Below are 121,896 nucleotides of genomic sequence, written 5' to 3' on the forward strand. Positions count from 1 at the left end.
ATTACTACCGGAGATTTATCCGGGGTTTTGGCCAGGTGGATGCTCCCATTACCTCACTGCTGAAGGGGGGTCCTGTACATCTGCAGTGGTCGGTTGAGGCGGACAGGGCTTTTGGGCACCTAAGAGCTCTGTTTACCTCGGCTCCCGTGCTGGCCCATCCGGATCCCTCTTTGGCGTTCATAGTGGCAGTGGACGCGTCCGAGGCTGGGATAGGAGCCGTGCTCTCTCAGTGCTCGGGCATGCCACTGAAGCTCCGTCCCTGTGCTTTCTTCTCGAAGAAGCTCAGCCCGGCGAAGCGGAACTATGATGTGGGGGACCGGGAGCTGTTGGCTGTGGTGACATTGGCTTGAGGGGGCTAAACACCCTTTCCTCATCTGGACTGACCACCGCAACCTGGAGTACATCCGGGCAGCGAGGAGACTGAATCCTCGTCAGGCAAGGTGGGCCATGTTCTTTACCCATTTTGTGTTTACCCTGTCCTACAGACCAGGTTCCCAGAATATGAAGGCAGAACGCACTGTCCCAGCTGTATGACACAGAGGAGCGGCCCATGGATCAGACTCCCATTCTCCCGGCCTCCTGCCTGGTAGCGTCGGTCGTGTGGGAGCTGGACGCGGACATTGAGCAGGCGTTGCGTGCAGAGCCCGCTCCCCTCCAGTGTCCCGTCAGGCGTCTGTACGTTCCGTCTGCTGTCCGTGACAAGTTGATCTATTGGGCCCACACGTCACCCTCATCTGGTCATCCGGGGATCGGTCGGACGGTGCGCTGTCTGACTGGGATGTACTGGTGGTCCACCAGTAAATCGAACGTATGCACCACACAGAACGCACTGCAACTGCCTCTGCAACGCAATGCTGCAAGGCAAACCCAGCGTTCCATTGGAAATGAATGTACTTCTGGTGTATCGAAACGCAATAACGCAGTCGGTGTGTTCGAAGTGTCAAAGTTGCGACAGTTCGTTTCTGGTATCAGAACAAAATAGTCAGCACATAGTAACTTCTGATTTAGCTGTACTTTAATTAATGCAAACACGTGTGTGGTAAATGGGTTGTTCGTATATACGGTCTCGCTGTTTTACCTCGCAGGGCAAAACAGAGAAGAGAGCGACACATCCTATTGTTCTCTCTTTTATACTGACAGAGATAGTTCCCGCTCAATGCTGGCCTGTCAGAGGGAGGAGGAGCGTGGTTTAAACTTGCTCCTCCTAACGTCGGCGTGCAGGCTGGTCCCAGCGTCGTGACGCACTTCCTGTTGCCGGTTGTAGTTCTTCTTGTCTTCAACAGTTGATTTACTCGTAGTTTATGTACTTAGCATAGCTTCCCCAGTATATTATATAAGTTATGCATACAAATAGCCAGTTCAACCCTAACAGAAGCGTTAGGATTGCTAGCAATAATGGCTCATATTACGCTAACGTATTACATGTTGTGCAATAATTAAGGGCATGTAGTCTATTTGAATCTTTATGGAACGCAGACCATACCTAGCAGTTTAAACCTGGAGTCTGGCGCACGGTTCACGACTACTGGACCGTTGTCATCTGTGATTAGTGACGATTATTAGGGTAGATTTATAGGACTACTGTTCAACCCCTATTGTACATCAGATGTACTTTTACAGAATGTTCATCCCAAAGTTGGTTTAAAATCCTTTTTTAATTATGCAATGTTACCAAATGAAAAGAAAATTGGGGTGCCTTCTGCTCTGATGAAGGTAGGCTAGTCTTCTCCAGGACCCATTGTTATGGGTCACGTTAACTAGCCACATCTCGCACAAGCTCACTACTAAACTGACCTAAACTGACCTGGCAATCATACTATCGTGGACACTTGTCTCCAAGCAGCATTTTTTGTGTTTATGTCGCTGTAGCTGTCAGCAGTTGTGTCAAAAAGACACGGTTTTGAGGATACTGCGAAAATGATTCTCTCCATGTGTCCAACCGCATGCGACCATCTGCAAAATATACCTGCATCAGTATTGTTGCCCAAGAGGTTTTTGTTCCAGAAAGAAATTATGTTTTTCTGACTGAACCACATATCTTTTGACAGTAACGCAGTGCCCCGCTTTGGACTGAAGCTGAACTTTACAACATTATATTTAACCCCGTTTAAAATTAGCAATGTTGAGGTGGTAGAACTGACCAAATGAAATGAATCCTAGACGTATTATAACCTATTCCATTCTACAGGTAAACATGCTTGGCTCATGTCTGTTATTTCCATATAGGTTATGTAACTATTTGTAAAAAAAAAAAAATATGAAAACATTAAGTGAATTTATTTAATTGAGCTTGTATTTATTAACTTACCTACTTACTTGTTCTATCGTTGTTGCGCTGTCAAGAGGATAACCTGCAAGTTAGCATTTCATTGCACTGTTTATACTCCATGTGTACATAACATAAACAAACTTGAACTTTTTTTCTCCACCTTACTGTCACTGACTGCTGATGGCTACTTTGAGGAAAATGCACTTACTATGACTTTGATATGTGGTTATCCCACCTAGCTATTTTAAGATGAATGCACTCTGGATAAGAGCGTCTACTAAATTACTAAAATGTAAATGTAAAACGCCAGGGGTAGGGCAGCCAGAAAGAAAGGGGAAAAGATGGCCAGCTTTGTGGTTAGATTGTAGGTGATTTTTTTTTTAAATACATAGGCCCTTAAATTGTGTCCTCAAATGTTGTCATCTAAAAATCTCACATTAGTTTTTTTCTTTTTTGCTCATGTCTTTTTATAAGGTCAAACGGTTTGGTGGGGATATAGCTATAATTAAAACATGGAGAGAAATCTGTCGTGACTGTCATTGCGCAATGCCTTCCATCACATGCTCACCTGCACTAGACTAGATCAATTCTACGCTCTTAGAAAAAAAAGGAGTGCCATCTAGATTAACCTAAAATTGTTCTTCGGCTGTCCCCATAGGAGAACCCTTTGAAGAAATATTTTTGGTTCCAGAAAAAGTCCTTTTGGTTCCAAGTAGAACCCTTTCCACAGAGGGTTCTACCTGGAACCAAAGGGTTATCCTATGGGGACTGCCGAAAAACTATTTTTCTAAGAGCGTAGATCAACATGACATGATAAAATTGACACAACCCGATGAGTGAATAAAATTGCCGCCAGTAAGAATTTAATTGAACTGTGAAGCCTACACCACGTCTATCCTGTACAAATGATAATAACATTTTATTATATTGATTTGTGCAAGTGTTACCGGGTTCCGCGCTTATAAACCCAGGGTTGTTACAGTATATGTTGTACAGTGCGTGAGTGCAGAGTTGGATGGTGAGCCGTGCATTTCATGACTTGCAATTTTGTGCTGTTTCTATCAGAATAAACCTCCATGACTGGTGCTACAAGCTGGAGTTCGTAACGATGATTGTACACAACGCAAGAAGAGTACTGTTACACAGGCACGATAGCCACTACAATGAAGGACATATTATAATGCCTATGCATTGCGTGCAGAATTGAATGAAGTGACAATGAGTAACGGTGAATATCGTCAGTTAAATATGTCCATCATGAATTATACGTGTGAGACACTACCAGCAGCATATATGCGCCCTTGTCCCTGCAGAGGATAGCTATATTTGGAAATAACTCTTGCAGTCCCTGCGGAAGAAAGAATATGACGAAAGACAACATGTTGTTTAGCAAACAGCCATAATCAAATATTAATTGTAATGTTAATATTGTCTGCCTTGACAGCAGAGAGCACACTGATAATGGCATTTACTTCAGGCATTGAAAAACAGGCATTGAGTGTGCGGGAAGCACATGTATTCTTCATCAGTTTTAATACAGTTCTGAGTAATAATCCATTGTGATTATTTCACCAGCTAAACATTACATCCATGATTGTGAATGAGAATCCCGGATGGAAAGACATCTCATATGGTTGAGTGTTCCCCATGAATAGCCTCGAGAGACTGACTAGAATTTATTTTTTTTAAAGAGCATTTACGATAAATCTGACCAGATCTTATGTCTGAAAAATAAATATATATATATATATATATATATATATCAATGTGGAATGATGGCTAACCATAAATCATAGAAATGTAATTTATCAACCTCTGTTCTCCTGGGGATAACATGGAGCAAAACATTGCGGTAGATGCTAAATGCTACCACAAACTCTGCGATGTAAAGGACACGCTGTAGCCTGGGTTCAGAGGTTTTAAGACAGCTGGATAGCCGCCAGCACCGGGTCTTGGTCACCGCAACAGCGAGAGGTGCCCGGGCGGTGACGGTGGCCGCGGCAAAGGGAGTGGAGGAAGGACCAGCCTGGTTGGGCAAACCCATAGCCTAGCGTCTTGAAAAATGGGCCTGTAAAAACGGCCAGCTCATCTAATTTCCAAGACCCCAACTTTATTTTGGTTTTCCTATTGGAATAAGGTCACGCCAATCATCATAAGTTTATTAGCCAATCAGCAGCATTTTACCCCGGGACTTAGCGTAATACCCGACCTGGCAGTTTGTTAGAATTTGTCTGTGCTGCTAGCCTATTTTCGGTTGTAGATCGCTCATGCTTATTATGTTTTATAATGTGTAGATATTTCTACATTATTCTATTATTCTTTGTGCATCTAGCATGTGTTTGGGTCCACATAGCCTGTTTAGTTGTTGACATGCAAATAGGCATATTTTTTTCCATACTGTGCTATAGCCAAAGTTCTATTTTCTTTATAGAACCACAATTAGTATCAGAGAGAGTGGTGTTGTATGTGTGTGTGGATCTTCATTAAACCCTGAACTAGAACTACTGCTTCCTCGTGTTCTGAACGGACACCCTGTGGTGGTTACTAATGGCCTAAAATCCAGCACCTCATTTTTCTATCCCTTTTTATTGGTCCTTAGAATTCATAAACAACCCATATTTTTCAGGCCCCACTTACATAATGGCTGTTCATTCTCTAACTTATTCTTGGGGAAATCCTAGTCATGAGGAATTGCCTGGGAGTGGGTGTAGATCGGTAGCTGGAAAACCAGGCTGTATCACATCCGTCCGTGATTGGGAGTCCCATAGGATGGCGCACAATTGGCCCAGCATTGACGGGGTTTGGTCGGAGTAGGCCGTCACTGTAAATAAGAATTTGTTCTTAACTGACTTGCCTACACAGTAAAAATAAAAGTGTTAATTTAACTCCTATAGATTTCAATTCAACACTGTTTCAGATAACATTGGTCCCGGTCTACATAGTGTTAAAGTTACCCTACGGGTAGTGTCAAATTTAAGTTTGACACTGAGTTAATTTGACTCAAAATGGTGTTAAAATTCCACTGAATTTACACTGCAATGACTGCATAATTTTACACTCCGATTTAATTCCGACACTAGTGCTCATTGACTCCTCAAAATGTTGAAAATACTCACCCTGGGTTAAAATAAGTCAAAACTGTTATTTTTACACCCCTTTTCTTTAACAACAAAAAAATCAACAACAAAAAAAGGGGACGTATCGTTTCCCCAGGGAAGCTTTTGGCATCTGACATAATTTAAACAACACGAAAAGCAGACATCGTCATTCAACAACTGTTGCTGAAAAACAGCAAGTGAGAGAACATCGGTAAATTGAAGTATAAATACATCCCAAGATTTACACCCATTGGTTTAGAGGCATGAAGGTGATACTTGAGCCCATAGGTTGAACAGCAAGCATGAGGAATGTGCATTATTGTGCGATGCTTATAACCTATAAGGTAAATAGATGAATGAAGTTCTGCACGTGGCTAATAGGAAAGAAGAGAAGAAGCAAGACACTATGCTGATGATGATACGTTTGTATTCATTCCCACTATGCCCGTATAATAGGAAACAAAGTGAATTATGTTATGCTTACTTGATGACGTTAAATGAGCATTCAGACCAGACTTCCTGATTGAACTTCAGTAAACTACATTTGTGTGTCATGTTTTAAGCATCACGTGACCCTATTGTCAGTATTCGGCTACATTATTTTCTTTATTTCCTTTATCATTTCATCATAATGTGCCTAGGAAGCCTGTTCGGTTACAGCATAATGTGCCTAAGCCTGCTTGGTTATACCTAGGTGTCTGGTTAGACTGTAAACTCTCCTTCCAGACTCACATCAATCATCTCCAATCCAAAGTGAAATCTAGAATTGGCTTCCTATTTCGCAACAAAGCATCCTTCACTCATGCTGCCAAACATACCCTCGTAAAACTGACCATCCTACCAATCCTCGACTTCGGCGATGTCATTTACAAAATAGCCTCCAATACCCTACTCAACAAGCTGGATGCAGTCTATCACAGTGCCATCCGTTTTGTCACCAAAGCCCCATATACAACCCACCACTGCGACCTGTATGCTCTCGTTGGCTGGCCTTCACTTCATAATCGTCGCCAAACACATTGGCTCCAGGTCATCTACAAGACCCTGCTAGGTAAAGTCCCCCCTTATCTCCGCTCACTGGTCACCATAGCAGCACCCACCTGTAGCACGCGCTCCAGCAGGTATATCTCTCTGGTCACCCCTAAAGCCAACTCCTCCTTTGGTCGTCTCTCCTTCCAGTTCTCTGCTGCCAATGACTGGAACGAACTACAAAAATCTCTGAAACTGGAAACACTTATCTCCCTCACTAGCTTTAAGCACCAGCTGTCAGAGCAGCTCACAGATCACTGCACCTGTACATAGCCCATCTATAATTTAGCCCAAACTACTACCTCTTCCCCTACTGTATTTATTTATTTTATTTATGTTGCTCCTTTGCACCATATTATTTATATTTGAACTTTGAACTTTCTTCAAACTACAAATCTACCATTCCAGTGTTTTTCTTGCTATACTTTATTTACTTTGCCACCATGGCATTTTTTTGCCTTTACCTCCCTTATCTCACATCATTTGCTCACATTGTATATAGTCTTATTTTTTTCTACTGTATTATTGACTGTATGTTGTTTACTCCATGTGTAACTCTGTGTTGTTGTATGTTGTCGAACTGCTTTGCTTTATCTTGGCCAGGTCGCAATTGTAAATGAGAACTTGTTCTCAACTTGCCTACCTGGTTAAATAAAGGTGAAATAAATAAATAAATAAATATGATATACACTGAGTTTACAAAACATTAGGAACTGCTCTTTCCATGACATAGACTGACCAGGTGAATCCAGGTGAAAGCTATGATCCCTTATTGATGTTACATGTTAAATCCAAGTCAATCAGTGTAGATCAAAGGGAGGAGACGGGTTAAATAATTACTTTAAGCCTTGAGACAATTGAGACATGGGTCTCAGAGGGTGAATGGGCAAGACATAAGATTTAAGTGTTTTTGAACGGGGTATGGTAGTAGGTGCCAGGCACAGTGGTTTGAGTGTGTCAAGAACTGCAACGCTGCTGGGTTTTTCACGCTCTACAGTTTCCTGTGTGTATTATGAATGGTCCCAAAGGACCCAATGGACATCCAGCCAACTTGACAGCTGTGGGAAGCATTGGAGTCGACATGAGCCAGCATCCCTGAGGGACGTTTTCGACACCTTGTAGTCCATGCCCTGACGAAATGAGGCTTTTCTGAGGGCAAAAGGGGGTGCAACTCATTAGGAAGGTGTTCTTAATGTTTTGTACACTCAGTGTACAATAAACCAACCTCATTTGCTATATGTTATGATTATGTTATTGAAATGTTAAATTCAACACTTTATTTAACTAGGCAAGTCAGTTAAGAACAAATTCTTATTTACAATGACGGCCTACACCGGCCAAACCCGGACGATGCAGTGCTAATTGTGCGTCGCCCTATGGGACTCCCAATCACAGCCGGTTGTGATACAGCCTGGAATCAAACCTTTGTGTCTGTAGTGACGCCTCAAACACTGAGATGCAGTGCCTTAGTACCATAATTGTTCCATTAACTCAGGTGATCTTAAATTCACCAATGTGAAATATAATAACACTTTTGGAGGCTGTAGTTTAGAAATTGTATTTCTGGCCGCGGCCGGATTCGAACTAGGGACCTTCGGGTCCACTCTTCCCCTTCCTCTAATACAAGAAAAAAGATTGTAAGAATTTTTTAGTTTACCATAATAAATAATGAATAATAAACTTATTTACTGTAAAAAGTCATTAGTTCTGCTAACTACATCTTTCTGTCGAATCCCACTGCTTAGAACCATTCGAGACACCCAGCTCAAAGAATGCCAGTGTTTAATACTTAAATGAATAACATCACCACCCATATAGTTATCTTTTTAAGTTCAAAATACTTCACTGTTTTGTGTTTCATTAACTTTTTGACACTAAATTGCATTGTGGACTATAAAGATTGAAGTTACTTGAACATGAATATTTTTTGAGTGAACATAAACATTTAGTGTCCCTTCTACTTCATTTATTTACCATTTATTACTCATTTTTGTCAAGTGTAATTAGTTTTCAATGGCCATGTCTAAATGTTTAACTTTGTTTTACGTATTTGACGATTTGTCATTTGAATCCACCTTAGCAGATACTCTTTAGCACAGTGCTCATTCCAGTAAGCTATAGGCATTACAGGATGCTGCATTAGCCTCTGTCATTAAGAGTGGTGCTAATGACTTTGTTGTTGGTGGGAATGGCTTGTCTCATTATTGAACATCAATTTGCTTGACGGTTTTGATATCCGTTCATCATGATCAATTACACCTCATAGCACAGCAAACTGCTTAATACTATTTTAGAAATATACTTTTCTTTCTTCGAACATGCATACAACATTGTGTAAAAGTATCATAAAGTGGAAACATTTTGAATTACTCGCAATACTCTAAAAACAGAGCCACGTGGCACTATTAAGTATTCATAACTAGAAAAAACATAATACTTTGATATCATCACAACACAGATAAATCAAGTGTTTTTTACTCAGATATCAATGTAAAGATGTAAAACAATACAATCAAGCAAGAACAACTTATTTAATAAATGTTAGATTTACTGTAAAATATTAAATAATCATTACTTGTAAAAACTCATTCATTTAGATCAGCAGAACAAAGATAAATAAAGTTAGATTTACTATATAACCTAATATTTGTTTTGTTAACAGTACTGAAAAACATTAAAAACATCTGAGTGAGTACCACTGAGAGACGTGCTCAAATTTGTTGGTACCCTTACAGCTCATTGAAATAATGCTTCATTCCTCCTGAAAAGTGATGAAATTAAAAGCTATTTTATCATGTATAGCTCATGACTTGGAGAGAAGCTTGATGTTACATAGCTCTACAACCATATGGGACACTGACTGAAGTTCACCTTGTCAGTAAACAATTTGCATGGCCAAATGAAGGCAGACCTGGCCTGATCAGAATGTTTAAAACATGCTACTAAGAGATGACATGAGAGACCTGCCGCCAGTATCACCATGACAAATGTGTAGATGAGGGGATGGCTGTTTGTTTTTATTGTGCTCAAGGAATCATGTTCCTTTTAATATTTATTCTATTTTGCTTTTCCGAAAAGTGTTGTGAACAGTTTGTAACGTTAAATTGCAAATAAGTTAACATTTTAGATGATCAACTTGAAATGTAGCAGATGAACAAATCATGTAAATACAGGACTTACTTGTAATATTATAGGACTTCATTGCACAGCCACTGTACTTATATGGTATGAATTTAACTTAAAAGTGTGTGTGTTTATGCCTGGATGCTGTTTTAGTGTTTGCCTCAACCATCCCTTCCACTGTGTTGCGACCGACTTTTTAAACTAAAGGATGTGTGTGTTGCTACAGAAAATGTGTGCACCAGCTGAGAACACCTTGCACATTGTCTTTGTATTCTTACCAGTGATACAATATATTTAATGTATTAGTATTTCTAGGTAAGACATTCATGTAAAATAAAATTATACATTATAATCTTTTTGTAAAAATCAATAAATAATGCACATTGACTCTTGATCTTTATAAACTAACCACTATTTTGTTCCTATTCAGTTTGATGTTTAATGTCCCCTTTCACACAGGTCCATCTCTCTCTTTCTTTCTCTCGTCCCCCTATCTCACACATACATTGTATCAAATGCAGAAATTAGAATACTGTCACATTTGAAAACATTTTAGTAAATATATTACAATTCATATAGCATGGCCTGTGCATGATTCATTATAAATAATTATACATGATAAATAGAATATACGCTACACATTTAATTAATAGTGTAATATCATATTTTGTCCAATAAAAGTGAATCTACAGACAAAACAATGGGCTGTACTCATTAAACTCAAGAAACACAAGCTTAGCTTAGCTATATGATCATTTTTCATTTCCAATCTAAGAATAAAGGAATCTAAAATGCTTTGTTAAATCGACTGCCACTAATTCTCCAAATTGAACAGTTGATTTCCATTTTACTCGAAGGAGACACCGCAGGAACTGCTCTCAAATTCACACTTCACCCCGCTAATGCTGTCCACGCTTGGCTGACTGTTAACTCTTTGGTGAGTGTGAGAAAAGGGGAAAGTCTCAGACCGGGACATCCTCCCTCTGCCCTGTGAGGAATCGGAGGAAGAGTTAATTACCAGTCTCATGAACTCAGGGGCGGTGAATCGCCGAAGTAATCTGGTCCCCAACCCGGTGAACCCCGGTGGACGGACAGGAATCTTCTCCGGCTCCATCTCTTCTCTGTAGAAGAGGAGTTTGTTGAGTCGTCCGTTCGGAGGGAGAATGCCGCACTTCTGACTCCCTCTCCAGCTTGATTGAGCGATGTCATTATTTTCATCTTTTGGCACCCTGGTGGAATCCTCGGGCGGGCTCAGAGATTGACTTTTGCCGTTTAAAAGTGCTTTTTGCGCAGTGACAGTTTTGTCAGCATCGTTTGTCATCTCACAGTTGCTCTCTTGATATTCAGTCTTGACTATCAGGGATCTTTCGTCCTGCAGCGAGGCTCTCTTTAATTTCCTGGCTAATAGGCTCATGTCACGCACATCCCCATGATAGGACTGCTTTCTGCTGCTCAGCAGGTCCAGGTTAAATGACTTTGCTTTGCCCCAGACTGAAATACTATCTGGCACCTCCTGTTTCAATCGTTCGTTTCTGCTGACATCTTTCTGGCTTGGCTCTGGGCAATGGCTCATTGTTTTAACCCCCCTTATGTGCCTTAGCTTACAGTTCTGTGACTGTATCTGTTTGGCTGGGAATATGTCATCCCGTTCTTCTTCTGACTGGCCCCTCTCTAGGCATTTGCCGTTTCTCTCAAAGGACTTATTCTGGCATTTGATGTGCGCCCACAGCTCGTTGCTGTCCCCGACCCTCAGCTGTTTCTGGAACACCTTAGGTAGCTGGTCTTCATCCGTGCTGTGGAACGGTTTAGAGAACCTCTCCAGAACCTGCCTGGGGAGCTTGTTTGGTTGCCTCCGCTCGGTCCCTGCCTCTTTCCCGATCCTGACCTCCCCTAGTTGGTCATCTGACATCACCCCCCTCCTCCCAGAGTTTAGGGCCTGGACACACTGGTCGTGCCCAAAGAAGTTAGCCACCTGGATGGCAGAGTGGCCAGCGTGGTTGGTATGGTCTAGCCTCATGCCCATTCTTTTGAAAGACCTGACCAGGAACTCCAGCACGTGGCTGTGGCCGGTGTAGGCTGCGTACATCAGTGCGCTGTTCCCCCAGGCGTCAGACACATCAGGGTTGGCGTTGAACTGCACCAGAAGTTTGACCACGTCCAGGTGGCCCAGCTCACAGGCAAGGCTCAAGGACGTGCGCCCGTACTCGTCCTGGCAGTTCACGTCAGCCTCTTTCTCCAGCAGCAGACAGGTAAACTTGGCCCTGGCCACGGGGTCCTGCAGGCATACGGCAAACATCAGAGGGGTGCGGCCGTTCTCTGTCTTGGAGTTGATGATGCGGTTGTCCAGCGCGTCCAGGACAAAGCGTGCTAGGTGCACTTTGCCACCGTGCATGGCATCCAGGAAGGTCTTTGTGCCAGAGCTCTGGCGCAGATCCTTAGGTCTCATCATACTTAACAGTAAATTCTGGAGGTGAGCCTCAGACTGTGTTCTGAGGAAGAGAGAGTGAATCAGGACCCTGTTTGTGTTGACAGTGTGTGTATTTACCTCAGTGTGAGCCTCAGTGAGGAGCTGCCGGCGTTTTTATACCTCTCTCTCGACACGCCCTCCCCACGTTGCCAGGGAAACAGCCATCTGAGGACCATTGTGCTGCTGCAACCTCCATTCAGAATAACCTGCCTCCGCCAGAAGAAAACATATGCTATTTCAACTGAATAATTACTCAAGGAGAAAAACATGACCAGTGTTTTTCATGTGTGCCAGGTAAAAGTGGCTGCAAAAGAGGTGCTTAAATCAGTCTCTTTTTTTCCCCAGGTTACCATTCTTTCACACGACAACTCTAATTAACTTTACCAGACTCTCTCACATGGATGAAAATAGAGAGCTTGGAGTCTCCATTTATATCCTTTGTTGCTAAAGGTCAGCCAATGCTGCATGTTATGAAAGTTATAGTGTATCATATAATGACTCGTACATATGCATCTTCTCTTCCCAAAAGGTTTCAGAGGAGAATAGAGTATAGTCCGGTTAGAAGCACTGATTTATTAATAGACAGAACATTTGCTTTTTAAGTCGGAATGGGAACACCGCCCTACCACTAAAACACCGCCCTACCACTTAAATACCGCCCTACCACTAAAACACCACTAAAACACCTCCCTACCACTAAAACACCGTCCTACCACTAAAACACCTCCCTACCACTAAAACACCGTCCTACCACTAAAACACCACTAAAACACCTCCCTACCACTAAAACACCATCCTACCACTAAAACACCACTAAAACACCTCCCTACCACTAAAACACCATCCTACCACTAAAACACCGTCCTACCACTAAAACACCTCCCTACCACTAAAATACCGCCCTACCACTAAAACACCACTAAAACACCTCCCTACCACTAAAACACCACTAAAACACCTCCCTACCACTAAAACACCTCCCTACCACTAAAACACCACTAAAACACCTCCCTACCACTAAAACACCGTCCTACCACTAAAACACCTCCCTACCACTAAAACACCGTCCTACCACTAAAACACCTCCCTACCACTAAAACACCGTCCTACCACTAAAACACCACTAAAACACCTCCCTACCACTAAAACACCATCCTACCACTAAAACACCTCCATACCACTAAAACACCGTCCTACCACTAAAACACCTCCCTACCACTAAAACACCGCCCTACCACTAAAACACCACTAAAACACCTCCCTACCACTAAAACACCTCCCTACCACTAAAACACCGCCCTACCACTAAAACACCACTAAAACACCTCCCTACCACTAAAACACCGCACTACCACTAAAACACCTCCCTACCACTAAAACACTGCCCTACCACTAAAATACCGCCCTACCACTAAAATATCGCCCTACCACAAAAACACCACTAAAACACCTCCCTACCACAAAAACACCGCCCTACCACTAAAACACCGCTCTACCACTAAAACACCGCTCTACCACTAAAACACCTCCCTACCACTAAAACACCGCTCTACCACTAAAACACCGCTCTACCACTAAAACACCGCTCTACCACTAAAACACCGCTCTACCACTAAAACACCGCCCTACCACTTGAACACTGCTTAATACAGTGCCAATAAATGGAGGTATTGTTTACGTACTGTAGCAACTCCCCTCTACTCCCCGTTCCAGGAAACCTGGCCCTCACTGCCTTTGATCACTTTGATCTCTGTAATCAGTGACAAGAACTCTGTTTGTAGGACATCTATTATTTTTCTACTTAACCTGCTCCATGCTGTGATACTAATAATATCCATGTCCTGTCCACGTGTCAGGAGAGAGATTTCTGAACATAGCAACCTTGGTAGTATAGTATTGAGGATAATGTTTTTTTCATGCCCTCTTTGTCCTTTTGAAGTGTTTTGCAACCAACTGTTTTATATATCACTGTTATTTCTTTTTCTTCATATGATGGGTGATTATGCAACTTCGGGCACTTTGGCCGTGGAAACTTTCAGAAATGAAAACTTATTCAAACACCATTTTACCAGTATTGTACTTGTCTTTGATTTGTCTAGAAACTGTATCTGATAATGGCTGCGATCGTACTATTCAAGAATTTATATATTTTTGTCATTTTTCCCAGACAGCCATAGACAAATGTCATTTCCATCACGTCATTAAACATCCATTTTAGTTGAAAATGAAATATCATACAATTGATTTATAACGGATTTCTTATACATTTGTACATGAACTTGTATTGAATATTATTTTAAGTGATTTTTAAGGTTTTCCTAATATTAATAATTCAACACGACGCCTGAATGCATAAACTTGCCTTGCTGACAGCTGAAAACATTTATTTATCATGAAAAATAAGATGTTTCCACCCAACCTTTTTGTGAGATTATGATAACAACCATATGATTTCCATATCTAAAACAAATAAATGTATGTAAATTATACATAATATACTCATTTACCTAAAAAATATGGGTTGTGATAGAAATTACAAGGTGTGGTGGAAATGACATCTATGTAAACAAAAAAACTTATGAAAACAATATTTTATTGCAAACATTTTGAACAACAACCATTGTTAAACATTTCATTAATATAAGACAAAGATTCCAAAACACTGGAACTAGCACTTGAGAACAATGTGTTACAGATGCTACAAATAGAAATTCTAGCACATATATAGAGGGAAGAGTTAATTGAGAGCTACACATGTTTTATTTAATGTATGATTTTATACCCTGCTTTGTATGTACTGTATCGTGAGTTTCCAAGTGTATCTAAGGCTTAGAAAGAGAGCTAAGTTGCTCCCAGACCAAGGCATCCAGCTCCATGCGCCTTTTGGTCACTGGATGGGGCTCAGGGACTAGTCCAAGCATATGCTGTGGTCTGTACCGTATGATGTCGTCTCTCATTGGCCAAAAAAAGCACCACTCTCTGCGTGAATGTCTTGCACGATACCAGGGTAAATGTCCTGATCATACTCCACACCACTTTCCGATCAATGCTTCACATCTTCAATGTGCTGGACGGTGCTTTGAGATGAGTTGAATTTTCCATCTTGGTCCACCTTTTCTTTTACTGTCAAATGTACAGGGAACTTCTCCATGTTTCCCTCTTTGTTTTTCTTCTCTCTCTCTCTTCAGCTTTGTTTTTCCACTCAAACCACCATGTCTGCTCACCAGCATCAAAGGTAGATGTTTTAAGCTCTTTTGCTTGGCAAAGGGAGCACTCTCTATACATGCACTCTTTCTTCAGGTTCTCACAGCACAAAGACTCAATAACTTTCTCAATGTTGCTGCAGCTGATCACTTTGTGATGCTGTAGTTTGTCCGCCATGAACTGGAGGTTGGCGTGGGTTTTGCAGAGACGTGTCCCTATCCTGGACTGTTTGCTTGACAAGCCAAAAAGGACGTCTTTTGCAGAATTCACAGTAGGAAATTTGAATTTCTGAATATTCCCTCTTAAACTTTTGATAAAGGTTCTGAATTGTGCCATTCAAGAAGCGCTTTTGCTTTTTTTTCTTGTTCCTCATTAGTGTGTCCTTTTTCCCTGTTGTTGTTCTGCTGTTGTCATCACGTTCATAGAATCTAGTGATTTTCTCTTCTGTGGCAGTGCTAATTCTGTTACACTGATTTTTCCTGGAGTATTGAAGACTTGATGGCCTGTTTTCATTTGCCCTCATTGCTTTTGCTGAAAATCCAAATTCTCTGTTTGCGGCTTTGACCAGGCCATACTTTCTCAGGATGTTGCCTCTGAGCATTTTTTAAGCCACTTGTTTGTCCTTGGCACTGCACATTTTTTTATACTTTTGTTTTAACTCTGCAATGACGGCATTTTGAAACAACAAAATCCTTCTCACGTTCTTCGGAGTTCCCTTCATTTGCTGTTTTGTCTTTGTCTTTGGGGAATCTTGTCTCTTCATTTTGTTCATCAGTCGATCATACCTTTTTTTGTATTTCTCAGCTTTCCGTAAAGCATTATCAAGTTTGACATTTGTCATACTAAGATCTCTGTATGCTTTTGTCTGACCTCTTCCAACCTTTTTCCTTCCAGCAAGTATTCGACTTCTCATTCATGTTGCAGACGATGAGGAAGGGGTATCAGGGTGTGCATCAGGGGCAGGTAAGTTAGGATCAGGTATGTTAGGGGGAGGTATGAAGGCCTCATGTTCTGGCTGCAAGTTATCTGGTGACTGAGGTGGTGTGTTGCCTGATAGGTAGGTCTCCATCTGGTGACTGAGGTGGTGTGTTGCCTGATAGGTAGGTCTCCATCTGGTGACTGAGGTGGTGTGTTGCCTGATAGATAGGTCTCCATCTGGTGACTGAGGTGTTGTGTTGCCTGATAGGTCGGTCTCCATCTGGTGACTGAGGTGGTGTGGTGCCTGATAGGTAGGTCTCCATCTGGTGACTGAGGTGTTGTGTTGCCTGAGAGGTAGGTCTCCATCTGGTGACTGAGGTGGTGTGTTGCCTGATAGGTAGGTCTCCATCTGGTGACTGAGGTGGTGTGTTGCCTGATAGATAGGTCTCCATCTGGTGACTGAGGTGTTGTGTTGCCTGATAGGTAGGTCTCCATCTGGTGACTGAGGTGGTGTGTTGCCTGATAGATAGGTCTCCATCTGGTGACTGAGGTGGTGTGTTGCCTGATAGATAGGTCTCCATCTGGTGACTGAGGTGGTGTGTTGCCTGATAGGTAGGTCTCCATCTGGTGACTGAGGTGGTGTGGTGCCTGATAGGTAGGTCTCCATCTGGTGACTGAGGTGGTGTGGTGCCTGATAGGTAGGTCTCCATGTGGTGACTGAGGTGGTGTGGTGCCTGATAGGTAGGTCTCCATCTGGTGACTGAGGTGGTGTGTTGCCTGATAGATAGGTCTCCATCTGGTGACTGAGGTGTTGTGTTGCCTGATAGGTAGGTCTCCATCTGGTGACTGAGGTGGTGTGTTGCCTGATAGGTAGGTCTCCATCTGGTGACTGAGGTGGTGTGTTGCCTGATAGGTAGGTCTCCATCTGGTGACTGAGGTGGTGTGGTGCCTGATAGGTAGGTCTCCATCTGGTGACTGAGGTGGTGTGTTGCCTGATAGGTAGGTCTCCATCTGGTGACTGAGGTGGCGTGTTGCCTGATAGGTAGGTCTCCATTTCAACTGTTCTCTTTAAAGTCTGTCTTCTATTCCGTTGGTTACATTTCCATTGCCTTCTCTTGTTTCTTTGTTCTCGCTTTGTAAGCTCAGAGAGATTTCACTTCTCCCTTCTCTTTTTTCTTCCAGTATCTCTCCCTGTCTTTTTGCAGATGTTCCTGGTATCATATAGGATCATTTTTTATTTTGTTTCTATATGTCTCTGACCTCTGTGCTGTTTTATGTGGCATCTTCTAAATAAATAATAAAGACAAATACTACTTTGTTTGAAATTAATTTAAAACCTGACTAAATAAGCATAAAGTTAAAAAACGTAAAGATAAAAAACGAATAAGATAATGGATTTGCGTCATTTCCACCACTTTCTGTCATTTCCACCACTTTCTGTCATTTCCACCACACTTAAGATTGTGATGGAAATGACATTTCTACAGTTTCTGGAGAAAATTGACAGACTGCTTAGCATGCTTTGATTAGAATTACAGCTAGCATATTATTTACACTAAATACATAAAATATAAAAAAATATATAAAGTTCTTCCACAAATTAAAGAAATTATAGCCTGTTTGGAAATGATTGACAATTAAAATATTCTCTAAACAAGCAATATTTACCTCAATATTTCTTCCATTTCTGGACATCACATCTGGAACAATTGTCCACTGCAGCCATGTGCTTCAGTGTCACAATATGTGTCCATGGTAACTAAATTAACATTCTCTTGAAAAAACTTTATTAATGAGGAATTTGTCCTCAGTGGTGGAAATGACACCACTCCCAAAGGACAGGTATATTTTGTGTAAAAAACAATATAAAGGGCATACTCACAATAAATATTGATATAGATTTTATTTAATTGACTCTTTCTGAAGTACATAACATTATATAATGTGTAATTATTAATGTTTTCTCATAGAAAAACATAGTAGAAGCTTAAAAGTCTGGGTCAGGGACAAGGGCAAAATAGTGAAATTGAGGTATAAAATGCATCTGAAAAGTATCTAAAATACTTGATAGAGAGGTGTTTTAAAAAGTATGGGGTGATTCCAGTGTGAACTTAACATACAAATATTTGTATTTGTTTTATTTTTGATAAAATCCCCCAAATTGACCCGAGGACATGGACGTGCCCGTAGTTGCAGAATCACCATTTGATTCATTTGATGGTGTTGTTCCAAAAACATTATTCATGTTCCCCTCAGAAACCCCTTTTAAGTTGATTGTTTCAGGTTCAACAGAATTGACCTGTGGGAGCGCAGGAGCCAGGCTCCTGGAAGAGGAGATTTGGAGGAGAGGATGGGGATGGACCCTCCCAAAAATGTGCCCACTGATTTAGCCAACCACCAGCAGTATAACATGTACCTAACACATTAACACAACTTATCTTGAATTATAGAAAGCAGCCATCTCCTCCATGCCTTTTGATCATTTTAATTAGGTTTTAATTGCTCAAATAAAAAACAGCAGGAGCAACCCCAGACCCAGATAGTGCAGGTGAGAGAAGCAGCACTTCCTTACTGTCAACATGTCTCTTCATCAAAACCCACAGCACATCTCTGATGAGCCAGCTCCATGATCTCACCATTACATGTACGATTCCCATTCAGATAAATTTGATCAGAGGCAATGTAACACAAATAGGACTGAAACTTACTCATGCAGTGACTGATGTAATTTTCTGACAGTAAGAGCTGGTTATATATTATATCATTGTAGTGCAGGTATGTAATAATCTAGTCTTAGCAAAAACCTCAATAAATGTTTTAATAATGCCATGAGATAGTCGTTCTACATTCAACCCTCTTGATTTCAAGGATACATTTCCCCCCTGTCAACCCTCAATAACCGATCCCAAGTTGCGGTGGGTGGGTAAAATCACTGAGGAAGCCAAGCCAAGCCACTAAAAAATCCATATTACAACCTATGTTGTACAAAAAAGTAGCAAAAAATAAATGCATGAAATGAAAATGAAATGTATGTATAAACAACTGTAAGTCGCTCTGGATAAGAGCGTCTGCTAAATGACTAAACTGTAAACTGTATATTTTAGTTGTTTGCTCCATTCGTTCATACTCCACTGTGATATACAATAAGGCCATGACAACAAAAAGACAACACTCATACAGTGGCAGAATAAATTCAACTACACATGCGTTTGTTTCATGACAAAACCGAAGAGCAGCATCTGTCCGGTGAAATCCACAAAGCAAATATTGCATGTAACAAACAGTTATTTCACCTGCAGCATGGTCAAGCAAGTTAATGTTTTCCACAGTTTACTAAACTACAACAACTGATTTAGAACCACAGAGTTACCGCAAGTCACAGGAGCACTGCCTCCGCTGTTCCAGCACCATTTCAACTTAAACGTTTAAACATCTTCAAATCAACAAGGCTATATATGCTTAGTTTAATACACTGAAAAAATAAATTAAAGATACCAAAAACAATTTAGTCCAATCAATGTTGCTAAATATCATGTGGCTGTCCATGGTACTAATTTCTGTATGTGTGTGTGTGTGTGTGCATAAAACTTTTGTTTTACTCACCCTACTTGTAGACTAGTTGAAAGCGAATGCCATTCTCATCTCTTTCATGTTGGCAAAACGGTCTATGGCTCTGTCATACAATACACTTTTCGTTTTTTGTTGTTGTCATAGACTACCTAGCTAAAATGCTTGCTAGCCTAACTTCCTCGCATGGGCAACAATGAACCACAGAACCAGCTGAGTTAGCTAGCAAGTTAATGTGAGTCTACTAGGCTACATCTAGGTTACATATTGAACTTCAATCGTCTCAGGCCAGTGGCACAACATATTCATTTATGGTTAGAATAGAATTGCCATCATAATTATTGGCCTGTACAGAGAACTAAGTCAAAACCACAAGTCCAAATCCCCATCTCCATCCATGGCTTAGGAAAGGGCCAATTTATCAATTTAGCTAGCCACTGCAGGAGATCAACACAAGCAGACCAAGAAACAGACACCTCTTTCTGAAAGGGATGTTTTGCTAAGGAAGTGATTTGATTGGCCTGAAGCCAAATCCAAACTGGCATCCTTTGGAGGGTGTTTTGCTGCACCGGGACAACCCACAGTTGAGCTCAGCTCAACACTGATTGGCTAATTATGTTATAAAAACATTTATCAAGGGAGGCCAAATGCTTGCTGGCATCAATCAATCAAATGTTACGGCGGCAACATGTCATACTATTTTGGTCCAGACAGCATCAGATACATGAGCTACACATACTGAGACAGAGGGACGCTGTTTCCCTCGCTCGGATGATTTCTCCGTTGAGATTCAGCCACTTGCGAATTTACAGAAAATTAGGAAAACACAGAGAGAGAAACGAATGAGAAAGGATTTTATCGTTTAAAAACATGTATTGGTCAAATATTTGGGGAAGCCTGACTTCCCTTGGCTTCCATGAATGTGCCTACACGCCACTGAACTCAACTCCAGAGGATCTGGATCTTCTTTTCCAAAGCTCAGACTGAGTGGTGTGTCCTTAGGGACATCTGATGTATTGCCTTAGCTACAGGATAGCCAGTGTCTCCGCTTCTCTCCACCATCCTACTTTAATTACTGCTAACGCACGCTCTCCATAGCAATGAGCCAGTGTGTTTATGATGCAGCCTCTGTCTCCTCCAATGGTGATAAGACCTTAATCAGGTTAATGTGATTCAGCAGATTCTGTTAACTAAGCAAACATAATAACCTGATCCCAGGATGCTGAATTAGGTCAGATCACTTTCTCACAACCGCAGCACGGTAATATAATAATCACCACATCTCAGACCATGTCAGCACAGCAGCGTATTAAATAGCATACAAACTACTCATTAACAAGAGTTTTTATCTCAGCAGATATAGCTAGTTTAGCTTATTCCATCTTGTAGATATATAACTAAGGGGAAAGTTGCAGAGTGCTTGATAAAAATGGTGCTCTCCATGTGTCCCCTTATCTGGTATTCCAGTGGATCGCATGCAGCTGTCGGCGGCTATTTCAGAGCTGGGTTCCTCCAGAAATAGACGAGCTCTCAGGCTAAACTTAATCCTCGCAGCGAGTCTGTAGGCTGTGTTTGAGTTATTGAGTTGGCTCCCACAACTCCAGATAATCTGTGCTTGTTAATATTTCCAGCTGTGCCTTTTGGGGAGTATAATATTATAAATATATTTTAGGATGTATGATCTTATACAGAAATAGCACAGGATATGTGGGTGGAATGTCATTCTATATGTACATACTTTTCATACATTTTCATACATTTTCCTAGGTTTTGACAAAAAGTGCAGAATAAAAATATGAATTCCAGACTGTGTCATTGAATATGTTCAGAGGTGACAAAAATGCACAGGGCAATTATATTTGTCATTAAATACACTATATATTCCATTCAGATAATAGAATGAAAGGGATTGTTTAAATATGAAGAGTCTGAATGAGCAGGACCCATGAGGCTGACTAATTGAACAGATGAATACGGAGAAAGCAGAGATGCCACGATAAATACTCTATCTCCCCTTCCCTATTCACTCTCACCCAGCTGCAGCCCCCTAGAATAGCTTATCAGATATTAAGGCTCACGTAAAGCCATTGTGTTAACAGTCATAATGACTGAATTAGCCTCTAGGGAGAGGACACTTCTCGGATACTGAATCAACAAGTCTCTTTAGGCACAGCAGAGAAATGTTTTAGAAACTTGTGGATGGCAAAGAATCCAAACATTACTCCTATGATTAAAAAATCGAATTAGAAATCATGAACAGGAATTAGTCTGGGACCTGATTTTGCGAGACCCATTAATTCTATCTGTAAATGCCTCCTAACTGTTGTCAAAAAGCACACAGCCCATTTTATCTTGTTTCATCTTGTCCGTCCTAATTGGAGCACACCTGAGGATGCCTGCCTGGGTCTGGGATTACCCAGAACACACTGAGGAAAACAGGATGCATCTCCTTCACTATCATTAATCTGCTTCTCCCTCGACGACTTCCCAACAAAACAAAAAAACAAAAAAACAATAACGAAGGGCCCTCCATATTAATTGGCCAAGCTTTTATATTCTGATATAGTACAGTATTACCTCCCTGGGATGCTAATGTTGCACCATTATTTAACACGTTATCAATGTGTCAGTCAACAACATCAGATTATACACTATTTTATACATCAGTGTGGACAGGACAGAACACCAGTCCATACACTTTATGTGCACAGATCCCTGTGTCGCCCTGTTTTTCCACTGTTACTTAGTGTGTGTTCGTAAATCACTCTGGAGTGCCAGAGTGAGCTCAGAGTGCGCTCTGGGCGTTCGTAAATTCAGACCATTGTCAGATTATCAGTTCTTAAATTCAGAGAGTTTCTCTTTCGGAGAGACTGGACGATCTGGCTGAGGAGTAGGGTTAATCGAGCATTCTGACCTCACATCGGCAGTTGTAAGGGGTGCGTACTGGCGGCAGAGAAGTCAGACGCAGGAGAACAAAACTGTGTTTCCAAACGGCGCAGTTCAATAACAAACAAACTCACCGGAAAACAGAACAATCAAATAATGGGTACATAACCCGACGCACACCAGGACAGACGTGCACAAGCACTTACAATAAACAATCACCGACAAGGACATGAGGGGGAACAGAGGGTTAAATACACAACATGTAATTGATGGGATTGGAACCAGGTGTGATGGTAGACAAGACAAAACCAATGGAAAATGAAAAGAGGATCAGCAATGGCTAGAAGGTCGGTGACTTCGACTGCCGAACGCCTCCCGAACAAAGAGAGGGACCAAATTCGGCAGAAGTCGTGACAGCAGTGAAGCACCCCAGCTAACTGGCTAACGCTTGCTAGCTACTGAGAGATGGTTAGGCTGTTTTCATGTTATCCAGAGCGTTGGTGACTGTAACTGTGCTGCTGGCTGTAACGTTCGTCGTTATAGAGGGACCAAGGCGCAGCGGAGGTTTGGTTCATCATCATTTTTATTAGAACGGTGAACCAGCAAAACAATAAACGATACCACGAACGAACAGCTTCACAGGCTACGAATAGCAATGCAAATACAATTCCCCACGAACAGCGTGGGGGAAAATGAACTTAAATGAGATCCCAATCAGAGACAACTAGCGACAGCTGTCTCTGATTGGGAAGACAGAAACCAACATAGAAATACTCCCCAATAGAGCCAACACAAGGCTCCAACGCAAAACAGAAAACAAACACAGGAAAACCACCCAACATAAACCACCCTGACCCAAAACACCCGAGTTCACCCGGTCAGGGCGTGACAGTACCCCCCCCTCAACGGTGCGTACTCCCGGCGCACCAAACTTAAGTCTATTAGGGGGGGGGAATCCGGGTGGGCGCCTCACCCTCGGTGGAGGCTCTGGCCCCGGGCGTGTTCTCTCCCCCGCCTCCACCTTAGCCCTACCCCTCTGGCCCGGACTGGACCACTGTGGAGCGGCATGCCCAGGCTCTGGAGCGGAGCCGTCGCCCGGAACAGGATTGGGCACCGGTGGACCGGACCCGGGCCGTGCCGGACTGGGAACACGCACCACTGGTTTGGTGCGGGCAGCAGGGACGGGCCGGACAGGACTGGGGACACGCACCACTGACTTGGTGCGGGGAGCAGGGACGGGCCGGACAGGACTGGGGACACGCACCATTAACCTGGTGCGGGGAGCAGGAACGGGCCGGACAGGACTGGGAACACGCACCTCTGACTTGGTGCGGGGAGCAGGAACGGGCCGGACAGGACTGGGGACACGCACCACTAACCTGGTGCGGGGAGCAGGAACGGGCCGGACAGGACTGGGGACACGCACCACTAACCTGGTGCGGGGAGCAGGGACGGGCCGGACAGGACTGGGGACACGCACCACTGACTTGGTGCGGGGAGCAGGGACGGGCCGGACAGGACTGGGGACACGCACCACTAACCTGGTGCGGGGAGCAGGAACGGGCCGGACAGGACTGGGGACACGCACCACTAACCTGGTGCGGGGAGCAGGAACGGGCCGGACAGGACTGGGGACACGCACCACTAACCTGGTGCGGGGAGCAGGAACGGGCCGGACAGGACTGGGGACACGCACCACTAACCTGGTGCGGGGAGCAGGGACGGGCCGGACAGGACTGGGGACACGCACCACTGACTTGGTGCGGGGAGCAGGGACGGGCCGGACAGGACTGGGAACACGCACCTCTGACTTGGTGCGGGGAGCAGGAACGGGCCGGACAGGACTGGGGACACGCACCACTAACCTGGTGCGGGGAGCAGGAACGGGCCGGACAGGACTGGGGACACGCACCACTAACCTGGTGCGGGGAGCAGGGACGGGCCAGACAGGACTGTGAACACGTACTGGTGCCCTGAAGCGTGGAGCCGGTTTAGCCACTCGTCCTGGCTGGATGCCCATCCTAGCACGGCATGTGCTGGGCATGTCCACCGGACGTACCGGGCTGTGCGGGCGCACTGGCGACACACCGCGCAACTCCGCTTCCCGTGGCCTGGAGCGGGGAGCAGGGACGGGCCGGACAGGACTGTGGACACGCACCGTGGGCTTGGTGCGGGGAGCAGGGACGGGCCAGACAGGACTGTGAACACGTATAGGTGACCTGTAGCGTGGAGCTGGTTTAGCCACTCGTCCCGGCTGGATTCCCATCTTAGCACGGCATGTGCTGGGTCTGTCCACCGGACGCACTGGGCTGTGCGGGCGCACTGGCGACACAGCGCGCAACTCCGCATACCAGGGCTCCTCCTCCAGATCTTCCCTCTGCAGGTCCTCAATCAACTGCCTCATCCTCGTCTCTTCCTCCGCCGTCATCCCCCACGAGAGCAGTGGTCTGGGCTCTTCCTCTGCCCTACCGGACCACCCCATTAGCCCCCCCAAAAAATTTTCTTGGGGCTGTTTTCCGGGCCTCCTCGACCGCCGCCTGCGACTCCGTCTACCGGCTGGCTTTTCCTCCTCGACCTGGGAGTCCGTCCGCCAGGGTCCTTTCCCCGACATGATCTCCTCCCAGGTCCAGAACTCCTTTCCCTCGCGAGCCCATCTCTCGCGCTCCTTTTCCTCCCGCTGCTTGGTCCTGGTTCGGTGGGGAATTCTGTAACGTTCGTCGTTATAGAGGGACCAAGGCGCAGCGGAGGTTTGGTTCATCATCATTTTTATTAGAACGGTGAACCAGCAAAACAATAAACGATACCATGAACGAACAGCTTCACAGGCTACGAATAGCAATGCAAATACAATTCCCCACGAACAGCGTGGGGGAAAATGAACTTAAATGAGATCCCAATCAGAGACAACTAGCGACAGCTGTCTCTGATTGGGAAGACAGAAACCAACATAGAAATACTCCCCAATAGAGCCAACACAAGGCTCCAACGCAAAACAGAAAACAAACACAGGAAAACCACCCAACATAAACCACCCTGACCCAAAACACCCGAGTTCACCCGGTCAGGGCGTGACACTGGCAACAATTTAATTACGCTTTTTTGCCTGCGTTTACTGACACCGGCCATATTCAACGGTTGTTGAGCGTTTGTAAATTCATCAGTAATTCTGGGTTCTGGCACACAAACAGAGTGCTCTGAAATCAGAGTAGATAGCCAGAGGGAATTTATGAATACACCCATAATCAGCTGAACGCCACCTCTCTGGTTGGGGGGTGGAAGATAACTGACTGGGGCTCACTAGATTGATCTCTCAGTATGCAGCAGAGAGGTGTCTGCTCGAGTGTCTTGCTTTCCTCATCTTCTTCTTATTGCACTAATGCCCTTTGATTTGGTACAAGGACACGACAGCTTGGTTTCAGGGGAAGTTTTCACACACAGGAAGGAAGCAGCTGGCCTCCTGTCATAGGGCCGCTAATGTGCCTCTCTCTAAGGAGGCTCAGCGGAGGTCAGTGCTACCATTGGCAGCGCACAATAGAGAGAATGTCCTTTTCAACTGCACAGCCTCTCTTTGCTGAAAGGTTTTTCAAACTTTAAAGGGGCAATCAGCAGTTGCTACGTCAATTTTTGGACTCATAAATGAATGATATGTACCCATTGATTCTTGAAGAGTGTAACTAGCCTCATGAGTTAGTTTAACTGTCGTACTCCATCAGAACCCAAAATATAAACTTGTTTTACTCCAATGTAATGTTTAAGAAAACACTGTATAGCCTCAAAACATGGTTAGAACTATAATTTTGATATCCTGAATGGTCAGTCCTTGCATCCATACCTTTGTCTATGAATTTGTGAGGGATTACATTTCTCCATCCCCATCCCTCGGCTTTTTACCAAAACAGTGGCTGGGATTTCACTTTGCTTTTGTTTCTACTGCTACATTTAATCTCTAGCATTCAGTGTTCCCCTCACAAGAATAAAAGATAGAGACATTCAAAGTGCGTTGATGTTGTTGTTGAGAGTTGAATTTCAGTGAAGGAATCAAGGCCAGCACAGCGTTGACTGAGAGGACTACAGTATTACTGTGAGAGGAGTCTGGAGTCTGGCAGCATGCTGGCACCGGTCAATCATAGGGGCCTCAGCATGTTATTGACCATGAAGTTGGGCCCTTCAGAGTCACCACTCCCTCTGCTCTCCCATCTATTATCGCCTCCCTACCATGGCCAGATGGTAATTACAAGGCTGTGTCATCACCCTTTGGATTTAAGGAAGCTAATATCAGCTCTCCCTCTGAGGTGCTTTGGATCACCTGGAATTAGATAGCCAAATGCAATTTGTGCTCTGACTTTTTCCTGCATTCAGCGAGCGAAGGATAATAAAATTATTAAAAGTACATTCAGAATACCATTCCAGACAGTATTATGGTTTTGCTTGGATCCCACTCAATGGTCTCTGGCTTGATCAACAACATGTCTGGACATTCTTTTCCCTTTGTTCATGTGGCTCTAATCAAGCGTGATTTTATTCATGTCCCTAACCATTATTCAAATAACTGATTTCAAAGCAAATGATTGCCATAAAGGTGGGATTCTCAATGGAACATATTTTGTGGAAGATCGATTTGACACACCAACATTGTTCTAACAAGTCAGATCGATACAGTCTGCATTTATGTAGACACCAGGCTCTGTGCACCAGGAGCCACCTGTACCACATCATTGATCTATCATGTCTGGCTCTGATTGAAATTCACTGCCTGCCTTTGGATGCGCTCTGAGAAGGAGGCCCGCAGAGCCTCCTCTCCATCTCTCCCCCTTACAGGCCCTATTTGTGGTCTTCCATCCTCGCTTGCCTGTGACAGCTCAATAAATTGGACAATTGGATAACAAATGTATTTCTGTGATGTCCACATCGTTGGGATACGGGCCATGCTCGGCCGCACCTGGAGTAATGGCCTGCCAGGTAATCCCATTCACACAGGAAGCTGCTGCGAAAGCGGCCCACAGTCTCTGGCTGGGACAGAAAAAGAAGAGAAAACATGACCCACCGTCTGGGACATTAAAACACCACCACGTGTAGCTTACATGTCACTGTGACTAATACCAGTAGACACAGTAACATCCCCAGATATTGTGTGCTGTGTATATATCCCTGTCTGTTGAGGAGGTAGATGTTAAGCATGCTAAAAGGTTGAAAGCAAATCACAGAGGATATCACTCAAGGTGGTTCATTTTTGATAAATTCATTGACATAAAAATGGATGGAATGTTACTTTGAATTGTCAAATGCAATGCTCTTGGCAACATAGCAACAGTTCTCAATTAAAATGTATGATCATTTTATGTTTTTTTAAGTATTGAGTTTCTAAACGTTTTTAATTCTTTCAGATTGGAGGAAAGTGCCTGAGTTAGTAAATGACTGGAATTCAGGATGGTTCAACACATCTCCCTCCCAGCCTGTGAGATGGAAGCCGTGTCATTGTATTGGCTGAAAAGGAATAACACATTTCTAAAAGTAAGGTTCTTCAGGTCTTTTCAATAACATGACTGAATAGAAATGTCAAGGGGCACAACAAGCATTGTATAGTACGCTGGCAAAGTAATTTCTTCAAGGCAAATTATTTAAGTGCAGTGCAATCAAACTCTGTTGATGATGGAAAGGTTGTTCAGTCCGCAACATCACAAAGCTTTGTTAATGTCTGGAATACAGCTCTTTGAGCACTCTCTCTAGACTATTTAGTATTTTATTAGGATTGCCATTAGCTGTTGCCAAGGCAGCAGCTACTCTTCCTATGGTTATCCTGAGGTCCAAACAAGAAGGATGCAGACTAGAGGAACATACTTTCTTTTCAGATTAGCTAGTGCCCTTAGGCCCAAGGTTATCCATTTCCGCATCACAGGACAAACTAATTGAAAAGCTTAGAATTTGACACTTGTGCCTTTGAAAGAATCACATTGTATTTTTATATGTAACATTCACTCTCCGCACATGACCGGCCTCTCAAATCTTTTACTTTCTGTCTTCAAACTAAACCCTTCACCTGCCTGATGTTCAGATCTGTTTTTAGTCTCAAGTTGAATGCAGAGGAACAGGAAGAGTGTAATGTGTTGTGCTGTTTTATTACCGTAGGATGACACTGCAATGTTTTCAGGAAAATTAAGACCTCTTAGATGTAAATTCCCCTGTTTTGGGGACCTGCGAGGTTCTGATACCGGCCGACATTTTCGCTTATAAATTGATCTGTGGACACCATAGCTAAACCAAGATAGACCACAGCCCGTCGTTTCAAATGGGAACAATAGTGATAGTGGGCAGAACAAGCAAGGAGCTGGGCAGAGCCAAGCACAAGCTTGCTAGATCCTATTGGTGCATTTTAGCATATATTTGCATATTTCCGGTAGGGAACGCCTACTCTGTGAAGTGCACGTGCAATGACTCAATTCGCCTTTGCACTCCTAAACCAGGTGTGCTCAACCTTCTTTGACGTGAGATCTACTTTTTCATTTGCCAGCCTGATGAGATCTACCAGTCTCTAAATCTAAACCAACCAACAAAATGTAAGAAACGCAACACACCACTGAGTATGGACCTGCTGCTATGATACCTATTTGATACCCAAATATAATGTGGACCAATAACATGTTTTCCACAAATAAGTGCAACTAATATAATTTCCTACCTTAGTGTGACTTTTGGCATTGAGTGGAGGCAAGTCGTTTTTCATAGTCAGGGCTGGAGCAGCTTGTTGCAAGTCTCATGCAGGCAACAAGGTGGTCATCAGTCATAGTAGATCTGTGCTTGGACTTTATTATCCTCATGTGAGAAAATACAAACTCACAGAGGTAGGTTGATCCAAAAACGGCTGATAAGTTGAGAGCACATCTTCTTATGTTGGGATACTTCTCCTCTAGCAGCAGCTCCTTGAACTCTTCCTTCATCTCAGTGGTTGCCCTGGATTTCAGCTGAATGTCAATTTGAAGGGTGAGAATTTCAGTTTCTGCTATAGTTTTGTCCAACTTAAAAAGTGATCCCATTTTGGAGGCAATGACTTCCACATTTATGTCTGTGCCAAATGGAAAGCACATAAGTGGCAATAGGCTCAAGTGATGCAAAGGCAGTAAAGCGACTGTCAAACTCAAATAAGATGCTCTGGACTTGCTCCATGTAACGTGCACTGTCAAGCTGTGCTGTATCCTTGCCATGACGTTCAAGTTCTGAATGCATGTGTTGAAAGAAGTGCAGGTCCTCACGTTGCAGCTTTCTTGTGAGCAGTTTGTAGTTTGCATTTAGAAGTGTTCACAGAGCTGATCTTGTCGATTACATGTTTGCCTTTTCCTTGCAGCTCTACATTCAATTCATTAAACATGTAAGTTAGGTCAGTGAGAAAAGCTAAATCCAGGAGTCGCTGTGTGTCCTCTAGTTGTGCATATTCTGCATGTTTGGAGACCTTGAGAAATTCTTTGATTTCAGGCAACAACTCACTGAATCTCCCTAAAAATGTACCTCGGCTCAGCCACCGCACATCCGTGTGCAGCAGCAGGTCTGTGTGCGCGAAATAGCCTCTGCTGTAGGCTTCTTGCTCGATTAGAACAAACAATCTTCATTGCAACATCCATCCCCTCTTTCATGTTTAACATCTTCCCCCACAAAGCTTGCTGATGAATTACGCAGTGGTAACTAAGAAAGTTAGGGAAAGAATCATCCTGTTTGCACAATGCAACGAACCCACTAATGCGGCCTACCATAGCGGATGCCCCATCAGTAGTAATGGAGACAAGCTTACAAAAGGGCAGTTGGAATTTGTTAGCAAACTCCATAAAAGCTTGAAAAATATCTTTGCCCCGTGTATGACCTTTCAGTGGCAAAACGACGATTAGTTCCTCCTTTGTACATGTCAAATACCATTCTGATGAAAATGCATGACCGTGCCACATCTACCATATCTGTGGACTTTCAAACTGGAGGGAATAACACTCACAGTTGTCAATATCCTTCTTCAGTTGATCCTCGAGGTTCTCCGCTATTCCCTCACATCTTCTTGGCACCGTATTTCTGGACAACTGAATGTCATTGATGGCATTCATAGTGTCAGTCTTATTCTTAAAATCCCCAAACAGCGAGTCTGCAGCCTCAATAAATGCTTCCTTGATCATCTCCCCATCTTTGAACAATTTTTTATGCTTAGCAAGAACGCGACTCACACGATAAGATGCTATGGTTGCCACCTTCCCTTTGGTCACAGGCCTTGTGAAAATGTATTTTTGCGCTGCCAGTTGATTTGTTAGTTCTTGTACCTTTCTTCTTCGTAATTCAGTCTTTGCTGGAAAATCTCTTTCCTGGGTTTAGTTTGTGGTTTTAAAATGTTGTTTTATGTTTTTGAGGGCACAAGGCGAGACCCAGATGCAGACACAGGAGGCAGATGGTTTGAGTCTTGATATTTATTAAACAATCCAAAAGGGGTAGGCAAGAGAATGGTCGTGGACAGGCAAAAGGTCAAAACCAGTTCAGAGTCCAGGAGGTACAGAGTGGCAGGCAGGCTCGAGGTCAGGGCAGGCAAAATGGTCAGGTAGGCGGGTACGGAGTCCAGAAAACAGGCAAGGGTCAAAAACTGGGAGGACTAGCAAAAGAGAATAAAAGCAGGAGTACAGGAAAAACGCTGGTTGACTTAAAAAACAAACTGGCACAGAGAGACAGGAAACACAGGGAAATATACACAATCATATAGACAATCACAAGACAGGTGAAACAGAGGTGGGTGTGACAATGTTACCTTTCTTTGGGATAGCGATGCTATTATGGCGAGACGAGACACACATTTTGAGTTTGACATGACAAAAAAATAATCCTCCTCCCATTCCTTGTGGAAATGATACGTTTTCTGTTTCTTTGTATCCTTCACACATTATTGCTGCTGTCAACCACACAACTTAAGAACAATTTAAGAACAAATATGGCTACAAAGTCACCTAGCTAGCTACCTGCCTGGCATCACCGTTACCTCAACTTGGAGTTGGCGGGCGGCATCTGACTAGGCATACGTCAATAAGTGGGCACGGATTGGTCATATTTTAGGTAAATCACATGACTTTTCAGACATTGCTGTGAATGGAGGACTGTCAAACGTTAAAACAGAAAGAGATTATAGGCATTGATTTGTGTGGCTGAATTTTAGTAGATGTATAATCATCTCACAATCGACTGGCAAGCACTCTGCAATCGACCAGTAGATCACGATCGACTGAACGAGACCAAGGCTCAGCGTGTGTATCGTTCCACATATTTATTTATCTGTGAAACTATGCAAGACATACAAATAACTATAAACAAAGAAATAACAAACCGTGACGAAGAGGTGCAACATACACTAACTCAAAATAATCTCCCACAAACACTAGTGGGAAAAACAACAACTTAAATATGATCCCCAATTAGAGACAACGATGACCAGCTGCCTCTAATTGGGAATCAAACGAAAACCCCAACCTAGAAAAAGAACCTAGAACACAACATAGAAAATGTAAACTAGACAAAAACCCCAACATAGAAAAAAGAAACTAGAACACAACATAGAAATAAATAAACTAGACAAAACCCCCCAGTCACGCCCTGACCTACTCTACCATAGAAAAATACAAGCTCTCTATGGTCAGGACGTGGCAACAATTCAATTTTGTAACACTTTAGCATAGGGTAAAATCTACAAAACTTAGTCCACTCTGTTCGCAACAGATTCTAGTTTGGAGAACAGAAAACTGTATTGAGATCAAATGATTCATCGATGTGAAAATTTGCAGAATGTTGGCCAAAATCCATTTCTCCCACTGTCGGACACTTGGCTTCCTCTCACTACCATATTTGGTAGTGAGTGGAAACAACAAGCGGATGCTTCACATTTATACATCCAATGAAATATCTGTCTCATTGTGAGAATATGTCTATTTTGCCTGTGTGAAGCAGGAGGTGAAATCTGACACCACTTGAAGCTGGGTTGTGCCTCCTACCATTTAATTCGCTCTTCCGACTGTCCATCAACTCCTGGTTGAACCCTACATTGGAGCCACTAACATATGCCTGGAATCCTTACATCGTACCTCAGTAGGATAGAGTGGTTTCGTTGCTGTAGCACACTCACAATGTCAATCCGGGACACTCAAATTATTATAATATGTTAAGTTTGGTATGGTTACATAAGACAGATGGTTACTTAAGGCAAAAATGAAAGTAGGGTGGTTAGTCGGGGTCTAGCCTCCCAAAGGTTGTGAGTTCGAATTTCATCACGGACAACTTTTGCATTTTAGCTAATTAGCAACTTTTCAACTACTTACTACTTTTAATGCTACTTTGCAACTACTTAGCATGTTAGGTAACCCTTCCCCTAACCCTAACCTTAACCCTTTAACTTAACTCCTAAATTTCATCCCTAACCTTAACACTACGTACAGAATAATACAAAATGTTCTGAGACCAGGTTGGTGTACTTGAGCTTGTGTCCTCAAAAGTGACTACACCTCAGCAATTTTTATCTATTTTTACCAGAAAGGTGAGATTTTTTGGGAGTATGCAGCATTTCTAGTTAATGCTTCTGGCCCTTTCATGATAAATAATTACTTTTGGGGATTACATAGATTACATTTTTGATTACATTTAGCTACATTTAACTGGTTTTAAGCAGGCGATGCACCTGGTAATGAAAACTAAGCTCCACTGGCAGAGAACCTAGAAAACTTGACAAACAATGTTAGCCTACAGACAACATTTGAAAACAAGGTAAATACTAGATAGCAATTTATATTATGTTGCACTTACCTGTCTAGTAACACTGTAATTACTCTTGTAACAACATAGTAATTTAATAATTGCTTTGTTCTGGCATAGCAAGGGAGTTCAGCATGTTGTTCAGCATGTTATTAGATGAAAAACTGAAATTCTCAGGTACAATGGGATTTGAACCAACATTTCTCTGCTTTTCGGACAGCTTGGAATCATACCGTGGCCACTTACAAATAAGTTTTCAAGTTCTTTTAAAATAGACACTTATTTTATTGAAGCACGAATTCACACAGAGACTGAAGATTTCTAGTTCAAATCAAATCAAAGTTTATTTGTCACGTGCACCGAATACAACAGGTGTAGACCTTACAGTGAAATGCTTACTTACAGGCTCTAACCAATTGTGTGTGTGTGTGTGTGTGTGTGTGTGTGTGTGCGTGCGTGCGTGCGTGGTTAGTAAATAAAGTAAAGTAAATAAAACAACAGTAAAAAGACATTTGAAAATAACAGTAGCAAGGTTATATACAGGCACCGGTTAGTCAGACTGATTGAGGTAGTATGTACATGTAGGTATGGTTAAAGTAACTATGCATATTTGATGAACAGAGAGTAGAAGTAGCATAAAAAGAGGGGTTGGCGGGTGGTGGGTGGGACACAATGCAGATAGCCCGGTTAGCCAATGTGCGGGAGCACTGGTTGGTCGGGCCAATTGAGGTAGTATGTACATGAATGTATAGTTAAAGTGACTATGCATATAAGATAAACAGAGAGTAGCAGCAGCGTAAAAGAAGGGTTGAGGGGGGGGCACACAATGCAAATAGTCCGGGTAACCATTTGGTTACCTGTTCAGGAGTCTTATGGCTTGGGGGTAAAAACTGTTGAGAAGCCTTTTTGTCCTAGACTTGGCACTCCGGTACCGCTTGCCATGCGGTAGTAGAGAGAACAGTCTATGACTGGGGTGGCTGGGGTCTTTGACAATTTTTAGGGCCTTCCTCTGACACCGCCTGGTGTACTGGGCCGTACGCAATACCCTCTGAAGTACACCAGTGATGTACTGGGCCGTACGCACTACCCTCTGAAGTGCCTTGCGGTCGGAGGCCGAGCAATTGCTGTACCAGGCAGTGATGCAACCGGTCAGGATGCTCTCGATGTTGCAGCTGTAGAACCTTTTGAGGATCTCAGGACCCATGCCAAATATTTTTAGTTTCCTGTGGGGGAATAGGTTTTGTCATGCCCTCTTCACGACTGTCTTGGTGTGTTTGGACCATTCTAGTTTGTTGTTGATGTGGACACCGAGGAACTTGAAGCTCTCAACCTGCTCCACTACAGCCCCGTCGATGAGAATGGGGGCATGCTCGGTGCTCCTTTTCCTGTAGTCCACAATCATCTCCTTAGTCTTGGTTACATTGAGGGATAGGTTGTTATTCTGGCACCACCCATCCAGGTCTCTGACCTCCTCCCTATAGGCTGTCTCATCGTTGTCTTTGATCAGGCCTACCACTGTTGTGTCGTCTGCAAACTTAATGATGGTGTTGGAGTCGTACCTGGCCATGCAGTCGTGGGTGAACAGGGAGTACAGGAGGGGACTGAGCATGCACCCCTGGGGAGCTCCAGTGTTGAGGATCAGCGTGGCAGATGTGTTGCTACCTACCCTCACCACCTGGGGGCGGCCCGTCAGGAAGTCCAGGATCCAGTTACAGAGGGAGGTGTTTAGTCCCAGGTTCCTTAGCTTAGTGTTGAGCTTTGAGGGTACTATGGTGTTGAACACTGAGCTGTAGTCAATGAATAGCATTCTCACATAGGTGTTCCTTTTTGCCCAGGTGGGAAAGGGCAGTGTGGAGTGCAATAGAGATTGAATCATCTGTGGATCTGTTTGGGCTGTATGCAAATTAGAGTGGGTCTAGGGTTTCTGGGATAATGGTGTTGATGTGAGCCATTACCAGCCTTTCAAAGCACTTCATGGCTATGGACGTGAGTGCTACGAGTCTGTAGTCATTTAGGCAGGTTGCCTTTGTGTTCTTGGGCACAGAGACTATGGTGGTCTGCTTGAAACATGATGGTATTTGTCACGGCTGTTTGAATGAGCGGACCAAGAAACAGCGTTTTCGTAGTTCCACATGTTTTATTAAATCAGTGAAACCGAATGCAACCATTAAACATTACAAGTATATACAAAACAACAAACCGTGACGCTGGAGGAACAATAATCTCACGAAGAATAATCACCCACAAACACCTGTGGGACAAACCTAACTTAAATAGGACCTCCAATTAGAGACAATGACAACCTGCTGCCTCTAATTGGAGATCATGCCAAACACCACCAACATAGAAATGCAAACCTAGAACCAAAACATAGACATACAAAACCCAGACAAACACCCCGTCACGCCATGACCTATTCTACCATTGAAAATAACACTCACTATGGTCAGGACGTGACAGTATTACAGACTCAATCAGGGACATGTTGAAAATGTCAGTGAAGACACCTGCCAGTTGGTCAGCACATGCCCGGAGCACACATCCTGGTAATCCGTCTGGCCCCGCAGCCTTGTGTATGTTGACCTGTTTAAAGGTCTTACTCACGTCGGCTACAGAGAGCGTGATCACACAGTCGTCCAGAACATCTAATGCTCTCATGCATGCCTCAGTGTTGCTTGCCTCGAAGCAAGCATAGAAGTAATTTAGCTCATCTGGTAGGCTCGTGTCACTGGGCAGCTCGCGGCTGTGCTTCCCTTTGTAGTCTGTAATAGTTTGCAAGCCCTGCCACATCCGACGAGCATCAGAGCCGGTGTAGTATGATTCAATCTTAGCCCTGTATTGATGCTTTGCCTGTTTGATGGTTCGTCGCAGGGCATAGCGGGATTTCTTGTAAGCTTCCAGGTTAGAGTGCCGCACCTTGAAAGTGGCAGCTCTACCCTTTAGCTCAGTGCAAATGTTGCCTGTATTCCATGGCTTCTGGTTGGGGTATGTACGTACAGTCACTGTGGGGACGACGTCCTCGATGCACTTATGGATAAAGCCAGTGACTGATGTGGTGTATTCCTCAATGTCATCGGAAGAATCCCGGAACATGTTCCAGTCTGTGATAGCAAAACAGTCCTGTAGTTTAGCATCCGCTTCATCTGACCACTTTTTTTATAGACCGAGTCACTGGTGCTTCCTGCTTAAATTTTTGCTTATAAGCAGGAATCAGGAGGATAGAGTTGTGGTCAGATTTACCAAATGGAGGGCGAGGGAGAGCTTTGTACGTGTCTCTGTGTGTGGAACACAGGTGATGTAGAATTATTTCCCCTCTGGTTGCACATTTAACATGTTGATAGAGATTTGGTAGAACTTATTTAAGTTTCCCTGCATTAAAGTTTCCGGCCACTAGGAGCGCCGCCTCTGGGTGAGTGTTTTCCTGTTTTCTTATTTCCTTATACAGCTGACTGAGTGCGGTCTCAGTGCCAGCATCTGTTTGTGGTGGTAAATAAACAGCCACGAACAGTATAGTTGAGAACTCTCTAGGCAAGTAGTGTGGCCTGCAATTTATTCCATGAAACGATTCCGTGAAACATAGGACAGTTTTTGATGTCCGTTGGTAGGATATTCGTGATCGTACCTCGTCTAATTTATTGTCCAATGATTGCACGTTGGCGAGTAATATTGACGGTAACGGTAGCTTTCCTACTCGCCTTCTGCGGGTCCTCTGTACCTGCGTCGCTTCCTCTTGCGAATAACTAGGATGTCGGCCCTGCCGGGTGTTTGGAGAATATCATGTGAGTCTTGCTTGTTGTTGAAAAAGTCTTTGTCTAATCCGAGGTGAGTGATCGCTGTCCTGATATCCAGAAGCTCTTTTCTGCTGTAAGATACGGTTGCAGAAACATTATGTACAAAATCATTTACAAATATTACACAAAAAAAACACATAATAGCACAATTGGTTGGGCGCCCGTAAAACTGCTGCCATTTCTTCCGCCGCCATTTTGCTTAGTTGTTACAAAAACTCAAAGCTTACTTGACAAATTACATTTCTTACCCTCTCTTTTTAATCATCAACAGAATATTACTTTATGAGTATGCTATTACTAAGCTACTATATGAAAACTGGAGGTTTTTTTTGTTCATTGTATGGATGTTTTTGAGTTCCACATCAGTCCATTTCCACGTCAGTCCATTTCCATTTGATCTCACCTGAGATCTGCACCTGCCAATCTTATACTAATTGGTTTCAAACCAGGGGTTGGAAACGGTTCAAGGAACAGAACTGAAAACCCGAAAATAACAAAAATGTTCAAGGAACAGCATCAGAACCGGGAACGAAAGTGATCTATACTGTTCCGGAACAGAACCGTTATTTTAAAAGCATGGGAACCGGTTACTAACGTTCTTTTACATTCTGGGCATTTTTTTCCATCCCACAAAAAAAAAATGCAACAAAGTGCCTATGCAAAGCCCTCACTCTGTCACTCAGAAACTTATTCCAGTGGCTTCCTACCAGCTGAAAATCTTTGCCAGTGTGTGTGGGTACAAGCATCACAAGCATGATTCAGAAATCAGGGAGAGAGATTTTTATTTAGAGAAAAATGGATTAACTCTTTCAATTTTAGTTAAGGATACTATAGTTATTATGTTTCACATTGGATTTATTAACTACGAAAAGGTAATTACTTTAAAGCTGGTGCCGCTCTGCACACACAAGCTTCTCAAGCTTACTCTCAGAAGTTCGTAGACATTCAAAGCTCCTTCTTAGAAGCAGCTCCTCTGTTGGTATAATTCTGTGGGCCTAATTCAGATACTGTAGCTAACTGATGTCATAACAAAATAACCAGTGCTTCAAGCCAAGCCTCCACCCGCTCTCACTCTCTCCCCACCCGCAACATTTCAGTCGCATCTTCCTACACTTGTCTGTCCAATGCATGTAAACAACTATTGCTTGCCTGCTCCATATAGCAAGCTCCTCAATCCGCAATGATTGGTGAAGTGATTTATTGTTGAGCTAAATGTACATTTTTTTTATTTTTTTTTATCTTTCAAAGGTTTAAAAAGGAACAGAAAGGAAAAATATAAAGCAGTATTGTAGTACTCCAGACCGGGACCACATATTGAGTGTCTTGGTCTTGTCTTGGTGTCAGATACATTTTTACTCCTAATTTCTTTGTCCCAATTTCCTTGACTCGCTGGTAGGGAAGAGTAGGGTATATGTTGGAAAGTTGCACGCTCGGTATTAGTAAAGGTGAGACGGGGAAATTGTAACAGTCTTTCTATCTATCTATTTATATCTATCTATCTATCTATAGACATGTTTGCGCAGTGGCGAACCTATTGGACCTAGGCCTCCAGTGTGTGACAGGCTCGTGATGCTAGAAGGACAGCAACCACAATACAAGCGCGCTCATGTAGGAGAGTGCACTTTTTGTAAAACACAAAGGGCCAGTGGTGTAGTGGAGGCTATACGCAGGTATAAGCCTTATACCCACTTTTATTTTCAGTGGGCATAGCCTATACACACTTCTTAATCCCATCTGTTGCGTATCCAAGTAGTGTAGTGGAGGTATACGATTTATTAATGATGTAGTATAATAGAGAAATCATGCACAAAGTATCCTGCACAATCGCAAAGCACATAAAATATATTCACATGTGTGCAGAACACATAGCCTAGTTTCAGAGGAACATAATCTGCAGACAGCAAGAGCGCTCAGCTCTCAACTGGTTGTCACATGGAGCAGTTCAGACGAATGACGTCGGTAGCCGGTAAGTAGGAAAAACGTTTAAATTGATGATATCTACCAGTAAATACTAACTAAGGCAACAATTAGTATGCAAGCAAGGTATTGAAAAAGTGTGGTCCTTAGTCTTGGTTAGTAGGCTATTTGCAATGTGCAATTCAGTCATCATGCGGTGTTTGCATAAACATTTCTAAAAGCTTTCCCAAAAAAACCTTCTGATTAAATGTTGACTACAATGTAGGCATACCTGACAGAATTATATAATGCTGATTTGTATCAATGGGGGAGGGCATTTGTTTTGCTAAAATTAATTAAAGGGCAACTACTACCCCCCCAAAAAAATATTTTTTAAATTTTTCCTCAAAAGAATTGGCTCTAAATTGGCTCCTCCTCCTGGTTTAGCATTGTTGTCATTTTTTTAACCTCTCTAGGGCAGGTGGCACCAAATCGTCCCACCTACGTAACAGCCAGTTGAATCCTGTGGCGCGATTTTCAAATACCTTAGAAATGCTATTACTTCAATTTCTCAAACATATGACTATTTTACAGCTATTTAAAGACAAGACTCTCGTTAATCTAACCACACTGTCCGATTTCAAAAAGGCTTTACAACGAAAGCAAATCATTAGATTATGTCAGCAGTGTACCCAGCCAGAAATAATCAGACACCCATTTTTCAAGCTAGCATATCATGTCACAAAAACCCAGAAGACAGCTAAATGCAGCACTAACCTTTGATGGTCTTCATCAGATGACACACCTAGGACATTATGTTATACAATACATGCATGTTTTGTTCAATCAAGTTCATATTTATATCAAAAACCAGCTTTTTACATTAGCATGTGACGTTCAGAACTAGCATACCCCCCGCAAACTTCCGATGAATTTACTAACAATTTACTAAATTACTCACGATAAACGTTCACAAAAAGCATAACAATTATTTTAAGAATTATAGATACAGAACTCCTCTATGCACTCGATATGTCCGATTTTAAAATAGCTTTTCGGTGAAAGCACATTTTGCAATATTCTAAGTAGATAGCCCGGCATCACAGGGCTAGCTATTTAGACACCCAGCAAGTTTAGCACTCACCAAAGTCAGATTTACTATTAGAAAAGTTTGATTACCTTTCCTGTTCTTCGTCAGAATGCACTCCCAGGACTTCTACTTCAATAACAAATGTTGGTTTGGTCCCAAATAATCCATAGTTATGTTCCAACAGCGGCGTTTTGTTCGTGCGTTCAAGACACTATCCCAATGGTAAATAAGGGTCATGCGCACGGCGTATTTCGTGACAAAAGATTTCTAAATATTTCATTACCGTACTTCGAAGCATGTCAACCGCTGTTTAAAATCAATTTTTATGCCATTTTTCTCGTAAAAAAGCGATAATATTCCGACCGGGAATCTGCAATTAGGTAAACAGCCGAAAGAAAATACAGCACGGGGTCGACTCGGGCACGCGCCTAAGCCCATTGTCCTCTGATCGGCCACTTGTCAAAAGCGATAATGTGTTTCAGCCTGGGGCTGCCTCGATATCGTTCAGCTTTTTCCCGGGCTCTGAGAGCCTATGGGAGCCGTAGGAAGTGTCACGTTACAGCAAAGATCCTCAGTCTTCAATAAACAGAGGCAAGAAGAACAACAACTTGTCAGACAGGCCACTTCCTGCATGGAATCTTCTAAGGTTTTTGCCTGCCATATGAGTTCTGTTATACTCACAGACACCATTCAAACAGTTTTAGAAACTTTAGGGGGTTTTCTATCCAAAGCCAATAATTATATGCATATTCTAGTTGCTGGGCAGGAGTAGTAACCAGATTAAATCGGGTACGTTTTTTATCCGGCCGTGTAAATACTGCCCCCTAGCCCTATTAATAAAAAAAATGAAAATCTAAAAGATCTCCAGGAAAACATAGTGTTTTTTCACACAGGACGCCTTTAATTCACACAGGACCCACTTCTCCAGGCACGGCTACACCACTGCATAGGGCTGATGGAAAGACATATAATAATAATAATAAGCCAGTAGGTCCCAATCACAAGAATACAAAAACACAACCATTACGCTAAGCATTTCCCAAACAAAATGTACAACTATTACTTCCCATTTCAAAAAAACATTTCACGTTTAGCACACAAAGTAACCGTTGATCTAAAGTTTAAATGGAACAATGTTTCACACAGAAGTTATTTTCAAAGAGATGGCTAACAATAGCATGCGAGCTGCAAAAAAAACACAGTTCCACTCACCAGATGATGATCATTTGAAATGTAACTTCTTGTTGAAAGTTAGTCTTCAAAAGGGAGAAGCTAACAAATTAGCATCAACATCCTCTTCAATAACACCTGCTGCTACAGCCGCTGCAAACTAGCCTACAACAAAAGCTAGCTCGCTAGACTGTGGGAAAACTACTGCTCGCTATTGCACAGTGACCTGTTGGCCTTCGAGCTGTTGGTCAATGTGATTGGTTGATTCCACTGTCACTCCAAAATTTTGCCCTAATGCAGTTGAATGGCAGATGCCTTCTGTCAAGCTTCTGATGACCTAGACAATGGCTGACTTAGCTAGCTAGATTTATCTCCCCAGAGACCACCAAAGACAAATCCTGAATGGATATTTTTTTCTCGTGTTAACTTTTTCCTTTCTAACAAAAACTGAAGAGATTAAATCAGAACATCATTGAAAATAATATCATTATTATTATTTATATTATTTTATAATTCCTTAGCCTTTCTCTGAAAGCGTAGAAGGCCCTCATTGTTCCCCACTGTGTTTGGGTTAATAATAATGTGTGGCTCTATTTTCCCTCAGCAGCGTTTTTTCACCATTCTGAATGTCTAAAGAATCCATATGTTGTTCTGAAATATGAACACAGAAATACTGGACATTATGAACTCTTATTATGGTGGGGATTTGAAAAAATTACAGTCATGGTATTGAATTGGACTCGCATTTTTCTGGTCTCGGTCTTGACTCGGTCTCAGACCTCTTGTCCCCTCCCGGTCTAGGTCTTGACTCGGTCTTTGTGTAACTGTTGTTGTTTTGCCATGCTCTTGCTCTCTCTAAACTCATGCAGCGATAGCTATTCAGTTCACTGTGAGTCATGGACCCATTTAGAATCTTGGAGCCATTATGGTGGCATTACTAGGCAACAGTGTTTTTTCAGATGGTGCAGCGAGGCAGAGGTAGAGCAGAATGAATCACCTGGGCAGGTCTGAAGGAAAATATTACAGGGGAAGGAGCTGCCTGGCAAACAAGAGGGAGGGCATTAGGGTTCAAGCCAGAGGTGGGACCAAGTCACTCTTTTTTGAGTCACAAGTAAAGTTTGTATTTTCCACTTTAAAATTGGAGACTTGATTTGCCTTAACAAAAAAAGGATCAAGCCCAACAAAAAATGTCCATTAATTATAATCCACATAATAATTCACATTTCCTGTTGCTGCATGATTATTTTCCTGCTGTAGCAAATTGGCTCAAATTAAGATCCTACATCTGTACAACTAAGTACAGTCTCCAGTCATGTGACTTGTGTCCACACCTCTGATTCACGGAGCTTCTCTGATGGAGCCTGGGTAAGGAGGGAATAGAGTAGGAGGAGGAAGAGGAGAAAGATTGAGGGAAACTGGCTTTGTCAAACCACACGTGTTAGTGGAAGGTTTGGGGGATAACGAATGAGTCAGTTCGGCCCTCACTGTCCGCCAACATAGACCCTCTTATGGACCCTTAGCATTAATTTGTTATAACTAGAGGAGATGGACCTGCTGAATCCACTTTTTCAATACGCCTTGGGTTGTAAATTTGATTGGACTCTTGAAAACCCCTGGTATCCTTGGGCTGTGAATGTCTACCCTTTTGTGTAGGATGGTTTAGGATGCTCATATCCCTCTCCAGCCCACACCAAGTGTTGTTCATAACCCACCCCTTCTCAGCCCACACAGGCTAGCTGAGTATCTTAGGGAACAGGAGAGAGGAGCCTTCCACCTTCTATCTTGTCCTTTACTCTTTCCATCTCTCTTTTGATCTGTCTTTCGAGCTCTCTCTCATTCAGACTCATTTCCTATCTGCTTTATTTATTTATCATACTACCCATCTATTCTTTATCATTTCAGTCAACTGAAATTACCATGTCATAGCTGACTCTTTTTTCATTCTTCTTTTCTCTGCCTACTTTTCCTCTCCTCACTCTCTTTTCTCGTTCTCTCCTGGTCAATTTCACACTCTCTCATCACGTACAGAGCAATAAAATGGAATCATATTCACAAGCACCACAGATGATTTGATTGTGATTGATTCTCAAAAGGGAGGTGCATTTCCAGCAAAGGAATGTATTTGTCCCGTAGTTGTTGATCACCAAAGGGATTAATTGTTACGCCTGTGTTTTTTCTAATCTAAGCGGAGTGCTGTGTTCCCTGGACAGTGAGCTGTCCACAGTGACTACCGGAGAGCATGCTCCCTGCATGGGGCCTTCCCTCTCTAGCTGGTGGGTGAGAAGCTGCTGGCCCTTATGTAACATTATGATAGTAGTGACTCAAGACTGAGTGGTATCACATATTCAGCAGTGTGTGAGGGGACAGTAATCTCAGGCACAAGCTGTCCTGAGCAAATGGCCTGTGGACACTGATATCCTCATTTTTTAAATTTCAAAGCATTAGAAGATGCCAGCAATCACAAGAGAATGGAACTTCCAACCTTCTGAAACTGAAGTTAATTTAACTTTTATTTAACTAGGCAAGTCAGTTAAGAACAAATTCTTATTTATAATGACGGCCTACCCCGTCCAAACCCTAACCTGGACGACGCTGGGCCAATTGTGCACCGCCCTATGGGACTCCCAATCACAGCCGGTTGTGATACAGCCTGGAATCGAACCAGGGTCTGTAGTGACGTCTCTAGCACTGAGATGCAGTGCGCCACTCGGGAGACCCAGTAAGCACATTAGCTACAGTCCCTTGGAAGTGCTCATAGGTGCAGATTCCGATTTAAGAAATGTATGTCTTTCCTACGCACTTCTCAGTAGATGGAATTCAGACTTACATTAAAAGCAGGTGCTAATGGGCTTTGCAGGCATGGTTCCCTTGCGCACGCTGAATACATTTAATTAAACAGCTGAAAACCCTCCCACTTGCTGGCCAACAGATGTTCTTGTGGAGTTTTCATTCAATAGGGTTTTCAGTACATTTAACTTAAGCCATCTCTTTAAATACGATATACCTTTCATTTGACAACAGAATACATCGAGAACAGGTTCAGAATATAGGGATCAATGAAAGAAAGTAATCTAAATATATACATATTCGTCTCCGTTTCAGCACCAACTGGTAGATAAATAAATATTCTGATCTTGTCGATTATTTAGGCACATTTTTGGTTTTGGAAAGTATGTATGAATCATAAAATAAAACAGGTTTGGAGAGCCTTTACGCAAAAAAATATATTGATGAAAAAGAAAACGGTGGTTTGAGTCATCCTGAAAGTTATCATTCTCAAGTTCAAAGCATGAAATATCAGAAAGAGGAAAGAATTGTACAATTAGGGTTGAACAATAGTCCTATAAATCTACCCTAATCCTTACTAACCCTGGAACTGCATGACAACGGTCCAGTCGTCGTGAACAGTGCGCCAGGCTCCAGGTTTAACCTGCTACGTGTAGTCGGAGTATCATGATTTACTGATGCTAGTGACTCTCAGGAACAACTACACAGATGTGACAGAAGAAATGTAAACGGAATTGCATGAAATTATGCAAAATGGAAGTTACAAATTTAAGAAAAAGAACACTAAAGTTACAGTTATAAATGTATGTGGCTATTACTGACGGTGGCTCCCGATAGTGGCAAATATTTACCATGATACAAATTTTTTAATAAAATGGAGAAAAGCCTGGGAATATAATTAAAACATTCTAAAGCGCACACAGTACATCAACTCGGCAGGTTCATCCCTACAGAAGTCTATAGCTTGGGTCTCCAAATTTCATCCACGCAAATTATGAGGCCACACAATTAACATTTGGAATAATGGCACATTTATTTATAGCCTACTTATCTGTGGAAAAGGGGCCGAAATACATGTCATGTTAATATGATTTTCAGTTTGCCTCCATATGACGGGTTTTACATTCGTCTCCAGTGATCATAAGGAAAAATCCTCTAAATCAATTGGTATGTGAATTTACAATCCCCTTCTCCAAACAGATTACTCATTTACCTAGCTCTTATCAATAGCCCTTATAAATGTATAAATTACAGTGCATGAAAAATGCTGTTATTTCTATCTGAAAAAGCTCGACCTTATTCATGGTTTACTCGCGCGTGTACAGGTGGTGGAATAATGAGGCAATTAAGTCAAGGTCAGAATATGGCATGTCTGTAGACACACCTCCACCACACCTTCATTTATTCCATCTCCACCCCAAACGAATAGCAGGTGAATAGCATGCTATTCTCATGCTGAAGTTCAAGGTCAGAATACGCATAGAGAGAAAAGTGCATAAAAGGGGAATAGCGTTCCATTTACGCACACCTACTATAACTCGGGTCGGAATCAGCCTCCATAATGTAAAAAAATAATAATAATAATGTTATTTGTCACATACACATGTTTAGCAGATATTATTGTGGGTGTAGCGAAATGCTTGTGTTTTTAGCTCCAACAGTGCAGTAATATCTAACAATTCACAACAATACACACAATACACACAACCTAAAAGTAAAAGAATGGAATTAAGGAACATATCAATATTAGGACGAGCAATGTCAGAGTGGAATAGACTAAATACAGTAGAATAGAATACAGTATATACACATATGAGATGAGTAAAGCAAAAATATGTAAATTATATGTATGTATATTATTAAAGTGAATATAGTTCTATTATTAAAGTGGCCAATGATTTCAAGTCTATGCATATGGGGCAGCAGCCACTAAGGTGCAGGGTTGAGTAACCGGGTGGTAGCCGGCTAGTGATGGCTATTTAACAGTCTGATGGCCTTGAGATAGAAGCTGTTTTTCATTCTCTAGGTCCAGCTTTGATACACCTGTACTGACCTCGCCTTCTGGATGATAGTGGGGTGAACAGGCAGTGGCTCGGGTGTTTGTTGTCCTTAATTATCTTTTTGGACTTCCTGTGACATCAGGTGTTGTAGGTGTCCTGGAGGGCAGGTAGTTTGCCCCCGGTGATGCGTTGGGCAGACCGCACCATCCTCTAGAGAACCCTGCGTTTGAGGGCGGTGCAGTTGCCGTACAAGGCGGTGATACAACCCGACAGGATACTCTAAATTGTGCATCTGTAAAATTTTGTGAGGGTTATAGGTGTGCCTTCTTCACCACACTGTCTGTGTGGGTGGACCATTTCAGATTGTCAGTGATGTGTACCCCGAGGAACTTTAAGCTTTCCACCTTCTCCACTGCGTTCATCTCGATGTGGGTAGGGGCGTGCTCCCTCTGCTGTTTCCTGAAGTTCACGATCAGTTCCTTTGTTTCGAGATTGAGTGAGAGGTTTTTTCCCTGGCACCACACTCCCAGGGCTCTCACCTTCTCTTTGTAGGCTGTCTCGTCATTGTTGGTAATCAGGTCTACTATTGTTGTGTTTTCTGCAAACTTGATGATTGAGTTGGAGGTGTACGTGGCCTCGCAGTCATGGGTGAACAGGAAATACAGGAGGAGGTTGAGCACGCACCCTGGTGGGGCCCCTGTGTTGAGGATCAGTGAAGTGGAGGTGTTGTTTCCTACCTTCACCACCTGGGGGCGGCCCGTCAGGAACTCCAGGACCCAATTGCAAAGGGCGGGGATGAGACTCAGGGCATCAAGCTTAATGATGAGCTTGGAGGGTACTATGGTGTTGAATGCCGAGCTATAGTCAATGAACAACATTCTTACATAGGTATTCCTCTTGTCCAGATGGGATAGGGCAGTGTGCAGTGCAATGGCAATTGCATCGTCTGTGGATGTATTGGGGCGGCAAATTGGGGCGGCAAATTGAAGGGGGTCTAGGGTGTCAGGTAAGGTGAAGGTGATATGATCCTTAACTAGCCTCTCAAAGCACTTCATGATGACAGAAGTGAGTGCTACAGGGCGATAGTCATTTAGTTCAGTTAGCTTTGCTTTCTTGGGTACAGGAACAATGGTGGCCATCTTGAAGCAAGTGGGGACAGCAGACTGGGATAGGGAGAGATTGAATATTTCCGTAAACACTCCAGCCAGCTGGTCTGCGCATGTTCTGAGGACGCGGCTAGGGATGCCGTCTGGGCCGGCAGCCTTGCGAGGGTTAACACGCTTAAATGTCTTACTCACATCGGCCACGGAGAAGTAGAGCCTACAGTCCTTGGTAGTGGGTCACACTGTGTTTTCCTCAAAGCGGGCAAAGAAAGTGTTTAGCTTGTCCAGAAGCAAGACGCCGGTGTCTCGTGCCTGAGCCGTTGAATTGCAAATCCGCTTTGTCTCTGTACTGACGTTTTGCCTGTTTGATTGACTACACTATTTTTATTCGGCCATATTCCCAGTCGCTATGATTAAATGCAGTGGTTCGTGCTTTCAGTTTTTCGCTAATGCTGCCATCTATCCACGGTTTCTGGTTAGGGTAAGTTTTTATAGTCACAGTGGGTACAACATCTCCTATACACTTCCTGATAAACTCAGTCACCGTATCCGTGTGTTCGTCGATGTTATTCTCAGAGGCTACCCAGAACATATCCCAGTTCGCGTGGTCAAAACAATCTTGAAGCGTGGGATTCTGATTGGTCAGAACAGTGTTGAATAGTCCTTAGCACGGGTACTTCCTGTTTGAGTTTCTGCCTATAGGAAGGGAGGAGCAAAATGGTGTCGTAATCAGATTTGCCAAAGGGAGGGTGGGGGAGGAGCTGAGTAGCAGGGGTCTAATACTTTCTCAGAGCGAGTGCTACAGTCAATGTGTTGGTAGAACTTCAGTAGTGTTTTCCTCAAATTTGATTTGTTAAAATCCCCAGCTACAATAAATGCGGCCTCAGGATATGTGGTTCAGGGAAGTTCTTTGAGGGCTGTCGTGGTATCAGATTGAGGGGGAATATACACGGCTGTGACTATAACCGAAGAGAATTCTCTTGGGAGGTAATACGGTCGGCATTTGATTGTGAGGTATTCTAGGTAGGGGTAACAAAAGGACTTGAGTTTCTTTATGTTATCACAATCACACCATGAGTGGTGAATCATGAAACATACACCCCCCCCCCCCCCCCGCCTTTCTTCTTCCCAGAGAATTCTTTATTCCTGTCGGCACGATGTACTGAGAACCCAGCTGGCTGTATGGACAAAGACAGTATATCCCAAGAGAGCAATGTTTCAGTGAAACAGAGTATGTTACAATCCCTGATGTCTCTCTGGAAGGAGATTCTTGCCTTGAGCTTGCCCACTTCATTATCCAGAGACTGAACATTAGCAAGTAATATACTCGGAAGCGGTGGATGGTGTGCGTGCCTCCTGAGTCGGACTAGAAGTCCACTCCAAATACCTCTTCTCTGCCAGTGGTGTTTTGGATCAGCCTCTGGAATCAGTTCAATTGCCCTGGGGGTACGAACAAAGGATCCAATTCGGGAAAGTTGTATTCCCGGTTGTAATGCTGGTGAGTTACTGTCGCTCTAATGCCAAAAAGTTATTTCCGGCTGTATGTAATAACACAAAACATTTCCTGGGCTAATAATGTAAGAAATAACACACAAAAAGAAAATACTGCAAAGTTGCTTACTGTAGGAGCTAGAAGCAAAGCTGCCATATCTGTCGACGTCAACTTGCTTGTTTAAGCTATGTTTTTTACAATACATTACTTTTTGTAATTATGTAGAACAGCATTAGGCCACAGACTCTATGTGAAGGTCTGATAAACGAGTCCCCATGCATTTTTAAAAACATTTTAGTCATTATGCAAATTCTCTTATCCAGAGTGACTTCCAGTTAGTGCATTCATCTTAAGGTAGCTTTTTAATGTAACATTGTCTTAAAGCTCCATCCCTCATCTAACTACCACTGTGGATGAATGTCTCAACTCCTCAGCTCCTGACAACATATTCCCAAATGTCTGGAGTGACACTCGCACTTTCCACATGCCTCTGTCACTGCCTCGCTTTTGTGGGAATGAATCAGTGATTTAGGGCTTTGAAATCATAACAGACAGATACAAAGAGCATTGCGATTGTGTGTAATTATGAATGAGTAAGCCCATTGTCTGCCAGATTGATGGCCATCATGGGCAGACAGAGAGTTACAGCAAAAGATCTGCCAGCGCCCAAATGTCGGGTTTCCTTGTATTGAAAGTAGAGAGAGACGGAAGCACTCTGGCAATAGGAACCAGGCTTCACATGTGTCATTGCCTTCACTCACGTGCCCACCATCATCAAACAACTCTGGATCTGCTTCAAAACAAAAGAGCCAGTGAGCTCAAATAGCCTAGTGCCTTTGCATGCTTTACTAAATTGCTTCTCCCTTGTCTTCACTGTGTCTATCATTCAGATGCACTCAGTTCACTCAGTGGACATGCTGCTGATGATTCACCCTGTATATGCTTGTCATTAGGGTACAAATATATTCCGGTATACAAACAAGCACACTCACATAGATCTACAAGCTCATATACACACACACGCAGACACACACGCAGACACACACGCAGACACACACGCGGACACACACACGGACACACACACACACATGCGGACACACACACACACACACACACACACACAGAAACAAACAAGCAGTGTGACTGAAAGTTTATTATCAGAAGGTATATATATATAACCATAAACTCTGAAAACAACTGTCTTATAACAATAAACATACAGTATATACAGTGCCTTTGGAAAGTATTCAGACCCCTTGACTTTTTACACATTTTGGTACGTTACAGCCTTACTCTAACATGGATTATATGGACAAAAATCCTCAGCAATCTTCACACAATACCCCATAATGGCAAAGTGAAATATATTAAACCTTAAAAACAGAAATACCTTATTTACAAAAGTATGCAGACCCTTTGCTATGAGACTTTAAATTGAGCTCAGGTGCATCCTGTTCCAATTAATTATCTTTGAGATGTTTCTACAACTTGATTGGAGTCCACCTGTGGTAAATTCAATTTATTGGACATGATTTGGAAAGGCACACACCTGTCTATATAAGGTCCCACAGTTGACAGTGCATGTCAGAGCAAAAACCAAGCCATGAGGTCGAAGGAATTGTCCGTAAAGTGCCGACACAGGATTGTGTCGAGGCACAGATCTGGGGAAGGGTACCAAAACATTTCTGCAGCATTGAAGGTCCCAAAGAGCACAGTGGCCTCCGTCAGTCTTAAATGGAAGACGTTTGGAACCACCAAGACTCCTCCTAGAGCTGGCCGCCCGGCCAAACTGAGAAATCTGGGGAGAAGGGCCTTGGTCAGGGAGGTGACCAAGAACCCGATGGTCACTCTGACAGAGCTCTATAGTTCCTCTGTGGAGATGGGAGAACCTTCCAGAAAGACAACCATCTCTGCAGCACTCCACCAATGAGGCCTTTATGGTAGAGTGGCCAGATGGAAGCCACTCCTAAATAAAAGGCCATGACAGCCCGCTTGGAGTTTGCCAAAAGGAACCTAAAGACTCTCAGACCAAGAGAAACAAGATTTTCTGGTCTGATGAAACTAAGGTCTTTGGCCTGAATGCTAAGTGTCAAGTCTGGAGGAAACCTGGCACCATCCCTACGGTGAAGCATGGTGCTGGCAGAATCATGCTGTAGAGATGTTTTTCAGCGGCAGGGACTGGGAGACTAGTCAGGATCAAGGCTAACAGAAAAAAGATTAACAGAAAAAAGTACAGAGAGATCCTTGATGAAAACCTGCTCCAGAGCTCTCAGGACCTCAGACTGGGGCGAAGGTTTACCTTCCAACAGGACAACGACCTACTGTAATCACACAGCCAAGACAACGCAGGACTGGCTTCGGGACAAGTCTCTTAATGTCCTTGAGAGGCCCAGCCAGAGCCAGGACTTAAACCTGATCGAACATCTCTGGAGAGACCTGAAAATAGCTGCGCAGCGACGCTCTCCATCCAACCTGACAGTGCTTGAGAGGATCTGCAGAGAAGAATGTGAGAAACTCCCCAAATACAGGTGTGCCAAGCTCGTAGCGGCATACCCAAGAAGAGTCGAGGCTGTAATCGCTGACAAAGGTGCTTCATCAAAGTACTGAGTAAAGGGTCTGAATACTTATGTAAATGTAATATTTTTAATAAATGAGAAAAAATTTATAAAAACCTGTTTTTGCTTTGTCATTATGGGGTATTGTGTGTCGATTGGTGAGGGGCAAAAACTATTTGAACAATTTTAGAAAACGGCTGTAACCTAACAAAATGTGGAAAAGGTCAAGGGGTCTGAATACTTCCCGAAGGCACTGTAATCCATAATGCAGATAAAGTTCCTTTAGTGACATAATTAAGTACGAAATTGCAATTTAATAAACACATAAATAGATAACATCACTGCTACTAACCACACAGATGCTGGTAAAGATAGTCTCCCATAGTGAGAGTAAGTCTACCTAAGTTCAACAGAATATAATTGACACAAAGCCAGCATCATGGCCTACTCCTCTGTTCTGATCATAGTTTAAACTTCTACCTTTCCTTAATTTAAAGTTTCTCAGCAAATTACAATCACGAAATGGATTTTGTGCTCTCATGTACATAAAGCCAATCTCTGAAATGTGCGGGGGTGTATCAAATTAATAAAGCCCAGTCCAATTGAACTGTGACGATTGACTTATCCACTCGATTCAAGTAGACTGAGCGAAAGCCACTTCTCGCCACATTATACCTAATTCGTCAATCTAATTGTCTCTTTCCTGTAGTCAAATGACCAAATCCCCCTCTAATGGCCTCATGGGTGGATTGTTATTAATATTTTTCATAATTAATAAACAGGAACATAATTTAAACGCAGAAAAAAACGTTTCTATGTCAAACGGTTTTGTTATTTTTCAGTCTTCTGTGATGTATATAAAGTGTAATATTCGGATGCAAACTCAAAATGTAATACATCTCTGACATGGTACAGGTGTCTTTTTTTTAAGCCCATAACCATGTGTGTGAGGTGGTGCATACTTTTGTTTCAAAGTAGATTTGTTAAAGACTACCAAGAAACACTGTGACCCTGATTTAGCCCACCGCAGTAAAAGGTTAAGCCAGAAATAGAACCACTTGAGGCTGTGACAATATGACTTCAGTAAGAGGTAGAGGCATGTGTTCCTAATATCCCAAATGTGTACTGATATCTATATTGACTCATTGATAACTCATTATCATTACAACTCATTGATAACTTTCGGTTATAGGCATATCCAATTTGTACGCCATACTGTAGTATCAACACCTCTAACATGTCACACCTAATGTTCTCAGATATTGACCACATACAGAGGAAGGAAAGGAGAAAGGTACAGGAGCATGTCTACCCCAGGAAGACATTTCCATAGAAGCCCACCCCATCCTGCTGCTTCTCCCCAGCCTGGTCTATCTGCTCAGGGAAGTGAGCCCCCACACACACGTTCACAGCCTCCCGCAGATCAACAGGAAGTGACCTAATCTTCTTCTCATACTCCGCCAGGGCCTCCTGATTGAGCTGCAGATAGGTGGAGGTGAGAGGTCAGAGAGAGCAGGAGAGAGGAAGAGGTGAGAGTTGAAAATGCCTCTATTTGCACTGTATAATTATCCTTTATAGATGTATATGTTATCCAAAGGGCAAGGTGGATTCATCCATGTCTTTAATTTTGGACACATGGTCAACTGGAAAATCTACTGTGTAATCTGTACGTTCATCAAAGAAAAGATTCTATACAATGTTCACACGTCAATATCTTAACTATACTGTATCTGACACAAGTTAGATTTAATCAAATGAGTGATTAGTCTACCAGTAGGCTTATAGGACCTGTTCTGTGCATGCTGAAGACAGTATACATCATGCATCATTACATGTGTTACGTCATTTACATATTGGATATTGACTGGCCTGGATGGCCATTCTCTTGAAATAACATTTATGACAACCACCACTTTATACCCATGCATGCATACGGATATGTGTAGACAGGTGTGTATGTGTATGTGCGTGTGCATTTGCGTGTGTGTGTGTGCCAGACCTGGGTTCAAATACATGTGTATTTGATTATTTGTTATTGAAATACTTACTTTCTGTGTATTTTTGTACTTTCTAATAATGTGTCCCAAATCAATTACTTATATTGGAAGTACTTGAATGTTTTTTCAAATAATTTCCCATAAATAGCCTACTATTTGAAAATGTTTTCAAATACTTGCTTAATATATTATTTCAAATAATCCTAGGACCTAGGTTCCAATGCATGGGACTATTAGTTTGTATTTGAAAATACTCTGTGTAATTGAGTATTTTCAAAAAGATGCCAATGCTTTCAAAGTGCATTTCCAAATACATTCCAATACTCAACTGCTTGTATTTTCAACCCCCAAAATATGAATACTTACTTCAAAATATATGTGAAAGTCATTTAAATAGTATTTGAACCCAGGTCGTGTGTGTGTGTGTGTGTGTGTGTGTGTGTGTGTGTGTGTGTGTGTGTGTGTGTGTGTGTGTGTGTGTGTGTGTGTGTGTGTGTGTGTGTGTGTGTGGTTTGTTTGTTTGTTTGTTTACAGTACCTGATTGGCCAGGCCTTTGATCTCGTCTAGTGTGGCCGTTTGTCTCTTCACGAGAGCATCCTGCTGAGGACTGCTGTCTGTGGACTAGAAAAGTACAGTACCAACACATGTCAATGACAGCAGAGGCTTTGTATGGCTGTGTGTGTGTGTGTGCGCCGAGCAAGCATAAATGCTTGAAGGGCAGGAAGAGTATGAGAGAGAGACACAGAGAGAGATGAAGAGAGAGAGACAGTATGAGGTATCTTGTACAGTAAACCCAGGAGGGTCCAACCTAAGAGGAGATCAATAATGTTGGGTCACAACAGATTAGACCAATTCCATCAAGTGCTCTTTACGCTGTGAAACATTAGCTACAAGCTGGGTTGACAAAAGACGTTATCACATCATAACCCCTCTCAGAGACTCATGAAAGAGACAAAATATTTTCTAAAATATGCTTTTAAACCCTCCTTCGTTGAGGTGTTCAGATCAACCTGGTTGAACTGGTGTGAAAGGAGCAGAGTAGAAGTGATGTGCTTTTGCACAGTTGGGATGACTCCTGATGAGCCAACATGGTAAACAGCTGAGGAGAACAACACCACCTCTCTCTCAGTGAGTCATCTCTCCACTCTACATGTGCTCCGTCCTCTCTCTGAGGTGAGTGAGTGCTCTACTCCTCACTCAACTCAATGTGTGTGTGTGTGTGTGTGTGTGTGTGTGTGTGTGTGTGTGTGTGTGTGTGTTCTTTTTTTGTGTGAGAGAGCACATGCACGTGGGAGTGTGTGTAAACAGAGAGGGTGGTCATGTTAATGAATCAGACACTTTTGTGTACGGTACACTTCTGTAAAAGCTCTTTAGCTCAGTGTAACCATAGTTACTCGCCTAGTCTACCACAGTAGATGGACAAATGAGAATGGAAACCATGTGAATTTCTCTATATGGATGTGGAAAGTACTGCATTAATTACAGAGAAACGTGTACATCCAGGTGTTGCCATTAAAGTATAGACCTGGGACATCTATAATAGCCAGTTGTATTTTATCTCAAAAGGAATGTACTTGCCACTGTATCAGTCTGGGCAGACTCCTCAGCCAGGTCCACACTCATTGCCCTTTTCAGCCTAAGTATAGAGAAATATATATATATTATGTTACCATTAAACTATGTAGTCTATGTCAAAGTTGTTCCAACTCAGAACACAGCAGCACTCTGCCACGTGGAAGCAATTTTGCTTTCCAACCTAAATTTAAAGCTCTGTATACTCTGCATATGAAAAGGTTTGGCATGGGCCCTCAAATCCACAAATAGTTATACAGCTGCACCCTTGAGAGCATCTTGACTGGCTGCATCACTGCTTGGTATGGCAACAGCACCGCCCTCAATCGCATGGCGCTACAGAGTGTGGTGCGGACAGCCCATTACATCACTGGGTCTGAGCTCCCTGCCATTCAGGACCTCTATACCAGGCGGTGTGAAAGGAAGGCGCGGAAAATCATTAAAGACTCCAGCCACCCAAGCCACTGACTGTTCTCTCTGCTTCCACATGGCAAGCGGTACCGGTGCATCAAGTCTGACACCAACAGGCTCCTGATCAGCTTCTATCCCAAATCCAAAAGACTGCTAAATAGCTTACAGAATCGCTACACGGATTATCTGAGTTGACCCTTGTATTTTATTTACATTTTTGCACTGTCTCTATGCTGACTCATAGGACTCTACACACTCACTCACAATGGCACTCCAACACACGCATAACATGCACACATTTATACTGACTCCATAGCACAGGGGGCTGCTGAGGACAGGAAGTCTCATAATAATGTCTGGAACAGAGTAAATGGAATGGCATCAAACACCTGGAAACCATAGAAACCAGGTGTTTGATGTATTTGATACCATTCCACTTATTCCGCTCCAGCCATTACCACCAGCCCGTCCTCCCCAATTAAGGTGCCACCAACCCCCTGTGCTCTACACACATGCCCACACACTCACATACAATCATAATTTACCCTGCTGCTACTCTGTTTATCATGTATCCTGATGCCTAGTCACCTTACCCCTATACATATCTTACCCTAGCACCACCTATCCCTGCACATTGTAAATATGGTACTGGAACTGACCTTGTAAATAGCTTCTTAATTTCTTGTGTTCTTCTTATTTCTAATTATTGTGTGTTTTTGTTTTACCTTATGTTATTTTTAATGCTACATGGATTACTGCATTGGTGGGTTTGGAGCTTGCAAGAAAGGCATTTCACTGTACTTGTGCACGTGACAGTAAAACTTGAACCTTGAACCTTGAGCCTTGTACTGTTTGTACTGTACCAGTACATCGAACAATGACAGAATCAATGAGTAAAATTAGCGGGCTTTTATGTGATTTCCATTAGCACACATTCAGCTCACCTTGCCTTGTCTGAACCTGAGCGCTTTGACTGCCCTTTCTTCTTTGCCTCCTTCGATTCACTTGGGGAGGAAACAGAGAGCGCACGTCACAGGGGGTGATTTTAATGCCATTCAAGTGAAAGCCTCACTCAGCCCATTACATGAAAACTCCCACTCAAAAAGGCGTCTTATGCAGCTGGGCTGTGTGACCGTGTTCCAGTTCATATTTCCTAAGTGAAAAAGGGTCAATAAAGTAGTCCAGTGTCTGTTTGATGAGTTAAAACAGAGGCTTTCTTATCCCTCATTCTGCTGTTTGATCACCTGGTGGCTAATGGCAGGCATTAGATAACCATCTGCCAGCTGGGGAAACTGGATAACACTCACACACACACACACACACACACACACACACACACACACACACACACACACACACACACACACACACACACACACACACACACACACACACACACACACACACACACACACACGCTCACTCGCTTACATACACACATATACACACACACTCTCTTTCTCATACACTAACTTTCTCACTCACACACACACTCGCTCGCATACACATATACGCACACACACACATACACACAGTCTTTCTTTCTCATACACACATACATAAAAGCCCACACACGTCAGACTAGCATAAACAGCCTGAGGTCCCTGAATAACCTGCAAGGATGGCTGAATAATTTATTACTTCAGTTATTGTCTTTGTAAAATGTCAAATACTTTCCCTGTCTAACACACACATGCACGCACATGCATTACACACACACACACACACACACACAAGTAACTGCCTAAATAAAGGAAACACCAACATAAAGTGTCTTAATAGGGCGTTGGGTCACCATGAGCCAGAACGACTTCAATGCACCTTGGCATAGACTCTACAAGTGTCTGGAACTCTATTGGAGGGATGTGACACCATTCTTCCACAAGAAATTCCATTTGGTGTTTTGTTGATGGTGGTGGAAAACGCTGTCTCAGACACCACTCCAGAATCTCCCATAAGTGTTCAATTGGGTTGAGATCTGGTGACTGAGAAACACCCTTTAAACTCCCTATGCTCCTTGAGACCCCTCTTTCATAGTCACTGAGATCTCTTCCAGCCATAGAGGCCAAACTAATGGGGAACTGGGCATTGTTATACATGACCCTAAGCATGATGGGATGTTCTTTGCTTAATTAACTCAGAAACCACACTTGTGTGGAAGCACCTGCTTTCAATATACGTTGTATTCCTAATTTACTCAAGTGTTTCCTTTATTTTGCCAGTTAGCTGTATACGTTCCTTATATTTGCTATATATCTAGAGATCCTGCATTTAGGAAGGCAGAAGGCTACTGTGATGTGTGTGTTGGCCCACCTCGCCAGAGTGTTGAGTTCACTGATGTGTCTCTCTGTGGCCATCTCCAACAGTTTGGCTAATCGCTGTCAGTCACACAGGAAACAGGATGCGTCAGTGACAAAGTGGCAGCTCTACCAACAGCAAAACAGACCTAGTGGAAGTTACCCCTGAAATGTGTTAGAGATCTGATAAACAGCATGCAAAATATGCTGTTAAACTTCAGACATAAATAAACTACTGTAACACAACTTTTGCCATGCTACTATCACACACTCGATTGGCCTTCCGGGCCAGGGGAGTCTATTCCCTGAGTGGTGAGGTCACAACCTGATTGACCTTTATCTGATGCAGATCCAGAGCTTATGCTAAGAGCACCCCAGAGCACCTGGCTGTGATGGATAATCAATACTGTGCTACAGGCCTGGCTCCCAGCCATCAGCTGAAGGCAGGAAGTGAGATTCACTCTGAGGTTAGTTAGGTGCATGGTGGTGGAGATTAAACAGAATCTTACCTCAACTGCTTATCCAGTACATAGATGAAATGTAAAAAGAAAGACATCCTTGAATAAGAGTATACAGTATGTTTATGCAAATAACTATCAATAATATCCTTAATATCAAACCGACTTTGGCAGGTAGAGTTGGTCTGTACTTTACTCTACCTCAGTGGCATGCTGCTCCTTCCTCTTCTTCAGCTGATCACACTGCTCCACCCACAGAGCTTTGAGCTCCACCTGCAGCCTCTCCTTCTGCTCCATCACCCTCTCCACCCTGGGGCCGGGCTCTGCCGTTTCACTCCCTCCCCTGGGGGACACAGTCAAAACGTCAGGGACCAGGCACTGGACATGAAATGACACTAGACGCTACAAGAGAGTCTGTCTGCTGACCCCTGTAATACCCAGGGGTCTACCAGGGGGCTCTACCAGGGGGCTCTACCAGGGGGCTCTACCAGGGGCTCTACCAGGGGGCTCTACCAGGGGGCTCTACCAGGGGGCTCTACCAAGGGCTCTACCAGGGGGCTCTGCACATCACTGCCTCACATGGAGGTCTGTTACTTCATCCCAGCAGCAGTATGGCTAATCCCTGTTTTTTATTATCATGCTTTGTAATTTAGTATTTTATTGTGTTTTGTATTGATGTTTGTGTTTGTATTGTGCAGGGATCATTTGAAAAAGAGACTTGGTCTCTATATGACACCCTGTTAAAATAAAGGTTCATAATAAAATAATAAGTAAAGTGCGATTGTAGGGCCAGGGTTTCTTTTCCTGATAATATGACCTGACCAGGGCCCCAAGTTTAACTGGTCAGGATACGAGGACAGGAAACACTGCTGTCCCTGGTATCAATAATGTGGTTGGCACTTTGACAGTGCATAATCATGGCTTTTCCAAGAAAGGTTACTGGGTAAGTCTCCCGAGTGGCGCAGCGGTCTAAGGCACTGCATCTCAGTGTAAGAGGCGTCACTACACTCCAGGCTGTATCACATCCGTGATTGGGAGTCCCATAGGGCGGCGCACATTTGGCCCAGCGTCGTCCAGGTTTGGCCGGGGTAGGCCGTCATTGTAAATAAGAATTTGTTCTGACTTGCCTAGTTAAATAAAAAATAAAACATTTTTTTTATGTCTTTGCAAGTTAAAATCATATCTTCATAGAGGATATCATTATCCCTCCATTAATTGCTCTACCAAAAAAAATACATGAAATAAAGAATATTCAAAATCTCCCTGAAACGAATTATTATTGGTCTAAATATAATTATCTTTATTTAAACTGGCCAACAGATAAACAACTTGATTACATTTGGTGTGTCTGCCACCACCACCTAGTGGATGAGATGGGAATAAGATGAACACAAGGCTAAAAGAAAATATAAAAATACTATTTCATTACTCTTTCTTCTTCATGGAGTTCTTCTTCTTGAGGGCTTTGAAGGTGTCGCTGTATTTCTGGATCAACTCCTCCCCTTTCTTCTGGAACTTCTTCTCCAGCTCCTTCATGTCTTTCTCCTGTCTCTTGGTGACCTTCAGGAAACTCTTGTGCTGTAGTAGCTCCTCACATGGAACTGTGGATGGCTCTAAAAGGAAAGGGGACAATATGGTTGGAGGTTGTCAGATTTTACACTGCTCCTATTTTTTCTGATATACAGTACCAGTCAAAAGTTTGGACACACCTACTCATTCAAGGGTTTTTCTTTATTTTTACAATTTTCTACATTGTAGAATAATACTGAAGACATCAAACTATGAAATAACACATATAGAATCATGTAGTAACCAGAAAATATATTTTATATTTGAGATTCTTCAAAGTAGCCACCCTTTGACTTGATGACAGGTTTGCAATACTTTTGGCATTCTCTCAACCAGCTTCATGAGGTAGTCACCTGGAATGCATTTCAATTAACAGGTGTGCCTTGTTAAAAGTTCATTTGTGGAATTTCTTTCCTTCTTAATGCGTTTGAGCCAATCAGTTGTGTTGTAACAAGGTAGGGGTGGTCTACAGAAGATAGCCCTATTTGGCAAAAGACAATGTCCATATTATGCCAAGAACAGCTTAAATAAGCAAAGAGAAATGACAGTCCATCATTACTTTAAGACATGAAGGTCAGTCAATGCGGAATATTTCAAAAATTCTTCAAGTTTCTTCAAGTGCAGTCGCAAAAACCATCAAGCGCTATGATGAAACTGGCTCTCATGAGAACCGCCACAGGAAAGGAAGACCCAGAGTTATCTCTACTTTTATTTATTTTTTACCTTTAACTAGGCATGTCAGTTAAGAACAACTTCTTACTTATTCTTATGCAGAGGATGAGTTAATTAGAGTTACCAGCCTCAGAAATTGGAGCCCAAATAAATGCTTCACAGAGTTCAAGTAACAGACACATCTCAACATCAACTGTTCAGAGGAGACTGCGAGAATCAAGTCTTCATGGTCAAATTGCTGCAAAGAAATCACTACTAAAGGACAACAATAAGAAGAAGAGACTTGCTTGGGCCAAGAAACACGAGCAATGGACATTAGACAGAGTAAAGGAAAAGCAGCCAACAAGTGCTCAGCATATGTGGGAACTCCTTCAAGACTGTTGGAAAAGCATTCCAGGTGAAGCTGTTTGAGAGAATGCCAAGAGTGTGCAAAGCTGTCATCAAGGCAAAGGGTGGCTAGTTTGAGGAATCTAAAATAAAAAATATATTTTGATTTGTTTAACACTTTTTTTGCTTACTAGATGATTCCATATGTGTTATTTCATAGTTTTGATGTCTTCACTATTATTCTACAATGTACAAAATAGTAAAAATAAAGAAAAACCCTTGAATGTGTAGGTGTGTCCAAACTTTTGACTGGTACTGTATGCATTTCATTTTTTAAAGTATATTCTGGACATAGAAGAGTCACTGGTGTTACCTTCATTGGCATCTGGAGGAGTGGAGTCCTCAGGTGCAGGATCGGATGAGCTGGGCTCAGATGGAGGGACAGGAGCTATAGCAGGGTCGGCAACAGGAGTGGACTCAACATCTGGATCAGGGGTTGGGACGACATTGGAGTTAACATCTAGAGTGGAGTCAACATTTGGGGTGGGGTCGACGTTACTGTTGGGGTCTGTACAGGTAGTAGAGTCAACCTTAGGGTCAGGGGTCAACTCTGTGGCTAGGACAGCCTCTGGGTCCACATCAGGGGTGTTAGGGAGGGCCTCAGGCTCTGGAACGTGCTCTACACTCTGGATGGGGCCAACAACAGATGGCTGAATGATTGGAACAGGTTCAGCCTCCACACTGATGGTGTTTGCGGGAGACGGTGAGTCCATGTTGGGTTCAGGCTCTGGAGGGGCCTCTTCAGGAGTAGGTGGAGTATCCTGGGTACCAGTGGTAGTATCAGCTTCCTCCAATGGAGAGGAAACTTTAGTCTTAGGCTCTAGTGAAACAGCATAGGCAAAGAGGTCAGAGAACTACAAAACAACATTACTTGTCAACCACTTTGCACTCAAACTCTAGTGAATAGATAACTTGGCCCTACCAAAAGGAAACAGCCTCCTTTACCTCTTTCTGTACATGTAGCCTTCTCTCCAACAGTCGGTATTACGTTAACAAGGGGCATCTCGTATGGGGAGATGTAGTCTGCTGATGACTGCGAGAACAGAGCACAAGAGCATCAATCCATAATAAAGACTTTATAAAACCACAAATCCCTTTTCAGTACTTAAGCTATTTTCAGTAAGCATCTCACTATGGACATGTTTTGTTGTAAAAGGACGAGGACCTTGGGAGTGAAACATGTCATTTTCACGTGGATCAATGAGTTCTGTCTTGGAATTGATCTACCTCTGTTGTCTTTGTTGTCTTCTCAGAATTTTTTGTCGGGTTGAATAAGGCATCTGTGAAATCTGGGACAGAACAAGACAATACAGAAGAAATTACACCACTTTATAGTCCTGTTTCATAATCAGTCACTCAGTGCAACACAATCAATTACTCTTAAAACACCATCTATAGGCTTAAATCTTACCTGCCCAAATTAGGCATAAGCATGCAAATTAAAATGATTTGGTGCGTTTTCTGGAAATAGGAACTGAAAGTAACTGTACTATACCTGCAAAAGCAGCAGGGATGTAGTCCTTGACCTCGATGTACACAAAGAGAGCTGGCAGAGTGAGTGGCATGTTGCTCTCACTGCGCAGACAGATGTGCTGGAAGCCTGCAGAGCACAAACCCCATGAATCAATCAGACAAACGCAGAAGCCTTCTGACTCAAGGTCTACTTCAATCAGCCTCATGCTCTGGAATTCTGGGCAGAAGTGAAATTTTAAACCCAGGTAGAAATAGGTAACAATTTACATGAAATTGCTCTTATATCTGTGTAGTAAATCTGTAATCACTTAACACTGTAACAACACCATGTTCAAACTGTGGTTTTACTAGAGTAATGACAGTGTTACTACACATAGGAGAAAGGTTATGTAACATGTTATCAAACAGACCTGACTGAAGGGCCTCGATGGGGATGATCCTGTGGCCCAGAAACTTCCCTCCCTCCTCGTGAACCACGACCCTGAGTGAGGCCATGTCAGGCAGCAGGATCTGTCCACACAACAACAAGCTTGACCCTTCTGACATGCATTCGACAAGACAAATTTGTTTGCTTATAAAAAATAATAATTGAACGAATTGAGTGATCATACCTTCTCAAAAACAAAGGGTTCTTCATTCCAAACTGGGTTAATGGCGTTCGGTGTGGTGGACCACCTGGTCCGGTACTTCTTCTTGGGGTCTCCTGGCAACCCAATGATCTCCACCTCTACGCCTGTCTTCACACTCTTGTCTGACAGGAACTGGCCTGAGTAGATCTGAAGGGAATTATGATAATGGATATACAGTGTACTGTATACTATAACCTTTAGAAACACATGTAGGCCGAGAGAAAAGAAAGAAGAAAACACAGCTGACAGCAGGCCTGTACACATATCACAAAACAGACAGGCATATTCAGCCAAGACAAACACACACAGAGAGAGAGAGAGAGAGAGAGAGAGAGAGAGAGAGAGCCTAAGGACATCAAAACAAGTGGGAGGAAAGTAGCTCCGAGCTGCAAACTACCAGCTGAAGCAGCTCTCCCAAAGTTAAACCATGAATAATGATCCAGAATGCAGTTTGATAATGACCATAACAGTCGTATAATTACATTATAACTCACACATTTTAATCCTATCATTTTTAAATGAACTGTCTAAATGCCTGCAACCAAAACCTAAAGCAAGAATAGTGAATAGTGCTGAGGTCTGCTGCTCTCTCTGTGAGGTTGGCGTAAACGTGCCTTGATGGTCAGTGTGTTGGCCACGATGGTGTCGATCCTTTCACAATAGGGGTCAAACTTCTTGTCACTACGGCGGAGGAGGTCATGCTTGAGGAGGTAGCCTGTCCTTCCGTTGAATTCAAATAGAGACATGTTGTGCTGCATTGGGAAATCTGGGGGGGAAAACGACATTTTCAGAACATTTCACAATTTCAAAACATGTTACTTCATTACTGCATTATAACACAAATTTGAGATGGATCTCTCTTTTTATGGCATGTGCAGTAGAACATTGTGCAACTCAAAGCAGTGCAAGACTGACCTCCAGTGGTGAATATAAGAAACGCTACTCACTCTCCGACTCGGAGTACAATTTCAGGAAACAAACTCTGCACGTGTGCCTTATCATGACTAACAACAATAATGGGAACAATCAGAAGTTATCACACCAGTTTGCCAGTCATAAAGTAATACCAATCCCAGACAGCTGATAGAGCTTTACCCATAGTTTGGTAGTTGAGTGCCACCATCTGGCAGCCAGCGTTCCAGAAGGGCTGAGGGCTGTAGTTGGAAGAGTCCATTCTGGTTCCTTTAGGGTAAATCCTACTCATCTGCCTCTTGTTGTATCTGGGTTGTCATGCTAAGGAAGTTTGCATTCACAAATGTGACAGAAAATTCTGATGATTTATTTGTAATTTGAGAGCAATTCAATCAAGGCTAAAGAAACAGTTGTCAAAGGATACTCCACAAACTCCACTGCAGTCTTGGAGATCATACTTTCCCCTTTGGTCTCCACAAAAGATGAGATGAGGTAGCTCTTGTTTTTCTCTGAGAGTGATCAAGCAGAATATTAGTTTCCATCAGCAACAACAACTAGATAAACAGTAATATAACATTTACTTTGTGTAAAGTTTTATATCATATAACGTTATTATTTTAAAACGGCTCCTTCTTATTTTTGTAGAGGGACAAGTTACCCTCATCTAACCCCTGCCCCAACTTAGCATCAACAAATCACAACTTACTTCGGGAGTTATCAAAAGAGATGAATTTGGTGGGCTGGATGTAGTTGACAATGGCAGACATCTCCTCATACGCTGTCACTTCCTGTCCCGCTGTACCCTATAGGAGGATAGACAGGAAGTTAGCTCCTGTCTGAAACATCTACTGACATAGAAAGAGGCTTAGAAACACCTTCTTGCCATACCTCGTCCGAGTTCTTCATCTTCTCCTCATCCTGGTCTTCATCCTCCTGCTGTTCTTCATGGTCATCAGTCATGGTTACCTCCTCCCCGGTCATGGTCACCTCCTCCCCGGTCATGGTTACCTCCCCTTCTGGACATAAGACACATACAGCCTCAATACTTACTACAACAATGTGGCTGCAACATTATCTGGAGGATTAATACAGTACAACCACCATACAATGTCATTTGGTTTGTGTCCTGTATTACACACCAGTCACACACTGGTCCTCAGGGTTAGTAGGGCCTGTCTGGTTGGGCTCCTGGCCAGCGCTAGCTGTGACTATGGGCTGCTCTGATCCTTCTGTCTTCTTGGGGCTGGCCTGGCTGGGCTTCCCATGGCTGCCCTTCTTGTTCTTGATCAGGATCTTCCCCATGAGCTCTGCTGGGCTGGGGATCTGCAGACCTGGCTTAATCTGCTCAGTCACACACACATGGGAGAAAACACACTTCAGGGAAGGAGGCCAGGCACGCACGCACACACACTCAGCTGGCAACACACATACTTGTGCTCTGTTCAGGGAAGGTAAATATTGGTTAGCTTAACACACAAATTAGTTTAGAAGGCTACAGAGGCTCATAAGAGTCAACTGTAGTAGTAATGTGAAACAGGAAAAGGTGGTGAGGGGGAAGGTTCGGTCTTTAAATTCATGTACGTTTAAACTGAGGACATAGACCATATATGTACAGTACCAGTTAAAAGTTTGGACACACCTACTCATTCAAGGGTTTTCTTTGTTTGTACTATTTTCTACATTGTAGAATAATAGTAAAAACATCAAAACTATGAAATAACACATATGGAATCAAGTAGTAACCAAAAAAGTATTAAGCAAATCAAAATATATTTTATATTTGAGATTCTTCAAAGTAGCCTTGATGACAGGTTTGCACACACTTGGCATTCTCTCATCCAGCTTCATGAATTTGTCACCTGGAATGCATTTAAAATGACAGAGGTGCCTTGTTAAAAGTTAATTTGTGGAATTTCTTTCCTTCTTAATGCGTTTGAGCCAATCAGTTGTGCTGTGACAAGGTAGGGGTGGTAGACAGAAGATTGCTCTATTTGGTAAAATAACAAGTCCATAGTATGGCAAGAACAGCTCAAATAAGCAAAGAGAACAGTCCATCATTACTTTAAGACATGAGGGTCAGCCAATCCAGAAAATGTCAAGAACTTTGAACGTTTCTTCAAGTGCAGTTGCAAAAACCATCAAATGCTATGATGAAACTGGCTCTCATGAGGAACTCCACAGGAAAGGATGACACAGAGTTACCTCTGCTGCAGAGGATAAGTTCATTAGAGCTACCAGCCTCAGAAATTGAAGCCAAAATAAATGCTTCACAAAGTTCAAGTAACAGTCACATCTCAACATCAACTGTTCAGAGGAGACTGCGTGAATCAGGCCTTCATGGTCAGATTGCAAAGAAACCACTACTAAAGGACACCAATAGGAAGAGACTTTGGTTTCAACCACTTTGTCTTTCTGAGTGTAGGTGAACAGATGATCTCCGCATGTGTACTTCCCACTGTGAAGCATGGAGGAGGAGGTGTGATGGTGTGGGGGTGCTTTGCTGGTGACACTGTCAGTGATTTATTTAGAATTCAAGGCACACTTAACCAGCATGGCTACCCCAGCATTCTGCAGCGATACGCCATCCCATCTGGTTTGCCCATAGTGGTACTATCATTTGTGCTCAGCGTATTTGGGAACTCCAACAAGACTGTTTGAAAAGCATTCCAGGTGAAGCTGGTTGAGAGAATGCCAATAGTGTGCTAAGCTGTCATAAAGGCAAAGTCTTCACTATTATTCTACAATGTAGAAAATAGTAAAAATAAAGAAAAACCCTTGAAAGAGTATATATACAGCATATATATATTTTAGCTTATGGCACCTGGTTTTCCCAAGCGGTCTCCCGTCCCAGTACTAACCAGGCACGACCCTGAAAAGGCGCGTTCAGTGTGGTATGGCCACAAGTGTATTTTTTACACCATTTTCTCCTTGCGGTAGGTCTCTTGGCTCTTCTCTGCAACTCCTCAAAGAGCTCGGTAGAGGCGCAGATCGAGTCATGCATCCTCTGAAACATGGCCGGTCTGGCTGCCTACTTCTTATCACACTGCTCACTTAACCCGGATGTCAGCCGCACCAACGTGTCAGAGGAAACACTGCTCTGTTAACCCGGATGTCAGCCACACCAACGTGTCGGAGGAAACACTGCTCTCTTAACCCGGATGTCAGCCACACCAACGTGTCGGAGGAAACACTGCTCTGTTAACCCGGATGTCAGCCGCACCAACGTGTCGGAGGAAACACTGCTCTCTTAACCCGGATGTCAGCCGCACCAACATGTCGGAGGAAACGCTGCTCTCTTAACCAGGATGTCAGCCGCACCAACGTGTCGGAGGAAACGCTGCTCTCTTAACCCGGATGTCAGCCGCACCAACGTGTCGGAGGAAACACTGCTCGATTGACGACTGGAGTCAGCTTGCAGGCGCCCAGTCCTGTTAAAAGTAGTCGCTAGAGCACGATGAGCCAAGGAAAGCCCCACCGGCCAAACTCTCCCTTACCCCGAACAGCGCTGGGCCAATTGTGCGCTGTCCTATAGGGCTCCCGGATCGAACGCCAGGCTATAGTGGCGCCTCAACACACCATGTGAACTTCTTAGGGACACTATGTTTAACAGATGAAAAGTAATAAGGCTTGTCTATGAACGGATATGACTGAGACAAACGGACTTGTCAGTTCCTAATAGACAGTCCCACTCACAGGGTACTTGTCCAGAGGATCCGTTAGCAGCATATCTCCAAATATGGTCTTACAGTAGTTAGCCATTTTCTCCTGCTGCTTCACCCTGGAAAAACATAATACAGCTTCAATGATAATCAATTATTGCCTACATGCAGGTTACAGGCTCAATCACATGATATAAATAGTCACATGATATTAAGAACCCAAATAAATGTTTGTAATGATAGGGGCACTGCTTTTTTGGTATGGCGAACGCTAAACTTGCATGTTTTTCATTTGAAAAGGGGAGTGAAATGTATTGTCTTACGAGTCCACATGGTTCTCAAAGGAGAGGATGACGGGGTACTGTGACGTCTTGAAGGCGCTTTCCGCGATGGCCTCAATCACATCCTGTCACACAGACAAACAAACAGACAGACCAATCTGGACTCTGGGGCATACTAAGTGGATACACAGCATGACTGGCAGTATCAACACAACTCTATCAGACCCAGCTAAACGAGCTGGAGGCAGGCCAAACATCATCAAGGCTGGAGGAAATCCGTGTTTGACAGTAAACTATGCTAAGGCGTTTGGTTTGGTCTGTGTGCCAGTTAAAGTGGAGCTCTGGGTGCCCTTAAATGGCAGTGTTGAGTGAGGGGCCCAGGGGGCGTATGGTGTGGTGTGCTAAGGCTGCCGTGCTGCACGCGGGCTCCAGTGCCCAGGCCCAACATGACACTCTGCGCTGTGTCTCTATTGACACCTGCTGGCAGAACCACAAAGGAAGCTGTCACTGTGAGACGTAAAGCAGGGGCCACTTCCTGGGGCACTGTTACTGTAGGTGCTTGGGTCTGGACTACCGTTGTGCAACAGTAACAGTCAGGGTCCGGCATTAGTGACACTATCTCTGTTGTCTGTGAGTCTTAATGAATCAGGGCTGTGTTTATGGGGACTGCAACAGTGGTCACAATGGGTCAATGGTGTACATTTAGTTAGATGCTTTGTCTTTGGTTGGCAAGCCCCATATTGGATCAGTAGGACTATTCTCTAGCATTGAGGCTAAGGCTAGAATCCCCCAAAAAGAGGTTGTATATTCCTTTGAAAATGTATGAATATTTGGTTTACAGCACTATTGCACTGTCCAGCACTGAGAGATGAGGGCTGACTGACACCTGACCTTGAACAGAATCTCAGTTGTCATGGTGAAGCCGTGGGTGATGATAGGCTCCTCATCCGGTGGTTTCCCCTTCCAGCAGTCCAGCTCCAGGCAGCGGCAGCCGGCCAGCAGACACTGGCGGTACATCTCTGGAGACGACACGCCGGAAAACTGACCAGCTGCGGAGGGATCACAACATTTTTGGGGGGGTCATTTTACACTTTAGAGACACTCAAAGAGGCATTTAAACCACAGTCTATAAGATTTCCAGTCATTTCAATTAATGAAATAACCAGAAAGGATTGTCAATGATCATTCAGCCATTGTCTTCCTGTTGCTTCTACTACTAGCTCTGGGCTCACATTTTCTGATAAGAAAAATAGGCATTCCCATTTGCATTGCTCTGAGTAGCCTTTGATGCAACCTTGTGTACCATAGCTTTGTTGAAATGTGTGATAGTTTAAAGACTGTTCTCATCTCACCTGTCAGGTATGTGTTATGGGAGGACTTGATGAGGTAGTGGGGCAACGGTTGGCTCATGTCCTGACACTTGGCCAGCTTGTCCAGTATGACCACCGATGTCTCTGGCCCCATCAAGTAGAACAGCAGACCTTCCGGAGAAATCTGACCTGTAGAATAAGATACCTGTACATTATAACAGTGTTACACATCTCTCTTCTATAAAACACTGGATTTAGAATACAGTAACAATTGGGAATACAGTGTAGTATTCCCAAGACAACTGATGAGAGGCTTGAATGTAGTTTAAATTGACTGAATCGGTTCAACTGTTGTTGTACACTCGTAGAGAAAAGGGTTACAAGGCTAAATCATGTGATGATTTAGGCTTCTACGTTAGTTCTCCTGTCTGACCTTTAGTAATCAAACTGTATTTATGCGTCTCTTACCCCTGTTGGAGTTGGAGGCGCAGGGCTCGTACTTCTCGATAAGGGCCTTCACCTGGTCAGGTCTGAAGCGGGGGAATAGCTCCTCATTGAGGCGCGAGTCACGCTGCTTTTCGTTGACGAACTTGGCCAGGCTCTCCTTGGTCATGTAGGGCTTAGCCTTGGCAGAGCTGGAGGGACAATCAGCCGTGACAATCACATCAACAGCATCTTACATCAGCCAGGGCCCAGACAAACCCTGAGGCAGGGAACTAATGCATGAGCTGGACACTCGACCGACCAACCATTGAGGAGAGCATGATGACAATTACACCTGGCATCACCTCATGCCTGTATTCTCCAATTGGTAAGTATGAATGTTACTTACTAGGATGTGAAGATCTCATAGATCTCAGGCCGGGGACAAAGACTCATCAGGAAGAGCTTGAAAGCAGCTTCAGTGAAGACGTCCGGCTTCATAGTGTCACCCTGAGAGAACACACAACAGCCTGTCACATTATGTCACTTCACTGAAAATAATTCATGATACACCTTAAAAAGGACTCCGATAAGTACTAGGGACTACATGGGTGCAGACCCCAGAATTGTGACTGTTGAAAAACACAGGGGTTTCTCTCTGACCTTTCCTTTGGGGAGGTGTGCTGAAGCTAGAGCTCCCTCCACCCTCTTCTTATCAGCCGGAAACATCTTGTAAATACTGAGGATGGAAATAAAGACAACTAATGAGAGGCTTGAATGTAGTTTAAATTGACTGAATCTCTTCAACTGTTGTTGTACACTCGTAGAAAAAAAGGTTATTCAGCTGTCCCCAAAGGAGCACACTTTTTGATTCCAGGTAGAACCCTCCATGTAGAACCCTCCTATGGGGACAGCTAAAGAACCCTTTCAGGTTCTAGATAGCACCTTGTAGGTGTTAAACCAATTCTACATGACATTGTCTGTGACTCACTTTTTGACAGGGATCTTGCCATCCTTATTGGTCTGAAGGGAGATGCGGACATACCTAGGATGGAGAAGGTTTATCAAAAAAAATATGCCATCTAATTTACTGGCTAACAGCATAGAGAGAGACCGGACCATGTCCACTCACATTTTCTCCATGAAGACTTGTCTGCATGCGTTGTTCCTCGATGGGTTGTAAGCAATGGACAGGATATCAGCAGCCCAGTTCTACAACATCACACCATAGCTGCATGAAATAGCTGTCTGGATTTACTGCTTGTCCTGATAATATTGTTTTATTTGTGACCACTAGGGGGCGTAGAACTGATCTGTGCTCCAGGAAGAGAGAGTCACGCATGTTGACTGTCTATCAATTGTTATTTTCATTAGAGTTTATTAAAACCGGATATTGTAGTCGTAAACTCAAAAAGAGGGTAAGGACAAAGGCTTCTTTGTGGTGGAAATAAAGGCTTATAAATTAGTGGAGGATAGAGTTGCAGAGCTAGTATGGAATCAGGCAACGAATATCACTTAAACAAATGTTGGTGGTAAGGTGATGCTGATAGGTATGTAAACATCGAGTGTAAATTTGCCTATATATATATATATATATATATATATATATATATATATATATATATACTGCTCAAAAAAATAAAGGGAACACTAAAATAACACATCCTAGATCTGAATGAATGAAATAATCTTATTAAATACTTTTTTCTTTACATAGTTGAATGTGCTGACAACAAGATCACACAACAATAATCAATGGAAATCCAATTTATCGACCCATGGAGGTCTGGATTTGGAGTCACACTCAAAATTAAAGTGGAAAACCACACTACAGGCTGATCCAACTTTGATGTAATGTCCTTAAAACAAGTCAAAATGAGGCTCAGTAGTGTGTGTGGCCTCCACGTGCCTGTATGACCTCCCTACAACGCCTGGGCATGCTCCTGATGAAGTGGCGGATGGTCTCCTGAGGGATCTCCTCCCAGACCTGGACTAAAGCATCCGCCAACTCCTGGACAGTCTGTGGTGCAACGTGGCGTTGGTGGATGGAGCGAGACATGATGTCCCAGATGTGCACAATTGGATTCAGGTCTGGGGAACGAGCGGGCCAGTCCATAGCATCAATGTCTTCCTCTTGCAGGAACTGCTGACACACTCCAGCCACATGAGGTCTAGCATTGTCTTGCATTAGGAGGAACCCAGGGCCAACCGCACCAGCATATGGTCTCACAAGGGGTCTGAGGATCTCATCTCGGTACCTAATGGCAGTCAGGCTACCTCTGGCGAGCACATGGAGGGCTGTGCGGCCCCCCAAAGAAATGCCACCCCACACCATGACTGACCCACCGCCAAACCGGTCATGCTGGAGGATGTTGCAGGCAGCAGAACGTTCTCCACGGCGTCTCCAGACTCTGTCACGTCTATCACATGTGCTCAGTGTGAACCTGCTTTCATCTGTGAAGAGCACAGGGCGCCAGTGGCGAATTTGCCAATCTTGGTGTTCTCTGGCAAATGCCAAACGTCCTGCACGGTGTTGGGCTGTAAGCACAACCTCCACCTGTGGACGTCGGGCCCTCATACCACCCTCATGGAGTCTGTTTCTGACTGTTTGAGCAGACACATGCACATTTGTGGCCTGCTGGAGGTCATTTTGCAGGGCTCTGGCAGTGCTCCTCCTGCTCCTCCTTGCACAAAGGCGGAGGTAGCGGTCCTGCTGCTGGGTTGTTGCCCTCCTACGGCCTCCTCCACGTCTCCTGATGTACTGGCCTGTCTCCTGGTAGCGCCTCCATGCTCTGGACACTACGCTGACAGACACAGCAAACCTTCTTGCCACAGCTCGCATTGATGTGCCATCCTGGATGAGCTGCACTACCTGAGCCACTTCTGTGGGTTGTAGACTCCGTCTCATGCTACCACTAGAGTGAAAGCACCGCCAGCATTCAAAAGTGACCAAAACATCAGCCAGGAAGCATAGGAACTGAGAAGTGGTCTGTGGTCCCCACCTGCAGAACCACTCCTTTATTGGGGGTGTCTTGCTAATTGCCTATAATTTCCACCTGTTGTTTATTCCATTTGCACAACAGCATGTGAAATGTATTGTCAATCAGTGTTGCTTCCTTAGTGGACAGTTTGATTTCACAGAAGTGTGATTGACTTGGAGTTACATTGTGTTGTTTAAGTGTTCCCTTTATTTTTTTGAGCAGTGTATATATATAAATATGACACTTAAACATTTGAAGTTATGTTACATGCAGTACGGGCAGTATGAGCTCTGGTTATGTCATGTTGCTGTAAAGAAGATGGAACGATGTAAGGATTATTAGTGTGTATTACCTGTGTCACTTTCTCCTTGTAAGCAAAGAAGTTGTGGTAAGTCAAATTCACCATGTCAGGGCCTGTGACAACAGTCAGGGTTTTGACTAGATGGTCGCTGTTTGGAAAATCCAGGTTGAACACATTCCTGACTTTAGGGTGCTGTTGATGAGAAAGGACAGACACTTGTAAAACCTAATTGTTCCTATGTACCTATGTTATCGCAATGTCTGTTTGGAGAGAGGGAAATGAGGCCTGCTGCACCCTGGTGCCTGTTTTCCATACACATGATGCCTGGGAGCTCAAGCCTGACCAGGCAAATCAGTGCATGCAAACTCCAGACCAGAGCTGAGAAACATGAGCGCAGCAGCTCAGCAGAGGAACTGGGGAGTTACTATGTCCTCAACTACTACAGTACAAACAGATCAATGATGCTACAGCATTTGTTTTGATACAGTATCCATGGCTTATAGAAGAGCAACTGCTCTCCTTGACGGCAACACACAAGACAGGCTGCATAGATAGATGGCACACCAGCTATGGGGATGATGTTGTTTATCCCCCAGGGAATAGCTGTGACCTCCCCCAGTAGTAGGAAGTAATGGCTGCATACTGAAACTCTCTATGGAGACAGCTCAGTGTGGGAGAAAGCAGTGGGAGAAATTCAAACTGTCAAACTCAATCATCTCTCTACAGCTTGATCTGCAGCACAGAAATCACACAGCTGGGCTCTCACTTTGGCTGCAATCACATCACTAACACTGTGTGTGTCTGGGTGTGTGTGTATGTGTGTGTGTGTGTGTGTGTGTGTGTGTGTGTGTGTGTGTGTGTGTGTGTGTGTGTGTGTGTGTGTGTGTGTGTGTGTGTGTGTGTGCGCGCGCACTGGCATTGTGTTTATTGCTGATTTTGCTATGCAAATTCCCCCTCAATTATACAACACACTTCAGAATGCATGCAGAGGTTTTTACAGACAAACAGACAGAGAATGGTTGTATTGAGTGGATCACGCAGCAGTGAAAGCATTATAGCTCTTACATAATGGTACTCACTTTAGGAAGTTTTGCATATTTTCCTGATCTGGTATCTCTGATGTTTGCAACATCCAGGAACTCTGTCTCCTAGGAATGGGGAATTATACAATTATAACCCAGTGAGTGTACAAAACATTGAGGACACCTTCCAATTATTGAGTTGCACCCCCCCCCCCCCCTTTTCCCTCAGACTAGCCTCAATTTGTCGGGGCATGTTGACTCCAATGCTTCCCACAGTTGTGTCAAGTTGGTTGGATGTCCTTTAGGTGGTGGACCATTCTTGATACACACAGGAAACTGTTGAGCGTTAAAAACCCAGCAGCGTTGCAGTTCTTGACACAAACCGGTGCACCTCGCACCTACTACCATACCCCGTTCAAAGCCTCTTAAATCTTTTGTCTTGCCCATTCACCCTCTGAATGGCCCACATACACAATCCATGTCTCAATTCTCTCAAAGCTTAAAAATCCTTCACTACATCTACACTAAGTGGATTCTACAAGTGACATCAATAAAGGATTCACCTGGTCAGTCTGTCATTAAAAGAGCAGGTGTTCCTAATGTTTTGTACACTCAGTGTAAAGTAGAACCCACTGCATACTGAGAAAACAAATTATATCTTTCTGACTATGATAAAACAATTATTATTTTAGGATTGCATCAAGAGATAGGCTGCACCCATATTAAACTGTAATATGCTTTTCTATTACTTGCATGAATATTCTGTATGGAAGCTCCCACACTGTAAGCACACGTGTGTATTTAAGCCTCAGTGGGTATCAGAATGTACTGCAGACCAGAAGGTGCCGAGATAGAGGAGAGAGGGAAAGAAAGAGCAAAAGAGAGAGAAAGCGCTACAGTAAAGAGAGAGAGAGAGAAGAGAAGCCCGATGAACATTGTTCTGAATTCATCTTTGCAGCGCAGCAGGCTGGTAAAACCCACATCAGCTTCAATCAATACAATCCACAAGGCTGCTGGGACTGTGAGGCGCAATGCAACGTTCTAAACCATTCCTCAGCTAAATCTAATTGACTGTTAACATACAGTACATTGTGGTTACAGCGGTTGAGGCTCTAAGTCATCCCACAGTCTGACGGACCCCAGTCTAGAGCTGTGGAGCCTGAGACAGCCAGAACACATTTCATATGGTCTGGATTTAACACAGAAGGATCTAATCTGCTCAACTAAGCAACCAGGCATATTTTATAAGGTGGCAATATTTACTCACTATAACCCAATTATTTGGCAGTAATTATCTCATTGAGCAATGACTCTTCTGTTACCTTACCTTGCTTTGGTTAGTCCAGTACAGGTAGTAGCCCTTAGGGTCCATCTTCATGGTGACAGGCACAGTCTTGGTTGACTCCTGATTTGAGGAGAAATACATTTTGAGATATTGCAAACCTTATGACAGAACGTATACTTGGCCCAGCTGGTTTTGTGACAGAGCTATAGCTCGGGGTCTTGAGGACAGACCACTTCTATTATTTATGGAGGCAACACTGTAAATTGTAATGGATGTTTTACATCACTGGAGTCTTTGTAAATGTAATGTACTTTGGAGAGATCTATGATTCTCATTCAAAGTGAACTAATTAACTTGTTTTCAATAGAAGATTTTCTCCAGGGATTTACTGCACTTTCAAGAGTAGCCAACTCACCTCTGACCATTTGGTAAACCTGTCTCCTTTGACCAAGTAGAGTTTGACCTCTGGTGGCTCCAGAGTATATCGTCTCTTGTCCATTGTGTTGGTCCCTCGATTGTCTCCTCTCCTGTTGTGTGACTGGTGGAGCTGACCAGTGACTGATCAACCCTACCTGTACTCTCACTGTGCCCTTGGAGAGCTGTACTGTAGATACAGTCAGACACAGGTAGGGATGACAAGGGAGGAGGCACCCCAACAAATATGCATTGCAAATGAGCCCAGCAATAAAAATGCCATTATTTGACTTGGTGAAAGGATTGTCAGAAAATCTAACTTAAATAGTGTAACACTGAATGCACAAAATGTTTGATGATGATATGAATTAGTATTCTTTTTTTTTTAAATCTAATTTATTTTGATCACCCCTTGCCACCGGCAAATAATGAGTGAACTTCCATGGACCTGGGCTTGAATTTCGTCTTAATGTTTTTCCTCTTCTCCAGACACATATTTTACAACACAATCACAGCATGCTGCTGGACATAACAATCAGTTCCCAAACGTAGACTGTATACTGTACAATATTGAGAGACAATTGGCAGGATGCTTGTTCTATCTGTGATGGATTACTGATCTAAATGGTATATTGATTTTAATTTGCTTTTAATAATGTGGCGTAGAGAAATGAAATGTACTGTATCATGTTAGATGGCCAGAGGTGGCACAGAGGGCTCTGATTAATGCTGATTCATTGCTTCTGCTTTTGACTGTTCCCTGTAATTTGTGTAATATGCAAATATCCACTTGAGAGCAATACTTTAGGAAAATTGCATAGGGATAGGAGGACCCAAGTTACATAAGGACAGGAGTGTTTGTGGTAGGCCTAATAACAATGTCTTACTTACATTAGATCAAATAGAACATTATATTAGATCAAATACCACATCATTCACACTTTTCAAGGGGAAACTTGATGTATGGCAATATTTCCAAGGCAGCAATAAAAGCATACAGTATGTACAACATACAGTATCCAGCATTTACACTGTAGAGTTTCTAAGTCAAAAGTACCTGTATGTGATTCATGACCCAAGCTCAGCTCAGTTACCCCCTACCATTGTGTCGCTGAGTCATCATAATGCTTTGGCAAATGTACATTATAGCAAGGGGCATTGGTAGACGCCATGTAATTAACCTAATGTATATCCCTCTAACTGCCCTGAATGCCTCTGCTGATCCTACAGTTATTGTATGCAGTAATCATGTGCCTATGAACCAGATTTATGCTGTGAGCACTGAGGAGGTGTGCTCTAGTAGGAAGACCACAGGATGCAGCTCATCCTGCACTATCATAAATAACATGAGAATATCTACTTCTGCTAAGCTTCCCAGTAAAGCAATGAAAACAAGCAAGCATCCCAGAAAAGTGCTCAAAATAGCCCATGTTAACAGATGTAGCTTAACAAAGAAGGTTCATGCAATTATTAACTTGCCAGTAATAAAGGACATTCATATTCTGACTATCTCTGAAACTCACTTAGACAATGCCTTTGATGATACAGTGGTAGCAACAGAAGGTTATAATGTTTACAGAAAATACACAAATGCCAGTGGTGGAGGTGTTGCTGTTTATTTTCAGAAACACATTCCTGTAAAGATTAGAGAGGATCTAATGTTAAATACTGTTGATGTAATATGACTACAGGTTCATCTGCCTCACCTAAACACCCGTTCTTGTGGGAAGCTGCTACAGACCACCAAGTGTTAACAGTCAGTATCTGGATAACGTGTGAAATTTTAATTTATTTTATTTTACCGTTATTTTATCAGGTAAATTGACTGAGAACACATTCTCATTTACAGCAACGACCTGGGGAATAGTTACAGGGGAGAGGAGGGGGATGAATGAGCCAATTGTAAGCTGGGGATGATTAGGTGGCCGTGATGGTATGAGGGCCAGGTTGGGAATTTAGCCAGGACACCGGGGTTAACACCCCTACTCTTACGATAAGTGCAATGGGATCTTTAATGACCTCAGAGTCAGGACACCCGTTTAACGTCCCATCCGAAAGACAGCACCCTACACAGGGCATTGGGCTATTTTTTTTTTTAGACCAGAGGAAAGAGTGCCTCCTACTGGCCCTCCAACACCACTTGATAACGTATGTGATATCAACAAAGAGGTATATTTTCTGGGTGATTTAAATATTGACTGGCTTTCATCAATCTGCCCACTCAAGAAAAAGCTTAAAACTGTAACCAGTGCCTGCAACCTAGTTCAGGTTATCAGTCAACCTACCAGGATAGTTACAAACAACACAGGAATGAAATCATCAACATGTATTGATCACATCTTTACTAATCCTACAGAAATGTACTTGAAAGCAGTATCCAGAGCCATCAGATGTTGTGATCACAACATAGTAGCCATATCTAGGAAAACCAAAGTTCCAAAGGCTGGGCCTAATATAATGTATAAGAGGTCATACAAGACGTTTTGTAGTGATTCCTATGTTGAAAATGTAACAAATATCTGTGGTGTGTAATGAGGAGCAACCAGACGCTGCACTTGACACATTTATGAAATTGCTTATCCCAGTTACTAACAAGCATGCAGCCATTAAGAAAATGACTGAAAACTGTTAAATCCCCATGGATTGATGATGAATTGAAAAATTGTATGTGTCACGCCCTGACCTGAGAGAGACGGTTTATTTCTCTATTTTGTTAGGTCAGGGTGTGGGGGTGGGCATTCTATGTTTTGTATTTCTTTGTTTTGGCCGAGTATGGTTCCTAACCAGAGGCAGCTGTCTATCGTTGTCTCTGATTAGGAATCATACTTTGGCAGCCTTTTCCCACCTATGCTTGTGGGTAGTTGTTTTCTGTTTCTGTACCTGACAGAACTGTTAGCTTTTGTCTCCCTTTGTTATTTTTGTTTGAGTGTTTGTTTGATTTAAATAAATAATCATGAACACGTGCCACGCTGCATTTTGGTCACCTCTCTACGACAATCGTTACAGAACTACCCACCACAACTGGATCAAGCAGCGTGCCCGGGAGGAGATGGATTCCTGGTCTCTGGAGGAGTTGGAGGAGAGGAGAGACTGGACTTGGGGGCAAGTATTGGAGAGATACAGAAGCCTGCCGGGGAAGCAGGTGAAGGCAGCGAGAGAGGAACTAGCACGGCAAGGACGGAAGCACGAGAGGCAGCCCCCCCCCGGAGTCAGGGTTGAGACCTGAGCCAACTCCCCGTGCTTATCGTGGTGAGCATGTGCCTGCTCCTCGCACTCTCCCTCCAGTGAGTCTATTCAGCCTGGTACGCCCTGTGCCTGCTCCACGTACCAAGCTGTCAGTACGTCTCCTCAGTCCGGTGAGACCCGTTCCGGCGCCACGTAAGAAGCCTCCAGTGATGATCCATGGTCCGAAGCCTGCAGTGATGATCCATGGCCCGGAGCCTGTAGAGATGATCCATGGCCCGGAGCATGTAGAGATGATCCATGGCACGGAGCCTGTAGAGATGATCCATGGCACGGAGCCTGTAGAGATGATCCATGGCACGAAGCCTCCAGTGATAATCCATGGCCCGGCGCCTGTAGGGATAATCCATGGCATAGCGCCTGTAGCGATGGTCCCCGGTACGGAACCTCCTGAGGCGGCCTGCAGCCCAGAGTCTTCAGCGGCGGCCTGCAGCCCAGAGTCTTCAGCGGCGGCCGGCAGTTCAGAGCCTCCGGCGATTATCCACGGTCTGGTTCCTCCGGCGACACAGAAGCGGGAGGATCAGCGGGTGGAGTGGGGGCTACGCCCCGAACCAGAGCCGCCGCCAAGAGTAGATGCCCACCCGGACCCTCCCCTATTGGTTCAGGTTTGCGGCCGGGAGTCCACACCTTTGGGGGGGGCCTTTTCCCACCTGTGTTTTGTGGGTAGTTGTTTTCTGTTTTGTGTTTCTGTACCTGACAGAACTGTGCGCTTTCGTTTCCCTTTGTTAGTTTTGTTAGAGTGTTTGTTTGATGTAAATAAATAATCATGAACACGTGCCACGCTGCATCTTGGTCCCCTCTCTACGACGATCGTTACAGTATGGTTGAGAGGGATGAGGCAAAAGGAATGGCAAATAAGTCTGGCTGCACAACCGATTGGCAAACATACTGCAAATTTAGAAATCATGTGACTAAACTGAATACAAAGAAGAAGAAACAACACTATGAAAGAAAGATAAATGACATAAAGAATAATAGTAAAAAGCTTTGGAGCACCTTAAATGAAATTTTGGGAAAAAAGGCCAACTCTGCTCCATCATTCATTGAATCAGATGGCTCATTCATTACAAAACCAACTGATGTTGCCAACTACTTTAATGATTTTTTCATTGGCAAATTAGCAAACTTAGGCATGACATGCCAGCAACAAACACTGACACTAAACATCCAAGTATATCTGACCAAATTTTGAAAGACAAGAATTGTACTTTTGAATTCCATAAAGTGAGTGTGGAAGAGGTGAAAAAAGTATTGTCTATCAACAATGACAAGCCACAGGGGTCTGACAACTTGGATGGAAAATTACCGAGGATAATAGCAAACGATATTGCCACTCCTATTTGCCATATCTTAAATGTAAGCCTACTAGAAAGTGTGTGCCCTCAGGCCTGGAGGGAATCAAAAGTCATTCCACTATCTAGGAATATTAAAACCCTCTTTACTGGCTCAAATAGCCAACCAATCAGCCTGTTACCAACCCTTAGTAAAGTTTGGGAAAAAATTGAGTTTGACCAGATACAATGCTATTTTACAGTAAACAAATTGACAACAGACTTTCAGCACGCTTATTATGAAGGACATTCGACAAGCACAGCACTTACACAAATGACTGAGGACTGACAGAGAAATTAATGATAAAAAGATTGTGGAGGCTGTTTTTTTAGACTTCAGTGCAGCTTTTGACATTATCGATCATAGTCTGCTGCTGGAAAAACGAGTTATGTGTTAAGGCTTTACACCTCCTGCTATATTATGGATAAAGAGTTACCTGTCTAACAGAACACAGAGGGTGTTCTTTAATGGAAGCCTCTCCAACATAATCCAGGTAGAATCAGGAATTCCCCAGGGCAGCTTTTCTAGGCCCCTTTTTTATATCTTTACTAACGACATGCCACTGGCTTTGAGTAAAGTCAGTGTGTCTATGTATGCAGATGACTCAACACAATTTTTTATTTTAAAAATGTATTTAAACATTATTTAACTAGGTAAGTCAGTTAAGAACACATTCTTATTTACAATGATAGCCTAGGAACAGTGGGTTAACTGCCTTGTTCAGGGGCAGAATGACAGATTTTACCTTGTCAGCTCGGGGATTCGCTCTAGCAACCTTTCGGTTACTGGTCCAACGCTCTAACCACTAGGCTACCTGCCGCCCCACTAGGTTACCTGCCGCCCCTATACACATCAGCTACTACAGCGACTGAAACAAAGTGCTGCAGTTAGTTTCAGAATGGGTGTCAAGGAATAAATTAGTCCTAAATATGAAAAAAAACTAAAAGCATTGTGATTGGGACAAATCATTCACTAAACCCTAAACCTCAACTAAATGTTGTAATAAATAATGTGGAAATTGAGCAAGTTGAGGTGACTAAACTGCTTGGAGTAACCCTGGATTGTAAACTGTCATGGTCAAAACATATTGATACAACAGTAGCTAAGATGGGGGAAGTCTGTCCATAATAAAGCGTTGCTCTACCTTCTTAACAGCACTATCAACAAGGCAGGTCTTACAGCCTATAGTTGTGTTTCACCTGGACTACTGTTCAGTCGTGTTGTCAGGTGCCACAAAGAGGGACTTAGGAAAATTGCAATTTGCTCAGAAGAGGGCAGCACGGCTAGCCTTGGATGCACTTAGAGAGTAAACATTAAGAATATGCATGTCAATCTCTTCTGGCTCAAAGTTGAGGAGAGATTGACTTCATCACTACTTGTATTTGTAAGAGGTAACGACATGTTGAAAGCACCGAGCTGTCTGTTTAAATGACTAGCACACAGCTCAGACACCCATGCATACCCCACAAGACATGCCATCAGAGGTCTCTTCACAGTCCCCAAGTCCAGAACAGAATATGGGAGGCGCACAGTACTACATAGAGCCATGACTGACCATAACCTGTTGTTGAAAAAACATATGTGTTATAGCTTTTCAGAGCTATCAATCTAATAGAACTAATATAACTCAAAGGGCTTTCGTTAATGGAAGCTTCTCTAATGTCAAACATGTAAAGTGTGGTGTACCGCAGGGCAGCTCTCTAGGCCCTCTACTCTTTTCTATTTTTACCAATGACCTGCCACTGGCATTAAACAAAGCATGTGTGTCCATGTATGCTAATGATTCAACCATATACGCATCAGCAACCACAGCTAATGAAGTCACTGAAATCCTTAACAAAGAGTTGCAGTCTGTTTTGGAATGGGTGGCCAGTAATAAACAGGTCCAGAACATCTCTAAAACTAAGAGCATTGTATTTGGTACAAATTATTCCTTAAGTTCTAGACCTCAGCTGAATCTGTTAATGAATGGTGTGGCTGTTGAACAAGTTGAGGAGACTAAATTACTTGGCGTTACCTTAGATTATAAACTGTAATGGCCAAAACATATAGATTTAATGGTAGTAAAGATGGGGAGAGGTCTGTCCGTAATAAAGAGATGTTTTGCTTTTTTGACACCACACTCCAAAAAGCAAGTTCTGCAGGCTCTAGTTTAGTTTAATATTGATTATTGTCCAGTCGTGTGATCCAGTGCTGCAAGGAAAGACCTAGTAAAGATGCAGATGACCCAGAACAGAGCGGCACATTTTGCTCTTCATTGTAATCAGAGGGCTGATATAAATACTATGCATGTCAGACTCTCTTGACTAAGAGTTGAGGAGAGACTGACTGCATCACTTCTTTTTATAAGAAACATTGATGTGTTGGAAATCCCAAATTGTTTGCATAGTCAACTTACACACAGCTCTGACACACACTTACCCCACCAGACATGCCACCAGGTGTCTTTTCATAGACACCAAATCCAGAACAAATTCAAGAAAGCGTACAGTATAATATAGAGCCCTTATTGCATGGAACTTCCTTCCATCTCATATTGCTCAAATAAACAGCAAACCTGGTTTCAAAAAACAGATAAAGCAACACCTCACAGCACAACGCCTCTCCCCTATTTGACCTAGATAGTTTGTGTGTATGCATTAATATGAAGGCTACGTGTGCCTTTAAATTTTTTTTTTATGTAGTTCAGTCCTTGAGCTGTTTTTGTCTATTGATGTTCTGTATTATGCCATTCTGTATTATGTTTCATGTTCTGTGTGGACCCCAGGAAGAGTAGCTGCTGCTTTTGCAACAGCAAATGGGGATCCTAATAAAATACCAAATGACTAACTGATGCAAGCAGTAGAATCAGATAAAAAAAACGGATAAAAATACACCTTATGGAACAGCGAGGACTGTGAAGCAACACAAACATAAGCGCAGACGGATACACACATGACAACATACACACTATACACACGTACACATGGATTTTGTTGCAGATATGTGGTCGTGGAGTAGGGGCCTGAGGGCATACCCTTAGTGTGTTGTGAAATCTATTATGAATGTATTGTAATGTCTGCCTTAATTTTGCCAGACCACAGAAAGAGTAGCTGCTAATGGGAATCCATAATAAATTCAAAATACAAATGTAATGTAGCCTACCAATGGATGGGACAGGATCAAATGGAAAAACTGTTTTTGATCACTCATATTTCTCACTCCTCATCTAAATCTAGCAGGCAAATAAGTCAGTCAAGCCCCCAGTCACCTGCCCAGGTAGCAATGAGGAATCGGCCCAGAAGCGGACCTCTTCCGGGGGGCCGGAACTGATTGAATCGGGACAGAATCGGGTTTCGGACTCGGCCCGGAAACAAAATGAATGACTGCCCAGAATCGCAAATGCAAATGTTAATACATGTATACACAATTACCCGGTTTGGTCATTTGAAATATTACTATCATACATTTTATGCATCCAAATTATACGCATCCTTAAAAAAAATGTTATGTCGGAGGAAACACTGTACAGCTGGTGACCGTGTCAGCGTGCATTCGCCTGTCCCGCTGCGCAACTCGGGATGCTCCATTCACAACGTCTTTAATGCTTATCAATTGCCTTGCACAAAGTATCAAAATACTAAAATACAACTTAAACAGGACTCTTAAAGAATTTCATTGAAATGTTAATTGTATTTTTTGATCACAGAAACAATGAGAAAATATGGAAAAATAAATTAAAATGTTAACTATATAAAGCAACCCGTGTAATCATCTGCCAGAGAGTAGCCCCAATCGGCCCGAGATCCAAGTAATACAATTGGGCCAGATAACTCACACCGGAATCGGCCCGAGCTCTATCCCCGCATCCTAGCCATAAGTAAAACTGCCGAAGGCGGCACAGACACGGGCCACATGACGTCGGCCGAGTCTGACTCCCAGCCGAGTGCCCCGACTCTCAGCCGGAATCGGCCCAGATCCACTGTGCTAGCTGGGTGAGAACGTGTGTAATGTGTTACCTGACCATACGCTGGGCACAGATGAACTAGAGCCTAGAAGAGCAGTGGTATTCACAGTCAGGGTCGCGACCCATAGTGGGGTTGCGGGGGAACTGCAGTGGGATAGCCCCCCCAAAAATAGCAATAAAAATCATTATTCAATTACCAGAACATATTATTGTATGGGACAATATACAACGTTTTTGATAAAGATAATTTGGCAAATAAAAATGTATTGAGTAAATGTATATATTGGTTTCTTTTCATTTTGGTTATTTGTTCATGTAAAAATCACAATTTTACGATTTTATGGTTGTGTCATTAGATTTGGGGAAGGGTGGGGTCAGCAAGAAATTCTTGGGGAAAAAAATGGGGTCGCCAGAAATTCTGGAGGAAAAAATGGGGTCCTCGCTGAAAAAGTTTGAATACCACTGGCTATCCCATATGAACACACGCACGCAAACAGAACACACGCTCGTGTGCACTCAATGATTTGATGGGCTCCCAGAGGTCTGAGATGAACCTACATTCTTACTCCTAAGACATTATTTAGAAATGGCATTCTCAGAAGATATGTGAACCTGTTTGTTAATCTAAGAACATATACAGTAAGCATGAGTCAAATAATCCCAGATGATCCCATGAGCTGCCATGATTCGCAGACGCTAACATATTTGTTTAAACAGCTGACCTTTCAAGCTATTGACTCAATCCGTAAATCAATGATGTTTAAATAAAAGGTTTGTATTTAATTCACATATGCTATATGAATTATTTTTCACGCAATGTCCGACTGCTCTGCCAATTTAGGACCAATTGTTGCCATATGGACTTGTAGGACTATCGCGTAATTAATCAGCTGTCCAAGGTGCTGAAATTATAATGGGTCGAAATCATCCGCGCCGTGGCAGCAAGCGTTGGGACTGCTAAATGTGTACATTTGAGCCTTCAGTAGTGGTCTCTAGATCATCACAAACTATAACTTCCTAGTCACCAGTTCCACGTTGATGTCAGTATGTAAACATAGGATACTCGCTCTGGACAGTTACACCATGCGCATAAATATATGCATTTACTCAAGTAGTTTTGGGATGAGCTGTGCGTTTGGTGACGTTTCATTAGTTAATCCAGCCCGCTGCATAGCTGCTGGCTCTTTAAGAACCCCCCCCCCCCCCCCCCCCCCCACCCTTAAGTATTTTTAGCTGAGCCATTCACTTCGTTTGTTGTAGGCAACCGTACAGACAGTTGTATAGGCCTACCGTATGGTCTCACTTAATCGTTTTAATAAATTACATCGAATCCTTTACTGCTGATTCGCTATATTGCTGATTCCTTAGGAAATGTTGTTGGAATAAACATTGGTCGTCAGGAATTCTGCTGGCGGATGCTGTAAATCACAAGAGCCCCTGAGCTGCTTGCCTCATCCGTGATGTCCATGATGAAACGCAATGCTGCACTGTGTTTCTGAGACAAACCGCAGTGCCTTCTAGGATGAAATGAATGAACCCAAAATATATTTAGAAGTAAAATAGACAGTCAAAGAGCGCGGACGGTCCACAGTAAGGCTGTGGCTCTACGTCTTCTCTCGACCGGATAGGTTCCTGTGTTCTCTTGGATTGTGGATAACAAGAAACCTTCAAAACGGACGGGGTGGTAGAGCATCGAGGGAAAAATCGGGGCAATATGAGAGAGCGGGACTTTATGCCCAACATGGAGAGGGGCAAACCTGCCACTTATACGGGGGACAAAAAGGCTAAGATGGCTGCGAAGACGAACAAAAAGTGGGTGAGACTAGCCACTGTATTCGCATATGTATTGTCTGTGTCCTTAGCAGCCATCATTCTAGCCATTTACTACAGCTTGATATGGAAGCCAACGAGCGCATCCTCTCCAGCGGGAAAGCCGGTGGTGCCGGAGGTCACAGCCTCTGCTAACATCTCAACAAACAGCTCCACAAGCATCAACGTCTTAGACACTAACTCTACACAGACAGAGCTTTTATCTGTCAATGACACCAGGTTTAGCGCAAAGCCTCAGACCAAGGCATTTAATTGGGAGGGCAGAAGCAAGAGCCCCGCCATCATCTCCGACGGTGTTTTATCAGAAAGTGCTCACTCGCAACCGAAACGGCTCTACGAGTCTGCCCGAAGCCACACAGCCGCACAAACTGCGGATAGACCAAACACTGTGGGGAGAGACAGTCAAGCGTCTCAGCTCACTGGAGATAATCGGGGTCCGTTGCGCACTGGAGCACACAACACCATGCATGATGAGAGAGGGGAGAAGGATGCGGACCGACCAGCTACTGGCAGTGCGGATCAAGCAGCTGCAGATGCTGCTCCTTAAACCTCAAAGGCTCAGCTGCGCACCTCCGCCACGAGCCAACAGGGAAGGAAACTGGCCAGGCCTTTAAACAGGGATCTATCTAACCCGTGTTTGACAGACTTATGCCGCGGTCGGATACATTAGCCTGCAGACAGGCGTCTTCGTGGAACATATGTCGAAGAACAGAGGATGCTGCGAGAATTGCACAGGCTTCATGCACGTATTTTATTGATATGCTATATACCAATAATCTGAATGAGTATGACTGACAATTATAGACAAACTGCTTCAAAGGAATATTGTTTTTCCCTAAAACACTATGCGTTTTCTGTTAGGCTACTTTAGGCTATGCATTAATTGATGTAGGCCTATGTCATCTTTCCTTTGGACATCTCCACCAAGGTCATTTATTTATATCCATATTATGGACAAGGACATGACATACACCTGTATTTAAAGCTAGAATCCTTAATTGAAACAATAACAAAGCGGCATCCCACCTCTGTTTTGGTAAAACGCGAAGGGATGGTCCTGGAGAAATGTAACCACTCTCAAAGTTATAGACAGAGGTATGGGTGCAAGGACTGGCCATTCATTATATACAAATGATAGTTAAACCATGTTTTGAGGCTATACAGTGTTTGTTACTATTTACACTGTTTACAAACATTGGGGTAAATAAAGCTTATATGTTGGGTTCTGATGGGGTAGGACAGTTGAACTAAGCCCCTGAGGCAGGTATAAGTTCAATTCTTTGAGAATCATGGGTATATATCCTTAATAAGTCAAACAATTTAGCACTTAAGGATTCTAGCTTTAACTGGCACAGGAGATACGCCTGTGGTTCGCAGGATATGTAAATTACGCATAAACTATGGGCCTCCAATTTTATTCAACAGCATAGCCATTTATTATTGCCATTGATTGGCCTAGCTATTGAACAACAGGAACGCATTTTCAAAGCATTGTGTCCTCTATATTTCCTTTCACGGATACATCTGGATTCCTGGTATATAGGAACCTGTATTATTGAGTTAAGCTCAGGTATATGTGCATATAACCATGTAAATGTATTGTGTATTTGGTCATGTATATAGGGCAGATAGATCAAGGCCAAAGGATGTACACTAACTTCTAGTCTAATTAGATACTTTTTATTAAGACTGTCACTTAGGTCTAAATCACGAGGCAAATAAACGTCCTATGAAATGTTTCTTCGATTAGATTTTGTTTTTACATGCAAAACAGATGCAAAGCAACTTAATAATAACCCCTTTAATATTAAACATTCTTTTATTTTGAGTGGTCTGAAATCGTACATGGAAAATCATGTCAAGTGTTGATGTTTTGGAGTTTGATAGAAGCTGTTTTCAATCGCCTAGTCTAATTATCCTCTGGTAAAATATGATACATATTAGATGATCAGATATATCATATCTCTATCCAGTCAAAGGGATTATTGTTGACATAGTTCACTCTTTATCAGCTACCCAGTTCAACAAAGAACCAGTAATATTCCGGCCAATTATTAGTCCGACAGCTCAAAAGGACAGTCTGTTTACTGTCAATGTCTTCATGTGAGCCTAGCACTTCATTAAATCTGGGAGTTTTACAGCAGGCAAGCCACAGTTCGTGAACAGAGGTAAAAAATAAATAAAAAAATGGCCCATTGTTTATCAGTCTGCCACATCTTATAGTCAGATCTCTCTCTCTCATTCCTGCTTCTGACTCACTTCTGGTGAACTCTGGAGAGGGGAAAAACAACAAGCCTGTATGTATGTATCTACTTGAACTGAACACACTGAACGGCATGTGAGGGAGGTGTATCGATTGAGCGCTCGGTAGTTACGGTGCAGAAAGGAAGAAGGAATGCATTACACAATACTGGTCGGAACTATTTCCAGCTAACGCTCTTTGAAAGGATAATTTTTTTCCACTGAGTGGTGGAGAGGTTTTTGTTGCTGGTGGCGAGCATCACGGTGAAATGTAAGCCTCCGTTGAGTAGTGCTGCACTGCAACCCTGTCATGACGACACCTATTGTAAAAGAGCAGGCAGACAAGTATCAGGGTACTTTGAACAGAATTGTGCACAGAACACACTGGATATCACTACAGCAGTTTCCCTATAGGCCCTACAACATGTCCGTGGACGGGGAGGGGCTAGTTACCTTTTGACCTCCCAGTCACCCGGGAGAATGTTTACCGGATGGAGTACTCGGTAGGAGATGGCGGTTTCTGCAACAGAGATCCTATTCAATTACAAATTCTTTGCTTGCTGCTCTTTCATCACTGCTCTGTTTTTCCTGACCATGTGACCTGGCCCTAGTCATCACCACACCTCAAAAAAAAAAAATCACCTGAGTCAGAGAATCTAGCAGAATATAAAAGCTGTCCTGTTGTCCTCTTTTTTAAAGGTATGTGTTAAAAAAAAAAACGTTTTTCTCAATCTTACAGCTGCAGCACGATTAGATGTTACAGTATATTGAGCTCAAGCACAGCTACCACTACCGGGGCAATGCAATGCGGAGCAGGCAACATCTTGGGTCCCGGGATGTTGAGAGTTACCATTGGTCATTAGACTACACAGCTTAATGCCAGCTATAGAGGATGAATTACTGTTGATACTGATAACAGTGTTTATCATCAGAGCAATAGCACAGCCTAACTTTGGATTTGGCAAAACTTCTTCTGTTTATCAGTCTCAGCATGTACTGCAGTGACACCAAGCATTATTTCAATGTGCCAAAATGCCACCCAGGAGAAACCTTTAAAACAAAGGCATTTTAGAACCTCATTGTCTGAACGAGACACGATCACAATACTTGTGAATAATTCATGAGGTTTTGCAACACAGGAGAGCAATATAAAGCAAGATCATAATAGGCTCTTCAATTAACGTCAGGGAAGAATTATGGGCCCATACATTATTACTGAAACTATAGATAAACTCATGGTGTAGCAGTCACTCTACCCTAAGATAACATACGGTGCAGTGCAAGAGGTTTATACACTGTCCCAAACCATGCTGGGATTTACTTGACCCTAAGAAAAACAGCTACTGTGTAAATGCAAGTTCAACTGAATTAAGCCCTCTGTTCTCAGGGCCCTTTTACTATGAAGGTGTGCACGATTTCACCATGACAACATGGGGCACAGGTGCAGAATCATGACATAATGCAATAAGCAGATGGGGACCTAAATGCTGTTCTCTCCCCCTATGCTTTGCAGAACCAGGTTGTCTATTGAACATCTCAAACGACACCTGCCAAGACCCTACGCTGCTTTCTCAAAAGAAAAAGCATTATAGGGAACAACGGAAGTGCTGGTCTCCAGCCAGTTTCGCTGCGGTTCCCAATAGGAAAGATTCATCTTGGCTCATCCGTATTCTGTTCAGAACAAGTGAACAGGGGGAAAAAAACGCTTGTTACTGACACCCACCGTTTTCTGTTATATAGAAGGCTACTGGGGGCTGCCTGGACCTTCAGATTGACTGACCTCTGACCAGTGGAAATCGGTACGACGTCAGTGAGAGAGCGATAGATCTATTTCATACAACACATCACAGTAACAATCCATATAGTGGTCTACCAGGCTGTCTGCTGGAGCAGTTTTATGACACTAACAGTGGAGACATGACGCCATGGCGCAAATCAATAAGGCAAGCTGTACATCGACAGCCTTGTTAGCGGGGCGCGAGGAGAAGAAGAGCAGAACACGCTCGGATAACTCCAGCTGCTGAGGCGTGGTTGGTTGGTACAGCCTGGGCCATATAAAGGCAGAGGGATGACGCACACGCTCAGTTGGGGGGGGGAGAGACCTGCCAAAGACCACCTGTCCAAACGCAGCCATATATCTAAAATGTCATGGCACCTCAGAGTCACTCTCGCGCACCAGAGAAAGAGGGTTGCATATCCAGAGCGAAGCATTAGGAGCTTACTTTCCTCACCCCGACACTGAGGGCTGCAAGCGGCTCTGCGCCTGGTTCCGATAAGGAGTTGGCTTTGACAGAGCATGTCTGAAGGAGACACCTTGTGAGGCTTCAGTACCAGCCCGGGTGAGATGCAGGAGTCATGGACTGAAACATGTGAATGCCCTTGGTGACCGGCTTGGCTTCCCGCTCAGAGCCTTTCTGCTACCAAACGTTACAGTGCTTTACTTACAGCTGAGCTGCTGTCACCTCCTTTGACAGAATACCTTCTGCATTTCAAATCTTATCCCACTGTGTATGAATACTGGTGACATAATCCCACAGCCCTCTTCAATTTCCAGAGCTACCTGTACTCCCACTGTTAAAGCATTGAGTTGCATCACACCCCTCAACATCTATTAGTTGCCACTGGGAGGACTGGGGAGGGAGACCACACTAAATGTAATCAAACTGCAGATGAATAGTTACAGTGAGTTAAACAAAATGTAAGTCATGTAATGAAAGCCTAGAGACTGTGCCCCCATGGCCATGAAATGAGAACCAGATGTGTTTAAAAAAGGGACAGAGGACAGCCTATTACCTGGAAGAAAACAACAGGCAATGAAACATGAAAGTAAGGGCTGATGCAGACCCAACTGAAAAACAAGGAGCAACAAAGCACTATGCCGAGGTCACAGGACCCAGGGGCTTAACGGTAGAAGGTGGCCCTAGAGAACGCCTGTGGAAAAAGGTAATTAAAAAAGACTAACACCTTGGATTCTCACCAGAGGAGATGGAGGGAATGGTCTCCAACACAACAGTCCCATGGAGAGCTCATTTGAAATTAATCAAAAATGACTCCCACATGGAGGCAGCTTAACACAGGCAACACCATACCGTCACAGTCTCCCATTCTGAAACGCCATTTGTTTTTTTACTGTAAGTTCAGTCAAATGTAATCAAATCAAGGGCATTCATGTGCTGCTATCGTGTCATATTACATTATTCAATCTCTTATGGGACACAGAATCATATTTTTCTAAAGTTGGCAAGCTATCAGTGGTGGTTAAGTACTTTACATAAGCTATGAGATACATATTAGCAGCCAACTTTCCCATGCATGTATGTGAATCAACAGAAACCTCTTGGGAAATGTACTGGTGTTGCTGATCAGCGCTCAAAATGAGTATGTGAAGGTAATTAGATGTGTATATAAAACATTACATATTGTAGTGTACACTGAGTATACCAAACATTAGGAACACTTTCCTAATGTTGAGTTGCACCCCTCAGAAAGTGTTCCACAGGGATGCTGGCCCATGTTGACTCCAATGCTTCCCACAGTTGTGTCAAGATGGCTGGATGTCCTTTGGGTGGTGGACCTTTCTTGAGACACACGGGAAACTGTTGTGTGAAAAACCCAGCAGCGTTGCAGTTCTTGACACAAACCAATGCGCCTGGCACCGACTACCATACCCCCGTTCAAAGGCACTTAAATATTTTCTTGCCCATTCACCCTCAATGGCACAAATACACTATCAATGTCTCAATTGTCCCAAGGCTTAAAAATCGTTCTTTAACCTGTCTGCTCCCTTTCATCTACAATGATTGAAGTGGATTTAACAAGTGACATCAATAAGGGATCACAGCTTTCACCTGGTCAGTCTATGTCATGGAAAGAGAAAGTTTTCTTAATGTTTTGTATACTCAGTGTGTATATTACATAGGAAAAATACTTTTCACATTCACTCCGTTTTCATGCTGTTTGTATAGGTCAGGGTTAGGGGACAAAAGATCATCTTTTTGTGCAGTTGTGCACCTGTGTAAAGCATGACAGAAAGAGCAAGACAACCTGAAACTGGGGGTACTTTTTTTTATTGTGCTGTATGCTAACTTACAACTGTTTTACAATCATGGAATTTGCACTCAAGTTAATACAAAACAAAGAAGAAATTTGACTGTAAAAAAGCTTGATGGACACGTTTTTTTTAATTATTCAAACATCCTGTGAGAGTCCATGGAGCACAGGGCTCACAGTGATACACATTAATGTTGAAAGGAGCAATAATATGGCAGACAATCATTTCTAACATGTTCAAGTGTCATTAGGCAAGGCTTGGTGATAACGTAGATGTCAAGCAATAAATACACTTACCAAACAAACAAACTGTAACCCTTATCTAAAATCGAACAGGCACTGAAGAGAAGTACGTTTTCCACTAGTCACAAAACCTCCCTACGTTCAACTCTCTCCCTTTCTCCCTCTTCCAGGATCAATTTGTTCACTTCTGTTTTGTCCCAACAAATAACTTCAATTCTGTTAGCTCTCAATTTCACTCTTTATTTTTCACCTCCACAGCTCCTTTTCATAACAATCGAAAGAACCTCAACTTGCTCCTGTAAATTGTCTTGGTTATGGCAATGTGCTTTTAATACCATGTTCTGCAACATGTGCTGTACACTGAATTGCATAAAGAAGTACTCTAAAAAGAAGAATGAAAGTGTTTCATTAATACACTTACTATTTATTACACGGTAAGGCGCTCAGTCATATTTTGTTGTCAGTCTATCAAAGTATGATAAAACGACAAAGGGAAATTAATAATGACCTTTTCCCTACTTTAAATAAAGCAATCCATCCGCTAATGTCAACAAGTAAGAGTTTACACTCCAGCAAATAGTACTTGACAATCCAATGGAGAGAAAGAAATAAAATCAACATTGACCGTTCGTTAATACCACGTCACTCTAAACGTGAAATAGTTCCTACATTTTTTTAAAAGAAAAACGATGCAACAATTAACCATCATTGATGAAGGAACCTTCTAGCATTTTAGCTACATTTGAACTTTTTTGCCAATACGATTTGCATTTGAAAATAGCATAAAATGTATACTGAACCTTATATTACATAGTAATCCCACACTTAAATAATGCACTTGAATTGACTTTTACTTCATGTAACTAGTTTCACCAAACCAAGCCATAAACTACTGTATGAATGAATGAGCTATCATATCAACAGATAAGTGCAATGGTCAGAGCTTTCTACTTAATTGATAATAAGAAAAGTTAGATACAGTGCCATGAAAAGGATTTGCCCTCTTTTTAATGGTCTCTACTTCTGTATATTTTTGATACTGAATGTTATCAGATCTTCAAAACCTAATATTAGATAAATGGAACCTGAGTGAACAAATAACAATTACATACTTATTTTATTTATTTTCTAAAAACATGCAACACCCAATGCTCCTGTGTGGAAAAGTAATTGCCCCCTTATACTCTAACTGGTTGTTCCACCTTTAGCTGCGATGACTCCAACCCAACACTTCCTGTAGTTGTTGATCAGTCTCTCACGTCGCTGTGAAGGAATTTTGGCCCACTCTTCAATGCAAAACTGCTGTAACTCAGTGTGCAAAAAGTTATACTTTTGAATCATCTGTCCATAGAACATTCTTCCAAAAGTCTTGATTATCATCCACGTGTTTTCAGGTGCTTTTTGGCAAACTTGAGTCAACTTTTTGGACGACATGGGTCACATTGTGTCTGGTGAAAACCAACCACTGCATTCCATAGTAAGAACCTCATACCAACGCTGAAGCATGGTGGTGGTAGTGTGATGGTTTGGGGATGTTTTTCTGCCTCAGGACCTGGACGACTTGCCTTAATAGAAGGAACCATGAATTCTGCTCTGTATCAGAGAATTCTACAGGAGAATGTCAGGCCATCCGTCTGTGAGCTGAAGCTTAAGCGCAGCAAAACAATGACCCAAAACACACAATCAAGTCGACATGAAAATGGCTAGAAAGCAACACATTTGAAGTTTTGGAATGGCCTAGTTAAAGTCCAGACCTAATCCTAATTGAGATGTTGTGGCAGGACTTGAAACGAGCAGTTCTTGCTTAAAAACCCACAAATGTCGCTGAGTTAAAGCAGTACTACATGCAAGACTGGGACAAAATTCCTCCACAGTGACGTGAGAGACTGATCATCAACTACAGGAAGTGTGGGGTTGGAGTCATCGCAGCTAAAGGTGGAACAACCAGTTATTTAGTATATGGGGGCAATTACTTTTTCACACAGGGGAATTGGGTGTTGCATAACTTTGTTAATTAAATTAATAAAATTAGTATATACACCGCATATTGTTTTGTTATTTGTAAACGCAGGTTCCCTTTATCTAATATTAGGTTTTGGTTAAAGATCTGATAACATTCAGACACAGAAATATGTGCAGCTCATTGCAGCACAACCATTTATGGAGTATAAGGTGCCAAATACTTTTTCACGGCACTGTAAATACAGCCAGTGTACAGTATAACCATAAGCATATAATGCTAATTATATTTCATCATTCAAATTAGGCCTACTGCTAAGGCAAAGATTGACACAACAACACCAGGTAATTTGATTGACAATCACTTGCGGCGGGTGAAGTTTAAACGCAGGGCCTTTTCAGGTCATGTAGGTTAGACATCCTTAGGAACTGAACTAATACAAGCATTAGGACTGGTATCTTGAAATAATACTTCAAACGTAAACAAAGACAGCCATTCAACATAAGTTTGCCATTCAAATAGCACACTTACATAATGTATGACGTGTCAATACTCATACCTCAAAGAATAAAGTGCTTGTAAGTATTTTCAAGCAGACAAAATTCTCAAAATGACTTACTTTGAACATTTATCGTTTCCTTTTCCCACTGTGAGCAACTAGCATCGTTTCAAATGAAAGAACATTGTGGATGCTAGTCTCACCTTGGCCAACTAGGCACAGGACATCTTCAAAGAGCTATTGGAAGCAAATGTGCTATTAAAGTGGAACTGACAGCATTTTCTGACAAGCGAGCACTAAAATATGGTTATTTTCCTACTTTCATAGAATGTTTGGAAACTATGTAGAGTAAGGCATTTGTGAAAATTCTAGAGCAATATATAGTGGGGAAAGCAGCCCTGCATTTGGACAATTAATAGACACTGCAGTAAATAAAACCTCATTAAAAACGTGTCTGTCCTGTCCAGAACTGGATTCTACACAGTAGGCCTATATGCAAATAAGCCATTTGCCACATGGACCTGACATCTTTCACTTTGAACTGGACTGTGTGTTTACAGGCAGTAGCAACAGCGTGACTTTAAACCATTAGAAAGCATTCGCCAAAAGCCACAAAATACACCTGAAAATGGATTTCTTCAAATATGTAAACACCACGCGAGTCCTCTTACATTTGTGAACTTTACAGTCCTATTGATCAAAACAACCAAGAACAGGTAGATTATCCCTCCCTAAAATCAACAACTAATGCTAGCCAGAGCTAGATGATTTCAAATCTAACAAGGCAAGCATAGATAAACCCTCTCAAACATTTCCAGCTTGTAGTTGGCCCTCAAAATGGCACTGAAACAATGGAGAATAAGTAGCCTGCTAACCCTTCTGCAGCTTGCCTGCCAATGCATGCTTGTCTCAATCTACGTTTTGACAACTGAATGGGAACTGCCTGCCCGCCCATTTGATTGATGCCAAATACATTTGATTGACAACTAAGAGATCTGCATGCTGTGTGTAACGGTCGTTCAAGTTCAGCATAGCTAGCCAAGCGATGCACATCTCTTGCTAGCTAACCAAATTCATCTTTAGCTGTTGCCACCGAAAAATGACAGCCTCCCAGCAGCTAGCTCATTTGGCTCAGTGTTTTTAGCTTGCTAAATAAATAGCTACATAAATAGATTCGCTAGCCTATTAGCCACGTTATGACTGACTTGTGATCATTGCCCTTGCTAGTTTGATTGTAGTGATGGGTCGTTAGCTCGAACATAACTTTTTGGTGAACATCGGGAACCGAATTGCATTGTTGAAAGAGACGTTCATTTGGCTTCCTGATTTGCATACTGCTACTATACAAATACTATGCATACATTCGGGTCCACACTCATTTTTGCAGTGCTTAAACTAATAACAATCTAATAAATTTGGCCAGGTAAAAATGTATTTGAATCCGAATTTCCCGATCTGATATAATGGTAGCCTACTTTTTGGGCTTGACATTGGAGATTGGTTCTAGGTGGTTCTAAAAATCATGGTTCAAGGTCCATTTTTATGCAGTTGGAACAAAGAGCCGTTTCAGAGCCAAATGAGCCAGCTCTTTTAAGTGAACGGAGACAAATTAGCCAACTCACAGAAAATACTCTGAATGTCCATCACTATTGTATTGACATCCCGAGTTTAAATTATATTTGTCAATATTTTGGACAAAATATTGAGTCATTAAAACTGAAACAGTGCATCCCGAACGGAGGCAGCAAACAATATACCAGGACAGCTGTGATTTACAACCTGATAGCAATATGTTTTGGAATACCATGAAATGCATTGGTGAATTATATGAATCATGCATTGAACTGCATCCATCTATTCTGCCAACAATGTCTTACTCTACGTCATGGAATATTTTGTCAAATAGAACCTATTTTAAAAACCTCTTATAAAGTTGGTTTTGTAGCATGAACTGGGAATGTGATATTTATACTGATATTATGATTGTCTGTTTGTTTCATATCTGCAAAATAGTTAAAGTGCTGTGAGTTCCACTTTAAACTAAAAGGCTTATGGTAAATTCTCTACTTAAGCATATTTTGGTTTTACATATCGACCAATTCATATAAAACGTTGAAAGTCCTTCAAACAATCTTCCCATTTTCTCTTGCCTATGAAAAAAACAATGAAAAAGGGGTTAAACAATGTGAATTTTTAAATAAGTGTAAGTAAGTACATTATTGTTTTTACTCAATGGTAGGCATACAGTACTTATTTTTGCACAAGTGGTTGGTAATGCACCATGCTACAGTGGTGAAGAGCTGGAATCTGAATATGCATTGTCTCTAAGCTATTTTAAATCCACTTGAACACTACAGAAGAGCATAGTGAATACACTCATGCAGCAATCAAATATCCACATTTTGCAGCCCTGATGAATCACACACTTCTCTCTCTATCCATCCAGTTTCTTTCTCTCATTTGCTCCCTCTCTCAGTCCAGACTACAATGCAGATGAGTCATCCATCCATCCATCCATCCATCCATCCATCCATCCATCCATCCATCCATCCATCCATCCATACTGACCTTGTCAGTGCTGGTGGTGTGGGTTGGGTGAGTCTCTCCTGACTCCAGCCTCAGAACAGACAGACTAGAGTCAATCAGTTCCTCTGTGAAGGGAACCCATTTTTTTTTTTTAAACGTTACATCATAGTGATAGCTATTCACTGTACCTATTTGACAGGGAGCATCCATGAACAGAACCATTGCCTACCTGTATTTCTGTTGCTATTGCTCTTAGCGTGTTCTAAAGGCTGGACAGCATTCTCCTGTGGAGGGGCAGCGTCTTTGACATTGCTGTGTGATGTGGGAAAAACAGGGGTAGGCACACTGTCATGGCCGCTTTCAGTACACTCTGTTTTGGAGGAATCGGGAAGCTCAGAGCTCTCCTGCCCCGGTGTCTGCCCATCCGATGAGCTTTGTGCCTGGACAGCTTCAGCAGGTTTATTACCCTGGTCCAGGGCATTACCAGCATCCTTCTGAGGGCCCTCGGGGGCCTGCTTTGGCTCCTCCACCTCATGGCTGTTTTTGCTGGGGGAGGACACTTTTAAAGTGCTGGCTCCCTTGGTTTCTGAGCGGGCAGAGTTCTGGGCTCCCGTACTGGGCTTCTCGTAGGCCCCGGGCCCCTTGATGAGCTCCACCGAGAAGCGGACCTTCTTCTCTGCAGCTCGAGGGGACGATTCCTCAGCCTTCTGTCTGGGTGTACCCTCTGAGGTGTCGGCTTGGTCCAGGGCAGGACTGACGGGTCCACTCACCTCCTCGGTCTTCACCACATCCGGCGTCAGGAAAGACTCAATTTTGAGGTAAACATATTTGACCTCTGGAGTTTCTGCAGTGGAGTCGTCTACGTCAGGCCCAACCAAAGCATCAAGCTCTTCTAAGAATTCCTCCAAACTTGTCTCGGAGGCCTAAAGAACCAAAAACAAATTCCATTGGTAATATGAGCCCAAGCACAGCCCTTTTCATCAAAGCACAGAGCTATACAGAACAAAAATATAAAAACGCAACATACAATTTTAAAGATTTTACTGAGCTACAAAATGGCTTTATTACAGACAGAAATACTCCTCAGCGCACGTGGTCTACAGTTGTGAGGCCGGTTGGACGAACTGCCAAATTCTAAAACAACGTCGGAGGCAGCTTATAGTAGAGAAATGAACATTAAATTCTCTGGCAACAGCTCTGGTGGACATCCCTGCAGTCAACATGCCAATTGCACACACCGTCAAAACATCTGTGGCATTGTGTTGTGTGACAAAACTGAACTTTTAAAGTGGCCTTTTAGTATCCCCAGCACAAGGTGCACCTGTGTAATGATCATGTGTTAATCAGCTTCTTGATATGCCACACCTGTCAGGTGGAGCGATTATCTTGGCAAAGGAAAAATGCTCGCCAACAGGGATGTAAACTAATTTGTGCACAAAATGTAAGAGAAATAAGCTTTTTGTGCATATGGAACCTTTGTGATTTTATTTTTTCCCGCTCATGAAACATGGGACTAACACTTTACAGTATATGTTGCGTTTATATTTTGTTCAGTGTACATCAAAGCAAAGTATTCAGTTTAAACCCCACCTGCAAATCATCCCCATCCTCGCTGGCATCCCATCTGAAAGGTTAAAAGGTTTATGATTAGAAGCATTCAGAATGAGTGGTCTATGTACTTCAGTATCCTGGTAAAAAGAATGCTTTGGCACTTAGAAAAATACACAGAAAAAACACTTTATTTTTGTTCTGTATGGTATCACAGAGAGAAATATAGCGTGAGTGAGACAAGAAGGAAATGGAGAAGGATGATAGGTCCTCTTACACACTTGTGTGTTTAATCATCGTCTCTGCACATCCTGAGAGATGCTCTAGGCTGGTCTCAGCAGTTCTCTTCACACGCTGCTCTTTTCCCATTTGCACCAGCAGCAAAGCCTAATAACAGGCAACTGAGGCCAGGGACCACTGTCTGGAGAGACCTGACTGCTCTTTCCCATGGCTAGCTCAATCTCAGAGAACTGCACAGCCACCAACACCTGCCTCTCAAGCACTGCTAACAGACTAAAAGCATTCTAGCCTCACGAATGGCTACAGTATAAAACGCTGGAACAGTTGGCTTTTTAAAATAAAACAGTGTGAAAAAGTGAATGTTTTTTATCATTTGACAAATGTTGTGCTGTTTTGTGTGTTTTGTGTGTTTTGCATACAGCCAGGCTACTGTATGTATGTGGTTTCCTTCTAAACACGGGCTGCGACTACAATTTAAATCTGCTGCTACTCACCTCCTGGCCCTCCCAGTCAGCCGATCCTTGCCCTTGGCTTTACTGCTGACCACTGGCACTTTTTTAACCCCCTTGTCTCTGCCCCGTGGTTGCTGAACTGTCGATACAAACAAGAGAAACATCAGAATAGTTCATCCATCAGTAAGTAGCACGTACTTAGAACTTCAACAGTGATGTTGAACTGATTCAGCTGCTGGTGCACAGTTTTTCAGCATTCCAACTCACTCCGTGACTCAGCATTTGATTTGGGGTAACCTCTCCTTGCATTTCTTCCTCCTTGAAATGAAACAAGTTCAACAATTAATGGGTATCACTTGATTACGGTCTGACTATTCCTCAGCGTTTGAGTTGACAAGAATGTTTCCAATTTATTCCAGAGTGAATTTCTCACCTCTATCTGGAGGCCCCTGTACTCTCTCCTCAGGAGATTTATCTGAAAACCTAAATAGAGACATTTCGTTTACAGTAAAAGAACTAAAACCAAACACACAGCCAGGATGTTCCATCAACAGAAGAACTGCCAGATAATGAAGCCATGGTTTTGGTGTTAAAAAGTAAACAGGCAAACTCTTTCATGCCAGGGTTCATGAAGGGTCCCATGCATTTGGACATTCTTGAATATCCGTATTGTTCCACTAACCTAACAATTTACTGCCATATTAATTTCCCTGTATCATTATGTTCTGAGCTCAGAGATAGACTGACACATTGTACAAAGATGAGTATGGTATCTTGAAGTCATGCTTCTACACTCCTCATTCATTGAGAACATCTAAGCTGCTGAATCAAAAAAATAATTTTCTTGCTCTATTTAGTCTCTGGGGCCTTTTTTAAACCATGCCAAAAAAGGAAAGGCATCCCAACCCCAGCTAAAAATAGTCTCCTGTTCTCTCCTCTCTTTAAAGTTAGATGCTTCTTTCTTCTAAACAGTACTTTTATTTATCCAGCCACTGAGCCACTCACAGCACATCAGCTGTGTTTGAAACCTAACAAACAACAGAAAAAGAAGGGGGTGTTCATTTTTCTTTTCCTGGTAGTAAGGATGACACTGTCTGAAAGGATAGTGCCTCAATACATAGCCAAATAGTGGGTTTCAAAATCAAATAATGTAGGTTATACACTATATACAAAAGTATGTAGACACCCCTTGAAATTAGTGGATTCGGCTATTTCAGCCACGTTACTGACAGGTGTATAAAATTGAGCACACATCCATGCAATCTCCATAGACAAACATTGACAGAAGAATGGCCTTATGAAGAGCTCACTGACTTTCAACGTGGCACCCTCAAAGGATGCCACCTTTCCAACAAGTCAGTTCGTCAAATGTCCACCCTGCTAGAGCTGCCCTGGTCAACTGTAAGTGCTGTTATTGTGAAGTGGAAATGTCTAAGAACAACAACGGCTCAGCCGCAAAGTGATAGGCCACACAAACTCACAGAACGGGACGCCGAGTGCTGAAGCTCGTAAAAATCGTCTGTCCTCGGTTGCTCACCACCGAGTTCCAAACTGCCACTGGAAGCAACGTCAGCACAAGAACTGTTCGTTAGGAGCTTCATGAAATGGGTTTCCATGGCCAAGCAGCAGCACAAAAGCCTAAGATCACCATGCGCAATGCCAAGCGTCGGCTGGAGTGGTGTAAAGCTCGCCGCCATTGGACTCTGGAACAGTGGAAACTCGTTCTCTGGAGTGATGAATCACACTTCATCTGGCAGTCTGATAGACAAATCTGGGTTTGACGGATGCCAGGAGAACGCTACCTGCCCGAATGCATAGTGCCAATTTTAACATTTGTTTAAATTTGCTCAATCCTTCTCCAACCAATCTCCTGATTCTGCCTCCTCAATCCTCCTCTTCTCCCTTTCTGCATCCTTTGACTCTCTATGTCCCCTATCCTCCCCTCCTGCTCCGTGGCTTGACGACTCATTGCGAGCTCACAGAACAGGGCTCCGGGCAGCCGAGCGGAAATGGAGGAAAACTAGCCTCCCTGCGGACCTGGCATCTTTTCACTCCCTCTCCACATTTTCTTCCTCTGTTTCTGCTGCTAAAGCCACTTTCTACCACTCTAAATTCCAAGCATCTGCCTCTAACCCTAGGAAGCTCTTTGCCGCCACCTTCTCCTCCCTCCTGAATCCTCCTCCCCCTCCTCCTCCCTCTCTGCGGATGACTTCGTCAACCATTTTGAAAAGAAGGTTGACGACATCCAATCCTCGTTTGTTAAGTCAAAAAGACACCGCTGGTCCTGCTCACATTGCCCTACCCTATGCTTTGACCTCTTTCTCCCCTCTCTCTCCAGATGAAATCTTGCGACTTGAACCTGCCCGCTTGACCCTACCCCCTCCTCTCTTCTCCAGACCATTTCCGGAGACCTTCTCCCTTACCTCACCCCGCTCATCAACTCATCCTTGACCGCTGGCTACGTCCCTTCCGTCTTCAAGAGAGCGAGAGTTGCACCCCTTCTCAAAAAACCTACACTCGATCCCTTCGATGTCAACAACTACAGACCAGTATCCCTTCTTTCTTTTCCAAAACTCTTAAGCGTGCCGTCCTTGGCCAGCTCTCTTGCCATCTCTCTCTCAGAATGACCTTCTTGATCCAAATCAGTCAGGTTTCAAGACTGGCCATTCAACTGAGACTGCTCTTCTGTGTCACGGAGGCTCTCCGCACTGCTAAAGCTAACTCTCGCTCCTCTGCTCTCATCCTTCTAGACCTATCTGCTGCCTTTGATACTGTGAACCATCAGATCCTCCTCTCCACCCTCTCCGAGTTGGGCATCTCCGGCGCGGCTCACACTTGGATTGCGTCCTACCTGACAGGTCGCTCCTACCAGGTGGCGTGGCGAGAATCCGTCTCCGCACCACGTGCTCTCACCACTGGTGTCCCCCAGGGCTCAATTCTAGGCCCTCTCCTATTCTCGCTATACACCAAGTCACTTGGCGCTGTCATATCCTCACATGGTCTCTCCTATCATTGCTACGCAGACAACACACAATTAATCTTCTCCTTTCCCCCTTCTGGACAAACTCCCTATTAAGCCTAAACTGGCCTAGGTTTATCAAGATGTGTACCAAAGTTGAGTCAGTAAGGTCAACTCTACTTCTCCCTGATTCCATCACATTGCCTTTCAGCTTATTACAAACCACAGGTCAACTTCTAGTGGAAGCGGCCAATGTCTAAAATAGCTAACCAAGGGAGATGGAGGTTAGAGTACTAGGGAGAAGGTAGTTTGAGTACTACATGATAAATATCTTAAGAGGGCATCTTTTCCCTTTCAAGGTCTAACAAAGCCTTTTTCTAAGAACGGCTCACAAACTAAGGTGATCCAATAAAGATGTTACCACAGAAAACAAAACACATTTTTGCCAGGTCATCCCTCTTCCCTCTAATAGCATTATATGCCAGTCTCCAATTTGCTGTGAATTGTTATTACGGTCTTGTGACTTGTTTGGATTAAGTCTTGTGACAGTGTGAAATCAGTATCATGGGACGAGGCACGGGCAGGGCCACCACATCTGGGGCAACAGGGCACCGACCTCCAGGATTAGTTTTATAGTAATCTCATGCTGTTCAGTATTCTAAAAATGTTGCCATGAGGCTGAGAGAAAATGTTGCCGTTTAAAAGCAGATTCACTGCTATTCTACACATTCTGCCATGAGGCTGAGAGGAAATAGCAGTTTTAAAGCAAATTTCCTGCAATTATAAACATTTTGCCATACCTTATGACATGTTCATATGCTGTCTGGGGGGGCCCCACCAACCAAAAATATATCATTATTTTGGGTTGGAGGCTGGGGCCCCAGGACATAAAATGTGGGTTGTGTTAATACCTACAAACAATTGACATCTTCCATCAGCCTAATTCAACATACTGAAAGTACCTTAGAGAGTCACAACAGGAACAAGCCTATTAGTTCATTACCAGTAATTTGATAAAGGGCCATAGCCATGAGAATAAAAACGTCACAGTATTGCTTTCCCTGTTTTTACCACCGTCTTCTCCACAGACATCATTCTGCGCTTCCTTAGAGAACAGTCAATGGCTATGTATAGAAGTAGACAAAAAGTAGAGAAGAGAGAGAGAGACTGGGCTACTTCCTCTATTGAACAACGAGGTAACAGAGCAGGTAATCTGCTCGATGAGTGAGAGTTCATGTGTTAGTTACATTACAATGAAAAAAGCATGGTCTATATTGCATGGTAAGACATGACATGTGTGGTAGTTCGCTGCAAGCTGAAGTTGATATGTGACAACAAAAAGACCAGAAGACGAGCACATACAGAAGAGTACACTCATTTTTAATCGTAACATGACTTTATAATCAAATGAAAAATGAGCACTTAAACATGCATCAAGCAAATGGAACAGCCAAACATGAAGAAACTGAAATTATTGACAATGCAAACTAAAGCGAAGTGCAAAGCAGCCAGGAATGGGAGGAGTGGGCTTACATATTCTCTGTTTTGTCCATGTCCCATGCCCGCCTCCACTGGCCATTGGCATTTCTGTGGCGGGCCACACGCTCCCGGTCGATCTGCTCACGCTCCTTCTTCCAGCGCAGGTACTCCTGCTGCTCCTCATTGGACGTGGGGATGGTAAGGTCTGTGTCGCCCGCCAGGCCTGGCCCCTCAGACTTCTGCAAGGAGAACACAAGTACCAGTCATAGTTTAGTGCCAGTGGTGAAAACCGTGAAAGGCTAGAGGTTGCTTTCAACAAACTATGTGAGACAATAGCAATAAAAAGGTCAAAATAACAGCCAACAATCAGCTGGCCTTGGGTTGGTGAAGCCTCTGTGCAGTCCAGAAGATCAGAGGAACATCAGGGGTCTGGGGGAGAACAGAACAAGTGCTCCTGGTTCTTACAAGAGGACATGTATGTAGACTGGATGGGCTTTTATCACATCACTGGGACTAGTCACCAGATAACAGTCCCAGATAACTACACTGTCTGCAGGCTTTCATCCAAGTTATTATCTTGTTTCACTCATTATCCTTCCCATTGAGATTCATCCTCTCTGTCCTGTGTTGGTTGTGGAATTCTGTAGTGTGATGATAGTGGTAATGTTTCCACGGATGACCAAACCACTGGACTGCTACTAATATGCAGTGGCGTGTATTCATAGTTGCCAAGGGAGGCCAGACTTCCCCAGAAAATAAGAAACATATATTTTATATATCTTTCGTCTCTCTGCGTTTCATAATATTCCTTCCATTCGCAAGAGGCTGAATGTATCTCACTGGAGAAAGCATCCGAGCGAGCGAAACAGCACCCCTCTGTCTCTGTAGGCCATCCATCTGATGCTGTCTGCTCAAAAAGATTATGACATTGTTGCTGCCACTAGCATTGAATGCAAGGATAGCCAGTGAGCATTTGGCCTCCCTTGATAAAAAATAAAATAGCCAATCAGCATCGAGCTAAACTGAGTGAGCTCAACTGTGAATGGTCCTGGGGCACCAAAAAACAAAAAAATAATAAATAAATAAATTATATATATATATATATATATATATATATATATATATATATATATATATATATATATATATATATATATATATATATATATATATATATATAATTTATTTATTATTTTTTTGTTTTTTGGTGCCCCAGGACCATTCACAGTTGAGCTCACTCAGTTTAGCTCGATGCTGATTGGCTATTTTATTTTATATATATATATATATATATCAAGGGAAGCACGTTTGGATTTGGCTTCACTCCAACCACATCGCATTGAGAGCATACAGTACATAATTGACAGAAACTCATTGTGCTGTCCTCCGGTGGCTAGCTAGCTAGCTAAAATTGTCCCTTTCCTAAATTAGCCATGGGTGGAGATAGGGATTTGGACTTTACTTAATTCTGCGTACTGGCCAATGATTATAACGGCGATTCTGATCCAACCATTAATTCATTCATACATACTCTTGGCCTGAGAGGGTGGAAGTTCAATATGTAGCTAGATGTAGAAGGCTAATGTTAACTAGCTAACGTTGCCCATGAAAGGAAGTTAGGCTAGCGAGCAAGCATTTTAACTAGGTAGCCTAGCGAGCAAGCATTTTAACTAGGTAGCCTAGCGAGCAAGCATTTTAACTAGGTAGCCTAGCGAGCAAGCATTTTAACTAGGTAGCCTAGGACAACAAAAAATGAAAGCATGTGCTATATGACAGAGTGATTGACTTTCATCAACATGAAAGGAGGATGACATTTCTCTAGGGTGAGTCAAAATGTTTTTTTCTACTTGCACGAACACACAAACTATGGACATCCACATCATATTTAGCTTACGTTGATTGGACTAAATAGTTTTTGGTATCTTTTAGTTGTCACTGTATTAGACTAAGCAGAGGTGATTTGATGTTGTTGAAATGTTGAAGTTGATGGTGCTGGAACAGTGGAGGCAGATCCTGTTTTCTTTGCGACTTGCAGTAACTCTCCGTGGTTCCAAATCAATAGTTGTTTAGTGGCTCGAACATGACGGAAATATTAACTTGCTTGACTGTTTGTTACATGCAATATGCTTAGTGGACTTCACCGGACTGATGTTGCGATGAAACAAAGGTGGTTGAATTTATTCTGCCACTGTTTTCTTATTTTGGTCTCAGCCTTAGGCCTATATATCACGGTGGCAAGGTATATGAACTAACAGGTTATAGAGCAAACAACGCAATTATCACAACACATAGGTTGGAATACGGCTTGGCTTCCCCAGTGATTTTACACACACCACTACCATGAGCGCCAGAAGTGGAAAGTAATGAATTACATTAAGCTCTGAGAAATGCCCTTCACAACATCCACATGGCACCAAAGATGCATCTCAAATATCAATGAACTCTGCCTTAAGGGAGGTTAGATGCTTGGCAAAAGAAGGGAGAAGAACAAGGCTGGTTGTTGTCATTGCTAAGAGTGTGTGCAGGCCAGAGGACATCATGATGATCGGTGAAGATAGACACAATAACATAGCTCCCACTGTACAAACCAATGTGTGGTCTGTGGAGGGTTTTTACGACCGAACCAGGAGACAGACAGACAGGGAGAGCGAGCAGAGACAGGGAGAGCGAGCAGAGACAGGGAGAGCGAGCAGAGACAGGGAGAGCGAGCAGAGACAGGGAGAGCGAGCAGAGACAGGGAGAGCGAGCAGAGACAGGGAGAGCGAGCAGAGACAGGGAGAGCGAGCAGAGACAGGGCACTAGGGGCAGACAGAGGTGATGTTTTCCTCAAAGGTATGGACCAATCAGAGACAGGTAAACATGTGGCTCTCCTGCAGGTGGTATCGGGAACGTGGCATCCGTGATCATCCTCTCCTCTGTCTCTTCTCCACCAGTCCTGGAGGACGCGGGGGCCACAGGGGACAGCACGCCTCACATGTTCTAACAGGCCGGCCCCCGCTGGCTCCACCAGCCGCACCACTAATTAGCTCTTTCAATTTCCTGCCTCTGCAGGCGCTCTCTCCCAGGGTTACAGGGGCCAGGGAGGAGCCCAGGGGAGAACGACCGCCCCTCTCATTGAAGCCACAAAGGTCAAGGCCAACCGCGGTACTGCAGTCATTGTTTTCAGAAAACAGTATCCCTCATTATTGTGAATGGGAAAAAGTAAATCTTCGTGTAAATAAAATAAGAAAATCTAAGACAATCATGGTACCAATAATTGCTTCTATTACACCAGATTTATGTCCCTGAACCACTTATTTAAAAATCACAAATAAGTTATGGATAATTCAGTTGCTAATGGCAGCCTGCAGTACCCCAGTCGGCCTTCAACGAGATACTCAATGAGAGGGGGCAGCACTGAGCTGTCAGAGAGGAAGAGGCGAAGCAAGAGGGTCCACTCCCATCAAAATCTGTCCATGAGGGAATACAGCGATTCTGCTTATCAGTCTGCTTCATAAGCAGACCATCTGCCTTCCCGCCTTTGGTACAACGACTCACATTGTACACTGTATCTCTGGGTAAGTCGACATAAATCTCTCCCATGAGAGGCCATCTTACCAAAGCTAAAACCAACTTCCTGAGCTTCTAATGCGCCAATGATTCTTAGGAACGCATGGTGTGACGTCAGACGGCTTTGGGGTGGAGGGTACTTGTGTTTTGGAAAAGAGGCAGTCTATCGTCACCTCAGAAGACAGGGACTGTGGTCACAGAGGAATTCCCCCCCCCCCCCCGAGGGCCAATAGGAAGGGGTCTGGTCTCTTACCTGGTAGTAAGGCTCACACTCTGACAGCCAGTGACGCTCCTCTGTCACACCCTTTCCCTGCCCCCCTTCATCCTGAGAGAGAACGAGAGAAAGAAAGAACGAGAGAAAGAGAACGAGAGAGAGAACGAGAGAGAAAGAGCGAAAGAAAGAAAGTTATCAAATGATGTATTCCTGTCCTCAGCAGGACAACAATTCATGCAGACTTTCAGAGAGCAACACTGCCCCCAAGTGGACACAGTATCAAAGTATTTTTCACAGCCAACACCCTATGAATAGTCAGATCCCTCCTGAGCAGCAGCAGCAGTACCTCAAACCTATCTTACCCAATCTTTTTTCTATGACTTTTCATATATGCTATTTATAGTCTTAACACAGCACCATTTTCTTCCCAGTATCCATTCACTACAACGTTTCTATTGCCAACCTTCCACCACTGAATAAGGCCCTAGACCAGGGATCATCAACTAAATTCAGCCTCGGGCCAATTTCTTCTTGAGCAGATAGTCAGGGAGCCGTAACATAATTACAAATCATTTGTAGACTGCAAATTGACCGCAAGAAGCCCAAACAGATATATTTGACAATCATTTCAAACCTTGCTTCCATTTGTATAGAATCACATCTACCTATTATGCATGGGAATACTTTGGAACAGATTTCCAAGATTACAATCACTTAGTGCTGATTTGCTGGTGATTTTACAGACTTCCGTCCAACAACAAAAAACCCTGCCAGTTGGAGAACCCTGCCAGTTGGAGAACCCTGCCCGAGACTGCAGGTTCTACTAGCAAACATCTCCAGAACAGTGAGAGACACTGATAGAGGTACTGGGAATTCTGGAACAAGTCAGGGAGACTGTCTGAGGAGTGATTTAGAATACCTTCAGAGTCACACCACTGAGCCTGGGATTTTGTTCCCCTGTGTGCGCACACACACACACACACAAGATCCCTCGCCCTCTCCCTCTTACAGCTCTCCCTCTTTCCTCCCCATCTCACACTCTTTCATCTCCCCTCTCCTTCACCCTTCCTTGGCATGCTGCACACTCGGTCCTGTCAGTGGCATAATGAGCCCATTCAGAACAAAAAGCAGCCAAATGTTAATTTGATTAAATCATTCTTTCATGATGGTGGGAATGAGGAAACAATGTGGAGGAGGAGAGCATACTCTCCGTGGCTCAGGGGAGAAAGGAAGTAGCACGTCAGATTCTCTTCTCCCCTCCTTACCCCTCCCTATCCCCAGGGCCTGTAGTGATCGTACCGCCCTGAGGCACTACCTATCACCCTCATATTTTCCTACTGATACTCCAGCCGTCATCCTTTCCCAGAGACTCCCAGTCCTCCTCACCCTCCACCAGGAATGCTTCCTGTCTTCCCATCCTCCCCCTTTCTCATCCTGTCTCAGGGACACTCCCATCCCTCCTCCTGTTCTGTCTCCGGGGTACAGTAGCTACCCCACCCTCCACGATGGAGAATAATCTAATCTGGAGAGACACAGAAGACCAGAGGAAGACTGGGCAGGGCACAGTGGACCATAGAATCAGCTGTGGATCAGTAGGGGCTATGCTGCTGCAGTAAGAGTGTTGGCTGTCTGAGGAGAGCATAGGGGGAGATTGCTCTGCAGAACAAGAGGTGAACAACATTATATAAGTAGGGTCCAAACAGAAGTGGACCTGGGAGAAAGGCTTAGTTTTCCACGGCTGAAGTGGCTCAAACACTGGCCATAGTTCAAACGCTAATTCAGTGAGCATGACATGACTAGGAGCGTCAGACCAGATAGATACAGGCCAGAAACACAGCCAAGGAACATCCTGTTCACCCTGTAAATGTGTCACGTTAAAATGCTGGAACTGGCTCTAGCAGCCTGTAAACACAGGGTAGGGTTCCAGATCATTCTAGGGCCTCCGTCTGTCCTGTCCCAGACCACGCTACAACGTTGTACATCTATCCTCTCCTCCTGCAGCACTGATCTCTGTTCACAGAGCCCGCCTGACTGAGTTTCACATTTCAGTGTTGGAGGATCAACCGTCTGTGATGTGCATCAGCGCGTTGATTGGGCCAATGTGCGTGTGTGTTGATGTGAGTGTGTTGATGTGAGTGCCAGACCACAGCCAGAGCACTAGCAGCTGTTCCAGAGACTCTGTGTGCCCAAGGGCTCGAAATCAGAAACCGTATGGCAGCAGCCGGCAGTACTGTGTGTGTGTGTGTGTGTGAGTGTGTGTGTGCGCAGAGCTTCTATGAAACAACCTGCATCAGGCAGTTCATTAAAACTCTTCCATCTAGAAGTATTTATAAAAACAGCCATATCACTGCATCATAACTCATTAAGTAATAAAGCTAAAGGTACCACTACAAGGCAGGATGTTAGGGATTTCAAATACAGTGACTCAACAAGGAGCATCGTAATTATCCTTACATTTTCATTAAAATAAGCAAGCTATAATTAAACAATGGCTCCTAAAAAGCTAAATAAAAGAAAGAAAAACACTAAAAGACCTTGGAGGAAATACACACACAAACCATTTTCTGAGCTATTTTCCAAGTTATTCACTGCAGTCATTCTCAACAGCCAGCCCAGTGTGAGCGAGCGTAATGAAAGCCCTGGATCAGCTAGATAAATACTTCTCCCTACAGTCTCATTATGGCCATAACAACCAGGCCACTGTAGAGACAGAGGGACTAACAAGCTGTATGTCTGCTGAGCGCTCTCAGCTCTGTCTGAATACAGCAGCTACATCCCACCAGGGCTGCTTGAGGGGCTCTGCTACGGCCCTCCAGATCAGACCTCTGTGGAAAAAAAGACACCATATACCATCGAATGGGATATTTGCATGTTTTAACACCTGTATGTGAACGGAGGGCTCTCAGACGTGACTACAGTAGCTACTCCAGCCACTCTAGTCATAGACTGTTCCCTCTGCTACCGTACGGCAAGCGGTACCGGAGTGCCAAGTCCAGGTCCAAGAGGCTTCTAAACAGCTTCGACCCCCAAGCCATAAGACTCCTGAACATCTAATCAAATCAAATGGCTACCCAGACTATTTGCATTGCCCCCCCCCCCCCCCTTTTACAATGCTGCTACTCTCTGTTATTATCTATGCATAGTCACTTTAAGAACTCTACCTACATGTACATATTACCTCGACTAACCGGTGCCCCCGTATATAGTCTCGCTATTGTTATTTTACTGCTGCTCTTTAATTACTTGTTACTTTTTGTATTTAAAAAAAAAAACAATTCTTAAAACTGCATTGTTGGTTAAGGGCTTGTAAGTAAGCGTTTCACTGTAATGTCTACACCTGTTGTATTCGGCACGTGACAAATACAATTTGATTTGATTTACTAGCTACACCCCAGCAGGACTGACTAGCTCCAGGCCAGACCAGTGTGACAGAACAGTTCCCAGTCCCGCCCCCAAACCAATCACCACCCCTTGGGCCCTCCCCCTGTCCAACAGCCTTTGTGCTTCTTCACAGGAGGGGAGGGGCCTGCCGACATGTCTGACAACTGTAAAACAAGACAGCATTGTACTGGAGAACAGACACGAGACTGGAGGGTGGCTTAATTAACAACAAGGTACAGAGCAGGGGAGGATGTGGAGGCAATATAAACTAGCCAAAGTCTTGATAGTGTAAAAAGTGCAGTCACCGCTATATTTTCTAATAAAAAGCAGGCTGGTTTTCTCCAGGACTCTCTGTTTAGAGTGTGCAGCAGCACTACACTTATACTCCAATGTCTCAAGTTAGGATTCGGCCCAACGTGTGTATGCACTGCTGACCTGTGGTCCTGTGTCCTTCTTTGCTGTGTTAGTGTGCTGGTGTTTTCCTCTGCCTGCTGATTCCACAAGGTGCTGGTACAAGCCATCCTCGGTAGGGCTCTTCACAGTCAGCAGACTGGGGGGACCTGGCCTTCTCTCCAGTCTCTCACTCACCACCCGCTTACCCTGGGATCAAACAAACAGGGATCATCCTTCACATCAATATGGATCATTTACATGGGGTTAGGAGTTTCTCCTGACCAAATGACTTGATCAGGAAGAACTCCTGGTCCTAAACATCATTCAATGGCAATATTTGACCACACAACTTAATAATTCCCCTACCGTCTCTCAGACACCTGTCATGTTGTTTACCTTTGTGTTGCCAGCCATGGTGACCAGTAGCTGCTTCCTCCTGCCGCGTCCTGAGCCCAGCAGGTTCCCCTCCACCTCCCTCTCCCCAAGGTCCTGGACCCCCTTTGGGGTGGGAGAACCACCCGCGCCTGGTTTGGTCATCACAACACGAGGCTCCTGCTCAATAGCAAAGTGAACATGACAGTGTAAATCACTGAATTGGGATAATACATCTCTTGCTGATAACATTCACTGAGTGTACTAAACATTAGGAACACCTTCCTATTATTGAGTCGCACCCCTTTTGCCTTCAGAACAGCCTCAATTCATCGGACTCTACAAAGTGTCGAAAGCGTTCCACAGGGATTCTGGTCTTTGTTCACTCCAATGCTTCCCACAGTTATGTCATATTGGCTGGATGGTCTTTAAGCGGTGGGCCAATCTTGATACATGCGTTGTAGTTCTTTACACACAAACCCGTGCGCCTGGCATCTACTACCGTACCCCCGTTCAACAGCACTTAAACCTTCTGTCTTACCCATTCACCCTCTGAATGGCACACATACACAATCCATGTCTCAAAATCCTTACTAAACCTGTCTCCTCCCCATCATCTACACTGATTGAAGTGGATTTAACAAGTGACATCAATAAGGGATCACACCTTTCACCTGAATTCACCTGGTCAGTCCATGTCATGGGAAGATCAATGTGTTTTGTACACTCAGTGTATATTTATGGATAAGGTGGGTCTTTCATCAAGATGGACAGGTAATTATATTGGTAAGAATATTCATATTTCAGAAGTGTTCTGACACGTAAAAGCATCTCTGAAGGGAGACAGGGCCACTCACAGTGGTAGACTTGTTGATGGTGATGGTTAAGTCCCCTGCGTTGCCCTTGGGGCTCTGCAGTGCCACTCCTTCCTCCTCCGCTCTCTTTTTGTCCTCCTCTACCTCCTACATGGAATGAAACAGAACACGAAACCCAGAACCACCAAATGAACATGATATTAGTCCTCAGCGAACCCTGTAAAAGTCTTCACTCCATACAAGGCTAGTTGTTAGAGAGACTTACATTATCTAAGGTTTCCAATGCCACTTGCCATTTTGTTAGGGATATGATGATGATTAAACCATTTCAGAAAGACGCCAGGTCTTTGTCAAGCTCAATCCCTCCTAGTTTTAAAAATGGCGTCCTTCTGTTTTCAGAGTAAGAACAGTAGAATACCAACTCACCTGGTACCTCTTCATGAGGGCTTCATTCTTCCTGCGGAGAGCCTCAATCTTTTTATCCAGCTCCACGTCCTTCTGCTCCTTCTTCAGCATGACGTCACTGGAGGTCTGGAGAGGAGAGACGCACAACGCTCAGCTAATCAGAACTGTACAATCTTGTGCTACTTGTCAGTGGCTACAGTCACTACAGTAAACAGTCTACTATCCTGGACATGCTATGCTTGATGGGCATTCAGAATGATGAACTCGCAGCAAAAGCAGGCCAACAAAAGACTGTTCTCTCTGCTACTGCACGGTAAGCGGTACCGGAGCGCCAAGTCTAGGTCCAAGAGGCTTCTAAACAGCTTCTACCACCAAGCCATAAGACTCCTGAACATCTAATCAAATGGCTACCCAGACTATTTGCATTGCCTGCCTGCCCCCCCCTCCCGCCCAACTACTATCCAATAAAAGCCACATTGACATTATCCCACCCCTGGTTAGCCACTATTGGCTTAAAAGGCCAACGTAACACAATATCTGCCAATTAATTTCCAGCAATATTGCCCCTCTGTTTGGTGCGTACAGTTGTCCATCAGTCAGTATGTAGCCAATTAGCAATGTTAATGATACCCGGCATCTTGTGGGTAGACTGTCTTTCCCCAAAAACCTTGTCAATTAAATGTAAACGGCAAAGTTGGCTTCCCAGACAGAACTATTTCATGATTAATTTGGACATTGTTTTGCAGCAGTAAGCCTTACTGCAGAAACATTGTAAATCGACACATTCCTCTCTTGCTAGGTGCGCAATTAGGGGAATTAGACTCATAAATCGAGATTTGCCTATTGACATGGACTCAGAACATCATTTTTAGTTGTTTCTCTATGAATAATTGTAATATTGAGAGTAAAAAACTTCCAATCCAGGAAAAAAACAGAGAAAACAGATTTCTGGAAAATACTAAATATAATTTTATGGGGCCTGTCATGCCCATTGCTGTTTATTAACCATTACCAGAAAACACATCTCTTACAATAGAAAAAGACCCCGTGAAGAGTTACAGGGTAGAGAAGACAAGAATGTGCCTATTTTAAAGCTAAAACAAATAAGCTCGCAATATGTTGAGAGCCCTGCATTACAGAAGGCAGCTAGGCCTAACAGCTGGTGTGTTGACAAACATTACAGAAGGCAGCTAGGCCTAACAGCTGGTGTGTTGACAAACATTACAGAAGGCAGCTAGGCCTAACAGCTGGTGTGTTGACAAACATTACAGAAGGCAGCTAGGCCTAACAGCTGGTGTGTTGACAAACACTTTTTTTTTTATGTATCCAGGGCACAAAACCCAGTGATGGGGAATCTAATCTAAAATACAATCTGATTAAACTTTGGTTCTTCCCCTTCTGATCATAAGAGTTCTTGTAGCGGTCTCTAATGACATTACTTTAAATGGCTGCAGCGTGGGCTGAAGGGCACATGCATGACAGGCCAGAGGGAGCAGAGTACATGTAAAGTAACGCAGGACTCTCTGTTTTACTATAGAGAAAAGACTAATCTGACTGTATACATGATACGATGGAAAGAGAAGTAGCCTACGATACTACGCTCAATGAAAAATCCAATTTGGGAGCCGCAAACAGAAAGCAGACGTGCTTACGGCTAACTGTACAAAACAACAGATTTGATCTCATCTTCTGATTATTTTATCTGTTAAGATTGCAGCATGGTGATTCCATGTGGGTCCTTTAGATGGAACTCCAGCGGTGTCTGTGCTGTACTGACACCTGTGTATGATGAGTAAAACTTAGACTTTGGAACACGTTTTCAAAAGGCAAATGGATGCCCTGAGCAGAGCTAGTGATGTAGCATTGAATAACACTTGTTTCCTCTCCAGGCGTAGTGAACGCCCACAACACTCAACAGCCCTTCACAGTTCTCAGAGGAAAATGTCAGATCGCATTGGCTCTGTACTCCGCACTGTGAGACGCAACTCCCAAAGTTCACTAGATCCTTTCATATAAGCCGAGCACTCATGAGGTGACTAAACCTTGAGCTCCAACAATACATACAAAGGCTCATGCACACACTCAAACAAGCACTGTGTGTGCTGTCAATTAAGGATGCTTAAAATTCAACCTGCCAGCATGAAATAAATGCAATTCCACTTTGTCATTCCCCTGTCATCTGTGTAATGGGTTTATCATTAGGAGTACTGTATACAGCAAATAATGCTAATGGTGAGTCTAAAAAAAATTATCCAACCAACAAGTGAAGTGGCCATAACAAAACTAGACTCAGGCCTTCTCAAATCTATTCATACACTTACTTGACATCAGAGGTAGTATGACAACAATCCTAACCCGAAACCATAAAACATTTACACCTTTCAACCCTGTGCTGTACAATTCCCCCTATAAAAAGGAGCTACTGCATACCTTGCAGACAGCCTGACTGTCACAGACAGAGAAAGGCAGGAGGTGGCACTCACTGCAAAGCTGCCTGCCTGCCTGCCTGCCTGCCTGCCAGTCACCCGTCGTCGCCACAGTGACGACAAAAGAGAATCCTGGCTGCTCAATGTGACATTCCGCTCAGTGCAGAACAATGAGTCACAGCGTAGCCTACACAACACAGCATTTGTACAGGATCCTTCCATGCCGTTCCACTGCCATTGCACTGTCACTGCCCTGGAGGCAAATAATGGCTGCCAGACTCCTGGCGCAGATGGTAGGAGATTTTGGAGGAGGGGCGTTGGTCAGACGTCTTATTTTTTTAATTGACTGAAGAAAAGAATATCGTATTATTTGAAGCTCCATGTTAAAAATGACCAACGTTCACATTAATCATGAACCTAAAAAAAAAAAAATGCAGGTTGAATATGGCACATTCATCAGCCATGGCATTTTAATGGACATACTGACCATTTTTAAATCAGTTTGCTTCCAGTGCAGCATAGCCAATAGCAATGATTCACAGACAGCCCAATAGGAACATTAGCAAGAGAGCTTTAAAAAGGTGCAATATGCAGAAATCGCTCCGCCATTTCCTGGTTGCTAAAAGTCTAATAGTTTACCTAAATGTGACAAAACAAGCAGTCATTGTGCAGAGAATCATTGTACCATCTAAACCTCTGTGAAAAATATTTTCCATAATCAAATACATTGTATTTTCAGCTGGTGTACAACACCGAAAGTAAAAAGAAAAAAAAAGAACGAAAAGCATAGAAATAGCGCACATAGAACAGATCTACCGCTTCTTAGGCTTGCTTTCAATGAGAATGACAGATCTATAAATCAAATTGCGATGTGAATTTGGTCAGGCCGACCCCCAAAAAAATGACATACAGCAGCTTAACGGGACAAGATTGGATTTTATTCTATCTAAAGCTTTTGAAAACAGTGAGATAGAAGTTGGGACTCACAGAGAGGCGGTGGGAAGTGCCAACTGCTTTAGAGCTTCTAGTTGTCAGGGTATCCAAACACAACAGGCCATGATCACACACCAGGAATAGGACAGCGAGGGAAAAGAACACCACCAGCTCTCACGCAGGCAAATGGCGGCTCATGAGAATAGCCAGCTAAAGTATCAAAGTGAGCGAGAGAGACACCACACGTTGAAAACGTGAGGGGGACGTGGATTTACCCTTCAGGGTTTGAGGTACCTCTTTTCTCTCTCTCGGATTCCCCGTCACTGTGATCGCCTGTGAAGGGGGCGGGTCCTTAGCATACGGTAGCTGGCTAAGCCCCACACACGTAAACACACAGGCTGTGGGACTGCCAGCTGATGGCACCCATGCCCAGGCAGGGAGGCCTGCAGAACTGAGGCTGGCAGAGCTTTTCGCCTTAATCCCTACCCACCCAGCGACCCCAGCATCTACTGGAGGACCAGGGTGGAGAACAGAGCCAGCACATCTGACTGAAGCACTACATTTACTTACAGCTACAACCTCTAGCTGGAGAGAGCAGGGAGAAAGTAGAGACTAGCCTGTAGCAGGAGACAACGAGAGTAAGGAGAGAAAGAACTAGAGATGCGAGAACTAGAGCGAGAGAGCGAGAGAGAGAGAAAATGCACTCACAGGTCTCTCCATGTCAGCATTGAAACCTGGGCTGGGTCCAAACGCGAAGCAGCAGCCGAAGCGGCAGAGTCCGCGATCATGCCTTGATTACAATGAACCAAGTTGGGCGGACAGCCAAGACATCTAACAAATGCACAGAGCGCCCCTGTTAATGGATTTTACAGCGCCTGCCCGCTTGCTCTCGCACTCACCCTCTCTCCATCCTTCCCACTCTCACACACATGCTCTTGCACTCTCCATTTCTCTCTCTCACTCTCTGGGGCACTTGCTCTCAGTTAAAATTACCCTTTTCCCTCCTCCCCCTGTCCTCTGCTCAAAACACAATGGTTAAATACTGCCCCCCTCCCAATACATGCACTCAACCCTCTGAATTTAAAGGGAAACGGGAGATTATTTTAAGTTAGTGTTACCAAACACATGCTGTCTTCCTGAGCATGATGCAGCCCCTCAAATACTAATAACAGCAGTCCAGTCAGTGTTATATTTGCAGCCACTGTCAATGTTATTCCAAACATGTCCCAGCCAATAATGAGATGCATGTATTTGATTGTTAGAACAATCCCCCTACCATCTCTTTAACAGCTGGTTTGCGTGCGAGTGCCCAGGCAGGGTATGGGTTGGATGGGGGGTTGCCTGTAGGATTTCCCACGACTCCTTCTGCAGTCAGACAAATGCCAGACTGCTCAGGTGGCAGCAGGGAAATCAAAATGCTGTGACTTGCAGTCAGTCGCTAAGTTTTCCCACAGTGCTTCAGACACACAGCTTCTTTGATAGAGTAGGGCAATTCCACGGTAACGGAACTACACTGAGACTCAGTTTTTTCAATTTAAAATGTATGCCAAACAAAAAACATTTATTTAAAAGTTTAACAAACTATGCACAATGACTACGTTTAACAATTTCCACTGAAAAAAATTACAAAAACACAATTAAGTGGAAGAACTGTGCAGATGCAAACTTTGGTAAAAGAATTACAGTAAAATCTCCCTCAGTTTGTGACCACGTTTCCCCCTCAAAAATATCTGCTCCGAATTCAAAGATGTCGGCAGAAAGAATGGAGTGTCACATGACGACATCTTCATCTTGAAAAAAAATCTATTTTGGTTATTGAACTACAGTAAGTGAAGTGGATTTACACCCGGTAACAGAATGACATCATGGGTGCATGATCTGTAGTACACAGAAATGCATAATTATGGGTATGAATGTCATTCTCCATATGTTTCACAAGTTTGGACGTCACAGTGCACCAGACGTGCACCACAGTCGAGTTCAGAACAGTATAGTGGAGTAAAGTAATAAAGTAGAGTACATTATACTCTAGTGTGCTCTACTGTACAGTATTGTACTGAACTATACGTACTTTTTTTACTGTCCTGTGCTATCCAAACTTGTGAAACATACGTCTATGATAAATCCAGTCCATCTGTGGATGTTGAAATCAAGGCCAGGGTGGACTGACCAAATTTAAACTACGTTTCGACGTCCGGTGTCAGTCGGTGCACAGTGGCTGAGGGTGCTGGTTACAGTAAATGGAAGGAAAGGGGGCTCATGGGTAGGTGTTGGTAAGCGCTGAGAGAGAGCCAGAGCGAGCGCCAGAGCGGGCGCCAGAGCGGGCGCCAGAGCGGGCGCCAGAGCGGGCGCCAGAGCGGGCGCCAGAGCGGGCGCCAGAGCGGGCGAGCGAACGCCAGAGACTCAGACTGTTTTAACACTCTTGGTTTGACCACCAGATGCCAGAAAGACAAAGAAAACAGCTATTAGCTGAACATGCCAGTGGAAGGGAGGACAGTAGCAGGTGACCCAACTGTGGTTTGTGAACATTAGGAGTTCCTATTGTAGCCAATTCAGTTGCAGTAATTCCGTTACAGATTTTTGGGTAATTCTGTTACCGATTTGGTATTTATTTAATTAATCTACCTTTACTGTAAACTCACCTTTAGTTCAAATTGCATTTAGTGTAATCAAACATACACCTAGAACATGCATGAATTTCAATACATGAGTTCCAAATGTTTCAAGGACATAGCTACAGATCGAACAAAGAGTCAGAACAAAGAGTCAGAACAAAGAGTCAGAACAAAGAGTCAGAACAAAGAGTCAGAACAAAGAGTCAGAACAAAGAGTCAGAACAAAGAGTCAGATGTTTCACCGGATGTATAAATCTGAAGCATCCGGTTGGAATTTCCACTCCCCACCAAATATGGTGAGGAGAGGAAGCCCAGTGGCCGACAGTGGGAGAGTATGGAACTGGGCTGACATTCTGCAGATTTCTCCTCGAGGAAAACGCCCGATCTCAATACAGTTTTCTGTTCCCCAAACTAAAATCTGTTACGAACAAAGTGCACTACGTTTTGTAGACGTGACCCCTTGCCAAAGCTTTAAAAAATGCCATTGTTTACAAGAAGTGCAAGGGCGAATTGAGTTATAGAGTGGTGAGGAGGAGTCTACTGTGTCCGGAAGCAACTTCACCATTACTTTTCTGGATTCAGGTTCACTCAAACATCGTTTTAAGCGTTGTTTTACTATTGACAGCTGCAGCTGATTTCGGGATTCTATACCGATCGATTTGCTCTCCTTAAATATTTGTCATTTGATGAAACAATTCAAACTGAATCGAATACATCCAACTTTTCGCAGCAAGCTCCTGATATCAGGTCATAAAAACTACAATTTCTGTCCTGAATTAGCCTAGTGCGCATGTGCGCCCAGTTATATCCTGTCCCGAGCTTGTTTTCCCCGTTTTTCCGTGGCTAAACTATGCTAGTTTTTGTCCTCATTGCCAAACTTCATAAATACTTCACCCTCAAATTATTTGTTTGGTTAAATAGTCATGACTGGTTCAAGCTATGTGTCGTAAACAACGGGGCGAGGGATATCATTGCTACTTAACGCGGACTCAAGTTCAGTTTTGAGATCCACCGTCGTCATTGGCGTAGAGTTAGATGGACGCTTCTGACGGTTCTTGGACCTGTGAACAGGCAGCCTCTCCCCACTTGGCTTGATGGGATATGTAGTGATTTAGCCTATTATTTCATTTGTTAACCTTTATTTAACTAGGCAAGTCAGTTAAGAACAAATTCTTATTTACAATGACGGCCTACCCCAGCCAAACCCGATTCAGCCAGATATGTACACAGTTTTGTACCCTTAACATTTTTGGAACTGACTTTCGTAATTGTTGAGTAAAATCATGACTTTATTAGAATATTGAGTTATCCAAGAATGCCACGAGAAAATAGCAACTCTACAGAGCTACAATGAATGGCAAATGTATTTTGTCCACAGCGGTCCTCCTCACCACTTCCCAAACAGAAATATGCAAATATGATAGAACCCGCCAATAGGATCTCGCTAGCTCGTGCGTGGCTCTGCCCACTTTGCTTCATTTGCTCCCATTGAAAACGGCACAGATGAACCAATATGGGTTATTTATAAATATTTTGGGCTAAACTTTCCAAAATAAAAATGTTCTCCGGCACTTGCCAGGTACCATCCATGATGAGGACAGTAGTCTATTCTTATTTGCTATAAATTAACTTTTGAAACATCATCATTCACATGTTCAAAAGACCTTGGATGTCCCTGACCTTGTACAGGCTGCATAGGCTCACTGAGATCCCATTGTAATTAACAGCAATAACCCAGGGAACAGTTGCAGCAGGCGAAGAAGACCAATAACACTCACGGCATAGTCACTGCAGTCTCTGCCCTCTGCCACGTATCCACTCTCATCGTGCAGGTGCTGGTATTCTATGCCCACCTCCACCTGTCCAACTGGTGAAAGTTGCCTGACTAAAGAGATGGCCACATACATTATAATTGCATTCCAATAACAGTAAGTGATTTGCAATGACACTCGGTTTTCATGCATAACCTGCATGCATGATGAATTGACACATTTTTACATGTAGATATTGGTTTAGGCTAACGTTGGCAAACTAGCTACCTGGAATGACACTGACAAGTGAGTTTTTTGATTTGGCGCTAAAAAAAAGAACAAACAAAATCCACTGCTGACCATGAAATCCTCAACGGATAGCAATTTGGCAAGCTAGTTTATTTAAAGAAAAAAAACGGGAGATATTAGATTGCTAGCTAGCTCTACCTGGGATGTAGCAAGCCATGTTGGATGGTGATTTTCCACGGTCGTCGAAGTAGAACACGTTGGTACTTGTCAAGCTAGCAATCTGCTAACACATAGGATAAATAGGAAGCAGCAGTGTGTATTTTTGGAAATGCACAAATTCATGAATACTTTGACATGTATGCCGAAAAAAAAATATTAAGGTATCATTATAGCGAAATTGTGCAGCCTCTGTGCAAATTGGAAAAAACATGTGGACGAGACGGCAATGGTGAATAATTACCCCTTTTAACCACTTGGCTACCTGCCGCCCAATGGTCCTTGCAGTTGTGACTTTTACCACCAGAGGGATAAACATCTCAAATTAGCTGTCTCATACATGTCCTATGAAATATATTCTAAAGGTAATACATTCGGGGTCTGTGCTACTAAATAATCTCTCAAATGCAGCTATTTATACAGCAATGGCGTGTTTGTACACAGATTACATTTTTGTTTTTTAATTCGGTTGAATAAAAAATGAAAAGAAAAAGCATGACAAAAGTTTATTGCACATGTCCATGTAAAAGTACAGTATAATAATATGGATCTATCTCATTGCTATGGAAACAAGTCTTCCACAATCTGGGGTGTTATGTCACACGATGAGTTGCTAAACAAACAATATGACAGAAAAGCAAAAAGCTGCTTAAATATTATCCATCCATGATACAGTAGCATATTTGTAAGACAAATTCACAAAGATCAAGATAACATATTAGCAATTATATATACATTTAGACAGCAGATACATGTTTTCTCTTATTTTTTTTAACAAA

The 121,896-nt window shown here is 43.2% G+C and overlaps 3 protein-coding genes across 3 annotated transcripts; 1 reads left to right on the forward strand and 2 right to left on the reverse strand.

The window, feature by feature from the left end:
• Nucleotides 1-52,164: 52,164 nt before the first annotated feature.
• Nucleotides 52,165-75,413, reverse strand: plcb2 (phospholipase C, beta 2). The gene is made up of 32 exons (XM_029713667.1): nt 75,252-75,413; nt 74,879-74,956; nt 73,609-73,677; nt 72,581-72,721; nt 70,380-70,459; nt 70,239-70,292; nt 69,911-69,986; nt 69,657-69,757; nt 69,293-69,459; nt 68,867-69,013; nt 68,406-68,563; nt 67,557-67,639; nt 67,268-67,352; nt 64,714-64,915; nt 64,463-64,590; nt 64,281-64,377; nt 63,999-64,083; nt 63,758-63,882; nt 63,277-63,428; nt 62,645-62,809; nt 62,444-62,543; nt 62,056-62,160; nt 61,788-61,849; nt 61,506-61,593; nt 60,874-61,380; nt 59,362-59,545; nt 58,134-58,275; nt 57,491-57,555; nt 56,122-56,181; nt 54,773-54,830; nt 53,732-53,815; nt 52,165-52,676 (listed from the first exon to the last, which is right to left on the reverse strand). Exons 1-32 carry the CDS (start codon nt 75,333-75,335, stop codon nt 52,506-52,508), a joined length of 3,903 nt encoding a protein of 1,300 aa, XP_029569527.1. The 5' UTR covers nt 75,336-75,413; the 3' UTR covers nt 52,165-52,505.
• A 9,625-nt stretch (nt 75,414-85,038) lies between these two features.
• LOC115162399 (uncharacterized) lies at nt 85,039-87,814 on the forward strand. The gene has a single exon (XM_029713668.1). The coding sequence runs from the start codon at nt 85,486-85,488 to the stop codon at nt 86,146-86,148; it is 663 nt and encodes a 220-aa protein (XP_029569528.1). The 5' UTR covers nt 85,039-85,485; the 3' UTR covers nt 86,149-87,814.
• Nucleotides 87,815-94,710: 6,896 nt separating this feature from the next.
• LOC115162400 (coiled-coil domain-containing protein 9B) lies at nt 94,711-121,385 on the reverse strand. The gene is made up of 16 exons (XM_029713670.1): nt 121,362-121,385; nt 121,100-121,181; nt 120,680-120,786; nt 112,949-113,053; nt 112,565-112,669; nt 111,732-111,887; nt 111,378-111,542; nt 107,601-107,672; nt 103,853-104,037; nt 99,794-99,843; nt 99,628-99,678; nt 99,403-99,499; nt 98,711-98,744; nt 97,350-98,043; nt 97,163-97,245; nt 94,711-96,744 (listed from the first exon to the last, which is right to left on the reverse strand). The coding sequence occupies exons 2-16, from the start codon at nt 121,116-121,118 to the stop codon at nt 96,718-96,720; spliced, it is 1,950 nt and encodes a 649-aa protein (XP_029569530.1). The 5' UTR covers nt 121,119-121,181; nt 121,362-121,385; the 3' UTR covers nt 94,711-96,717.
• Nucleotides 121,386-121,896: the final 511 nt, after the last annotated feature.

Source organism: Salmo trutta, chromosome 25 (assembly GCF_901001165.1).
Source record: "Salmo trutta chromosome 25, fSalTru1.1, whole genome shotgun sequence".
NCBI lineage: Eukaryota > Metazoa > Chordata > Actinopteri > Salmoniformes > Salmonidae > Salmo > Salmo trutta.

Coding starts and splice junctions, on each gene's coding strand:
- LOC115162400 (XM_029713670.1), bottom strand. Junction 111,888..112,564: donor CCATCAACAAGTCTACCACT/GTGAGTGGCCCT, acceptor GCTATTGAGCAG/GAGCCTCGTGTTGTGATGAC. Junction 107,673..111,377: donor AGAAGGACACAGGACCACAG/GTCAGCAGTGCA, acceptor GTTCTCTCTCAG/GATGAAGGGGGGCAGGGAAA.
- plcb2 (XM_029713667.1), bottom strand. CDS start 75,335: ATGGACAAGAGACGATATACTCTGGAGCCACCAGAGGTCAAACTCTAC. Junction 64,591..64,713: donor TGAGGACCAGTGTGTGACTG/GTGTGTAATACA, acceptor TCTTATGTCCAG/AAGGGGAGGTAACCATGACC. Junction 52,677..53,731: donor TCAAAGGCCTGGCCAATCAG/GTACTGTAAACA, acceptor ACCTATCTGCAG/CTCAATCAGGAGGCCCTGGC.
- LOC115162399 (XM_029713668.1), top strand. CDS start 85,486: ATGAGAGAGCGGGACTTTATGCCCAACATGGAGAGGGGCAAACCTGCC.